This window comes from Lithobates pipiens, unplaced genomic scaffold (assembly GCF_037356315.1).
Source record: "Lithobates pipiens isolate NorthernLeopardFrog02 unplaced genomic scaffold, aLitPip1_a1.2 Scaffold_22, whole genome shotgun sequence".
NCBI classification, from domain to species: Eukaryota; Metazoa; Chordata; class Amphibia; order Anura; family Ranidae; genus Lithobates; species Lithobates pipiens.
This window is the reverse complement of record NW_027507784.1, coordinates 326,927,817-327,029,311: the sequence shown is the minus strand read 5'-3', so window position 1 is coordinate 327,029,311 and position 101,495 is coordinate 326,927,817. Positions and strand designations below refer to the sequence as shown.

Genomic DNA, 101,495 nt, shown 5'->3' with positions numbered 1-101,495 from the left:
CTGTAGGTTTATTTTACCAGTGAGAGACAGAATAACCACATAAAAAAAAAAAAAACGCTTTAACTGCCAATTGTGTGATCGTGCGACGCAGTAATTAAATAAAATTGAAGTCCTTTTTTTCCCACAAATAGAGCTTTCTTTTGATGGTATTTGATCACCTCTGCGATTTTTATTTTTTGTGCTATAAACAAAAAAAGACTGACAATTTTGAAAAAAAAAAAAAAATGTTTTACTTTCTGCTATAAAACACATACAATAACATTTCTTTAAAAATCTAATTTCTTCATCAATTTAGGCCAATATGTATGCTGCTACATGTTTTTGGTAAAAGAAATCCCAATAAGCGGTTGGTTTGCACAAAAGTTATATCGCCTATAAACTATGGGATATTTTTATGGACTTTTTATTTAATTTTTTATTGTTTTTACTAGTAATGATGGCGATCAGCGATTTTTAGTAGGACTAGGACATTGCGGCAGATAAATCTGCCACTAAATGACACCAATACAGTTATTAGTGCTAAAAAAATGCAGTCACTGTATAAATGACACTGGCAGGGAAGGGGTTAACATAGAGGGGCTAACAAAGGGTTAGGTGTGGTCCTAGGGAGTGCTTTCTAACTGTGGGGGGGGGGGGGGGGGGATGGGGGGGATGTGCTGTGACTGGTGGAAAACAGTGCTTAGCAGAAACACAAGATCTCCATTTTCCTCCTTCACAGAACGGCGGTCTGTCTTGTGTACATAGGCAGACCGCCGTTCTGCCTTTCCTCTGAATGATCACAGCAGCTGGACCCGCTGATTGGCTCCCGCTGTGTCCAATCACAGCGGGAGCAGATCGCTGGTGGCGAGCGTGTGCCCCTGACCTCATGCACGAAATCACGTACAGGTACGTGATTTCGTGCAGCCAAGCCGCACTATATATGCGCTGGGCGGTCCAGAAGTGGTTAAAGGGAGTGCTCCTAATCTCAGCTTGATACCTGTATTAAAGAAACCTATCCACAGAAGCAATCAGATTCCAATCTCTCCACCATGGCCAAGACCAAAGAGCTGTCCAAGGATGTCAGGGACAATATTGTAGGCCTTCACAAGGCTGGAATGTGCTACAAGACCATCACCAAGCAGCTTGGTGAGAGGGTGACAATAGTTAGTGCAATTACTCACAAATGGAAGAAACACAAAATAACTGTCAATCTCCCTCGTTCTGGGGCTCCATGCAAGATCTTGTTTCATGGAGTTTCAATGATCATGAGAACGGTAAGAAATAAACCCAGAGCTACAGTTGAGAATCTTGTCAATGATCTCAAGGCAGCTGGGACCATAGTCACCAAGAAAACAATTGGTAACACACTACTCCATGAAGGACTGAAATCCTGCAGCGCTCGCAAGGTCCCCCTGCTCAGGAAGGCACATGTACAGGCCCTTCTGAAGTTTGCTCATGAACATCTGAATGATTCAGAGGAGAACCGGGTGAAAGTTAGATGAAATGAATATTCCCGCGCTGCCTAAACTGTAATAAATAGATATGGTGCTTGGCTGCAGCAGGCACCGATTGGGTCAAAGACTACCCAGCAGAAAATATAATTTAAAAAAAATCAATATATACTGCTATGCTCCAAGTAATAAAAAAACGAAGTGCTCAGTGATTCAAGTGCTAAGTGTACAACATAATGGACTCCAAAAAAAAATTATTCAAATTCATACACTAAAAACACAGTAAATGCACAATCTAAAGTGCTAAATAATAAAAAGATAGATGATGAACTTCCCATGTGCAATAGGTGCAAATAGTCCAATATAGTACAGCGTTCGAAACAACGCCAACCTAAATAGGATAAGGTGCAAGTAACACAAAGGGGGTTATTTACGAAAGGCAAATCCACTTTGCACTGCAAGTGCACTTGAAAGTAAAGTCTCTTTAGATCCGAGGGGGACATGCAAGGAAAATAAAAAACAGCATTTTACTTTGCACATGATTGGATGATAAAAATCAGCAGAGCTTTTACTCATTTCAGATCTACCCCTTAGATTTAGAGCGACTGCACTTTCAAGTGCACTTGCAGTGCAAAGTGGATTTGCCTTTTCGTAAATAACCCCCAAAGTCCAAAGAACACATATATTAAGTGATTCTTTTTCTTCAGTGCGGTTACACCTAAGGGTGCAGTGGCTCCTAACCTTACCGCTGTAAGGCAACAGCATAAAGATATCAACAGGTAATCAAAAATCCAGGATCCCTGAATATTTCTTTATAGATGGTGACTTATGTGGAGCCTGGTATCCTGGTGAATGCTTATTTATGTGTCTCCTTTACATAGGTTACTAGCGATAGAGATCCTCTTGTCCCCCGCAGCTCAAAACTCTCATGTCCACTCCCTTTAAGGAGGAGGCAACGCTGTAAATGCCTGTTGTCCCTTTTGCGTGATGCTGCTCTGAAGAAGCTTGGCCAATCCCCAGTCGATGTCCGTTAGTGACGAAATGCATACGGTGGAGCCTACGACGGTGACGTCATCACATTTTTTTACTCAGGAAGTGGATGGGCAAATAGTGTAGGAAGTGAAGAGAAACCTATGGAGATGCCATGGTTCCGTTTTCAACAAACACTGCTGTAACACTTTCAAACGGCTTTTATTTTGTAAGTGCAATCTACTCGTTTTTATTAAACTCGCCTTTATTAAGTACTACGCTATGGCAGTATTTTGTTTTATGTTTTTTGAGACAGCCTTTTAAAAGGTCCTGGGGAGACCATTATTTTCCCAGAGCTTGGCGAGACTACTGATTAAGTGGTCATGGCAATCTGGTAAGCAGATTATTTACTCACCTGGGTGGACGCTGGACGCACTATATGAAGGATCTTTTCACGATTTTCTTCACTGCAATTTATCATCTTTACTCACATGTATGGGTGTTAAAGCCTTTTTACTTATGGACTTGAATTTAAATGGGTCTCTGCCTTAGTTTTCTCATCACATGTTTAATTGATCAATTATTTCACTAGCACTGCATCCATTTTGTATATTTTATCTGTTTGAGTTTTTGTATTAGACTTTAAGGTGCTGGCAGCTGTGTATTTTTATTCACATATTAATTTCCTTTCTATTTTTTTGAGCGCAACGTTGGCCCTTGGGCTCCTTTTTTACACATACAACTCTGAGTGGCTAATGTCACCATTTAGGCAGGTGGTTGGGGGCAATAAAATCACGGCTCAACTGCCTGGTTTTACAATTTCGCCCAATAGCATCGGTCTGTTTCTTTTGTTAATTTCGCTGCTACTATGCAATTACTTAGGAACGAAATTCATATTCAGAACTGTCCAAGAACTTTGCTTTTTAAATATGCAGATATGTTCATTTTCATAGCAGCCAATTTATTGCAGAAAACACATCCAAATAGTAAATACGCCTCTCAAATGTGTTTTGAATAAAAGATGTCGGATAAACAGCCGTGAGCAAAGTCTGCTTTCAGCAATATTCACATCTGAGTATTCATTTCTGTGCCTTGTGCTGCGCTAAGACATGTGTGTGTGTTTTCTTCTCCTTTTTAGGGCTTCTCCACACCATAGCACATGGTGGCAATAAGGCCTCACTCAAAGTCTACAGTGAAGAAAGGTAAGAACTTATAGCAAGCTTTACTTGCTGTGTCAGTTTTGGGGAGATTTCCACTAATTTCTTGTGGGTTAACTCCAATAGGAAGTCAGAAAAATATGAAACATGCCCTGTGCATACTTTGCATTCTGCATTTGAGCCAACAGGCGGTGCTCACTTTGACGGTTATATTTTGATCTTTAAAGACCTCAATAGCTCAAGCATAGTGCCGCACAGCAGCTTAGTAGTTAGCAATCTTGTCTTGCAGCACTGGGGTCCCTGTTTCAAATCCCAACTAGGGGTAATTTGCTCCTGTCGAAATTGGCCCTAGTATGTGAGATAGGGATATTAGATTGCAAGCTCTTTGAGGGTAGGGAATATACATTATGTAAAGCACTGGGTAAATGTATACACAGAATTAAAGAACAGCTTATTTAGCTGTACTTCGCCTGTGGATCCCAGGAATGCAGTTCGTTGTCCACTCCTGTGACCCATTTCCAGCAGACAGCAGGCTGAACTCTGCTGATGTCACAGAATCGTTCCAGGCTCGGGAAAGATTGTGTCCATATGGTTGGAATCCTCCCACATGCCTGGACCGGCAGCTGGCTCAGCCTTTCAGTGAGCCGCGGAGAGTCTGAGCCAGCTGCTCCCACCCCCTCCACAGCCCAGCGCTCTAGTGAGCACGTGTGGGAGGATAGAGCAGAGATCCAGTCACTGAGTGACGGACAGTCACCAGCTCTCTGCTCATCAAACTGTGAGAACCAAGTGATCAGCTGTGTTTGATCGCTCGATTCTCAGTGTTAGGCTGGATTCACACCTATGCATTTTTTGCATTTTGCACTACAGAAAGTGTTCCATAGGAAACCATGTTAAATGGACTGTAGTGCAAATCTGCAAAATGCACTAAAAATGCATTAGGTGTGAATCCAGCCTTAGAGCGATGCTACATCCAGCTAGGCAAGTATGATTCTACAAAAAAAATAAAAAATTCCATACTTCTTTTAAACAGCACAGTACTGCAACATTTCACTTTCAGCATGACAGAGGAGGTTATTTACGAAAGGCAAGTCCACTTTGCACTGCAAGTGCACTTGCCAGTAAAGTCACTGTAGATCCAAGGGGGACATGTAAGGAAAAAAACAGCATAGCAGCAGATATAACAGAAGATAAAATCAGCAGAGCTTCCACTCATTTCAAATCTACCCCTTAGATTTAGAGCAACTGCACTTGAAAGTGCGCTTGCAGTGCAAAGTGGATTTGCCTTTCGTAAATAACCCCCAGAGTCTCAAAGCATGCAGCATCTGGTGTGCTGTATCTTTAGCTATCCCCCAGTACTCAGGAATATAAAACAAAGAGTGCACGTGCGTGCATGTGTGTGCGCGAATGCGAGCATGAATGAATATATTTCATACAGATTGCATTGCACCCGGTCCTCAAGTACCCCCAACATTCCATGTTTTGGGAATTTCTCTTAGATAAAATAGCTGTCCAAAATACCAAGCCATTGACTCCGATTTAAAGCACATGTGCAAAATAAAGGAAAACCTGCAAACATGGCCTGTTGGGGGTACTTGAGGACAGGGTTGAGAAGCACTGCTTTAGATGAGAAGAATCTGAATGGAAAGAACCACAAGTGTTGTCCAAGATGACCTTTCCTTTTGAAAATACTACTTGCCAGGCTGTTCTACTGACCCCGCAGCAAGTAGGTCAATCAGGAATTTTGACTTCTGCCCAGTGACACAACGTACAGAAGTTAGAAGAAGTCAGGGAGATAGCATTTTCAGAAAGATAAGCAATGGCAACCTGTAGATTACCGTTATTCATGCATTGAAACCAAAATTGATTAACACCACATCACAGGTTTTAGTCTTTAGTTTATTTGGTTATAAACAGAGCAGTCAGTCAGGCTGAGATGATGAATGGCATCAACCTTTTCTAATAACCATACCTTATAGTTTTCCTCAATACTTTACATCCTTAATCATCAGAACACCAAAACCATAATGTATTTAGAGAGGCTTCGAAATGTTAAGAATAAATACAAAGGTAACCGTTAAACCTCCTAACTTTATTGTATGTAAGGCTAAAATCTATTTTTTGGCATAATTTCTCACTGTATACAGATTTATTAAAGGTTAACTCCCATCTTTCGCACCATGTTACACTCGTATTTAGGGTGCAACATGGTGAAAATGGGACCGTTCCCTTATTCCCCACACATCCAGTTCCTGCTGCCACTGTTATACTCTCGAAAACAGCCACATCATTCATTCGCAGAGAGAGCAGTGAAAGAATTACAAGCCAAATCTGCCAACATGGTAGATGGACTGGAACACGGGTGCAGCGATCACCACATGCACAGTCCATCAGACATTTCCTCTAACTCTCTAAGGCCTCTTTCACACGGGATGGATCAGTGATGATCCGCCCTGTGGATATGCGTTTGTTCGGCGGGGATCGCTCCGTTGATCCCCGCCGAGCAGGAAGAGGACAGGTCTGTCTCTGCACACTGTGCAGGGAAGGACCTGTCAGAGCGCCGCTCTCCCCTATGGGAGATCGGATGACGACGGACCGCAGAGTGTGTCATCACCCGATCCGATGACGGATGGAAAAGTAGGTTTTTCCTCCGTCACACTTTTTCAGATTAGAGCATGTCGGATGTCACCAATGACATCCGACGCTCCATAGAGGTCTATGGAGCATCCGTTCAGGTCCGCCTAAAAAACTGACAGGCAGACTTGAACGGATCGTCCGTGTAAAGAGGCCTTGGCAGGCCATACATTTTTTTTTTCCCAGCAGGCTGAACAAAAATAAAAGAGAAAAGAAAAAGCCAATTCCCCCATCCACACATTCATTGTGGATGAGGGATTCCTTCCCGCTGAGCTAATGTATTCTGCCGGCTGCCCTTATCATTTGGGGAGAAGCTGACAGGCTGGTCGTACACAGGTCAATTAATTGATCAAATTGTACAACCAATCAGCCCATACATGGATCAAAATTTGGGCAGTCCTTGCTGAACTGGCCAAATTTCAATCCATGTATGGCTGCCAAGGCCTCGTTTACAGCAGCAGATGGGAAGTGGTAAAACTACGCGGTTGATTCTAACTGAAGAAATGGGCACAGCCATCTGACTACACTGCTGCTACAGCTTAGTGCTATCAGCCTGCAACAGAAAATGCAGTCGCTGGCAGGCTCCCCAGGTAAAAAAAAAAACCTCTGAATCAGGTTGCACAAAAATTGCCTTATGACAACTTAATAGAGTGAGATATGATGTCAAACAAATTGCAAAATAGATGAAGGCTTTACATACTTTAAGTGGTCCTATAACCTACAGACTGTCAGCAACCATTTTTTTGGTCTGACATTTATATTATTATTATTATATGTTTATCCTACCAAGGAAGTAAAGAACTGCCATGCAGTTCAGGGCGGTGGGCGAAACGTCCACCTTCATCTGTGTTAGCTTCACGTTACAACTTTAACAAACACTATAAGAGGCGTATTCACCAATGCTAAAAGTGCGGCGGCGGTGCAAAGTGCAGTTCCTTACAGAAACCAACCAGACTTACCCATAGTAATCAAGCGGGCAGTATTTCTCCTGGGTCACTTTAATGTGCTTTGTACATTCTGATTAAGCTCATAGTAAGTGTACAAATCACTAATTTTCAACCTGAGCAATCAGGTCATCCACCGAATGCACAGAATAAAATATGAAAGCAAGCTATATTTAAAAAAGCAGGATAAAAAGCAACAGGTTCCAGCTCCAACAAATGTCTGGCTCTATGGACGGCCGCTAGTCATGGTTCCACCCCCTGATAAAAAGATTGGCTGGTGTCCATATCGTCTCTTTGTAGTGCAAGAATTTTAAAGTGGAAGTACACTTTCAAAATAAGTTAATTCATCCTTTTTGCCTCCTTCCCTGAGCCTAGCATAAGCCACCCACCATCTCTCTACAGATGCATACTTATAGCTTAAATCAGACGTGTGTGCGTCCGGTGGTTTACATCCAGCCCTGCAAGTATTCATGGTCCTGGCTCTCTCTCTCTCCAATTATATATATATATATATATATATATATATATATATATATATATACACACACACACACACACACACACACACACACACGTTATCCAGCTCTTCAGGGGTATGCACCTTATAGCCCCTTAGTCTTCCATGGGACAGTCACTGAGCATCCCCAGCACTGGGGGCCGTAATGCAGTCACAGTCAAGACAGTGCTGGATGTAAACAAACACCAGAGGCCGTGGTTTTTGGACCGAGGTAAGTTTGCATCTGTGGAGGGGAGGGTCAGGGTTAGTATAGGTCGGGGGGTGGGGGGCAAAAAAAAAAGATAATGCACTTGTTTTAAAGTGCACTTTTCCTATGAAATTTGGACTGATGGATTGGTATCAGAGAGTAAAACACACTCCCTATGACAATACAGCCCAATTCCTCCCAATACTTTTGTGTCACATATAATTAATTCTCTTTGGGATAATTGCATATATAATTTCTATATGGCTGCATCCTCTTAAAAACAATTGAATAAAAACACTAATTGACACTAGGCAGGTATGTCAGTACAGTGCAATGTAGCCAGAGAGTTCTAGAGTGCATTCTCTTCCACTTACTCACACAGGCAGGCTATTCAGTGACATAGCCCTTGGTCCATTAAAGCCCAACTCCGGGCAAAAAAACTTTTTTCCCATGCAGTGGGGCTGTGCCCATACTGCATTGGTCAGCTATTTTCTTTTCCTCTTCTGGAGGTAGAAGGGTGGAGATATACTTACCCGATATTCTGATTCCCCCCCCCCCCAGCACAAGTCTATTCTAGCACCTCTGCATTCCAGCGGTCTGGAATAGTGGACTGTTCCTGACATCATCAAGCCCAGAGCAGGCTTCATAGACCAGGAGCAGTCCACTGCTGGACCATGGGGGAGCGCCGTTTCCAGAGAATCGAAGGATCAGGGGAGTATAAGCTTTCTCACCCATGTGCAGTGTGAGCACAGCCCCACTGTATGGGGAACAATTGTTCCCCCCTGGAGCTGGGCTCTAAAAGGTAATTCCACCCAAACGAAAAAGTTTAGTTGTAGACAAAGTCTGGTGAGCTGAGTTAGTCCTCAAATTCTTATGCCTTGTGAACTCCAACAGGGAGATCTCCCTGCCATAATTTCCCACTTTGTTCCCATCTAAAGTTTTGGGTGATCCCACCCGCCAGTGTTTGTTTTGGCTCCTCTTCCCATATTAAAAAATAAAATTGAAAAAAAAAAATGCATCAGGGATGGTGGGAGCCCCTCAAAGAGCAGAGCAGATGTGTAGAACCAGGAAATCACCAATACATGTCCCACAGAAAAGAGACCCTCGGGGAGGTTAAAGTGGACAAACCAGCATGAATGAATTCCTGAGAGGTCACAATATACTGCAAAAGAGCAACTTAAAAAGAAAAAAAGCTCCACCTTTTATCAATAAAAAGCAGTCATTGAGCTCCAGCCAATGACATTGCCTAGGCTAAGATGTCATCAGTCTGCTGCAGGCACAAGGAAGCATTTGCTAAGTCTCCTCTTTCCAGTAATAAGACTGCAATATTGCAACTTTATAGCAAGTCACAAAATGAGAGGCTGCAGCAGTGTCAGATATTTGAGAAAACAGCCAAAAACTGCAGACACCAGAGAATACATGATGGCGTCATCCCATAGCTGCCATCTAAAGCTGGGTATACGCGTTTTTTTTTGTTTTGTTTTTTTTTGTTTGCTTAGCCAGCGGACGGAACAAAATTATTCCCCCCATACACACAGGCGAGGTGGATAGAGGAACCCTACCTACTGTGACATTGGATTCTGACAGCAGGGACGCTCCTCTAACAGAATACACTCATCAGCTATAACTGATTGGCTGCATTTGCTGATCAATGGACATTTTCCAGAGCGGTCAATTGACTTCTATCAGGAACGGAGGGCCACACACAGATTAAAATTTGTCTGATCGCTGCTGATCCAGCTGAATTTCGATCTGTCTATATCCCCCTTTAGTCTAGGAAGTACATGGTAACATGGGATGTTGCCTAAAAAAAATTGCTCTTGCTTCCAAAAAGAAAAGCAAATGAAGGCAATTTTTGGGTGAGTACTGTGATCTTTGTGAGAGATAATAAATACCTGGAAGTGCTACGGTTACTTAGCATGCCGATACTAGGTCTGCTAAACTCACCAGCCTCTACTGAAAACTAAAACCTCAGTTTTGGGTGGACTTTCCCTTGAACTTAATAATAGAAGTGAGGGCAGAGTTCTTACGGGAGTGCAGCTCTGCTAATATGGACTGGTAGCTGGGAGAAGTACTGCCATAAATGTTCACATATCTGAATTGGATTTTGGATAAGAACTCAGATGCCACGTAGGCTTTAGGCTGCCCAGTGGAAATTAAAAAGCTCAGGGCCCCTAGTTAAAGGATAGATGCCCTGGCATTTCCCTCTCCCAGAATAGACTATCCCACCCTGCTTTACTCCAGATGTAAACTTACCTGCAGTCCACCCCCACTGTAACATTGTTATCCCCCCCCATTAAATGCCGTTTTTCATTGGTAGTCCCCATAAACAGTTTGATTTCCTCTTGTTAAGTCAGCAGTTTGACAGAGAAAAAAAATGTAATAACTTCCCTAATCTATGCATCAGTGTGGATAGGGGAATCTTCACTGCTGGTTATTGTACTCAGGTAGCTGCAGCATCCATGGCTACCTGAATACAATGGCACTGCCAAATAGTGACAGCACTTGATAGGATCAAGTCACTGCTGATTAATGATTTATTTTCTACCTAGCTCACTCAATTTTTAAATCTACTTGTCATGCTAGGTGGTAACTGCAGAGCCACCCAATCAATTCAAGCCATCTATGGGGATCTATGGCCACCAAGCCATAACGGGAGGTCTCCGGGCGGCTGGAGACTGTCCCATACAAGTCTATAGTGATAAACAGCAAGGCTGCAATTTTTCGCCAGAGAATAACATAGTGGGAGGCCACAGCCAAGAGATTCAGGTAAGCATACACCTGGGTTGGAGGAAGCGGGAAGTTACCTAAAGTCAGCAGGGCAAAAAGGATAAGTGCACATTCTGTGAAAGTGAACTGATCTTAAAAGCAGTGGAAGTTTCGCTTTCCTGGAGAACCTCTTCATTGCTTTTATTATAAACAGATAAGCATCATGCAAGGTACAGTAACCCAACCAGAATTCAGCTTGTATTCACATTTGCAGAGCTGAAATCTGACTGGCTGCTGTCAATACCTGTATATCATTGCTCTTTAGACCTCGTTATTAAATGGACAATCCCCTTCCAGCTGAAATGTCAGTTTTTTGCCAGGTTGAAGCGCTTGCTGGCGTTTTACATCACCTGAGATGAGATCTCTGTATCAGAGTTCCCATCTGCACCCAACTACTGCAGTCACTTTTAAGAGGACTCACTCTGCTGGATTCAGCCTTATTTTGCTTCAAGAAGGCTGGCGGGCAGTGGGTGGAGTTGGGAACTCCAGTAGAGATCTTTTCTCATGAGGCCTGAGGGATATTAGAGATCCAGGGGCCATTCAAGCCACCGGCAATATCTGAAATATCAGTTTGGGGTGGGCAAAGCTTCTGTTTACTCTGTAGCCAGACTAAAATAACGGCCCTCGACTGCTAAAGATACTCTCCCATTTCTGGCATGAAAGGGAGATTTGTACTTTGATATATTCTGAGCCCTTTGGCTGTAGCGGTTTTGCTATGGCAGTCTAGAAAATAAGCAGAATGAGGGCCTGGTAACAGCAGTGTGTGCTTGGTGAAGCAGGGTGAGGGTTAGGAGGTTGAACCCAGCTCTGCTGGATGTACTCTCCTTAGGGGAAATAAAGGATTATGGGAATGTTAGGCATAGGGTTGGACAGTATACTCTACACCACATCCGTGTCATCCAGCCACCTCTGTTGCTGAACAGACATAATGTCCCAGTTTTGTTAGATGCCCATAAGGTGTCATCCGGCTGGCATCACATCCAGTACCAAGCGATGGCGGCAGCGATGGCAGCAGCAAAGGCAGCTAAAATGGCTTTGACTTCAGGGCGACTTGCGAGGGCCAGCGCAGAATGAAATGGACAACCTGAAGCTCCGGTGGCTGCTGCAAAAAACAGAGAGACAGAGGTGTATGCGTCAATACAATAGAAATATAGTAGATCTAAACTTTAACTGGATTTTATGTAGTTAGCCAGATGTACTGGTTTACCAAACTGCCATTTTTTCCCCCCATTAAATTCTGTTTTCACACCTCCTCCATCTCAGTGACGCTGATCTCCTCCAGTCTATTCCAGTCACTTCCTGTCTACATGCACTCACTCCAGCCTCAGCTGCACATCACTGCTCTGAACCGGCTTCCTGATGGTGACAACAATAAACCATGTCTATGCATTGTGAGTTGGCATGGTCTCAAGTCTCTACCAGAGTTGTGTGCAAAAAGGTTCCAATGCAAAAGCACAAATGGAAGAGTTGTCTCCCCATGAAAGGAAGTGCCCAAACAAGGACCTTTATGGCAGGTTCACCAGATATTCTTTAATGCAGATAGAAAACATCTTGTGAAATGTTATGAACTTGTTAATAGGGGTGTTGAATTTAAATCGCAGCATCAATATTCAGATGTTTTTGATTCTGCATCGATGCCGAGAGCTGGCCGAATTGATCTCTGATGATGTAATTTGGCGTTCCATGCGGTGCTCTACCTCTTCTGGAGAAACATACAGGCAGAGTCTGCCTGGTGGATAAAGCCCCTCCCCCTTCCCCGCCCACAGAGATGGACATTGAAGCAGAAAGTCAGCTGATGAGAAGAGAGTCAGAGACCCACTGAGCATGGAGGAGCCAGTGTCAATGATTCCATCCCACCCCCACCACCAACTCTCTACCCCTGATCCCATCCATCCCACCATCTCTCTGCCCCAATTCCATCCATCCCTCTGCCCCTGATCCCATCCCACCTTCACCACAATCCCTCTGCCCCTGATCCCATCCATCTCTCTGCGCCTGATCCCATCCATCCCACCATCCCTCTGCCACTGATCCTATCCCACCCTCACCACCATCCCTCTGCCCCCCATTCCATCCCACCCTTACCAAAATCCCTCTGATCCCATCTATCCCTCTGCCCCTGACCCCATCCATTCCACCATCCCTCCGCCCCTGATCCTATCCATTCCACCATCCTTCTGCCCCTGATCCTATCACACCCTCACCACCACTGATCCCATCCAGCTCACCATCCCTCTGTCACTGATCCTAGCCATCCCACCATCCCTCTGTCACCGATCCCATTAATCCCACCATCCCTCTGCCACTGATCCCATCCCCACCATCCCTCTGCCACCATTACCATTCTTCTGCCTTATCCCACCCCCCTCCACCATCCCTCTGTCATTATCACTTATATTTTGTGCCTTTAGGACAGGAATGGATTTGTTAAAACAATCGACTGAGCAGCCCAGAACTAGTTTGTGAGAGAGTCAGTCTATTCCAAATTTTCACAGCTCTTATGGCAAAGAAGCCGTTCTCTGCTTTTCCTCTACATGTAAAGAATGTCCCTTTGTTCTTTATAATGAAATGAAAGTGAATAACTTGTACCCCTCTTTTGGGATGGTTATGAGAATTACCATCCCCAAATAGGATATTGGACGAAGAGCAAAGGGGGGAGAAGAAGTTCTTCTGACTGCTTGAATTTTTGGAAAAAAACACGCACAGTAATCTTTATCGAATCGTGAGACCAGTGAAGATGCACACCCCTACTTGTTAAAGTTTGTATGAAATTTTAGTGATTGGGTTTAAACCTGTTCTCCTTCACTCTCCTATGTCTCACTCTCCTCTTTATTTTGTGAATTATTATCCACATGGCACTGAAAGGCATGTGAAGCTGTGTGCCATGACTGCCAATCATTTACAATGGCTAGTCATTTTATGTTTAATAATGTCATTGTTTTAGGGTTGCTTTCTCTCATTGTGGCTAAGGCTGATAGGTTGTCATACACAATTGTTACTAGTTGACTGATAAAGGGGACCCCGTGTAGGCATGAATCTTTGAACATTGCATCACTTAAGGCTGGTACACACAGGCCAAATATCAGCTGGTATCGGCTACTTTAACAGAAACCGGCCGACATTTGGCCAGTGTGCACAGCAGCTTGTCAGGCTGGAAAACCAGAAGCCAACTGGCATCCGATCAGCGCTGGCAGCCAATGGCTGGGGGTGGTCTCCCTGTCAGAACACAATAGCACAGCAGGAGAGATCACTGTACTAACATTGCTTGTGTTAGTATAGCAGACTGTCAGTTTTTTTCCCGGAGGGAGGGGGAAGGATAGAGAGCGAGTTTATAGCGTGTACCCTTGCATTGGGTAGGCCATAGATGATGCAATATTCGTCCTGCAACCGTGGGTTGCAGGAAAGAAAAATATTAGATTCCCCCATCAACACAGTCAGTGTTGATCGCAGGGGCGGACTGACCATTGGGCCACTCGGGCACTGCCCGAGGGCCCCGTGCCACTAGGGGGCCCCATCAGGGTTGCCAGCCTCAGTAAAACCACTGAACGTATGTAAAAATCTGTGTTTTTTTTACATCTGTCTCTCCAGTACCTTCTCAGTCAATAGAAACATGTCTGTTTATACTGTGTGTGTGTATACTGTGTGGCTCCATAATGTCTGATTGCCTGGGGGCCCCATAATCTCCTATTGCCCGGGGGCCCCATGAGTTGTCAGTCCGCCCCTGGTTGATCGGTAATCCCTCCCGCAGGTCTATTGTGTTCTCCTTTTGCAGGGGTCCCTGTCAGGTGAATGCAGTGATTATTGCTAAAAATCCAACATGCTGGCTGTACCCAAGTCGATCGATGGATTGACTTGGGTACAATAAGCCTGCCCATACATGGTTCAAATCTTGGCCGGTCCCTGCTGAACCAACCAAGATTTGAACCATCTATGGTTGGCTTTAGTGACTATAAAGTCCTTCTGGAAAGTGCACCGGTGTGCTGGTGACATCCCTGCAGAGGTGGAAGTGGTGGCAATTAAAAGAATATTATCACAAAGCTCACCTTCTTTAGCAGCATAATAGGGGCACTTGCGGAGATCTCCCTTCCCGTCATGCAATGGGAGACCAGCACCCTGAGGCTCATCGGGAATTGTAGCTCCTATTTTATCCAGCTCATCAAACACCTGAGAATACAAGAACAGGAAAGCCGGGAGTAGGAAGTTAATAAACGCATATCCACAAAACACAACCTTCCAACTTTAGAAGGGGAAGCAGAACAGAAACAGAGCCAGGCCCAGAGATACAGTCTGAGAGAAGAACCGTTGTCTTCTATTACTTTTTTTTTTTTCATGCAGTTTTTATCCTCCTATTTCACAAGGCAAAGCTGTTTAGGCCTTTATATTAGTATTTTTTTTGTTCAAACAGGAATTAGCGCTCAGCGTTCTCTTTCATAACTTAACCTTTTCACTGCCACAGCTGTTTTTGCACATATTGGGGTTGATTTACTAAAGACTAATGCCCTATACGTGCGGTCGGATTTTCAGACAGAAAATGTGCGATCGGATCATGTTGTCAGAAAATCTAACCATGTGTGGGCTCCATCGGACTTTTTCCATTGGATTTTCTGATGCACAAAGTTTGAGAGCAGGATCTAAAATTTTACGCCAACAAAATTCAATTGCATAAATTCCAATCATGTTTAGACAATTCCGACAGACAAAGTGCCATGCACGCTCAGAATAAACTAAGAAACGAAAGCTATTGGCTACTGGCCCGTTTATAATCCTGACGTACGTGTTTGATGTCACCTCGTTCAGAATGATCGGATTTTCCAACAACTTTGTGCGACCGTGTGTATGCTACACAAGTTTCGGCCAAAATCCGACGGATTTTGTGGTTGGAATGTTCGATGTGTGTACAGGGCATAAGACTGTGTACTTTGCAATGTGCAGTTGCACTCTGCAAGTGTAGATGCTCCAGAGTTTCGTAAATGAGGTAAAGCTTCACTTTGCAAAGAATACCCAATCACATGCAAGGAAAATTATGATGGATTGGATGATGGAAGTCAGCAGAGCTTCTGCTCATTTATTAAGCTCTGGAGCAACTACACTTGTAGAGTGCTACAGTGCACAGTTGATTTGCCTTTAGTAAATCAACCCCAGTGTGTGTTATCAGCTTAAGCTGATAACACATTCTGGGGGTGGATTTACTAAAGGCAAATACACTTTGCACTACAAGTGCATTTGAAAGTGCAGTCGCTGTAAATCTGAGGGGGACATGCAAGGAAAATCAAAAACAGCATTTTAGCTTGCACATGATCAGATGATAAAATCAGCAGAGCTTCCCCTCATTTCGGATCTTCCCCTCAGATTTACAGTGACTGCACTTTCAAGTGCACTTGTAGTGCAAAGTGGATTTGCCTTTCGTAAATAGCCCTCACTGTCTATTGTTGTGATTTAGATGAGGAGCAGATCACATTTTATGGCAAATTACTGCAGAAAACCAGCGAATTCTGGGGGTTCACATACTTTTTCTTACCACTCTAACTACCGCCTGAATGGGCAAAGTGACAGATTACCTTTGGCCATGTACACATGAACTCCGGCTTGTGTAACAGTGTGTAAACTAAGAACAGTGTATGAAAAACGTTAAAAAAGCATTTGCAAAGCTTCGAAGCAACTTTTTATTTTTAGGCCATTGTAGTAATCTTCAGCTCTAATTTGTGAATGTTTGCATGGATCTTAAGTGTGTACAATGCCTTAAAAAGGTGACAGAGTTAAATATACAGCACTCACCTCCATATTGAACCGGAAGGCACGGTTCGCCTCCTCTACGATCCTCCCTTTGGTCTCACTGTCCAGGTCCAGTGTGTTCATTCTGGCCCTATACAGTTGCTTGAACTGCTGGGCGTTAGTGACATTATCAAATATGTAGAACTGGACACCGTGCCCCTCACTGGGGAGGTGCAGGGCTCTTTGAGCCACTTTCTTCAAGATCTGGCCTCCTGACAGGTCCCCCATGTAGCGGGTGTAGGCATGAGCCACCAGCAGCTCTGGCTGGTGAAGACCCAGATGGTGGATCCGCTCCACGTAGGCTTTGGTAGCCTCTGAGCACTGGATGGCCTCCTCCCAGTCTTCTCCATAAAAATAGAGAAGATCCTTCTTCAGAGCCTCCGCCCTGTGAAGCTCCTGTGGGAAATACAGTGGGGCGATGGCTGGGTGCTCTTTATTCTGGTCTAGTTCCTCCTCCAGAGCGGAGTATGTATAGAAGAGTGCCGTGGTGGCCAGCTGTGTATGAGAGAAACACCTTTTAGATCTTTCTTTTCCAAAATAAGTAAGCAGACGAGTACACAGGCAAGTGATTTCTGGGACAGTTATGAAAAGAAGTGGATTATAATAGTTGTAATTAAACAAGGTTACAATTCAAGATACTCCTTTGTTTTTTATTTAATCAACTAGTAAAAGTAAAAGTAAAAAAATAAATAAAAAAAATAAGACATTTATAAAAAAAAAAACTACATAAAAGAAAAAAAGTAAAAGCCCCAGATAATGCTTACATTTACCTCCGGTTACCTATTTCTAAATCAACAGCTTTGAAATAGTGGATCCTACCTGTTGCCTTTAAATGTCCCCCCCACCCCCACCCCCAAAAACCCTGAGTAGCAGCCATCAAACTTAATATTTTCCATCAGCTCTGTCCCCTGCAGCACAGTCTTTGCAGAAAAAAAGTCCAAAGTCGCATTTAGCTTTTAGGCTGGATTCACACCTAGGCATTTTTAGTACTTTTTGCATTTTGCACTACAGAACGTGTTCCATAGGAAACCATGGTAAATGGACTGTAGTGCAAATCTGAAAATTGCAAAAAGCACTAAAAATGCATAGGTGTGAATCCAGGCTTACTACACATGGCGCTGTTCGGCCCATTTATTCCTATGGCTGGCCCACCCTCCCAGAACAGTTTAACTTCAGTAACAGGCTTGGGACACGTCCAATACAATCTGCAAAGGCTGTACAGCGGTGGGCAAGGCAAGGCAGCGAGAATCTCCAAAGCGGAGGGAGTGGCTGCCTATTGATGGGGTAGGAGATTTTCGGGACAACTCCACCAAAAGTTGTTTTTTTAAACACTTAGCACCCATCTTATTTATAGGAGGTTTTACTGATACAGGGCGGCCACTGTGTGCAGAATCACATATATACAGTATACACATGATCTTGCAATTCCTGGGTAGTAGGCGCGAATGGGCACCACCAGCGGCTCGCTCCCTCTGTGATCACACACAGTGGGAGACAGTCAGCGGGTACCGTGGATCCGATGTCCCCTGCCACCCGTCAATCATCACCCACGGTGACAGAACTGCAATTTGCCTATGTAGACAAGGCAGGTGGCCTTTCTGTTGGGAGGGAAGACAATGGATCCTGTGTCTGCAGAGCAGGCAACAAAGGAAAATCACCACTCCAGGTGAGAATCTCCAGGCACAGTGGGGTGAAGGAAGAAAATGGCTGCACACCGACATGATTGAAGTCCATTTATTGAATGTTCCATGAAAACAATGACACACACGCCACGGTTGCAGTAGCTGGAACAGAGGTGCGAAACTAGTCCAACTCTGTCCAGGCTACTGTAACCGTGGTGTGTGTGTCTCATTGTTTGCATTGAACATTCAATAAATGGACTTCAATCATGTCTGTGTGCAGCCAATTTCTTCCCTCATATCTGCAGAGCAGGGACAAGGATCCATGCCTTCCCCTAGTACAAGCACTTCCCACAATAATAAAAAGAGGCCAGGCGTACAGTTAAACCTTTGATCGCCCCTAATGTTAACCCCTTCTCAGCCAGTGTCATTAGTACAGTGACAGTGCATATATTTTTAGCACTGATCACTGCATTTGTGTAACCCACAATGTGTCCAAAGTGTCCATAGTGGTCCACTATAAGTCTGCTCTCCGCCATTACTAGTAAAAAAATAAAAAAAATAAAAATTTAAAAAAAAATATCCCATTGTTTGTAGACGTTATAACTTTTGTGCAAACCAATCAATATACGCTTACTAGGATTTTTTTTACCGAAAACCATGTAGCAGAATAAATATGGACCTAAATTTATGAAGAGCATGTATAGAAGAGCGCTGAGCAAATTTTTTTTCATAGAGCAAAAAAAATAAAAAGCAGAGGTGATCAAATACCACCAAAAGAAAACTATTTGTGGGAAAAAAAATGATTTGGAACAGTATTGAGCGGCCGCGCAATTGTCAGTTAAAGTAACGCAGTGCCATATCGCAAAAAAATGGACTGGTTAGGAGGACACTGGACATCCTATACACCTCCAAAAAAACTTAATGGAAGTACACAACTTGTGTAGTACAATACACCCTGCCGCCCCCTCCTTCCCTCTCTCCCTTCTCAGACTTGCCAGTAAAAGCTGTGTAAATACAGCAGATGTAATAGCTGCTGCCAAAAAAAACCAACCTTTTGTCCTAATCAGACAGGAGACATACATAGGGAGATGGAAAGTATCATTGTTACGTTTGTATTTATTCTGTTTTAATCATCTGCAGATCAAAAAAGGGACAAGCTTCCATTTGCATATACAACATGATCAAAAAATGTATCCTTTACTAAACCTATGTTTACCCTAATCAGCCCTATTTAACTCCTTATTCCCCTTAAAGCGGTGTTCCACACAAAAAAAAAAAATTAAAAGCCGGCAGCTACACATACTGCAGCTGTTAGTTTTTAATAATCGGACACTTACTTGTCCTGGAGTCCAGTGATGTCGGCACCGGCAGCTGATGTTTCCATCAGCTGTCATGTGCTGCTGCCGCCATTACGGGTAAGGGAACCCGGCAGTGCGCAGCCTTTCGTCTTCACGCCGCAAACCCTACTGCGCATTCGCAAGGCCCCGCTCCTCTCTCCTACTGACCCAGCAGCCGGGGGAGGAGGAGGGAGCCCCACGGTGATGTCACGGGTTGCGGTCTGGACTCCCGGAAGTGGGAAAGGATACCTGTCAAAATACCTGATAGGTATTCTGTCCCCCCTCCCCCCTGAAAGGTGCCAACTGTGGCACCGGAGGGGGGAGGGGGGAATCAGATGAGTGGAAGTTCCACTTTTGGTTGGAACTCCACTTTAAGTGGTATTAAAGTCAAATGTTTTCCTAAATCAAATAAAAATAAAATAAGCATTTGAATTGTGTTTTTTTTTTCTCTTTGGAGTTTCCATGTTCAACTGTCCCCTGGCTGCGCAAACCACTATATTTCTGTTCTCTTTGTGCCACTGGGATCTATGGAACTCTATGAGATGATCTACAACCTGCGCACTCCTTCCTTGTACTACAGCTCCAAGTACAGCTGTTCAGAGCACCACACACAGCCAGCATTAGAGGGACACACACCTTGCCTCTTCTCCTCTGCAGCAGTGACCGACCGCAGTTCTATGTCCCTCAGTGGCTCTGGTTGTGTGTGTCAACAGCCCCATGGTAGTTCTTGGAGAATGGAATGATGTGGCAGTGTGGGCGGAGTCCTTCATGGCTTTGTTTTGTTAAATAGTGACAGCAAGTAAGGGAAGAAGATCCCCTGTTTGCTGTCACTAGAGGCAGTAGCGGCGGCTGCAGAAGTGGGAATAGTTTACATGTTCCACCCAGAAAATGGGCGAAACATGCAACATGTTCCCAAAGATGAACAAATAAACCAGCCTATAGCAGTAATATAAAAATTGCTCTGGTCTATAAGTGGTGAACTGAACCCATTTAGAAAACTGCACAAAACAATTACGTTTTGCTTCCCTGCGACCAAGGCAACAAGAGAGGACCTCTGCATAGAGCTTTTCTACAAAACACCCCAGAAATATAACCTCCTGCTCATGTGACCGGCTGCCTCCTTTTCCTAGCAGTTTCTGTCCTATTACAACCCTGGGACTGATCATATGATTACAGCAGGCAGACTGTCATGCAGCACTCATAATGGAGCAGGGACTGGAATGCATGTGTATATAACGGACCTAAAGTAGACTGTGGTCTTCTCAATGAAAGTCGAACTGAAAATACGGCGTACAAGAAATGAAGTATTATGTAGAAATGTACAGCACATTTTAGGGCCATCAGGCTGCAAGCACCAACCTTAAACAGTTCCCTCTTGATCCGCCCCTTCAGAAAGTCCTTCACAAACGTGGTATTTTCAGCCTGGTCGTGAGATTCCTTTGTGCCTTCTTTCAGGAGCTCCGACAGGTCGGTAGGTCTGGGGAGAAGCAAAAAGAACGCTCAGTATCTAAAAGAGGGGTCAAGCACCTGACACAGAAATCTACTACTAGATATTGTGTTCCTGTACGTTTTCCTCGCTGTATACTGATCCTTTAAGAAACAGCAGTGAATAAGACATATGATCACCATGGATACATTTCCACATAGTACACTTCCTGCATGGTTGTCCACTTTAAGGTCATGCAAAATAACAAGGGGTACACACACTCCATTGTCCGCATATGGAGAGTCTTCTTTACAATAACGTGGAATGGACTTCCCCAGAAACTAGTTCTGACCAATATAGGCAAAGGGCAGTTTAAGTCATAATGTGCTAGTATGCATCACATACTAGCACACTATGACAGACTTACCTGAAAATGAAGCTCCCCAGGAGCACGCTTTCCCTGCTGAAGACGCTTCCACCTTCACCCAGTCTTCCTTTCTGTTTTGCGGGTTACAGCGATATGAACGACAGAGCCAGGTGATGATGTCACTCCCGCGCATGTTGCCGTTTCTGGCATGGCCCTGAAGGAATGGCACAGGTATGCTGTTCCTTCACAGCATATCAGCTGCATCTAAAGTAAACATCTCCTAAACAGTGAATGTTCAGGAGATATTTACTGTAACCAGGGCTGTGAATAAGGGATACCAGCTTGGTGAATTGGAAGTGGGCAAAGGGGGTGATCGGCATGGCAGGGGGAAATTACTGGAACCGATCCCCCTGTATGGCTCTCTGCAGCAGCTAAAAGCTGGCTTCTTCTCCTCTCCATCCCATTGGCTTTCAGCTGCTGCAGAGAGAGCCATACAGGAGAATCGGTTCAAGTAATTGCCCCCATACACACACACACACACACACAAATCACCGATCACCCTCCCTGTGCTTTTGCCCTGTTCTGCTGGCTTCCCTCCTTTTCTTCCCACCAGCAGATGCAAGGACACAACAGGATTCTTCAGGGTGGAGAGTGGGGTAAGGGTCCGGTAAATATGTCCCATTTACCAGTCCCTTGCTTTCCTGAATGAACACAATGAGTGATCGGTACTGATCACTCACTGTGTTCATTGATAACTGAAGCATAGTAAACTGAAGCATGTGTTTATTTGGAAGGGGGGGCTGCTAGGTTGGCTGTATGAGGCCCTGTGGTTTCTAACAGCAGCCCTAACTGTATCTATTAGGTAAGCCTTATTATTATAGGCTTACCTATAGATAAAAATCATAAAAAGGGAGTTTACACCCACTTTAAAAACAGACTGAATGGGGAAGATTTAATAACACTCAGAAACTGGTGCAGCTGTGCATGGTAGCCAATCAGATTCTAACTTCAGCTTTTTCAATTAAGCTTTGACAAGAAAAGATGGAAGCTGTTAGGTTTCTATGCAGAGCTGCCCCAAATTTTACGCTCTCTAATTTATTTATTTGTATTTGAAGGTCAGCATCTGGAAGATACACAGGGACAAAAAAAGCAATTTAGCTGGACATTAGCAATGGTATACAAAATTGTAGTAATAATAATAAACATAGACAAGTCTGTAGCATTATAGAGATCTGGAAGAGAAAGAGAACTCAAAAAGTCATAAAGGGGGAGATGGAAAGGGGATTTAATGTGCAGCAGGAAACAGAGTGGGGCAAATACAGGCAGGACAAATGTAGTATATACACAGTACATACACACATACCGATCACCTTGAAGTTCTGCCTAATATAGATTGTGGCTCCCAGCCCAGGACACCGGCTGTTCTGAGAAATGTACCTAGACATATATAAAGCACTGGGAGACTCTTAGGCTTTGGATGTTGAAATGTATTGCAAGTCTTGATACATTTGTGTTGAAAATTTTCACCTGTATATAAAACCAAATATTACGCTGCAAACTTCCACCTGTGTATCCAAACATGTTTTGATATTTTACCCCTCAGCCCCTGTCTGATCACATGACCACCGACTGGCTCTCACAGTGGTCACATGATCGGGAGCAGATCCTGCCAGCTCCCGTTCATTCCTAGAGACCAGAAGCCCTCTACGACAGCTCAGTCCCTGTGCTGAAGAGTGCGGTGTGCGTGTTCTCAGCACGGAAACCTAAGTCGCCCATGGAAGTATATGTGTGCGGCATGTGGGTGTTAAAGCCCACCCTCCTTGCAGCCGCACATATGTGTTACATAAGCAGGAGGCTAAACGGCACATGTATTTTGTACAAGCTCCTTGTAGTGCGTTAGTAATTCATACTGTATGCGGTGGTATGTTTTGGGGTAAGTTCCTTTTTTGACCTCCAGAAGATTTACCCCCGTTCATGACAAGGCCATTTTTTGTGATATGGCACTGCGTTAAACTGACAATTGCGTGGTCGTGTGACGTTGTAAACAAATACAATTTGTATCCTTTTTTCCTCCGAAATAGAGCTTTCTTTCAGTGGTATTTGATCACCTCTGCGACTTTTATTTTTTTGTGCTACAAACAATTTAAAATCAACAATTTAGAAAAAAAAATAAAAAATAAAAAAAATTAAAAAAAAAACACAAATATTTTTTACTTTTTGCTACAAAACACAGCCAATAAAAAAATAAATAAAAATAAATTCCCAATAAGACCCCTTTCACACCGAGGCAATTTTCAGGTGTTTTAGCGCTAGAAATGGCGTCCGTAAAGCACCTGAAAACTGCCTCCCATGCCGCTCGAATGTGAAAGCCCGAGTGCTTTCACACTGGGGCGGGAATTTAGAAAAAGTCCTGCAAGAAGTATCCTTGGATAGGCAATGAATAGGCAGTGCTTTCGAAGTGCCTAAAAAGCAATTTGGAAGCGCCGCAACACAGGCGTTTTTTAAGCCCTTCTACGGCCGCTAGCGGGAGTTAAAAGCACCCTGCTAGCAGCCGAAAAGCACCGCTAGAACGAGCGGTGCTTTACTGCTGACGCGCGGGGGGGCCCCAGTGTGCAAGCTGTCTTAGCATATATTGATTGGTTTGTGCAAAAGTTATAGAGTCTACAAACTTTGGGAGATATATATATTTTACTAGAAATGGCGGCGATCAGAGACTTACAGCGGGACTGCAATATTGCAGTGGACATTTTGACACTTTTGGGGAACCAGTGACACTAATACAGTGATCAGTGCTAAAAAAAATATGCACTGTCTGTACTAATGACACTGGCTGGGAAGGGGTTAACATCAGGGGCGATCAAAGGGTTAACGGTGTGCCTAGCCTGTGTTTTAATGTGCGAGGCGTTTTTACTAGGGGAAGAGATGCAACACCGTACTCAAATAAAATTGATGTAATTTTTTCCCACAAATATAGCTTTTGTTTGGTTTTGGTGGTATTTGATCACCTCTGCGTTTATTTTTTTGCTCTATAAAATGAAAAAAGGCTGACAATTTTGAAAAAACAAAACAAAACAAAAAACAATTTTTTTACTTTCTGCTATAAATCATATTCAATAAATAAAAAAAAAATCTATTATGCCTTGCTATATGTGCCCATGGCCCGTTACCACGGGTAGCGTGCTTATTCCTGACCTTGCTATGTTTTGTAATTGCATTGCTGCTACTACGCCTCTGTACTGCTTATCTTCCTATGCTGTTAATGAAAATAAAGAAAACGTTATTTAAAAAAAAAAAAAAAAAAAAAAAATCACATTTCTTCATAAATTTAGGTCCATATGTATTCTGCTACATGTTTTCAGTAAAAAATAAAATAAAAAAAATCCCAGTAAGCGTAGATTGGTTTGCTCAAAAGTTATAGAATCTACAAAACTATGGTATTTTTTTTTTTAGTTTTTTTTTTAACTAGTAATGGCAGTAATCAGTGACTTATAGCGGGACTTCGATATTGCAGCGGACAATCATACACTAACTCACACTTTGCAGGAACCAACAACACAAATACAGTGATCAGTGCTAAAAATATGCACGGTCGCTGTACTATGGACACTGGCTGGGAAGGCGTTAACATCGGGGGCCATCAAAAGGGTTAACGGTGTGCCTAGCCAGTGTTTTAATGTACTGTGTGAGGTGCTTTTCTTCCCTTGTTTACATAGGCAGATTGCAGTTCTGTCTCTCTGCCCAGCGATCGGATGGACATCGAGTACTCTGCACCTGCCAGTGAGCTTCCGCTGTGTATAAATGACAGTGGAAGCGAGCCACCGCCAACGTGCATGCATGCCCCCCACCTGGAAGTGTGGGATCACACTAATATATTATAATTTTTATATATATATACACACACACACATACACATATACACACCACAGCCAGGTGCCCACAGTTAGAATGCCGGCGCCAACGAGTGGTGGGAGGAACGAGCGGGGCTTCGTTCCCCGGCATCGCTGGACCCTGGGACAGGTAAGTGTCCAATTATTAAAAGTCAGTAGCTGCAGTATTTGTAGCTGCTGACTTTTCTTTTTTTTTTTTTTTTTTTAGGGGAACACCTCTTTAAGTGGTTAAGAAAATTAGTTTTTATCATTCTGATAGAAATTTCTACAAAGGTATGGGGTTTCTTTTATCGCCTGTGCAATAAACTTGTTACAAGCAATCTAGAATTGATTGATTACATTTATCTTCTGTTCTAAGTGGATGCAGAGCTGTTTTCTACTCTCCATTACACTCTATAAGTGGTTTAAGGTGTGCTGCTGCTTAGGACTCTTGAACAGTTAGTGAAATAAAAGTCAGAGAAGAGTCCAGGCGGGCTCTGACTTGCTCTCACCAGACACACCAGCCTCTCTCACCAACAGCAAACAACATCATTAAAGGCTTGATACATAAAGAATATGATCAAAGCCTTAAGTAAAGTGAAAGCAATATATATATATATATATATATATATATATATATATATATATATATATTTTTTTTTTTTTTTTTATTTGGATAGAGATGAGAGGGGCTACAACTCCTGTTTTTAAAAAAAAATGTATTTGCTGTCTCTGCCCCCCGTTGAGGTGATTCCTCCTTTTAATTGTCCCGTTTACCGTAATTAAAGCAATACCAAAGGAAAAGCCAAAATGTTTAGTTGCCACCAAAACACTAATAGAGGGGAAATCTTGTAATGGGGGGGGACACTAGTTCTGGTGACAACCAGATATGAAGAAGGAGCGTAGCTCCGTAAATGTGCGCCTATTGGCTCCCACTACCGTAAGTGACGTCATCTGTCTTGTTGGCTGCGTGCGCTCCACCGACCGGAAGTGTCATCAGCGGATGATCCAGCTCTCCTTCCAGACACACGCCGCCACTAAGTACATGGATAGGACACACTTTCCACACATCCGGCATTAAAATGCCTATTACGCACAGACTATAGTCCTATATGGGGTAACCACAACTATGTAGAGCTCGCTAAAATACAGCCAGACCCCAGATGGCGTGCCCATGGTGTGACAATGCTGTCCCATATATTTCGAGATGGTAAGCTGCTGACCTTTGCAGACATGCGGAATAAATTCAACCTTTCTGAGACCATGACCTTCCCATATTTGCAGCTGCAGCACGCGGTGGCCACGCAGGGTGATGCGGGGGACTGGGTGTTGTCGCCCACCCCGGTGTACCATGTGCTGCATTCTGCAGACGGTACGAAGGGAATATATATCACAATGCTACCAGATGCTGCTGGCGTGGTACCTGCGTGATCACCCCTGCAAAGCACTTCCACTCTGGGAAAGGGATGTAGGTCAACTCACAGGCGAGCAATGGGATGAGGCCTTACAAGCTATAACCTTATGTTCATTAAATGTGGCGCAAAAAAGTATCCCAACTCTATATTATACTGAGAGCACATTACACACCTGTTAAGCTTTGAAGGATGGGCAGGCTAGATGACCCCTTGTGCAGGAGGTGCAGGCAGCATGAGGGGGACCTCGTCCACCTCCTGTGGCGCTGCCCGAAGCTCCGCAGGTATTGGAAAGAGGTAGTTGACACACTCAATATGGTGTTTCAAACGCAGATACCTACGGATCCCATATGTTGTATTCTAGGGGTCCTGGAGGATGTGATTCCTGAGGAGCCGATCAGGGTGGCAGTCTCCAGGGCGCTATTCCAGGCTAGGAAACTTATTTTACTGGGTTGGAAATCCGCAGTGCCTCCTGTATCTGCGACTTGGATAACACATATGGGTAGCACCCTCATAATGGAAAAATTTATATACCAACATAGGGGGTGCCCGGGAAGGTTTGAGCGCATATGGTCACGATGGCTGGACACACCGGGGCTGAGCCCAAATGAGCTTGTGATGTCCAGACTACTACAAGGTCTACAAAATAGACTGCTTAGGTCAGGCAGGACAAGCAGAATGTGGTAACCCTGAGAGTAATGGGAGCAGACGGAGGGAATCGTGTGATGATGTAATGCCTGTATGTACATTAATAAGTGAAAGCTGTTTAACTGTAACTGTGCACTGGAAATTATTGTATACCTGTGAATTTAATAAAAACCTTTCTGATTCAAAAAAAAAAAAAAAATGCCTATACGCCTGACAATTGTGTACATTTGTGAGTACCGGGTTCTCAGTCTACATTAAAGTACCATTTTAACTTTTGCACTTAGAGTGGCGCCTCTGTTTAATTTTCTGTATTTGGTTTCCTGTTACAAATTACATTGACACTCACATTGGATCAAAAAGGCAGCGTTTTGAGTGCCGTACAGAAAATGCTCACGCAATACGCCTTTCCTGCACTGTGTTCTGGTGTGAACTGACCCTTTATTCAAAATGAAAAAAATAAAATAAAAAAATGATGCAACAAATGATATCGCTGGTTGCAGTGATAGGCAGCAAAAAAATAAGCAAATCTAAATTATTATTATTTTTTGCCTGTAAACATTTTCTATAGCAAAATTTACATAAGCCCACATTGCTTTTTGTGTTGCTGTCAGCGTAGGCAGCATGAGAATAGCACTGTAATGAACTGGAGCAACCAGAATCTGGAGCAGCTGTGCATGGCAACCAATCAGCTTCTATGTTTTATTTTCAATGCTTAGTGATACTAAATCCTCGGTTTTGAAGCACTTTCAGCAGCTGATCTAATCACTTAATGAGCGTGCAGCTTCTTTATCTTTTAATCCCTGCCTATGTTTCAGTTGAAGCTGAGGCTATGGCCGCTGCCCCAGGTTTCTTGTTTCAGGTTGGCTCCTTTCTTGCAGCATCCTACAGAGCCACCCTTTCATGCAAGGACTACAGTTGTGTCTCTCTACATTGTGTTCATCAATAGAAACACACAACCCTGTAGCCTAGGATGACAAAGCACTATCCTGCACACCCTCCCTTCTCCAAGCTAACAGCCTGACTGGAGATTGCACTGTCCACCTTTTATCCTTTCCTGGGACAAGAAAAAAGCTCAGGAAAGCTGCACTGAGAGAGCAGGAGCCTTCAGGATTGAAAGTTGTAAAGTTAGCAAATAGTTCAATGCGTTTATTTTGTTGCGCTCGATGCGTTTGAACTAAAAGAATAAAAATAAGAATGCTAACGTTTTAACACTACTTTAACCACTTGTGACCGTCATTCGGGCTATATCGCGGACCTCACCACGGACCTGAATTTCTGGGAGGCCGTCATAGGACATCCTCCCCTTTGCGCGCTCCCTGCAGGGCACGCGCGGTGATCACCGATCCGAGTAAGGGACGGTCCCGGCCTCTTACCACGTGATCAGCTGTCAGCCAAGGGCAGCTGATCACATGTGTAAACAAAAGCTTGGTAATCGGCTTTTTTTCTCCTCACGTTGACAGCGTGAGGAGAAACAAAAGCTGATCACCGGCTTATGCTCAAGGAACATTGGGGCTCCCAAAGAGGAAGGAGGCACATCTGCCTCCTCCTCTGTGCTTGCAAGGGCCACCTGCCATTGCCCACAGTGCTCACCAGTGCCACCTATCAATGCCCACAAGTGCCACCTATCAATGCCCACAAGTGGTGCCAATCAGTGCCACCTAGCAGCACTGCCTTTCACTTTAACCTATCAGTGCCCATCACTGCCACCCATCGGTGCCACCTATCAGTGCCCATAAGTGCATCTCATTGGTACCCATCAGTGCAGCACATCAGTGCTCACCAGTGCAGCCTCATCAGTGTACATCAATGAAGGAGAAAAATTACCTGTTTGCATAATTTAAAAAAAAAAAAAAAAAAAAGCAAAAAAACGGTCTTTTTAAAAAAAAAAAAGTTAACAAAAAATAAAAACTGCAGAGGTGATCAAATACCACCAAAAGAAAGCTCTATTTGTGGGGGAAAAAAAGATAAAAATTTTATTTGGGTACAGTGTTGTATGACTGCACAATTGTCATTCAAATTGCATCAGCGCTGAAAATTGGTCTGGACAGGAGGGGGTTTAAGTGCCCAGTAAGCAAGTGGTTAAAGTGGCGTTCCGCCAAATTTTTTTTCTTTTAAAATTCAGCAGTTACAAATACTGCAGCTGCTGTCTTTTAAAATAAGGACACTTTCCTGTCCAGGGCGCCAGCGATGTCGGCCCCCGAAGCTGATCTTTCCCTTGGCTCTCGGGTGTTGCCGCCGCCATCTTCGGTAAGGGAATCACTTCTTGGTTCCCTACTGCGCATGTGCGACTCGCGCTGCACGAGCCCACTGGACCCTGCTGTCTTCTGGTACCTGTGTGTATGCCGGAAGTGGCGTAGATACTCGCAGGTGATCGGGTATCTATGCCCGAAAGTGGGAGCAAAATAACTGTATTAGACAGGTATCTGCTCGCCCCTGAAAGGTGCCAAATGTGACACCAGATGTGGGAAAGGAATCCGAAAAGAGGAAGTTCCATTTTTGGTTGGAACTCCGCTTTAGCTGAACAAATTGAAGATAGAAGCTGATTGGTTACTATGCAGATCTGGTTGTGATGAGTCCCCCCCCCCATAGTAGTCTATGTCTGTGTCACACACACATTGTGGGGGAGCTCTACACCTTTGGTTCTCAATCTCAGTCCTCAAGTTTTCAGGTTTTCCTTTGCACAGCTGCTTTAAATCAATAATCAATGACATGGTATTGATAAGAGCTATTTTATCCAAGGGAAGTCCCCAAAACATGGCCTGCTGGGGGTACTTGAAGTCTAAGGTTGAGAACCACTGCTCTACACCACCTCCATGCTCTGTTTACCAAGTACAGCTTGTGCTGCCTATGTATGTAGAAACTCAGCAAACAATGATGTGTTGACACAGGGAACAATCCAGACACAAGTATACAAAAAACTGTGGGACAGGGTGTAGCTTCTCACCTCAGATCTTGCTCTTCTTCCTCTTCTCTTGTAGCCGCTGCATAAAGACTGTTTTCTTCTTTCTGCTCTCCATCCAGCTTGTCTGGAGCCATGACTCAATCTACAGTCCGTTCTGTATATGAAATAACAGAATGAGGTCAAGCCAGCGTTAAATAGCGGACAAAGGAAACGACTTCTGCTGCAATCACTGGGACACGCGAGCAAAACACAAGAGTAACATAATCTAATAGGGCCTCCTGGTACTAATTAAGAGAAGACCTAGCATTCTTTTGCCCCTTCCACCCGGCTAATGACCACCCCCCACCACCTGATCCTTTGTCCTGACTTCCCCTACAGAATGACAAAGCCAGACTCTATCCTCTGACCAGCACTGCGGTGTGACTGTACACTGGATACACTATATAGCTCTTTCCCTTTCACCCACTACCACCCATTCTGGATGCCTCTCAGGTTATGTCACGTAAGCAGGGAAAGCAGGTGACAAACAGCTGAACGCATCTACTCATTAACCAGCCCGGCAGGGACAGCCATCCTCAACTCATATCACCACGGGGTTTATTTGTCTGAACCAGGAAAATAGTGACTCAGCTAATTATACTAAGTGAACAGTCAACCTGCCCGGATCAAAGAGATCCCACAAGCACGGATCAGAGACCCTATGTGCCTGGATCAAAGAGACCCTACATGCCCCAGATCAACAAGATCCCATGTGTCTGGATCAAAGAGACCCTACATGCCCGGATCAAAGAGAGAGAGACCCTTTATGCCCGGATCAAAGAGACCCTCTGTGCCCAGATCAAAGAGACCATATGTGCAGAGATCCTTAATGCCTGGATCAAATAGACCCTACGTGCCCCGATCAAAGAGAGAGAGACCGTACGTGCCGGATCAAAGAGACCATATGTGCAGAGATCCTATGTGCCCGGATCAAAGAGACCATACGTGCAGAGATCCTATGTGCCCGGATCAAAGAGACCATACGTGCAGAGATCCTATGTGCCCGGATCAAATAGACCATACGTGCAGAGATCCTATGTGCCCGGATCAAATAGACCATACGTGCAGAGATCCTATGTGCCCAGATCAAATAGACCCTATGTGCCCGGATCAAAGAGACCATATGTGCAGAGATCCTATGTGTCCAGATCAAAGAGACCATACGTGCAGAGATCCTATGTGCCCGGATCAAATAGACCATACGTGCAGAGATCCTATGTGCCCGGATCAAATAGACCATACGTGCAGAGATCCTATGTGCCCAGATCAAATAGACCCTATGTGCCCGGATCAAAGAGACCATATGGGCAGAGATCTTATGTGCCCAGATCAAAGAGACCCTACGAGCAGAGATCCTATGTGCCCGGATCAAAGAGACCCTACGAGCAGAGATCCTATGTGCCCGGATCAAAGAGACCCTACGAGCAGAGACCTTAGGCTAAGTTTACCTTCTTTTTTTTTTTTCTAAATTCCAGCTCCCCTATGTACCGTTAATGTACTTCTTTTGCAAAAATAAAACAGCTTTCCATTAATTATACATCTGCTTACCTCACTCTCTTCATAGCGGTTTAAACACACTGCTACATTACTTCTGCCTTACTTCCCAGACAGACTTTAGGTCATGACACAGGAAGGAGTTGCCCAGCTGAAGGTAGATGATGTGTTAATGAGGTCAGCTGGTCAACTCCTTCCTGTGTCACGACCTAAAGTCTGTCCGGGAAGTAAGGCAGAAGTAATGGAGCAGTGTGTTTAACCCGCTATGAAACGAGTGAGGTAAGCAGATGTAGTATTAATAGAAAGATGTTTTATTTTTGCAAAAGTAGTACATTAATACTATATTAGTACATAGGGGAGCTGGAATTTAGAAAAAAAAAAAAAAATGAACAAAGGTGAACTTATCCTTTGAAGCAAAAACTAAAATCTAGAAAAAAAAAAAAAACAAACACACACACTACAACTGGGAGCAGGTAGACTCTTTATTGTACAAGAAACATGCAATGGGGGAGATTTACTAAAACTGACACACGCTAAATCTAGTGCAGCTCTGCATAGCAACCAATCAGCTTCCTGATTATTTAGTCAAAGCTTAATTGAACAAGTTGAAGTTGGAATCTGATTGGTCACCCTGCACAGCTGAGCCAGATTCTGTGTACACCAGTTTGAGTAAATCTCCTGCAGTGTTTCTTCTGTAATAAAATAAACCTACCTGCCTGTGTGCAGTTTCCTGTATGGAAGTGACCTCATCCTGCACTGGCTAATTAAGATGGAAGAAGAAGATGTGGATGCCAGTGAGGGACAACCTTGGGACTCCCCCCTCCCTGCTGCTGGGCATTATGGGAGATATGGCGGTTCTGCTGCTGGGCATCATGGGCGATGGAGACTGTTGGCCTCGCGGGCATGATGGCACATGTTAGCTCTCCTACCATTTCTGGAAATTAGAGTTCTGGGCATGCCAAGTGTTGTGCCCTCCTGGGCATGCTGTAAGTTCTGGTACCTTTGGTATGCCGAGAGTTATGCCGCACTAGGCATGCTGGAAGTTCTGGTACCCTGAGCATTCCGGGAGTTGTGGCACTCTGGGCATGCCGGGAGCCGTGCCACCCTAGGCATACTGGGAGTTGTGGCACCCTGAGCATGCTGCAAGTTCTGGTACCCTGGGCATGCTAAGTGTTATGTCACCCTGGGAATGCTGACAGCTGTGCAACCCTGGGAGTTGTGGCACTGAGCATGCTGCAAGTTCTGGCACCCCTGGGAATGCCGACAGCTGTGCAACCCTGGGCATGCCGGGAACTGTGCCACCCTGGGCATACTGGGAGTTGTGGCACACTGAGCATGCTGCAAGTTCTGGTACCCTGGTCATGCTGGGAGTTGTGCCACCCTGGGCATTCCGAGAACCGTGCCAGCCTGGGCATGCTGGGAGTTGTGCCACCCTGGGCATGGTGAGTTTTGTGGCACTCTGGAAGTTGTGGTATTATGGACATGCTGGGTGTTGTGGTTCTTCTAATATAAAGACATGCTGGGAGTTGTAGTCCTCCTCCCCCATACATTCAATGCTATGGATACAGAGCCCTCTGCTCACCGGATGCCCTCTGTGTGCCTGCTCTCCGCCTTCTCCCCGCTCTTCTCAGCTCGGACACAACCCCCGGGTGACTCAGGAACAGGCCGCACACCGGAAATACCCGCTCCCATGGCAACAGGCAGCCGCGAGGGGGCGGGGCCAGAACTGTCACTGAGCTTTGTTTTTTTTTTCCTCTCCAAAGCTTTATTCTTAGTGTTAATCTCCGCCCACAGTGTGTACTGTATGCAGGGCGGGGCCTGGACTGTGACGTTCTAGCGAGCACAGCTTATAGGGGGTGCTATACATTTACAGGCGCATAGGGGGCGCTAATAGTGTGCAAGAGTAGCAAGGAAGGGGCGGAGCGGAGGAGAACCGCTCCAGCTCCCTCGTCCTGCATCTCCCACCACCACCAATAGACTCTCCGTTCACCCTCTTCTCTGGACACTCCTCCCACTCCTCACTGTCCCCACTGGAGCTCCTCCCCCTTCTTTTCCTCCCAATTTCTAATTTTGAGCAAATTTCTTTGATTAACAAAATAAACCTTCTAGAGATGTCTGCCTGCTGGGCATGGGCGTGACCCCAGGGCGTTGCTGTCCCTACAGTGACCCCTGGACATCATTGCCTCCCAGTGACCCCAGGGCGTCATTGCCTCCCAGTGACCCCAGGGCGTCATTGCCTCCCAGTGACCCCAGGGCGTCATTGCCTCCCAGTGACCCCAGGGCGTCATTGCCTCCCAGTGACCCCAGGGCGTCATGCCTCCCAGTGACCCCAGGGCGTCATTGCCTCCCAGTGACCCCAGGGCGTCATTGCCTCCCAGTGACCCCAGGGCGTCATTGCCTCCCAGTGACCCCAGGGCGTCATTGCCTCCCAGTGACCCCAGGGCGTCATTGCCTCCCAGTGACCCCAGGGCGTCATTGCCTCCCAGTGACCCCAGGGCGTCATTGCCTCCCAGTGACCCCAGAGCGTCATTGCCTCCCAGTGACCCCAGAGCGTCATTGCCTCCCAGTGACCCCAGGGCGTCATTGCCTCCCAGTGACTCCAGGGCGTCATTGCCTCCCAGTGACCCCAGGGCGTCATTGCCTCCCAGTGACCCCAGGGCGTCATTGCCTCCCAGTGACCCCAGGGCGTCATTGCCTCCCAGTGACCCCAGGGCGTCATTGCCTCCCAGTGACGCCAGGACGTCATTGCCTCCCAGTGACGCCAGGACATCATTGCCTCCCAGTGATCCCAGGACGTCATTGCCTCCCAGTGACCCCAGGACGTCATTGCCTCCCAGTGACCCCAGGGCGTCATTGCCTCCCAGTGACCCCAGGGCGTCATTGCCTCCCAGTGACCCCAGGGCGTCATTGCCTCCCAGTGACCCCAGGGCGTCATTGCCTCCCAGTGACGCCAGGACGTCATTGCCTCCCAGTGACGCCAGGACATCATTGCCTCCCAGTGACCCCAGGACGTCATTGCCTCCCAGTGACCCCAGGACGTCATTGCCTCCCAGTGACCCCAGGGCGTCATTGCCTCCCAGTGACCCCAGGACATTATTGCTTCCCAGTGATCCCAGGGCATCATGGCCTCCCAGTGACCCCAGAGCGTCATTTCCTTCCAGTGACCCTAGGGCATCATTGCCTCTGTGTGACCCCAGAGCATCATTGCGTTCCAGCGACCCCAGAGCTTCATTGCGTTCCAGCGACCCCAGAGCATCATTGTCTCCCAGTGACCTCAGAGCATCATTGTCTCCCAGTGACCCCAGGGCGGCAATGCCTCCCAGTGACCCCAGGGCGGCAATGCCTCCCAGTGACCCCAGGGCGGCAATGCCTCCCAGTGACCCCAGGGCGGCAATGCCTCCCAGTGACCCCAGGGCGGCAATGCCTCCCAGTGACCCCAGGGCTGCAATGCCTCCCAGTGACCCCAGGGCGTCATTGCCTCCCAGTGACCCCAGGGCGTCATTGCCTCCCAGTGACCCCAGGGCGTCACTGCCTCCCAGTGACCCCAGGGTGTCATTGCCTCCCAGTGACTCCAGAGCGTCATTGCCTCCCAGGGCGTCATTGCCTCCCAGTGACCCCAGGGCGTCATTGCCTCCCAGTGACCCCAGGGCGTCATTGCCTCCCAGTGACCCCAGGGCGTCATTGCCTCCCAGTGACCCCAGGGCATTATTGCTTCCCAGTGATCCCAGGGCATCATTGCCTCCCAGTTACCCCAGAGCGTCATTTCCTTCCAGTGACCCTAGGGCATCATTGCCTCTGTGTGACCCCAGAGCATCATTGCATTCCAGTGACCCTGGAGCGTCATTGCATTCCAGCGACCCCAGAGCTTCATTGCGTTACAGTGACCCCAGGGCGTCATTGCGTTCCAGTGACCCCAAAGCATCATTGTCTCCCAGTGACCCCAGAGTGTCATTGTCTCCCAGTGACCTCAGGGCGTCATTGTCTCCCAGTGACCTCAGGGCGTCATTGTCTCCCAGTGACCTCAGGGCGTCATTGTCTCCCAGTGACCTCAGGGCGTCATTGTCTCCCAGTGACCTCAGGGCGTCATTGTCTCCCAGTGACCTCAGGGCGTCATTGTCTCCCAGTGACCTCAGGGCGTCATTGCCTCCCAGTGACCTCAGGGTGTCATTGCCTCCCAGTGACCCCAGGTTGTCATTGCCTCTGTGTGACCCCAGAGCGGCAATGCCTCTGTGTGACCCCAGAGCGGCAATGCCTCCCAGTGACCCCAGGGAGTCTTTGCCTCATCCCCCCAGCACTGACACTTATCCCATTCCCCCCACCAAGGAGTAAGGAGTAAGAGAAGGAATAAAAATAGAGAATACATGGAACGTAGAGGAAAAGAGGGAGAGGAACAAAGAAAAGGGAGAGAAAGAATAAGAGAAAGAACAAGCAAGACAGCTAGAGAGAGGGATGAGGAGGAAAAACAAGAAGTTAGGATAGAGTTAGGATAGAGAGAGATAAAAGGGAAAGAAAGGAGAAAAAAGAGAAAGAGCGGTGCATACTAAAATGTACCTTAAGGGGTTTTAATACTGTATAAGTGGAAGGGACTTGGGGAGCACTAAATATCCGTGGGTTAGGGGTGCAAATTAATTGTCTTGCCTTGTGTGCTGACAACCCACCCTATGAAAATATTATTAATGTTGGGGGTCCCCACAACTTGGGAAATTTGATCAAGGGGTCACGGCACTAGGAAGGTTGAGAACCACTGATCAGGACTACAGACTAAGCACCATGAGGGGTTGATACACCACTGGTCACCCTGTGCTATGGGGAGGGTATTGGCTGCTAGTTGTATGAATTAGAGGAGCAGGGCCAGGGGAATTCTTTAACCAAGCTTGATGGATGGATTGATAGGTGGTAAATAGGTGGTTAAATAAAGCAGAGCATGTTTCAGGTAAGCCATAAGATGGCCATTGTTCACCTACATTTATTGTTTTTCTTGGAGTTCAGCTTTAATTTAGTTTTTTTGTAATTTTTACTTTCTCCATGAACAGATAATCCTAAATTACACACATTGAAACCTTATATGACCTAACATATAGAACCATGCCCGTTGATTGTTTGTTTCAGTAATTTATAATCCTTCTTTCTGCCCGTCAATCTCATCACCTCCACAATAACGTTAGGGAAGAGCTCTGCATCTTAACCACGAAGGTTTCGATTGGCTGGCGGGCTTCCACAGGTAAAACACTGCACCCCGGATTGTGTGCACAGGGATCAATACATAATTGGCTATGGAATCAGAGAACAAAACTCTGCATTCCGGGCAGATCTGGATCTGGAGATCTGGACCAGCTTCAACTTTTTGGCCTGGGAAATATATTTGTGGTGCTGAGTCACATGGGCCGCATGAATAGACAAGTGGGAGAAGGAGGGGCACCCTAATTTTATATAAAGCTGAGGGTTCTTTGTCTTCTGGTTCATTTATTACCAATCGCCTCTTAACTCATTCACCATGGCTGGAAAGGAAATCATCGTGGTTTTTGGGGCCACTGGTAAGTAAATGACTGAATGTTGCAAAAGCACAGAGGCTCAGTGGTCAGCACTGTTACCCTGTAGGGTTGTTACTATGTAGATTACGGTAATCTACAATCTACCCAAATCTCACCAGTGTTTAGTACAATCTGCAGAGTTCAACTATTAGACAGTCTCTTCAATCATTATGGGACTCTATTAGTGCAATCTCTGCAAGTTCCTGCACAGCTGTTGTACCTGTTGAGGGTCTATCACTCTCGTTGACAGTATTTTTTACTTTTTTATTTCGGAAAATGTAAATTGTGGAGCTGGAACACATGAAGATGGATAGGAACACTCAAAACTTCCAGGTGGTCAGGAATTATGGCAGGGAGAGCCTGCTGTTGGAGTACCCAATACGGTTTTTCTCAACAGGGTTCCATGGAAGCCTAGGGTTTCTCTAGAACAGGGGTCTCCAAACTTTCTAAGTATAGGGCCAGTTTACTATCCTTCAAGCTTTAGGAGGGCTGGACTGTGGTCATTGAGAGTAGAAAATGTCCTGGCATCATTGCCCCATCCTTGGTTTTAATGTGGGTAATAGTGCCCTATTGTAGATATCAATGAGAAGAATAGTGCCCCATTGATGTCAGTAGGTGGAATGGTGCTCGGTCATTGGTATCAGTTGGTGGAATAGTGCCTCGAGGGCTAGATAAAGGTAAACAAAGGGCCACACCCGGCCCACAATCCACAGTTTGGAGACAACTGCTCTAGAGGTTCCTAGTGGTTCCTTGACTAATCATTAATGTAACCATTAGGGTAAAGGACATTTTACCTCCAATTGTCCACCATTGTATAGACATGTCTGCTCACCATCAATGTAAGCTATGGGGGCAGGGGGAGTAAAATATATTGATATGAGATGCCCCTTGGCTCTTTGTCCATAAATGTAAGAAGCCCTAATCTGCTGAACTACAATGTAAGTGGGACCCTTCTTCATTGACCACCAATCTAAGAAGGCATTTTTTTCACTGACCATCAATGTAAGGGAGTGAGGGGTTTCTCCACTGATCACCAAAGTAAAATATATTCTTCATCCATCTGTCCACCAATATGATATGTCCCCTTGGCTCTTTGACCATAAATGTAAGAAGCCCTTGTCTGCTGACCTACAATGTAAATAGGACCCTTCTCCATTGACTGACACTCTAAGGAGATGTAAAGGGGAGCTTCTCCACTGACCATTAAAGTAAAGGATAGCCTTCCTCCAGTTGTCCACCAATATGAGATGTCCCTTGTCTCATTGATCATAAATGTAAGAAGTCCTTCTCTGCTGACCTACAATGTAAGTGGGGTTTTTCTCCACTGACTGCCAGTCTAAAGATATGTAAGGAGGGGATCTCCACTGATTGCTAAATTAAAGGATATTCTTCCTCTAGTTGTCCACCACTGGGAGATGTCTCTCGGCTCATTGACTATAAATGTAAGAAGCCCTTTTCTGTTGATCTACAATGTAAGTTGGACCCCTCTCTACTGACAACCTATCTAAGGAGACATTTCTCCACCGACCCTCCATGTAGGGGGGGCATTTTCACTCTTTTTTCCCTTTCTGGTAAGTATAATTTGTTTTTACTTTAATTTCATGATTAGATAGAGCACAGTTTTTTTATTATTAACGCTACAACGTACTGGTCTTGCTACTCTACTGTGAGCAGTAGTAGTAAATACTTTTTAACAGGGGTTCCCTAAAACATTAAAATTATTTAAGGGTTCCTCTGGGGTGAAAAGGTTGATAATAAATAAAAATCCAAGAACTCGCTCTGCCCACCACACTTGTATTACAGATCAGCAGATGACCTTGATCAAGAGCACCTAGAACCTAGGATCAGAACTCCACACCAGCACTGCCACTCATCCCAACTCCCCACCACTCATCCCCCCCCCCCCCCAAAAAGGAGTAAGAGAAGGAATAAAAATAGAGAATACATGGAAGAGAGAGGAAAAGAGGGGGAAGAACAAAGAAAAGGGAGAGAAAGAATAAGAGAAAGAACAAGATGGACGGCTAGAGAGAGGGATGGGAAAAAAACAAACAAGAAATTAGGATAGAGAGAGCTAAAAGGGAAAGAAAGGAGAACAAAGAGAAAGAGCGGTAGACCCTAAAATGTACCATAAGGGGTTTTAATACTGTACAAGTGGAAGAGACTTGTGGAGCACTAAATATCCATGGGTTAGGGGTGCAAATTCTTGTCTTGCCTTGTGTGCTGACAACCCACCCTACGAAAATATTTTTACTGTTAGGGGTCCCCAGAACTTGGCAAATTTGATCAAGGGGTCACGGCACTAGGAAGGTTGAGAACCACTGATCTATGACATCAGGACTACAGACTAAGCACCAGGAGGGGTTGATACACCACTGGTCACCCTGTGCTATGGGGCGGGTATTGGTTGCTAGTTGTATGAATTAGAGGAGCAGGGCCATGGGCATAATTTAACCAAAATTGATGGATGGATTGATAGGTGGTTACATAAAGCAGAGCATGTTTCAGGTAAGCCATAAGATGGCCATTGTTCACCTACATTTATTGTTTTTCTTAGAGTTCAACTTAAATTTTTTTTTTTATTATTTTTACTTTCTCCATGAACAGATAATCCTAAATTACACACATTGAAACCTTATTTGTCTTAACATATAGAACCATGCCCATTGATTGTTTGCTTCAGTAATTTATAATCCTTATTTTTGCTCGTCAATCTCATCACCTTCACAATAATGTTATGGAAGAGCGCTGCATCTTAACCACAAAGGTTTCGATTGGCTGGCGGGCTTCCACAGGTAAAACACTGCACCCCGGATTGTGTGCACAGGGATCAATACATAATTGGCTATGAAATCAGAGAACAAAACTCTGCATTCCGGGCAGATCTGGATCTGGAGATCTGGACCAGCTTCAACTTTTTGGCCTGGGAAATATATTTGCGGTGCTGAGTCACATGGGCCGCATGAATAGACAAGTGGGAGAAGGAGGGGCACCTTAATTTTATATAAAGCTGAGGGTTCTTTGTCTTCTGGTTAATTTATTACCACTCGTCTCTTAACTCATTCACCATGGCTGGAAAGGAAATCATCGTGGTTTTTGGGGCCACTGGTAAGTAAATGACTGAATGTCGCAGCAGCACAGAGGCTCAGTGGTCAGCACTGTTACCCTGTAGGGTTGTTACTATGTAGATTAATCTACAAGCTACCCAAATCTCACCAGTGTTTAGTACAATCTTCAGAGTTCAACTATTAGACAGTCTCTTCAATCATTATGGGACTCTATTAGTGCAATCTCTGCAAGTTCCTGTACACCTGTTGTACCTGTTGAGGGTCTTTCCCTCTCGTTGACAGTTGAAAGTTTTTTACTTTTTTATTACGGAGAATGCAAATGGTGGAGCTGGAGCACATGAAGATGGATAGGAACACTCAAAACTTCCAAGTGGTCAGGAATTATGTCAGGGAGAGCCTGATGTTGGAGTACCCAATACGGTCTTTTTCAAAAGGGTTCCATGGAAGCCTAGGGTTCCTCTAGAAACTTTCTAAGTATAGGGCCAGTTTACTATGCTTAAAGCTTTAGAAAGGCTGGACTGTGGTCAATGGCAGTAGGAAATGCCCTGGCATCAGTGCTCCATCCTTGGTTTTAATGGGGGCAATAGTGCCCTACTGTTGATATCAATGAGAAGAATAGTGCCCCATTGGTGATGTCAGTAGGGGGAATGGTGCTCCGTCATTGGTATCAGTTGGTGGAATAGTGCCTCAAGGGCTAGATAAAGGCAAACAAAGGGCCACACCCGGCCCCCAATCCATAGTTTGGAGACAACTGCTCTAGAGGTTGCTAGTGATTCCTTGACTAATCATTAATGTAACCACTAGGGTAAAGGACATTTTACCTCCAATTGTCCACCATCGTAAAGACATTTGTCCACTGACTATCAAGGTAAGCTATGGGGGCAAAGGGAGTAAAAGATATTGATACGAGATTCCCCTTGGCTCTTTGACCATAAATGTAAGAAGCCCTACTCTGCTGAACTACAATGTAAGTGGGACCCTTCTTCATTGACCACCAATCTAAGAAGGCATTTTTTTCACTGACCATCAATGTAAGGGAGTGAGGGGCTTCTCCACTGTTTACTAAAGTAAGATATATTCTTAATCCAGCTGTCCACCAATATGAGATGCTCATTGACCATAAATGTAAGAAGCCCTTGTCTGCTGACCTACAATGTAAATGGGACCCTTCTTCACTGACTACCACTCTAGCGCTGCATAAACTGTTGGCGCTATATAAATCAATAATAATAATAACAAGATGTAAAAGGGGAGCTTCTCCACTGACCATTAAAGTAAAGGATAGCCTTCCTCCAGCTGTCCACCAATATGAGATTTCCCTTGTCTCATTGATCATAAATGTAAAAAGACCTTCTCTGCTGACCTACAATGTAAGTGGGGTTTTTCTCCACTGACTGCCAGTCTAAGGATATGTAAGGAGGGGGTCTCCACTGATTGCTAATGTAAAGGATATTCTTCCTCTAGTTTTCCACCAATGGGACATGTCTCTCAGCTCATTGACTATAAATGTAAGAAGCCCTTTTCTGCTGATCTACAATGTAAGTGGGACTCTTCTCTACTGACAACCTATCTAAGGAGACATTTCTCCACTGACATCCAATCTAAGGAGACATTTCTCCAATGACTCTCAATGTAGGGGGGGGGGGGGGGGGGGCATTTTCACTCTTTTTTTTCTTTCTTTCTAGTAAGTATAATTTGTTTTTACTTTAATTTCATGATTATATAGAGCTCAGTTTTTATGATTAGATTAACGCTACAACTTACTGGTCGTGCTACAGTACTGTGAGCAGTAGTAGTAAATAATTTTTAACAGGGGTTCCCTAAAACTTTAAAATTATTTAAGGGTTCCTCTGGGGTAAAAAGGCTGAGAGAGGCTATTCTAAGATACAGTAAATATAAAGCCAAGGACTGACTCTGTCCACCACACTTGTATTATAACTAAGATATTACATTAATGGGGTCACTTTCTCTCGTAGGTGCCCAAGGTAACTCAGTGGCTTGTGCTCTACTGGAAGACCGCACCTTTGCGGTCAGAGCAGTGACCCGGGACCCCAGCAAACCAGATGCTGCAAAGCTGAAGCAAGCCGGCGCAGAGGTGGTAGCTGGGGATCTGGACAATGAGAAGAGTTTGGAAGCTGCGCTAAAAGGAGCTCATGGAGCTTTTGTGGTCACCAATGCATCGGACCACCACTCTGACCATAACAAGGAAATTACCCAGGTAAACATTAATGGGCAGGGCTTTTTTTTCAGCTGGAACGTTGGGTCTATTGTTGCTGGGAAGGATCTATTGTTGTTGGGGTTGTCTATTGTGGTTGGGTGGATCTATTGTTGCTGGAAAGGCTCTATTGTTGAATCTATTGTTGGGGGGGGATCTATTATTGCACGGGGAATATATTGTTGCTCGGAGGGGTCTATTGTTGCTGGCTGCAGGGAATTTATCTTACTGACTTTCTTATGTAAAATGAAAACGCCGCTAAAACTGACCCAGTGCTTCAGTTGTAAAGGTGGCTGTGTATGGCCTCAGCCAGTGCTGCTCCGGCCATGTGCCGGACATGTTTCGCCCTTCACTCTGGGGTTTGGTCACAGGGTGCCGATGCCTGCTTTCACATTCTGGACACCGGCAGGGAGAAGTGTAATCCTCCAGCTTTGAGCTGTACTTTTACCGACTTTCCTCTTATCATTAACAAATCCCATACAAATTACTTTTTTACACCACAAAATGTATACTTGGTTCTGTACTCTCTAAACGTGACGGTACTGGGAGGTGGGTAGGGGTTGGAATCAAGGGATATGGATTAGAGTTGGGTGGGTGGGGAAGGATGGAGACAAGGGGTGACCGGGGGGGGGGGGGGGGGTACCTGCACCTATTCTCTAAGAAAAAGAGCCCTGCTAATGGGAATTGCAATAATATACCGCAAAGTATCACCAATATACATTGGAAAGAGTACAGGGAAGGGATACTAAAACTACCATAGTTGACCTCTTTAAGAAAATTCTAGTTTCCTGGCTATCTCTGGCTTTAGGGTAGAGATTTGTATAAATTCATCTACTATTTAACTGCCAACATTGCTTATATTGCACCAGACATTTAGTCAAGCCTTCTGTTCATGCTTTGGTTTGGATTATTTTTAAATGCTAATATAAGGAAGAGTAGAGGAGAATAAAGAGTGGAATAACACACTCCTACCTGGAGGTCTATTTGTTAATGTTTTCACCCAAGATACACACAGCTTTCACCCACCACCAAGTGGTTAGCTCTTCCTAGCAGCACTAGGGTCCCCGATTCAAATTGCAACCACGGCACTACCTGCATGGACTTTGCATGTTCTCCCTGTGCCTGCGTGGGTTTCCTCTGGGTACTCTGGTTTCCTCCCACACTCCAAAGACATGCTGGTATGTTAATTGAATCCTGTCTAAATTGGCCCTAGTATGTGTATGTATGAATGTGAGTTAGGGGTTTTAGATTGTAAGCTCCTTGGGGACAGGGACTGATGTGAATGTACAATGTATATGTAAAGCGCTGCTTAAATATAGGGCGCTTGTTGTAATACATAAACAGATGTTTTTTAATGGAATCTTATGTGAAATATCTGTAAATCTTTGCTGAAACCACTGGTAAGCTCAGACTGGCAAAGGGAGAAGTAGCTCAAGCAGCCAATAAGTTGTGCCAGCAATGAGCTAGTTGATAGGATGAGAGAGTAAAGTGAAAGATTGATCATCGGTCTGCTTCTTATACTTTTACTGTTCTTTCACTGGCTGGACTAGGGAAGGCCGAAACCTGTATGTGTTGCTGAACTGCAGCGGATATGTATCAGGTCTCCTCTCCTGTCAGACAGAGCTGTGCTGTGTTAATCTCAAGACTGGATGGACAGAGACAAATCCTTTGGCAGATGAATCGGCTCCCATATGTGTGATTCATATGTGTATTTAGCTGTTTGTTTGAAGTTCAATTGATCTGGTGGTGACATGGGTGTGTCCTTCATCTACATACTCTGTGCCAAAAGATTTCCCCTTTTCCAATCTCAGAAGGTTGAGAGGTACATATGTTTTTTTTTTTTTTTACTTTTTGTATCAATAAATTCTTCTTTGTAGAATCACCACAGATCGGACTGACCATATTAGAGTCTGCTGATCTCAGACGTCAGTCCGTTTCCCTTAACTTTGAGGAACTGCTTTGTCCTCTTCTCTCCTAGGGAAAATTGGTGGCCGATCTTGCCAAGCGCCTGGGCCTGAAGCAAGTGGTGTACAGCGGTCTTGAGAACGTGAAAAAACTGACCAGTGGAAAACTGGGCGTCCATCATTTTGACGGCAAAGGAGAAGTGGAGGAATATTTCCGACACATTGGATGTCACATGACCAGCGTGAGGCTTCCCTTCTACTACGAGAACTTCCTTGGCGAATATAAGCCCCATAAGTGCGAAGATGGGAAATCCTATGCTTTAAGTATGTAGCTGAAAATGTTATTTTTTTATTATAATTTTTTTATTTTTTTTGTATGATGGAAGACAGTGGGGGTTATTCATGAAAGGCAAATCCACTTTGCAGTGCAAACGCACTTGAAAATGCACTTGGAAGTGCAGTCGCTCTAAATCTGAGGGGTAGATCTGAAATGAGTGGAAGATCTGCTGATTTTATCATCCAATCATGTGCAAACTAAAACGTTGTTTTTTATTTTCCTTGCATGTCCCCCTCGGATCTACAGCGACTTTACTTCCAAGTGCACTTTCAAGTGCACTTGCAGTGCAAAGTGGATTTTCCTTTAGTAAATAACCCCCAGTTTGTTTTTATAACAAGATTGGCTACTATGCAGATTTTTGGAACAAGGATGGTGCCCAAGGATGTTGGTCTTAGGCTACCAGTAGGGCATACAAGTTGAGTGACCATTTAAAACCATGTGCAGTAGATCGCTGCAAAACATGCACTTTTCTCCATATTTTGTCTCTTTAACCACATGCGTCCTGAGTGCCATTTTAAAATGGCTTCAGGACTCAGTGGCTCCTGTGGGTGACAGCCTGCATCATAGGTGTGCGCAGCCTATTGCATTAGGGTTTGCACCCCAAATGTGTTACAACATGGACAGTGTTAGTAGAGCAGTGGACTTGTCTGTAGGGGAGTGGATGGTGTCAGTAGTTTTTTTTATCTTTACTTCCTTTATTAATGTATTTTTTACAATTTTTTAGGAGCCCTGTTGGGGGGCTTTGGTGAAATATCAGCAGGGGGAATCTGCGCCACACACAGTGATTAGGGCACACCCGGCACACCCCCTGCACATGCCTATGGCCTGCATTTAGATTGGAACTTTCGGCTGCCAGTGACAGTCAGCATCCAACACTAAGCTCAGGAGCTGAGATTATCAGCTCCTGGGCTTGTGATCATGCTACACGGGGTGGGGGTTGAGGATCTTGTAGCAGATGACTGTAAACACGATTGGGTTGATTTACTAAAACTGGAGAGTGCAATATCTCCTGCAGCTCTGCATAGAAACCAATCAGCTTCCAGGTTTTATTGTCAAAGCTTAATTGAACAACCTGCAGTTAGCAGTTGATTGGCTGCAATGCAGAGCTGCACCAGATTTTGCACTCTTCAGTTTAAGGAAATCAACCCCAATGCTTCCACATTGACACCATGGTGGTTATTTAAGAAAGGCAAATCCACTTTGTGCTACAAGTGCACTTGGAAGTGCAGTCGCTTTAAATCTGAGGGGTAGGTCTGAAATGAGGGGAAGCTCTGCTGATTTTATCATCCAATCATGTGCATGTTAAAATGCTGTTTTTTTTTATTTTCCTTGCATGTCCCCCTCGGATCTACAGCGACTTTACTTCCAACTTTTGCCTTTTGGAAATAACCCCCCATGTGTGGCACCATTGTACTTTCCCTTGTGCAGAGCTGAAGCCACCCTTTCTTGCCTCTCCCAGCAGCAACTGATCACTCCTATAGTGATCTAGTGTTGTAAGATTGATGTCAGCAATAGATCATTACTAGAGGGGATCTGTTGCTGCAGAGCTACATCTGGGTCGGGTCTCCACTTATCGAATCTAAAATTGAAAAAAAAAAAAGTTTTACTAAAAACTAAATTAGGGTAGCAAAAGACATAAAAAATTTTAGTTTTTGAAAACCTGTGAAAAAGTCGCCACTGTGCTAATTTGTACCCTCATCAACTCAACATAATCTTATTTAACGATGTATACAAATAAATTATTGCATTCAACGTAACATGAGAAAGGGGAATAATTCTGTCCTAAAGTAAAATGCAAACCTTCACTTTATGCTTTACCACTATGTTGTGTTACAAAAAAAATCACACTTACCGTATATGATATCCTTTAAATCAGCAGAAAAAAAATAATAAAAAAATAATATATATATATATATATATATATATATATATATATATATATATATATATATATATATATATATATTTTTTTTTTTTTAATCAAAATCTGCTGTCAAATTAAAATGAAAAATAAATAAAGAAATCAATAAATAAACAAACATTCTTTCACTCAGAAATGCAATAGAGAAAAATGACCTGGGGTCTCATGTGGTTAAAAACACTGCAAGTTTTAAAAACTATCTGTTGTCCTTCCCATGAGCTCTTAATTTCATGTGGTGAGGTTAAAACCTTGCCTATGCTACACTGAAATCCCTGGTACTTAATACTGTACCTCAGTTTTTTTGCTTAGAAAAATGGGAACAAAGAATATAAATCATCTATTTAGCTGTTAAGGGATTTCAGGAGTGAGAGATTGGCTTATTGAATAAACCTAAGAACAATGTCTTTATTAAAATGGTATCTAACTGTATGCCATTAACTACTGCAGCGGGAGGAAGCTCCGCGGGGGCGGGACTAAATGAATTGTATGTAGAATTGAAAATGTTAGGCCAGATCAATACTGGAAATAAACAAAAAAATAAAAAATAAGGGGAGGGAGAAAGAAAGAGGAGAGAAGCGAAAGCTGGACACTGCCTGAATAAAGCTGAAATTAATTTTTTTATCTATGTTGATATTAGACCTGCCGATGGGTGATGTCCCCCTGGATGGCATGTCGGTAAAGGATTTAGGTCCATGTGTTGTCACCATCCTGAAGCATCCGTCTCACTATGGCGGGAAGAATATCGGACTCAGCGCAGAAAAGTTAACAGTGGCACAATACGCACATATTATGTCTGAAGTCACCGGAAAGACCATCAAGGATGCCAAGGTAACAATCACCTTACATATATACATATATAATAGCCTTTTTTTTTAACAGATTTCCAGTCATCTACACAATGCTCTAAGCTGTGCTATAAGTAGGAAGCCTTATCTGTACTGATTCATGTCATCCCTCACATACCAGCTGAAATTTCAAATTTGAAACAAAGATGACTGACACAAATTCCTGTCTTATGTCATTTTGACTCTTTCATACATTTAATTACAGACAGTCAGGGTCAACTTCCCACGTGGCCAGCTGATGCAAGTGTGACACCTTTAGTCAGTTACTTCATAATCTATTTCAAGTAATATTGATAGAATTTTTTTTAATGATTTTTACAAAAGGTTTTGTGGTATAGTAAAATTCAAAACTTTTCACGTAAGTTTTTTGCATAGATAAAAAACACACAAACTCCCATGTATAGTGTTAATTATGTAAAAAAACGCCAATCTTTAGAAGAAAAATGAATAAAAGATCAAAGAAAATCACTCTTGGTAAAAAAAATAAAAAAAATAAAAGTCTAATGCCTTGTACACACGATCAGATTTTCGGACGACCGTTCGTCTGTATTTTGTGGCATACTAGTCTCATGTCGAAAGTGAAGAGATTACTCACTATATTTTCAGACGACAGACTACAACGCCAGAAGTGACGTAATGTGTTGAATAGTTTTGTATGTATTCTTTTGTTTCTGAGCATGCGTAGTCTTGCTCTTACCATTTTTTTTGTACGGAAACTTTACTAATGAAACAAAAAGTGAACGTTGTGTTCACATCCAACAAAAATCTTATAGTTGGCACATCCAGCTTTTGTCTGCCGAAAAACCGGAATCGCTGTCGAAAGCACCGTACTAACAATCTGATAATCATAAGATGGTTCGTCGGACTAAATTTTTCTTCTGATTTTCAGATTGTGTGTACGGGCCTTAAAGGATGAACCCTATAAGAATGTTTCTGTAGTATTGGCTGGTAGTGATGGCGAGGCTGCTTCAGGAGTGGGCTGGGGACCCGGAGACTGTGAAAACATGAGGTCAAGGAAAAGGAGAGAAGCGCCAAACCATTCTTAGTGCAGCACCGTTTTAATAAATGGTAACAAAATGATGACAATATAAAATGCACTCACATAGTGCTCAGTGGGTGAGGGCTTGCCAGGTGCAGTGGTAGAGGAAGCTGCCAGTGGATCCTATGATGTTCGCCACAAGCGCTGGGTGTCAGCTGAAGCTGCAGCCTCAAGGGGACTTTGGAAGACGCTGGTCTCTCGGTGTGGAGGTATTCTGGAGCTGTCAGCCTGGGTGCCGCCTACCACAGTATTTGGACATGAAGCCGGTGTCGTGTCGAATACTGTCCCCCGTCGGATAGTGTCCGCCCTCTACTGCGCTTGTGCAGTACAGAGGACAAGGAGCCCACCGAAAGTCTCCGAAGATGAACAGCACCTGCACACTGAGTCCAGGTTCAAGCCCCACCATCCAAGTGGACATAGAGCTAGAATAAAAAATTGAGGAGCGAAGTGAGGCTGTACCCGAATCGTGGCGAGGGGCCCTGTTACTAAGTGCTGTTTTATATCATCTACCGTATGTCCACTTGCATGGTGGGGCTTGAACCTGGACTCAGGGCAGAGGGTACTATCAAGTGCACAGGCGCCGTTCATCTTCGGAGAATTTTGGCATCTCCTTGTCCTCTGTACTGTGCAAGCGCTGCGCCTGCGCAGTACAGGACAGACACTATCCGATGGGGGGACAGTTCTCGGCAGAACACCAGCTGATGAAGGAGGCGTGGTCTTGCCTCTGAAATACATTCTAATTGGCCAAACACTGTGGTAGGTGGCACCCAACCTGACAGCTCCGGAATACCTCCATGCCGAGAGACCGAGCCAACATCTTCCTGAGTCACCTTGAGGCTGCAGCTTCAGCTGACACCCGCGCCCATGGCGAACATCATAGGATCCACCGGCAGCTTCCTCTACCACTGCACCTGGCAAGCCCTCACCCACTGAGCACTGTGTGAGTGCAATTTTCTGAGAAAACATTGCAATATGGCTACCTGGGGTTTTCTTACACAATGGGTACTGACCACTCCACAGAAACACCATTTCCTGCTTGCATGATTGGCTCAGCAATTTTCCCAGAAGCTTGCCTAAGATACAAGTCAGATTTCAGGCATCCCCTCCAACAAAAATGTCATTTTTTGAGAGATACTTTCAATAGGAACCAGTCTAAAGGGATGCAGGTCCAGCAGATTTCCTCATTAGTGCCCTGTAGTTCCAGACCTGACAGTTAATTATGAAACCGCAACCATTAGACCTACTCAAAACTGGCACAGAGAAACACACATTCTCTTCAGAATAACAAAAGGTAGGAATCTGCAACATAGTTTGTTATAATCCCTATAATGTATATTGATCACCCAATGAATGTTTTATTTCTCAACAAATGAGTTACGCTTTAAAAATGTATTTAAAACTTAGAGACAGTGATTGGGGGGCACAGGAAATGGGCTAATAAGGGAGGCTAGAGTCTGAAAAGGTCTTTTGCCTGGTTCCTGGGTTGTTCAATCATTGGTTTCCACTGTAATGCCCTGTACACACGGTTGGACTTTCCCACGGAAAATGTGCAATCGGACTGTGTTGTCGGAAATTCCGATCGTGTGTGGGCTCCATCTGACTTTTTCCATCCGAATTCTCCAACACACAAAGTTTGAGATCTGGATCTAAAATTTCCCAACAACAAAATCCGATTGTTTAAATTTTCCGATCGTATGTAGACAATTCCGATGCACAAAGTGCCACGCATGCTCAGAATAAATGACGAGACGAAAGCTATTGCTACTGGCCTCTTTATAGTCCCGTCGTACGTGTTTTACGTCACCACATTATGGACGATCAGATTTTCTGACAACTTTGTGTGACCGTGTGTATGCAAGACAAGTTTAGGCCTAGATCCGTTTGAAAAAATCCGATGGATTTTGTCATCAGAATGTCCGACCGTGTGTACAGGGCATAAGGGAACCCGTGTTGAATGTTACATAACATCATGTTAGAGTATTTGGGGATCATCCGTTGAATAACATATAAAAAAGATCAAGTTCTCCCCCCTATAGTTGGTCTAGCATGAATGGAGCCAAATAGGTGTGACCTTAGGGGTTCCCGAAAGAAGGGGCTGTGGATTAATTCAATGAACTGTATGGGTTGCTAGGAGGGAGAGGGTCCAGAAGGACAAGAATTAGTTCCTAATCATATATCTACGTTGCACCTTCAGATCCACCCTGATGATTTCGAGAAGCGATTCGCCCATGGAGTGAAGCACGTGGCTGACATGTTTCGGTTCTACATGACGAGACCAGAACGAGACGTGGAAATGACCCACAAGCTTAACTCCAAGGTCAAGGCTTTCCGCCCTTGGATGGAGGAAAACAAGGCTGAATTCTGTAAAGAGTGAAAACAATGGAAAATATTTTTTTTTTTAATAAACAGTGAGCCAGGTATATTATTGTATAGTGTTAATCATTCCGTGGTCTTTATCTAACATCTAACCGACACAGTTGGATCCACACTTGGCTGGTGACAGTAGAACGTAGAGAAATATTCTCACGCTTGACTATACCATATTTAATTATTGAATTGAGTTTATCTTTATGTATATGATATACAGTATAAAACAGTGATTCTCAACCAGGGTTCCGTGGAACCCTAGGGTTCCTCCAGAGGTTGCTAGGGGTTCCTTCAGCATTGGGCAATTTCTGCCTCTCAGATAAGTTCCCACCGACACCATTGATCTTTTTAGCTATCTGTAAGGGGGGAATTCTTCCCACTGACCACAATTGTAAGGACCATTCTTCCCACTGACCATCACACTAATGTATCATGAGTTGTAGATTTCTAATTTTTAGCAGGAGTTCCTCAAGACCAGAGAACTATTTTAAGGGTTCCTCTGTGTTGAAAAGGTTGAGAAAGGCTGGTATAAAACAAAGAATACATCAAAGGGCCAGTCCACTCAAACATGATAATGTAGTCATAGATGAGTCTAAAGAACTGAGGGATCTTCAGGCCCTTTATGTACTGGGGACTACAGTAATAAGATCTCCCCAAAGCCGGTCATACATGTCACGTTCTCTTAGGGCCGGTTCACACAGGGGGCGATGCGAGGCGACATCGACTTGCCTCGCCGCGACCTGCCGCGACCTCAGCGGCGACTTGCAAATGACTTCTGTATAGAAGTCAATGCAAGTCGCCCCGAGGTCGCCCAAAAGTAGTACAGGAACCTTTTTTCTGAGTCGCTCCTCTCAGAACGGTTCCATTGTACAGAACGGGGGCGACTTGTCAGGTCGCGGCGAGGCAAGTCGTGTCGCCTCGCATCGCCCCCTGTGTGAACCGGCCCTTACAATCACCATTAGATTTACCAATAATTGTGTGGTACAATGGCCCGTCTGTATATAAATTGAACAGATTATTTGGGTAGGCCCCTTGTTTGTAAATCTAATGCCAGCCACACCAGTTACGGTCTAATTGTGCAGATTTCACACAGCTGCCTTTAGGCTTGCAAATAAACTTAAAGTATGAGGATCTAACTGGATAACCCTTTCAATTCTTATCCAATCAGGGAGGCCCTTGCACTACACAGTTGTGTAGAAAATTCAAAGAGACCCTTTCATTAAAGTGGTATTAAACCCAAAGCCAAAAATATATTGCAGCTTACCAAACATTAGATGTTGTGGCTCCATTCGTTTTCATCTTTTAGGTTTTTTCCCCTGGTGATCTGGCCAGTAACACATCACCTGTATTATACACACACCACTGTAGATGAAGGAGCACAAGGGGCAAATTTGAACAGCAGCATTGTCAGTAGGGATGAGCTGAACACCCCCCATTTCGGTTCGCACCAGAACATGCGAACAGACAAAAAAAATTGTGCGAACATGCAAACAACGTTAAAGTCTATGGCATACAAATGTGAAAAATCGAAAGTATTCATTTTAAAGGCTTATATGCAAGGAAATGTACTTCTGCACTACTAATATAAAGTAAGTGCTATATATTAAATCTGAGAGGTTACTGCATAACACCAACTATTATTAGCAGACCAGGGTAAAAAGAAAAATATGTGAAGGCTCCCTCTTTTCCAAAAAAATGTGGTGTAAATACAAAATAAATAAGTGACCCCTAGTGGGAGTATTGCACATGACACCAAAAATATATTAAATATATCAAAATGAAAGTGGTATGTGCCTCCAGTGACCTCTAGTGGTTACAAAACTTATAACACATATGCATATCTCACAAAAGTGAGTACACCCCTCACATTTTTGTAAATATTATATTATATCTTTTCATGTGACAACACTGAAGAAATGACACTTTGCTACAATGTAAAGTAGTGAGTGTACAGCTTGTATAACAGTGTAAATTTGCTGTCCTCTCAAAATAACTCAACACACAGCCATTAATGTCTAAACCGCTGGCAACAAAAGAGAGTACACCCCTAAGTGAAAATTTTCAAATTGGGCCCAATTAGCCATTTTCACTCAACGGTGTCATGTGACTTATTGGTGTTACAAGGTTTCAGGTGTGAATGAGGAGCAGGTGTGTTATATTTGGTGTTATCGCTCTCACTCTCTCATACTGGTCACTGGAAGTTCAAATGGTACCTCATGGCAAAGAACTCTCTGAGGATCTGAAAAAAAGAATTGTTGCTTTACATAAAGATGGCCTAGGCTATAAGAAGATTGCCAAGACCCTGAAACTGACCTGCAGCACGGTGGCCAAGACCATACAGCAGTTTAACAGGACAGGTTCCACTCAGAACAGGCCTCGCCATGGTTGACCAAAGAAGTTGAGTGCACGTGCTCAGCATCATATCCAAAGGTTGTCTTTGGGAAATAGACATATGAGTGCTGCCAGCATTGCTGCAGGGGGTTTAGGGGTGGGGGGTCTGCCTGTCAGTGCTTAGACCATACATAACACACTGCATCAAATTGGTCTGCATGACTGTCGTCCCAGAAGGAAGCCTCTTCTAAAGATGATGCACAAGAATGCCTGCAAACAGTTTTCTGAAGACAAGCAGACTAAGGGCATGGATTACTGGAACCATGTCCTGTGGTCTGATGAGACCAAGATAAACTTATTTGGTTCAGATGGTGTCAAGTGTGTGTGGTGGCAACAGGATGAGGCATATAAAGACAAGTGTGTCTTGCTTACAGTCAAGCATGGTGGTGGGAGTGTCATGGTCTGGAGCTGCATGAGTACTAGTGGCACTGGGGACTACTGTTCTTTGAGCGAACCATGAATGCCAACATGCCCTGTGACATACTGAAGCAGAGCATGATCCCCTCCCTTCGGAGACTGGGCTGCGGGGCAGTAGTCAAACATGATAACGACCCCAAACACACCTCCAAGACGTCCACTGCCTTGCTAAAGAAGCTGAGGGTAAAGGTGATGGACTGCCCAAGCATGTCTCCAGACCTAAACCCTATTGAGCATCTGTGGGGCATCCTCAAACAGAAGGTGCAGGAGTGCAAAGTCTCTAACATCCACCAGCTCCTTGATGCCGTCATGGAGGAGGGGGAAGAGGACTCCAGTGGCAACCTGTGAAGCTCTGATGAACTCCATGCCCAAGAGGGTTAAGGCAGTGCTGGAAAATAATGGTGGCCACACAAAATAATGACACTTTGGGCCCAATTTTGACATTTTCACTTAAGGGTGTATTCACTTTTGTTGCCAGCAGTTTAGACATTAATGGCTGTGTATTGAGTTATTTTGAGGGGACAGAAAATATACACTGTTATACAAGCTGTACACTCACTACTTTACATTGTAGACAAGTGTCATTTCTTCAGTGTTGTCACATGAAAAGATATAATGAAATATTTATGAAAATGTGAGGGGTGTACTCACTTTTGTGGGATACGGTATATGTCAGACAAAGTCCATTAATCCAGTGATATCCTCTGTGAACCAATGCCATCCACACACAATCCAACAGTGAATCATAACAAATGAGTGACTTAACACCATGTGGACCCTCCACCAGTCACACTATACTATACCAATTGGACCAAGTAGCACCTTCCCTTTTGGGGTCTCGATCCACGATCTTTAAGCTGCCAACAGTGAACTCCTGCAAGCCTGATCTCTCATATAGGATGGCAACATAAAGGTAAAAAAGGAACTAGCATAGTGTAATACTGTAAAACAAAATTTATTTAAAACACAAGCAACTATTCCACTCACATTTAGGAATACACTATCCCTGGTGCATACAGGTGATGAACTTGAACCTACACATATCCGTCCTCGGGGGGGGGGGGGGGGGTCACAAAATCATCTGCAAGTCCTCGGCCCTGCTGCCCTTATGGGTGATCGTGTATTGGGACTCTGGGGCATCGAGAAATACCATATTCAATGGAGGGGGTCAGATAAAATGAAGTAATTGAGTAAAAGTGAATCATGGTGGATTTATGAGATGAAATCTCTTAAGCCAAATGGATTGAATGCAGATTTCAATCTCAATTGCTTTATCTCTGATAAGTAGAGCTAAGTAGGTCCCTCCATGGGTGGTATAGTTCAAACTACCGGTAGTTCTTCTTGTATTATCCTATTATCCCTGCCACTTATTTAGGTTTACCCATTATTAGTTGATGGGGTCACTAATAACTAGTAATTTGCAGATGCCCACATTTATTTCATATATTTAAAGCTCACTAATAACCTTAGGGTGAATGCTGGCTCTAGGGAAAGGGTGTCTATACACCCCTCCTACCCCCCTTTTTTTCTGGTGTTCCCTAGGTAATATAGGAAGGCATTTTTTGCCTCCCGATTTATACCAATACAGGTTAGTTCATATTGATTTAGGTTTAGTGGTAGCTTAACCACTTGCTTACTGAGCACTTAAACCCCCCTCCTATTCAGACCAATTTTCAGCTTTCATCGCTGATGCACTTTGAATGACAATTGTGCTGTTATACAACACTGTACCCAAATTAAATTTTTATCATTTTCCCCCCCCAAAGCTTTCTTTTGGTGCTATTTTATCACCTGTGTGATTTTTATTTTTTGTTAAAAAAAAAATGTAAAAAGACCAAATAAAATATTTTTTTTTATTTTGTTATAAAATTTTAAAACGGGTAATTTTTGTCCATCATTGATGTACGCTGATGAGGTGCCACTTATGGGCAACGATAGGTGGCAGTGATGGGCACTAATGGGTGGCAGTGATGGGCACTGATCGGTTACACTGATAGGCAGCACTTCTAGGTGACACTGAGTGGCACCACTGGTGGGCATTGATAGGTGGCACTTGTGGGCATTGATAGGTGGCACTTGTGAGCACTTTCATATGGCATATATGAGGCATAATTGCCTCTTCCGTTTCGGGACCGATGTCCCTTTAAGATGAGCCGGTGATCGGCTTTTTTTTCCTCCTCCGCTGTCAGCGCGAGGAGAAAAGAAAAGCGATCACCGAGCTTTTGTTTTGATCATGTGATCAGCTGTGATTGGCTGACAGCTGATCACATGGTAAGGGGCCGGGACCGGCCCCTTACTCGGATCAGTGATCACCCAAGTCTCAGTGACTCGTGATCACAGCGACCTTGGCATCCCAGATGTTATGGAACTACATTTCCCATGATGCTCAACTACACTACAGAGTGCATGAGCATCATGGGTAATGTAGTTCCAAAACATCTGGGGTACCAAGGTTTGCCATCACTGGTGTAGGGTCTCTATACATATACTAATTAAGAGATTAAGCCTCCCTATATGTTCACACTTTGACCTCTAACTGCTGCTGTAGCAGTTTATATTAATAAGGACATAGGAATTTTTGTATTAGTTTGTCATTATGACATATGTAGTTTCACCCATTTGGAACATCATTAGTAAAATGGCTGTGGAGGGGCTTTTAGAAAATGGCCGCCGTTGGGTATAGGTATACACACCTCTTCCCTATGCAGGATTTATTAGTATATCACCAGTAAAATAGCCGCTGCTATGTTTATACACAGTTACTAATTTTTGCCCATTTCTTCCATCTCCCTTAAAATCATGGCAGACCACGTGAAAATGGCTGCCGAGTTTAGTATGTTTTCTAATTGGTTTAGGAGTACTATAAATATTAGTATGATGACTACAGGAGTATACCCTTTGATTAAGTCACATGTGAGTGACGAAACGCATCAGTTATGGGGCTTGTGACATCATAGCATCATTTGTAGGAAGTACACAAGCACCCGTTAGGGCAGCAGGGCAGAGGACTTGCATACGATTTTGTGACCCCCAGGTACGAATCTGTATATTTTCAAGGTCATCACCCTGTATGCACCAGGGATAGTGCATTCCTAAATGTGAGTGGAATAGTCGATTGTATTTTGAATATATTTCGTTTTACAGTATTACACTATGCTATTTCCTTTTTTACCCTTATGTTGCCATCCTATATGAGAGATCAGGCTTGCAGGAGTTCACTGTTGGCAGCTTAAAGATCCTGGATTGACACCCCAAAGGGGAAGGTGCTACTTGGTCCAATTGGTATAGCATAGTGTGACTGGTGGAGGGTTCACATGTTGTTAAGTCACTCATTTGTTATCATTCACCGTTGGATTGTGTGTGGACAGTATTGGTTCACAAAAGATATCACTGGATTCATGTATTTTGTCTGACATATATATGTGTTATAATTTTTGTACCCACTAGAGGTCACTGGTTGCACCACTTTCATTGTGATATATTTAATATATTTTTAGTGTCATATGCAGCACTCCCACTAGGAGCCACTACTTTATTTTATTTATTTTGTACTTACACCACATAGTATTTTTTTGGAAAAAAGGGAGAGCGTTACATATTTTTCTTTTTACTCTTATATTCAAGTTATTGCCATAAAAAGTGTTTGGGGACCCAGGTATTGCCCCAGGGGACATTTATCAATACAAAAAAAAAAGTTTTTCAAATGGCTGTTTTTTCAGGAGCAATAATTTTATTAATGCTTAAAGTGAAACAATAAAAATGAAATATTCCTTTAAATATCGTGCTTGGGGGGTGTCCTTAGTCTGCCTGTAAAGTGGCACATCTTTCTCATGTGTTTCACTGTGCTGCAGCAAAATTACATTTCTATATAAAAAAATGGCATTTAAAATTGCTTGTGGCTGTGATGTATTGTCGGCTCCCGGTAATATAGATGAAAAACCATTGAAAAAAATGGAATATGGCCCCCTCCCAGTCCATACCAGGCCCTTCAGGTCTGGTATGGATTGTAAGGGGAACCCTGCATAATTTTTAAAAAAAGAAAATGGTGTGGGGGTCCCTCCAAAAACCATACCAGACCCTTATCCGAGCAAGCAGCCATGGCAGTCCAGCAAAGGGGGGTGGGCCCCCTCCAGAACCATACCAGGCCACTTGTCCTCAACAAGGGTCCCTCCCAAAGCACCTTGTCCCTGTGTTGATGGGAACAAGGGCCTCATCCCCACACCCCGTGCCCGGTGGTTGTGGGGGTCTGCAAGCAGGGGGCTTATCAGAATCTGGAAGGCCCCTTCATCAAGGGGGCCCCCAGATGCAGGCCTTCCCTATGTGAATAGGTATGGGGTACATTGTGTCCTGCGATGTCCATCCATCTTCATTAATGGCGCAGATGGACCCAAAAAATATATAAAAAAAAGCTCCGTCTCTATGGGAGGCATCCCACCAACTGCTGTCTCTTGGCTGTGACAGCTGTTATATAGACAAGGGTGGGGCCACCCGGTGATGTAAACGGGTGACCCCGTTCCCTCTGCCATCACATTGCCTATATAACAGCTGTCAGAGCCAAGAGACAGCAGTCGGTGGGGTGCCTCCCATAGAGGCGGAGCTTTTTTTTCTATTTTTGGGGTCTGTCTGCGCCGTGATTAAAAATGCATTGACATCGCAGGACACTTTTTTTTTAAATAAAGGAATTGTCAAAAACTGTCTCCTGTCGTTTATACTTTTTTGACACTTTTTTTGGTGAATGTGTAGGGAGGGTGGGATCAGGGGGCCCCTTGTTAAAGGGAGCTTCCAGACTTCCGATAAGCCCCCCCACCCGCAGACCCCCACAACCACGTGTTGTGGGGATAAGGCCCTTGTCCATCAACATGGGGACAAGGTGCTTTGGGGGGGGACCCCAAAGCACCCTCCCCATGTTGAGGGGAAGCAGCCTGGTACGGTTCAGGAGGGGGGCCTGAAGGGCCTGTTATGGATTCTGGGGAACCCCCATGACATTTTTTTAATTTTGGCATGGGGTTCTCCTTAACCACTTCAATACACTGTGTTATATATACTACACTGCCTGCACTGATTGAATATAGAGTCTACACTGAATATTATCTATTGTCTACACTAAATGCACTAAATGCATAGATATATATAGATATATATATATATATATATATATATATATATATATATATATACACACACACACACACACACACACACACACACACACACACACACACACTAGACTATGTGGATATATATATATTAAATAGACTGCCACTAACTAACCTGCCTGCCTAATCTAGCTCAATCTATCTCCGTCCACAGTCACACACTATACACGGCTGCTATTTTAGCAGTGACAGGTACTCGGGTACTCATATGGACTGTGACAGGTACTCAGATGGACTGTGTGTGACAGGTACTCAGATGAACTATGACAGGTACTTTGATAGGTGGTGACAGGTACTTTGATGGGTGGTGACAAATACTTTGATGGGTGGTGACAAATACTTTGATGGGTGGTGACAGGTACTTTGATGGGTGGTGACAGGTACTTTGATGGGTGGTGACAGGTACTTTGATGGGTGGTGACAGGTCCTCTTTATTGGGGGAAGGGGGGGCAATCAGTGTGTGTTGGTGTACACTAAGCAGTAACGAGATGTTACCGAAATCTCCTTCTCACACATCGGTGTGTGAAGAGGAGAACCCGGTAACATCTCGTTACTGCTCTATGTTTGCATTTAGTGATCGGCTGTGAAAGGATCACAGCTGATCACGTGGTAAACAGCCGCTGGCCAATGGCTGTTTACCAGCATCGGTGACGAGCAATGTTCCCGGGAACACACTGCCGCCGACGTGCATGCGCACCGTGATTGCGCACATGTGCCATGCAAAGTGGGGTGGTACCATCTATGATCGGCCATGATGTCATATGATGCCTGCTCAGAGCCTGGCGGCAAGCGGTTAAGGGGCATGACAGGGGGCGTGCCATATGCCTACAAACATTTGCTAGTAGGTGTCCCTCATTCCCATTTCAAAATGTTGGCTGCAAGAGAGCTTGTTCCATTGAAAAACAACAGATGTACTGGCTGAATCACCAGATGAAAGTAGAAAAAAAAGAAAGCTTAAAAAAGGAAACTAATACAACCATCACTAAGAATTGGCTAACTAATTGGTAAGCTGCAATACAATAATTTTTTGCTTTTGGGTTTAATACTGCTTTAACCTAAAAAAAAAGAATCAAATACAGCATTGGAAAATAAATATATAATATTTACTATTATGGCCTCAGTTGCCTTTGACCTGTAAGGCTGGGTTCACTCTTTTGCAGTCATGCATTGTGGTGTGCTGCTGTGTGTGTCTCTTATCAATGTGTGTTGGGTGCCTTTAGGAATAAATTGCAGTGCACCACCCCATCTCTCAACATGCTTGTTTTCACACACTTTTCGGCAGTGCAAAAGTGTGAACCACGCTTTACAGAGCTAGAGGCACCAACAGAGTTTTCGGCATCGGACACTTCCAAGTGTGTCGGGTGTCTGCATTTCCATACTGCAGCTCCCCTGGCCACTATGTGATCAGTAGTGCTGCACCCTCTGATCACTGATCTGGCAATTCTGAAACACCAATCTTCTATACAGAACAGATTATTTTCCACCAATCACCAGCTAAACGGGTAAATCGATTTTTTGTACTAGAGTGGTCCCTTATGCCGTGTACACACGACTGGACTTTTCAACAGCAAAGTTCAGACGGAACGAATCCGTCGGACAATCCGATCGTGTGTGGGCTTCATCTGACCTTTTCTGTCGAAAAATCTGACAGACTTTAGAAATAGAACATGTTTCAAATCTTTCCGCCGGAATCAGTTACTATTGAGAAAACCGTTCGTCTGTATGCAGGTTCCGACAGACCAATAACGACGCAAGGGCAGCTATTGGCTACTGGCTATTGAACTTCTTTTTTCTAGTCCCGTCGTACGTCATCACGTTAAAAGATCCAGTGAGTATGTAGGCAAGTCCGTTTCAGCGGAACTCCGTTGGAAAGTCTGTCGAAAAGTCCGTCAGAGTTCATTCCGACGGAAAGTCCGGTAGTGTGTACGCGGCATTATTCTACTTTCATATCCCCTGCCTACCCTTGCAGACTTCTGGTGAACAAGTAAATAGGTAAGTATGTATTTTATAATGTGTTATAATGACCCATGCACAAAATTTTGGGTATCCATGGATGGTCTTGGACTTTATAAAGTACAAAATAGATTATAGCGCACACATACAAAAATGACATTTTAGGGTCGGTTCACACTAGGACGACTTGTCAGGTGACTTAGCCGCCTGACAGGTAGCGTCCCGTTCTGTACAATGGAACCGTTCTAATTGGAGTGACACAAGTCGCTCCAACTTAGAAAAAGGTTCCTGTACGTCTTTGGGGGCGACTTGCATTGACTTCTATACAGAAGTAGTTTTGCAAGTCGCCGCAGCGGTCACGCCTGGGTCGCCTAAGGCAGTCGCGCTGTAAGTCATGCTGCCTCAGTGTGAACCGACCCTAAATCCTGCAAAGCTGTTTAAAAACACCTGAATATATTAAAAAAAATATGGGGATTTGGTCACACTATGTGGTCATATAGTGCTAAGCCCACTTACTGTGTAAGTATGGGACTTTGACGCAGTAAGTGGGCTTAGCACTATATGACCATATAGTGTGACCAAACCTCCATATTTTTTGAATATATTCAGGTGTTTTTAAATAGCCTTGCAGGATTTAAATATCATTTTTGAATGTGTGCGCTGTAATCTATTTTGAACTGTTTGTTGGTCTTATCTTGAATGTAAACACGTTTTTAGGGTGTGCCATGTATGATTTTGTTGGACTTTATAAAGTCTTTATCTAGAGCAGGGGCCACCAAAGTGCAGCCCACAGGCCGAAGGCAGCCCTTTGCTTGCCTTTATCTGATCTTTGGGGCACTGGAATGCCCTGTACACACGATAGGATTTTCCAACAACAAAATCCATGGGATTCTTTCAGAAGGGTGTTGGCTCAAACTTGTCTTGAATACACACGGTCACACAAATATTGTGAGAAATTCCAGTGATGTACAAGACGTACGATGAGCTGAGTTCAATAGCCAGTGCTGCTCTTCTGCTTGATTTGGAACATGCGTGGCCCTTTGTGCGTCGGAATTGTCTACACACGATCGGAATTTCCGACAACGGATTTTGTTGTCGTAAAATTTGAGAACCAGATCTCAAATTTTGTGTGAAGAAATTTCCGATTTTAATCTCCGATGGAGCCTACAGATGGTTGGAATTTCCGACAGCAAGCCCCGAACCCACATTGGAAAGTCCAACTGTGTGTATGCGGTATAACTCTCCCTGATGCAAGGCATTATTCTTCCCACTGATGCCAATGATGAGGCACCATGCCTTCCACTGACACCAACAGTGGGGGATTATTCCTCTATCCCTCAGACTGATACCAACGAAGGAGCATTATTCCTCCCGGTCAATATTTGGGTATGGGGAGCCCAATAGAAGGGGTACACACCTTGGATAAGGATACTCAGGCAGTGCCATCTTAAGAGCATTATAGCCCCCTGGGCAATACAGTGCACTGGGGTCCTGTCTACATAATCACGCATGAGAACAACAATGCAAATTATCAATAGGGCTATATTTATTGGTACTTCCAACACCTGGATTGAGCCAAGATATTCGTTTTGGAAGTTTGCACATTTTCTCTTTCTCCTCTGCAGCCTTTTTCCTCTTCTGTGCTCCAATCCAAACTTTACGTTTTATTTCTGCTCTGATTGATATATAAGGGGAACACATAAGATATTACAGTCAAAACTTGAGGGGGCCCGGGCACTAATAACTTTCACCACGAAATCATACAACTAAAAAAAAACGAAATATATATAAATGTACACACTCTGGTGCTGCCTGGTGGGTATTAGGCCCCATTCACACCTGAGCATAGCGTTTTCAGGCAGAAAATTGCACGATTTTACAGCGATTTTGCAGCGTTCTTACTGTGATTTTGCAGTGTTTTTTACCACGTTTTGCCACGATTTCATGCAGGGCAAAAGGTCAGCAATGTAAAAAGAAGAAAACCGTCCAAATCTGCCCGATTCGAGCGACAAAAAAGGGTTCAGAACTTGTCTGAGCCATCTCCATTAAGAATAATAGATTTTTTCTCCTCCAGCGTTTTGTAGCTTCAGGCTTCAAGCTACAAAACGCTCAGGTGTGAATGGGGCCTTAATGCTGGCGTGTGTACTGCTCCTCTAAGACGCGGCAGTGTGACAGGAAGCATGCGGCTGCAGTAGAGAGCAGAGCTGATGCTTCCTGTATCTGTCACAGGTGGAGTGCATTTCATATCACTCCGACTGTGAAGAGCCGGAACTACACAGAAAGAAAGCATCGGCTGCGTTATTCACAGTGACAGTTGACTTACACTGCCCGCTGCAGAGTCGCTGACTGATATCAGAACTGATTGTGCAGCACTCTGTCTCTGTGAGGGAGCCGCACCACACATCACTGGCACAATGCGGCAGCAAACTTTGGGACATCTGAACAGGGGCATACCTAGAGCATTTGGCACCCGGGCGGATTTTATATCTGCCACCCCCCCCCCCCAACTTTAAAATGTAAAAACACCCCACTGTGCCCCCTGCACCCCCAATATCTCTTTGTCACTACTTTGTATCCCCTCTCCACAACTGGACCTCTTTACTAGACATGTGCATTAGTTTTCATCCAAATTTCAGGTATTTTCGTTATCACTTCAACAAACGATAACGAAAGTGCAGAATCCAAAAAACGAAAGATCCGACATAAACAAAATGCTTTATTTTCATTTTCGTTGTGACAACAGTTCGATATGGATAGGAGATTCGACATGACGCTGACAATAACAATCTGTGTCCATCAAACCTGTGGTCGAATGTGCCTAACCTTACCTCTATTAGTCCAGGATTATTCTACATAGAGAGAAAAGATTCGACAGAGAGAGAAAAGATTCGACAGAGAGAGAAAAGATTCGACAGAGAGAGAAAAGATCGCTGCTGGAATTGGGTGGGGGAAGTAAAATAAAAATAATGATGATGATGAATGTTATTGGCTGATTGTAACCAAAGAGGAGGAGCAGTAAAATAGCCAGAACTAAGTACACACGTACAGCCAACTTACTTACACTTGCTAGCAGAGAGAGACACACACACACTGAATAATTTCAGAAGACAGTCAATCTTAGCTGGTCCGTTTGTCAGAGAACCTGAATTATTTAGCAATTAAGCATAAGCACAGCAGCAGAACAATAGTGAAGCAAGCTACAGTTCAACGTAACTTTTTCATAATAATCTTCTGCTATTGTGTTAGTGTTGTGAACCTGATAGTGTTGCTAGTGTTGTGATAGCCTCAGAGGCTGCCGTGTTGTGGGGGGGGGGGGATTTATTATTATAGATTCTATATTATAGATTGAGATTCTATATACCGTATTTATCGGGGTATAACACGCACCGGCGTATAACACGCACCCCAAGTTTAGGAGGGCATTTTAAGGAAAAAAGTTTTAGGAGGGAAGTTTAAGGAAAAAAAAAAAACTTACATTTAAATGCCAGTCAATGCAGCCTTATCAGTGTGCATCTGCAGCCTTGTCCATCATTGCAGAATGATCAGTGTCATTTGCAGCTTGCCCCACGCTGTTTGCAGCTTTGCAGTGTCATTTGCAGCTTTGCAGTGTCATTTGCAGCTTGGCCAGCGCCATTTGCAGCCTTGCCCATGTTTAAATTTCCCGCCGCCGAGACAGACCGAGCGAGCGCCGCCGAAAAAGACCGAGCCGACTTGCTTGGCTCCGCTCGTAGTCCCGCCTCCCTGCTGTTTCTCTAGCGAGCGCTGCCGAAAAAGCCCGAAACCGTCTGTACTGTGTATTCGGCTGGGCTCCGCTCGCAGTCCCGCCCAGTATGGGCGGGACTGCAAGCCAAGCCGAGTACATAGTACAGTCGGCTCGGTCTTTTTCGGCAGCGCTCGCTAGAGAAACAGCAGGGAGGCGGGACTACGAGCGGAGCCGAGCAATTGGCTCGGTATTTTTCGGCGGTGCTCGGTATTTTTCGGCCGCGCTCTGTATTTTTGACTCACAGACAGTGGGGATCGGCGTATAACACGCACCCACGACTTTCCCCCGATTTTAAGGGGGGAAAAGTGCGTGTTATACGCCGATAAATACGGTAGATTCTATATACCCTATATACCCTAATCTTGTTACCTGTCTGATCACTATCACCAGTCCAATTTCTGTTTGAACTATATACATTCAACATGAACGACAAAGATTCGACAAAGCAGCGAAAAACACACAAACGTCGAATCTTTGGCTTATGGTGTCTGTCGAAAGTTCTAAGAAGATTCGACGGAGCAGCTAAACTATATAGAGTCATAGAGTTTAGCTGCTCCATCAAATCTTCTTTGAACATTCGACAGACACCATAAGCCTTCAATGTCAGATTCAACCTTAATTAATTTGGATTTTCGGACAAATGCATTTTTTTAACGAAAAACAAATTTCCTGAGTAACTAAATAAATTAATTTTTCGGACGAAAACGAAATTCTGAAATGAAATATTTCAGTGTGCACGTCTACTCTTTACATTACACAGCCCCCCCAGCTCTGGACCCCTGCATATTACACAGCCCCTGCACCTCTGGACCCCTTTACATTACAGAGCACCCTGCACCTCTGGACCCCTTTACATTACACAGCACGCTGCACCTTTGGACCCCTTTACATTACACAGCACCCTGCACCTCTGGACCCCTTTACATTACACAGCACGCTGCACCTTTGGACCCCTTTACATTACACAGCACCCTGCACCTCTGGACCCCTTTACATTACACAGCACCCTGCACCTCTGGACCCCTTTACATTACACAGCACCCTACACCTCTGGATCCCTTTACATTACACAGCACCCTGCACTTCTGGACCCCCATTTCTAATGTAGAATGCACAGAATTGTGACAAGTGCAGCCAAGCCGACATCCCTATATTTATGCCCGACGGATCAGTCCACCTGAGCTGGGGTCACATCGCCGCTGCACTACCAAGCCTGCCCGTTGTCACTGTTTCTTACAGGGGAGGACAGGGGCTCCACCTGACACCCCCCCATGTGTCGCACCAGGTGCCGACCGCCCCCCCCCCCCACCCCCCCAGTTAGTAAGCCACTGCATCTGAATGATGCTTGGCTGGGGTCACTGGGCAGGTGGCAAGTGGGGCCCCCCCGGCCAACTGCCCAGCATGTCCATGCGAAAAGATGGTCCTGTACTCAGGAGGTGAATCCAGCACAATTTCCAAAAACATGGTACAAAAGGGAAAGTCCAATAATCAAAGTCAAAGGTAGCAGAAGGTCAGGGCAGGCAGCAAAGGATCAGAGTCAATAAACATAGTAAAGTTCAGGTAGCAATATCACACAGCAAGGACCAGGTACGCACTGTGGGTAGTTCTAAAACAACTGATCTCTCTCTCTCTCTCTCTCTCTCTCTGGAACCTCTCAGCTTTATAGTGATTTAAAGGGAAATGACCTCCGAATGGTGTGCTGGAAGTGATGCAATTGCTGTCTATAAGAGGAAGCACATCGGTGATGCCATCAGACAACAAGAGTGCCAAGCACTGACATGCTTTGGGTGTGAGAACCCCTGCGGTTGGTATGGGTAGGTTGGGGGTTGTGACACTCCTACTGATACCAATGAATGGGCACTATTCAATCCACTGATACCAATGATGGGACACTATTCCTTCCAATGACACAAACAATGGGGTACTATTCCTCTCACTGAACCCACTGATGAGTCATCATGCCTTCCACTGATACCAATGATGGGGCACTATTCCTCCCACTGATACCAATGATGGGGCACTATTCCTCCCACTGTTAATTAAGGGGCACTATTTCTCCCTCTGATACCAATGAATGGGGCACTATTTATTCCACTGATACCAATGAATGGGGCACTATTTATTCCACTGATACCAATGAATGGGGCACTATTCATTCCACTGATACAAATTAATGGGGCACTATTCATTCCACTAATACCAATGAATGGGGCACTATTCATTTCACTGATACCAATGAATGGGGCGCTATTCATTTCACGGATACCAATGAATGGGGCACTATTCATTCCACTGATACCAATAAATGGGGCACTATTAATTTGACCGATAACCAGCAATACCAATGATGGGGCACTATTCCTCCTAGGTGCTATGTAATTCCCACTGACCACCAAGCCTGAAGCCCCATATACACTATCAGATTTCCTGCTGATTTTTTTCTTCAGTTTTACCAAAACTTTATAATATGAGGTCAAACCTTAGGATTTTCAATGTGTATGCAATGAGGCAGGCCCTTGCACTATATGGTTTTGGTAAATGTGAAGACAAAAATCAGCAGAAAATCTGATAGTGTGTATGGGGTTTGAGACATTGTTTACTCCCATTGATGCAAGGGAGATTTCTACTCCCATTGTCCACAGTCCAGCCCCCCTTAAATCTGACAATATACTCTAATGCTGCGTACACATGACCAAACTATTCGGCAGAAAAGGTCCAACGGAATCATTCCATCGGATATTACGATCGTATGTGGGCTTCATCTGATTTTTTTCTTCAAAAATTCAGACGGACCTTGAAATAGAACATGTTTCAAATCTGTCCGACGGAATCCACGTAACGGAAAACCGTTCGTCTGTATGCTGGTCCGACGGACCAAATACGACGCAAGGGCAGCTATTGGCTACTCCAAATCACAGTCTGGGAAAACCAATCAGCTCATTACCAGTTCTTAAATCTGTTTTCACCTGCTTTAAGGTCTCATTTCTTCATTTACGAGGCTAGAGGCAAAAGCTAGGCTTTCTTCAAATTCATAATCCTAGTTCACAGTAGTAGTAGTAAATCACAGCTAGTAAAAAAATAAATTAAAAAATTCAGGTTTATATGAGACAATGGAGCCTGAGTACACACCTAACTGGTTGTCACAATGAGTCTGCAGCATAGATATGACTTGCAGAGTATACTATGACTTGCAGAGTATCTGGATAATTGGTGGGTGCAGCAGGATTTGTAAAACTAAACACACTTAGGCCCCCCTCTCTGAAATGGAAGGTTCTGATTGGCTGTTTATGCCTTCAGCCAAGCCTACAAAGATTACAGGAAGAGATCATTTTTCAGCTACAAACAATGAATTATTTTCTGGTTTTTCCACTAATGTCCCTTTAAGTGGGTGGAGCATGCTGTGCTGAGTCATTGGAAGCAAAGCACATTACTATAAAGCAGTCCCCCGCCTAGACTTCTAGGAAAACCATTCACCTCTCTAGATTCATAAGAACTGTACAAGAAGATCATCCACCTCTGTCATGGCTAGCAAGAAAATTATCACTGTCCTAGGAGCCACAGGTAAGAACATCCATCAGAGATGAAAGAAATAAACCATAACTGAATTATGCTTAGTCTGCTTAAACTATAACTAAAGGTAAAACTTTTTTTTTTTTTAAGATTTTGATAGAGTAGAGAGGGATTAGGACCCCTGTCAGTTTTTATTGCTGTCTGTAGCCCCATTAGGGAGATTCACGCTCTCTATTTGGCCTATTTACTATTATCATTTGAAAGCAAAATCCCAAATTTTGGGTTGTCCCCAGAAATGTAACTGAGGAAAAGTCTTCCAATGGGGACATTAGTTCTGGCGGCGTGGGGATCCCCAAGAAATTCCCTTTGCAGGAATTTCCTCTCACTTCCTGTTTGGCTCTGGGACAGGAAGTGAAGGTAAACGCCTGCAATGGGACACAGGTGGTGAAAAAAAAAATAATCTAACAGGGTTTATCACCCTCCGTTAGGCCTCTTTGACACATGCAGATTTGTCTGTTTTGCATTTATCTGTCAACGGCTGAAAAATGGACATTAATGCATGTCTGGAATAAACGGATGTAAACAGATGATCATCTATTTACACCCATTTACATCCGCATTCATCAACATCTGTGTTTTGAAACGGATCAAGGCCCTATTTTTGTTCCGTTAAAAAAATAAAAAAAACAGACAAAAAACAAATGTAGACAAATGGTCTGTTTTTTGCATTGGTAATGGATATAAAAAACTGATTGGGGGGGGGGGGGGGGGGACCTGACTGAACTAACAAAACAAATGGTTTGCATGTGTAAAAGGGGCCTTACTCTATCCAAAGCAAAATAAAACATTTGGCCTATAGTTCTACTTTAAGCCTTATAGACTAGATTTATATTTTTTTTTGAATACATTTCTGTTTTCACATTTTTTTAAATCCTTTTCTTGCATCTCTGCACTACTGTTTATCTCTCTACGTGACCATTTTCTATATACAGTAGCTCACAAAAGTGAGTACACACCTCGCATTTTTATAAATATTTTATATCTTTACATGTTTAAATCAAGAGAAAACAATCAGCGCTCACATGTATAATACAAAACAAACTAATTGCAAGCTGAACACCTAAAGGAGCAATACAAAAAACACCTTAATAACACATCACTAAGGGCCGGTTCACACTGGGGGCGATGCGAGGCGACACGACTTGCCTCGCCGCGACCTCAGCGGCGACTTGCAAATGACTTCTGTATAGAAGTCAATGCAAGTCGCCCCGAGGTCGCCCAAAAGTAGTACAGGAACCTTTTTTCTAAGACGGAGCGACTCGAGTCGCTCCTCTTAGAACGGTTCCATTGTACAGAACGGGGGCGACTTGTCAGATCGCGGCACGGCAAGTCGTGTCGCCCCCTGTGTGAACCGGTCCTTAATATAAATGGTGCAGCGCAAAATACAAAAGTCCACACGTATTGGTCATATATGACAACAGAAGAGCATGTAGAGCGGGAACACCACGTGGAAAGACCGCTAATTGCTTGTATGTGACACTCCTTCCACCAGTAGGAATAAACTCTTACCAGCTCTGATGGACCTCTGAATTTTCAGATGGTCAAATGCGTGTGTTCACACTCTCGGTGTGCAGGAGTCTTTATTTCCACATGCGAATAGAGCAGTAGTCCGAATAGTTTGATCACATGCAGCCAAATCCAGAAAAAACCCCAATGGATTCACTCCAGATGTAAGTAGGTAGGTATATGTGAACAGAAAAGTCCAGGAACAACTTACTCTCTTCACAGACCAACTTTGCGTGAATGTCCCAGTTGGCTCTACATGCTCTTCTGTTGTCATATATGACCAATACGTGTGGACTTTTGTATTTTGCGCTGCACCATTTATATTAATTTATATCTTTACATGTGACAACACTGAAGAAATGACACTTTGCTACAATGTATTTAATGTCTAAACTGCTGGCAACAAAAGTGAGTACACCCCCCTAATTGAAAATGTCCAAATTGGACCCAATTAGACATGACTCATTAGTGTTACAAGGTCTCAGGTGTGAATGGGGAGCAGGTGTGTTAAATTTGGTGGAAACAAAATCTAGTGCTAGTGATATTCCTAAGAACATCTCAGACGTGAATCTGGATGCAAAAAATCTAAAACAATGATGTAACCATCAAAGTGATGCATACAAAAGGTGATATTACAACCTATATACATATAAAGTGGGACGCGACACCCAAGTCGCAAAAAATTTGATAAATTGCAATTTTTCTAATTGCATAAAAAAAATTATGCAATAACTAGAATAAATATAGCAAGGGCTGTATAATATAGGAAAATAAAAAGTTAATAGGGCGCATGAATTCACATTCCCCTAGGATGGAAACGAACCATAGGTATATTGCAAAAAGAGAAAAATTTCATAAAGATGCAATTTCTAAAAAAATAAATGAATCAGAACCGTCACACATTGATATCAACTGAACTAGTAATAGCGAAACTCTTAAAATACACAAACATACGTCAGATGTATAAAAAGTATATCCATGTCAACTAAAGTCCGCATCAATATATAAAAAGTTCATGTATGTCAGCCAGAGTGTCCGACTCTCTACATGACTTGTGAGCATAATCTAATGGGCATCCAGCATTCTGGTGGGTGTCTTCATACTATGATAATAAAAGGTAGGGTACTCTTACCAATGGTGATGGACTCCAGACCAATGGCCGTGAGTCAAACAGGCATAACCTGACAAGGGGTGAACGGAGGTCGAATCCACATCAATGGAGTACTGCTATTAGGGCATAATTTTTTATGGGAATCGCAATTTATCACATTTTTTGCAACTTGGGTGTCACTTTATACACTTTACGTGTGTGTGTGTGTGTGTGTGTATATATAAGTTGTAATATCACCTTTTTGTATATATCACTTTGATGGTTACATCATTGTTTTAGATATTTTTTTGCATCCAGATTCATGTCTGAGATGTTCTTTTGAATGTCACTAGTGCTACACTTTGTTTCCTCTTCCCCCCCCCTTCTTTTTTTTTTTTCTTTTTTTTGTACAATTTAGTCTGATGTGTTGGCTGCTCACATTTTTTGGTTGACGCGGTATTATCACTATTTTATGTGTTAAATTTGGTGTTATCGCTCTCACTCACTCATACTGGTTACTAGAAGTTAAACATGGCACCTCAATGCAAAGAACTCTCTGAGAATCTGAAAAAAAGAATTGTTGCTCTACATAAAGATGGCCTAGAATATAAGAAGATTGCCAAGACCCTGAAACTGAGCTGCAGCACGGTGGCCAAGACCATACAGTGGTTTAAAAGGACAGGTTCCACTCAGAACAGTCCTCGCCATGGTCGACCAAAGAAGTTGAGTGCACATGCTCAGCATCATATCCAGAGGTTTTCTTTGGAAAATGGACGTATGAGTGCTGCCAGCATTGCTGCAGAGGATGAAGGGGGGGGGGGGGAGGGGTCAGCCTGTCAGTGCACAGACCATAGGCCGCACACTGCATCAAATTGGTCTGCATAGCTGTTATCCCAGAAGGAAGCCTCTTCTAAAGATGTTGCACAAGAAAGCCCGCAAACAGTTTGCTGAAGACAAGCAGACTAAGGACATGGATTACTGGAACCATGTCCTGTGGTCTGATGAGACCAAGATAAACCTATTTGGTTTAGGTGTTGTCAAGTGTGTGTGTGTGTGTGTGTGTGTGTGTGTGGTGGCAACCAGGTGAGGAGTACAAAGACAAGTGTGTCTTGCCTGCAGTCAAGCATGGTGGTGAGAGTGTCATGGTCTGGGGCTGCATGAGTGCTTCCGGCAATGAGGAGCTACAGATCATTGAGGAAACCATGAATGCCAACTTGTACTGTGACATACTGAAGCAGAGCATGATCCCCTCCCTTCAGAGACTGGGCTGCAGGGCAGTATTCCAACATAACGACCCCAAACACGCCTCCAAGATGACCACTGCCTTGCAAAAGAAGCTGCGGATAAAGGTGATGGACTGGCCAAGCATGTCTCAAGACCTACACATTATTGAGCATCTGTGGGGCATGCTCAAACGGAAGGTGGAGGAGTGCAAGGTCTACAACATCCACCAGATCCGTGATGTCGTCATGGAGGAGTGGAAGAGGACTCCAGTGGCAACCTGTGACGCTCTGGTGAACTCCATGCCTGAGAGGGTTAAGGCAGTGATGAAAAATAATGGTGGGCACACAAAATATTGACACTTTGGGCCCAATTTGGACATTTTCACTTAGGGGTGTGCTCACTTTTGTTGTCAGCGGTTTAGACATTAATGGCTGTGTGAGTTATTTTGAGGGGACAGCAACCCTTTACATTGTAGTGAAGTGTCATTTCTTCAGTGTTGTCACATGAAAAGATATAATAAAAATTACAAAAATGTGAGGGGCGTACTCACTTTTGTGAGATACTGTACATCATTGCACTGGGCTGGCTTCCTGATTGTGTCAACTGATGACCATGGCTGCACAATGTGTGGCTGCGGCGTAGGTGGTTGTAGTCTTCACAATGGGAGCACATGAAAGGGTGACGGTACAGGAGTGGGGTTTATAGGAATTGCCCACACAAGGGGCTTTCATGACAGGATCATAGGGCCATTTTTTGAGTTTTGTAAAAAAGCGATACAAATACCGTATACAGATGCCTACAAACTGACCAAGTATGAAATCGGTAGATTTAGGGACCTTTCATGCCGAACGCAGTTAACTGCATTCCAACTTCATAGACCGCCCAAAATCAAGGTAACTCTATGGGCATAGTTCACATCATTGCAATGCAGTTCAGTGCAGTTAAAAAAAAAAGTACAGCATGCTGCATTTTTCTGCACCGCAATTGCAGGGGATGCACTGCAATCATGCTAGAAATGTACTGCACCCACACCATACTGCGCCCCTTTAAGTCAAGAAAGCAAAGGCCAAAAATGTATAAAAAATGCACTGCAGATGCAGTGCTAAATGCAGCACAAAACACATGCAAAATGCAGTCAAGCGCATTTCAAATACATGTAAACATGCAGCCAAAAAACGCACAGTTATGTGCAGTTTCTGTTGTGAATGGGTCCTAATAGTTACATCAAATGAGATATAAACTGCAGTACATTTGTTGTTTATACTTTGTGTACAGTTGATTATAAATCAATATGGTGAGTTGGGCCCCTTTCACACCAGCAGACGGATCGGGTCCGCCTGCCCGTTTTTCAGGTAGACCCCCATCGGACCACCCATTGTTCTTTATGAGGCGGCGGATGTCACCCGCTGGCATCCGATCCGGTACACTAAATACAGACAGGTGGGGCTACGTTCGCCATCCGTACGATGGATCGGATCATCACAGTCGGATGGTAATGGACGTGCAGTTAGGGTTGCCACCTGTCCAGGATTCACCCGGACAGTTCGGGTTCATGTGTCCGGGTTTCAGACTGTCTGAAACCTGGACACATTATTTAGACTGGACTATGGCTTTTCAGTGGTTGTCTCAGCTGAGAGTGTCTGTTACTCTTTCACAGCCCCTAAAGCCAGCACTAACAAACCACCCCCCCCCCCAAACACATACAGATGGGAGAGGCGAGAGGGCTTGATCTGCACCTCTTCCACCCCACCCCTACCCCTCTGTGTCTGCACACACTCCAATCCCTGGTGCTGTGCCTCAGAAAAGGAAAGTGGGAGCCGGAAATTTGAAGTCCAGCAACCTCAGATCCATCTGGTGCTGACTGCTAAGGGGTGAGTGGGCTCACCATCCATCCCTGTCTGTAACTGAAGTCTCCCCCATTCTCTCTCTTGCCTCTGAGTAAGTACAGTAAGGCAAATTAGGGTTCTCAGAGCACCCCTTACATCAGAGTTCCCCTTTACACCAGCGGCCGTAGTGTTTCTTCGTACATCAGAGTTCTCAGTGTTCACCCTTAAATCAGGGTTCCCAGTGCATCCCTTATGTTAGCAGCCCCAGAGGTCTCCCTTACATCAGAGTCCCCCCCTTACAGTGAAAGGGAACTCTGCGAGTTCAGATGTAAAAGGGGAACTCTGTGGACTCTGATCTAAAGGGGGACTCTTGTTATTAACTTCATATGATTAGAAATGTCATTTAGTAGCAAAATATATGTATAGTTTATACAAAAAATTGCTGTGCGCCACAAAAGTGTTCGGGTTTGACTTGAAGAAAAGGTGGCAACCCTACGTGCAGTCCGTTTCCATCTGACCGGCCCATAGAGGGAAGCGAGCTCTGTGCTATGCGGAGCAGACACGGACCTGTCATCAGCAGACAGACCCTCCGCTGAGAAGGTGGATCTGGTTGGACAGATTCCACCACAGGTGAAAAAGGCCTAAGAGAAAACAAATATGAGCCATGAGGCCAAAATGATGCGTTGACCTTTGTAACCAACATGGCATTAGTACATGATCAGGGGAATCAAGTGTTAAGAGGTAGTGGAAAGGAAGGGAAAAAAAAAAGAGGAAAGATAAAGGAGAAGGAGAGAGGAGAGGAGAGGAGAGGAGGGTATGACAGGGGTGAGCAGCAAATCAGATTTCAGTTTACTGATGCCACAACACTGTGGAAAATATGTAGGTATATGGTAGTGCTGCACTGTGTGGGGGAGGGGAAATAACAAGGGAAGGGAGGGGGGGTAGGGTGATAAGGGGTGGTGGTGGTGGAAGGTGAATGGGGGATATAAAGTATATGCGGTGTTCCACCATAAAATATAGCTACTAAAAATCCGCTATATGCACCCTATTATAACAATGTATATTGATATCAAACAACCAATATTAGAACAATCGAAAAATATCTTTTCATATGTGAATCAAAGTGCAATAGTGCTACACATGTAATAAATACCAAGTGCTAAAAGCTAAAGTGCAAAACATCAAGTAAAGTGACTGGTGCACACATATAAGAAATAATCAAATAAAATAATCCCACTCAGAAAAAAAAATCCGTAAAAATAAAGTGCTAAGTGCCAATAAGTCCAAGCAATTAATTGCATAAATTGATAAGCTGAAAGTGAAATTGGTGCAACTGTTGCTGCCGTGGCGTTTAGGCAAAAAACGTATCCACTTATTGTGCTGTGCAAGTCATGCAGGAAATTCAGTGCCACACTCCTCCTTTCCCCTTCATGGGATAAATAGATGGGTGTCCCCTTAGGGCCGGTTCACACTGCGGGCGATGCGAGGCGACACGACTTGCCTCGCCGCAATCTGACAAGTCGCCCCCGTTCTGTACAATGGAACCGTTCTGAGAGGAGCGACTCGAGTCGCTCCGACTCAGAAAAAAGGTTCCTGTACTACTTCTGGGCGACCTCGGGGCGACTTGCATTGACTTCTATACAGAAGTCATTTGCAAATCGCTGTTGAGGTCACGGCGAGGCAAGTCGGTGTCGCCTGGCATCGCCCGCAGAGTGAACCGGCCCTTTCCTTACCACTGTAAGGTTACAGCGCATAACAACATATATTGGTCACTATGGGAGTTCCTCACTCTTGTATCAGATGTCTTTAAGGCAGATGAACCTCATAAAATGCAAAAGAGAATACCAAATAGTGTAGTATTTTGATGTATCAAAAAATGTTTTATTAAGTAAGGTTATCAGGCTACTCACATTTGGTAAAATAAAAACAGGCATCAAGTGTAAACAGAACAGTGGACAGCGGGTTTGGGCGTCACTCTCTCTCTCGGCGACGTCGCGCATGTGCAGCGGATAGCCAAATATGATGAAAACACCACAAAGTTACAATGCTGCAAATCACATGTTCAGTAAAAAATAATATAAATCTGTTTTGAATTGGCATGCAAATATATATTTGAAATCAAAACTTTATTATTTTTTGGCAATAACATGGTGTGGGCGGATTTCTGCCAGTCACAGGCTGTCTCTTGCCCCCCCCCCCCCCCCAGCCTGTGCCTTAGAATAAGAGGGAGGTGAAGCCTCCATTAATCTACATGTAATATCCCACCCCATTGTATTTAGCTGGTAAGTGGGCATGGAGGAGGGAGGGAGTGGGCTGTAATTTACTGCTGCGTATACACCCACATATGTGACTCTATTGTCACATGGGCTGCTTTGATGTGATAGGGAGGAAATGCTCAGCATAGAAACTCACTGAAAACTGAGCATGTGCAGAGCTGCCAACACTGCTCTGCAAAATCCCTAGGTGAATTGGGATCATGACCAGAAGAGGGAGATGGAGAGCAGCAGGATCAACCAAGTGTTTTGTCTTTGTATTCTGCAAAAAAAAAAAAAAAATCGCATAGAGCCTGAGTATGAACAGCATAGGTGTTTTTTTTTTTTTTTGTTTTTTTTTTTAATGATGTTGGTTTAATGACACTTTAAGAGACTCTCTCATGAGCTGAAAAACATAGGTAGGTTCACACTATATTATATGGGCCTGTAGGTCCAAGCATGAGAATGTAGGGTGGTGCTATAGAAAGAAACTGGTAAGATAGAGGAACTAGAGAAATCCTGGGGGATGGAAGAGTAAGGAAGGCGATCAGGGGCTAGAGATGAGGGAAGGGGTCAGAGACCATCAGGAGGTTGGGTTCAGGGAATATAGATAGGATGATATTTCCCTCGGATCTGGGACCTGGAGCCTAATGAGTAGAGTAATAAGTATTTCAGGCTAAGGGAGGTTAAAATCTGGAAAGGTGTAAGTAAGCCATAGTTTCCATATTTTAAGAAATTTAGACTGTGATTCATTCATAATACTGGATACGTTTTCATCAACCAGCATCACGTTCATAAGATCTTCTTCCAGGCTTTGGCTATTGCTTGTTTAGCAGCCAGGAACAAATACATAGCTAATTTCTGTTGGTATGAGTAAATGAACTGCATGTTGAAGGACCATCCTTGCACCATGTATGTAACTCATCTCCACATAGACCACACCTTACAAAACATCTGTCATGGTAGATTGGGTTAGAATGAACTCCGAAACCCCCAAAAGAGAACCTTCTATGCCATTTCCAAAATGGATGTATTGAAGGAGTATTTAATTCTAGACCAGATTTTACTACAGTTCTCCACATGCAGAGGGTAAGTGAGATCCCACTCTCAGGGAGCTAACATTCTAAAAGAAGTGTTCATCAATGGCAGCTCCCATACCAATACCAAACACTTTACAAGTCTTGAAAATGATTTTGTTGTATATTGTGAAAAGTCTGGTATATATTCATGAAGACTTGTATAGTTATTATAAGGTCCACGTTCACACTCCTCAGACCTTTAATATGTATACTTGTTTGATGCCCTTCTTGCAGGAGCACAGGGTGGTTCAGTGGTCAGGGCTCTTCTGCAGGACAGCTCGTATGCAGTCAGGGCGGTGACTCGTGATGTCAGCAAACCGGCTGCTGTAAAGCTGAAGGAGGCTGGCGCAGAGGTGGTAGCTGCAGATATGAATGACGAGACGAGCCTGAAGTCGGCGTTCAGTGGAGCTTATGGAGCTTTTGTGGTCACCAACTTCTTTGATAACTTTAGTAAAGAGAAAGAACTTGAACAGGTAATAACTACTATTAGTGACTTTTTTTTTTTTATATGCAAGGGGTAAAAGGGGTGCCCAAAATTGGAATAAATCAGAGGAACCAATGTACTTCTTAAGAATCCATTTCTCTATTTGTGCAACTAAAACAAGCCTACACGTTTTAGGAGCAGTTCTCCTCTTCATCAGGGCTGGTAAAAAGCTCACTTAGTAACAGGTTTGCTGCATGTGTTAGAAAAACCTTTAACCTTCATTCTAGCACCTGGCTAGAGAAGGTAAAGGACTGGCTTGACATCTTATATACTGTATTTTAAATGGATTAAACTGCATCTATGAACAGTTGCAGAATAACCACTGACAACTGTTTCTACATAGGGCAAATGAGTCCCCCCTACCATTCAAATTGTTTTTGACTGGTTGTCTACCAGCAAGCATTTAATTTGTGCAACACCATCTGCTGTCAGGAAGTCAATCACAGCGTGTTGCTTAAATTGCATGGATGATGGTTCATCACAGGTTTCCTTTTAATACAGAGTAGCAAAAGATACATTCATTGTAATGATATTACTTTAACTGAGGTTGTCCTATATCAGTGCTGCCATCTGTTGGTGAAATATGAATGTAAAAACATTCTATTAAAACATTGCCCTGGTTAATCCAACCATTCATGCAGCTTCCAGTATTGTGCTACTGAAGAAAATGTCCAATAGAGTTGACTGCAACAAGTTAAAAAAGGAGTCTACTGCAGTATGTTAGGAACCTCCTCAAGTCAACACTATGACTGAGCACAGAGGCTGTTTTCTTACCCAATACAATATTGCTCCTACTCTTAAGGGCTTTGTAATTCCTAATGAGGCCCTTGCCATGTGGTTTCTTATGTTTTCAGGGAAAACGGATTGCAGACATCTGCAAACTGCAGGGCCTAAAGCACGTAGTCTTCAGTGGTCTGGAAAATGTCCACAAATTGACCGAAGGCAAGCTGGAGGTTCTTCACTTTGATGGTAAAGGAGAAGTGGAGGAATATTTTAGGCAGATTAAAGTACCCATGACCAGCACAAGACTCTCCTTTTACTTCGAGAACTTCCTGACTAGCTGCAGGCCGAAGAAATGCCCAGATGGCAAGACATATCAGTTGGGTAAGGTTTCATTGCGAGTATTGTGTCATTGCAGCTATAAATTCATGAATGCTTTATTCATGGAGCCATTTATGAAGACAAGAAGGGCACAGATTGGGGCATGCAGTATGATGGGTGCCATGGTGGAGGCACTAAGAAAAGACATCAGTGAGAAACAGAACCCAAGAGCCACAAAAGGCAAAATACATTCAATTAGACTACAAACCCAATGCCATATCTCAAGCAAAGGAGCACCCATGTATTGGGGCAGTGATTCTCAACCAGGGTTCCTCCAAAAGTTGCTAGGGGTTCCTTCAGCATTGGGGAATTTCTGCCTCTCAGATATGTGCCCACTGACACCATTGATCTCTTTAGCTATCTGTAAGGAGGTAATTCTTCCTGATGACCACAAGTGTAAGGACCATTCTTCCCACTGACCATCACACTAATGTATCATGAGTTGTAGAGTTCTAATTTTTATCAGGGGTTTCCCGAGACCAGAGAACTATTTCAAGGGTTCCTCTGTGTTGAAAAGGTTGAGAGGCTGTATTGGGGGGTTGCGTTCATGCTGTGGCTGCACCACACTCCCCCCTATAAATAATAGGCAATCGTAGCATTTGGACCGTTGCACTGAAGAACCTCTATAGAAAACAATAGGCAGACATGGTCCCGTAAATGTAGAAAGCATTCGGATTGTGGTACCATAGCGCCACACTGCCCTTTATAGAGAACAGTAGGTAGTCATGGTCCTATCAAAGCAGCTTGCATTTGAACCATTGTGTTGTAGCACAATGGTCTAAATGCTATCTGCGTTGATAGGACCATGGCTTCCATTGTTCTCTTTACCTGTAGGCCAAAACAACGGGTTGAGCCATTACAGACCGAATGTAGCCATTAGAGAGTATTAGAAGGCTAGTGGTGACCCTGCATTTGTTTAAATGCAAATTTGAATGGTTCTTTTACTTTAAATTTCTCATTGTTCTATCCTTAACTTTCCTGTAGTTCTTCCCATGGGAGCTGTTCCAATGGATGGAATATCTGTCGCAGATCTCGGCCCAATTGTCCACAGTGTCCTACAGAATTCCTCAGAATACATTGGGAAGAATATTGGCTTGAGTGCAGATAAGCTAACTGCCCAACAATACGCAGAGATCATGTCCGAGGTGATCGGAAAGACCATTGTAGACTCCAAGGTGAGGCTGATTATATTCCATTGACCATCTACTTGTTTCTGGTGGTGCTGTCATCATACTTGGACACATTTCATATAATTAAATCAGTCCATTTATTTGTTACTGCCATTTTTCATAAAAAATGTAATTGACCAAAACTTCTTCCCTATTTTTTTTGTCCACATAGATCACCCCTGAGGCATACGAAAAACTTGGCTTTCCAGGAGCAGATGAGATGGCAAATATGTTTAGATTCTACCAAACGAGACCTGACCGCAATGTGGAGTTGACAAACAAACTGAACCCAGACCTGAAAACCTTTAAGCAGTTTATGGTTTCCAAGAAGGACACTTTTACAGACTTGTAATATGTCATTACCTAATATATATCAGCATTAAAACTTTTTTTTATATCATAAACCGCCTACTTTATATGAGTAAAGTTGTTGCTTTTCATATCACTCATAATTTATTGTTTTAGCCATCGGTCATTAGCTCCACCACGGCATCCTCTGATGGACCTCAGATGCCCCAAACATGTCTGGGACAAGTAAAACCTATAAAACATTGTACTGTCCTCCAATAGTCCACAAACATTTTAGAGTTAAAATCCAGGCACAAAAAAATTAATTTTAATAGATTTCTTAATAGCCCCAAGCTAAGCCTCAAATGAGTTTGCAAACGCAGTTATTACTTTGTATAAGTAGTAATAGTATCATCACTATTCTGTACATTGCCTGTGCAGAGAGTAGAGCTGTGGGAGGGGCCCATTAGGCCCAACCCACTGCAGGTATCCTGAAGAAGGGGCAGATACAAGGCCAATCACCCTGCACAAGTAGAGGGAGCACCAGTGACTGGTCTTTTTTTACGGGAAGCTGCTGCACTAAGATTACAAGATTTTCCAAATTAAATCCAGACATGCCTTATTGACCATGCCCACTTTTAACCACACCCATAAAACAACCCATTTGTAGTCACACCCCCATTTTTTTTTAACACACCATACAACAATTGGTCACAAATGTTTAGAACAAGAGGCAGACATTCAACGTGCAATGACATGCTTTGGTGCCACAGGTAGCGCAATTTTGGGCATGGCAGTTTTGCGGTAACAGCAAAAAAGGGTGTGGTTAAAAAAAAAAAAAAAAACTTAGACTTCTCTGCTATTGGTCAAGAGTGTGTAAAGAGTGTAGGGGTTATGAGTATGTAAACCACAGTATACAAAGGTAAGGAGTGCATAGGGTGCAGGGAACAGGAGCATATAACATGTAGAGTGCGGGGGTCAGGAGGGTGTAACACACATGATGCAGGGGTCAGGAGTGTATAATGCGTTAATACATGGAGTGCAGGGGCCAGGAGTTTGTAATACAAAGAATTTGGCGGTCAGGAGGATTAAGTAATGTATGGTGAGCATGAGCTGTGCAACTGTGTAGATAGACCTTTTAATTTGTGAGGGTGCCACATAGTGTTTAGGAATATGTAAAACAGACTGCAGGGGTAAGGAGGGTATAGCACACAGAGTTTAGGGGCCGGGGTGCGTAATACAAAGAGTTCAGAGGTCAGGAGGCTTAAGTAATGGATGGTGAGCATGAGCTGTGGAGATAAATATTTCATTTGTGAGGGTGCCACATTTTGGATTTGCACATTTCCTATTAAAGAAAATGAGATTGCAGGTTAAGGAGTCATACACACAGGCAACAAGCTGTGTTCAGTGATGGTTGAGCAAGATGCAGGAATAGTTTCCAATGCATTTTCTGAATATCAGTCTAGAACTGCTCATACTCATGACATCTGTACATGTTGTCCTCTCCTCCTTTTTCAGCATGCTGCTTTTGTTGCTTCTTCCTCTCAGACTCCAGTGCTGCTGTACAGAGGCTTCAAGAAGCTGATAGGTCAAATTTTCACTTAACCTGCTTGCATGTAAAAGGAAAAAACATTATAATGCTACTAGGGGTTATGGAAAATTAAAGGTAATCTACCCATAGTAAGAGGAAATCCCTCATAGACCCCTTTAGATGGTTTTTAATGCTATAGCAACAAAATGGTTAAATATGACCACTGCACTGGAATGTAAGGGAATTCCACTGCTGTCACCATATAAAAATGTCATGTCATGGGGAATGCACAAACACAGCATAATCACCAGATAAAATCTTATCACAATAAATAGCCTATAATATAAGCAAACTGAGTAACAAAAAATGTGCAGCGTTTTAAACTCGGGGGGGGGGGGGGGAACAAAATCAAGCCATATACGTGGGGAAAATTATTTGACGTTCCATAGAATCTCAACATTACAAATGATCCAATGTCTAAAAATGTAAATGTAGCAAGGTCTCACATCCCTTTTGGTCTAATGAGAACCTCCAGACCTCCAGAGTTGCATATACAGTAGCTGACATCCTTCTGTGTAGAGTGGGTTACAAGGCATGGTGGGTGTAATGCAAAAATAGATTTATGGGCGCCAGACACTTCTTAAATGCAAAGAGATGTATTTTCTCTTGACCTGAACTGTGGGAGAGGAGGTTTAGAATCAGGACACCCTTTAGTAGTTGCAATGTGAATTGGCAGACTTCTATAGGTAGACAGTCATGCAGGGAAAGGCATCCAGCAAGACACCACGTCTGCATGAGTAGACACTGTCTCCCATGACAGTCTTATAACAGTTTCTAACACAAGTTGTAATGAACTTCTGTACTTCCTCTACAATCGCTGCTTGTAGATCTTCACTCCACTGAGCTCCCAGTCTCTCTCACTTGCTGGTCCACTGGAACTCCTAGCTCTTCCAACCTTCTCACTGAGTATCTTCCTCAAGCGTAACCCCCGTGTCCTTAGCTTGACACAGATACTCCTCAAGCTTCACCTAGCTGGCCTGCTCGGTCCCTGGCTTGCCATGCAAGGTTGCTCTGCAAGTGTCACCTCTGCTGGCTGGGCCCCTGGCTTGACACCAGCTGAAGTTTCCCAATTCTTCACCATCACCGGTCGGTGAGAATACTGCTGCTGGTACTTGCTTCAGCTACTCACTGTGGTCCCTGGTAACAAGGTGGTTGGTCCCTTAGTGGCAACAGCTTCCTCTCTACTTCCGACCATGACAGGTTCTCTGGCCAGCAGAACTGTCACTTCTGGTTGGACTGCAAGCCTCAATCCCAACCCTATGCTGCTCTCTTGCATCTGGATCGGACCTCAGACAGCCTAGCAGCCAGAATTGCCAGGATAGGCCCAAATTCCGGCCTAGCAGCCCGGGCAGCACAACATATGTCCACCCAGACAGCCGTCTAAGTGGCACAGAACCCGGATCACCTGACCCCACCCAAATAAATAGGCTCTCCCAGCAGGCCAAGGGACCCAAGAAGATCCCTGCCCATTGGCTGGGATACCCTATCTATTCCTAATCTGTCCTTGCAATGCCCTTTTCTTATCTAATGTCACCAGATACCCAGCAATATAGTGACAGAAGAGAGAAGTACAATTCCAGATTTAGGATGGAATCAATTGATCTCTTATAAATTGGCCAAGGCAACTATACCTGGCAGGTAAATTTACCAGCAACCCTGCCTAACCATCAGGGTGCTACATAAAAATCCTGGGGGGGAAGTGGGTCTTCAATGCAGATCCCTAGGTTTCCCTGCTTATTTGGATGTAATGACCCTCAAAAATTGAGAAGTCTTGCAGTTGTCAAGCACTAATAGATCAGACAATCTAGGCATCACCATTTACTCCAAACGGTATGTGATGGTGGTGGACACATAAACCTCCTAAAGTGCATAAAACTATTAAATCCCCCACAGCTGCTGTAACACTCTCTGTGATTCCTCACACCAAAATATACAATTGATTTCTTATAGCGTAGCGCTGTTCAACCTGTGAATCATTCAATGAATAGTAAAATAAAATCCTTTACAATGCAATCATATATGTGTAAATAATTCAACAGTAAAATTTCAACCAGTTCATATATATATAAAAAATTGGATATCCATGTGTTGTAGAAATTTAATATTAAAAAAAATAGTTCATATGTAACAATAAGTGTAAACATCCACGGCTGTGTTCATCCGTCCTCACTAGGATCTATTATATGTGCACACCGTCACCAGCAAAATTGCCTGCTCACCTCACAGATGAGTTAAAAACTCAAGTAATGGTCTCTCCTTTACTCACCCACAAACTCTCTCCATGCTAAAACAGCTGATCCTCCTACGCTCTCCCAGCTGTACTCCCGTGCTGGTAACCTCAAATGGATTGAGATCAGGAGTCTCACTCCTTCGCTCCCCGCCTACAGCTCGGCTCCGGTTCCCTCAGTTATGTTTTCAACATGTATTTAGAAACAGACTCCATAGTGCTCTCTGCTTGCTAATTGTATTAAAACAGCCCCAAAATTAGGCACACTGAAAAGATATACTCTTAAAAAAAGCATATACAGTGTATATAGAGATAGATACGTCCGCTCGCTCACTGCTGGCATACACTCATGGTGGCTGCGTGACGTCACAGGCTCGGCTCCTCCCCTCTAGACGTGTATCACCTTCTGATTTGGCTTCATCATGAGTGTATGCCAGTGGTGAGCCAGCGGATGTATCATACTCTTTAAAACGGCATATTTACAGTATATATAGAGATAGATATGCCGCTCGCTCACCAATGGCATACACTCATGGTGGCTGCGTGACGTCACAGGCTCGGCTCCTCCAATCTAGACGCGTATAACCTTCTGATTTGGCTTCATCATGAGTGTATGCCAGTGGTGAGCCAACGGATGTATCATACTCTTTAAAACAGCATATTTACAGTATATATATATATATATATATATATATATATATATATATATATATATATATAGAGAGATAGATATGCCGCTCGCTCACCAATGGCATACACGCATGGTGGCTGCGTGATGTCACGGGCTTCATGATGAAGCCCAATCAGAGGGCGATACGCGTCTAGATGAATTTAATTATTTATTGAATGATTCGCAGGTTGAAGAGTTCTGCACTATAAGAAATCAATTACAAAGGATAGCATAGAGAAGCGTTTGGAGGATTTTTTTAAAGCTCAGTAGGCATGAGGCCTTTCGGGTGTGGAGCGTAACGCATTTTTTCAGTGCGCGTTTTTGCAAGATTATCACACGAAAAAATACTCATCTGCTAGCTGTGTTTGGAGTGCCATTAAGACTGAATGGCACCCCTTGCGCATTGCGTATTTTGCAGCGATTTTGGCAAAATCTGAAAAAGCATGCAGAAACTTCCAATTCTGACCTCTATTCTACTGCAGTAAGGTGAGCAGTGCCTAAGCCCTTGTACACACGGTCGGAGAATCTGTCGGAATGAGTCTTATCGGACCGTGTCGTCAGATAATCCGACTGTGTGTGGTATGCATCGGACTGATTCCGTCCGAATCTCCATCCGATCCAATTTTCCAACATGTTGGAAATATTTCCCGACCAACTGGGCCGGACGGACCTAATCCGATCATGTGTAGAGCATTTTCATTGGACCAAGTGCCACGCATGCTCAGATCAAATTCCTACATCAAAGCTATTGGCTACTAGCCTGAATGTAGTCCCATCGTAACGAAATTACGTCATCACGTTCTGAAAGATCGGATTTTTCGCCAACTTGGCCCGACCGTGTGTATGCAACAGTTTCGGACACAATCCGTCGGACTAAATCCGACGGGCAAAATCCGACTGATTTGGTTGCCAAAATCTCCGACCGTGTGTACGTGGGCTTAGACTTAAAGACTACAATAATATTGTACCTAGGCTGCCGCTCAGAAATGCCTGTGGTGTAAGTCTTGATTTGCTACCAACTCTTTCAACATAAGAGAATACACTAAGGTGTGTACCGACTCGCTGAAAAGAATGTGTCCTGAATTATCTAGTACAAACTAAATATTACCTTTTTACACAACTGAGGGACGTGTTGTGCTGAGTCATCAGAGATGCAGCACATTGCTAGCAGGCAGTCCATCTATATAGGCTCATAAAAATGCACCTCTGCAGGCTTATAAGAAGAAAGTCCACCTCTGTGGATGTATAAGAAGGAAGACCGCCTCTGCAAGCTGTTAACAAGGTAGGCCACCTTGTTAAGCCTATAAGAAGGAAGTCTTCCTCTGCAGGCTTATGCCGCGTACACACGAGCGGACTTTTCAACATCCAAAGTCCGAAGGACTGAGTCCGTCAGACTATCCGATCGTGTGTGGGCTGCAACGGACTTTTGACTCGCCAAAGTCCGAAGGACTTTAGAATATGGAACATGCTTCAAATTTTCCCGAAGGAACTCCGCCGGACCCGGTCCCCTTCGAAAACTCCGCTCGTGTGTATGCTACTCCGACGGACTAAAACCGACGCTAGGGCAGCTATTGGCTACTGGCTATGAACTTCCTTATTCGAGTCGGGTCGTACGTCATCACGTTCGAATCCGTCGGAGTTTAGTGTGATTGTGTGTGGCCAAGTCCATTCGGCCGAAAAGTCTGTCAGAACTCCGTCGGAATTCCAGCAGAACTCCGACGGAACTCCTTTGGAAGTCTGTCGGACATAAGTCTGCTCGTGTGTACGGGGCTTTAGAAGAAGGAAGTCAATCTCTACAGGTTTTTAAGAATGAAATCTACATCTGTAGACTTATAAGAAGGAAGCCCACCTCTGCAAGATTCTAATAAGGAATACCACCTCTGCAGGCTTATAAGAAAGTAGTCCACCTTTGAAAGCCTATAAGAAGGAAGTCCGCCTCTGCAGGCTTAGAAGAAGACAGTCAATCTCTACAGGCTTTTAAGAATGAAATCCACATCTGTAGATTTATAAGAAGGAAGTACACCTTTGAAAACCCATAAGAAGGAAGTCCACCTCTTTCTGTAGACTTATAAGAAGAAAGTACACCTTTGCAAACCTATAAGAAGGAAGTCCATCTCTTTCTGTAGACTTATAAGAAGAAAGTACACCTCCACAGGCTTAGAAGACAGAAGTCAATCTCTACAGGCTTTTAAGAAGGAAATCCACCTCTGTAGACTTATAAGAAATAAGTTCACCTCTGCATGCTTTGAGGAAGGAAGTCCACCACTGTAGGTTTAGAAGAAGGAAGTCAATCTCTACAGACTTTTAAGAAATCCACTTCTGCAAGCTATAACAAAGGAAGTCCACCACTGCGGGTTTAAAAGAAGGATTTCCACTTACTCATGCCTACAGGAAGGAGTCTACCTCCACAGGCTTATAAAAAGGAAGTTCACCTCTGTAGACTTCCATGAAGGAAGGCCACCTCTGTAGGTTTATAAAAAGAAAGTCCATCTCTGTAAGCTTTTAAAAAGGAAGTCTACCTCTGTAGACATGTAAGAAGGAAGCCCACCTCTGCCGGTTTATAAGAAGAACATATACCTCTGTAGGTTTATAGGAAGGAAGTCTACCTCTGTAGGTTTATAAAAAGGAAGTAAACCTATAAAATATAAGCCTATATACAAACAAATCTCTGGCATCCATCACCTGTAAAGCTTTCTGCATCCTCCTCTTCTGCCATGGCTAGTGAAAAACTTATCACCATTTTAGGAGCCACAGGTGAGGGGCAGAACACTGGAGAGTAATGCTAAGTACACATGTGGCATTACTCTGGCATTACTGGTTCTGGCAGAAAAGGGTCAGACGGAACGATTCCACCGGACATTCCGCTCATGTGTGGGCTTCATTGGACTTTTTTTTCCAAAATTCTGATGGACCTAGAAATACAACATGTTTCAAATCTTTCCGCCGGAACCAGTTTCTATCGAGAAAACCGTTCGTCTGTATGCTATTCCGAAGGACCAAAAACGACGCAAGGGCAGCTACTGGCTATTGAACTTCCTTTTTCTAGTCCCGTCGTACCTCATCGCGTTCTAGGCGGTCAGACTTCGGTGTGATCATGTGTAGGCAAGTCCGTTTCGGCGGAACTCCGACGAAAAGTCCTTCGGAGTTCAGTCCGACGAGAAGTCCGCTCGTGTGTACGCAGCATAACTCCTGCTCTCCGTTTGCTACTTTGGATTTTAGCACGGGTTAGATTTAAAGTAGAACTAAAGTCTGCAGTTATTTTAAGACAGGGATATTGGGCGGCACAGTGGTGAGCACTCTCACCTAGCAGGAAAAAAGGTCGCTGGTTTGAATCCCAACCACGACACTACCCGCCTGGAGTTTGCATGTTCTCCCTGTGCCTGCGTGGGTTTCCTCTGGCTACTCCGGTTTCCTCCCACACTCCAAAGACATGCAGGTAGGTTAATTGGCTTCTGTTCCAAATTGGCCCTAGTATACGAATGGGGGCCTTGTATTGTTGGATCCTTGAGGGTAGGGACCGATGTGAGTGTGCAATGTACAGGCATAGGGACAATTGTAGACACTCAGGTTGAACTGGATGGACTGGTGTCTTTATTCAACCTTACTATGTAACTATGTCAATATCAAAAATAAGGGATGAATTGTATAGAGCAAGGGTCACCAAACAAAGGGCCAGTTTAGGAGGGCTGTTTTATCACGTTTACATGATAGTTTAAAGCGGAGGGCCGGTTATAAAAAAAAAAAAAAAAAAGTCAGCAGCTGCAAACACTGCAGCTGCTGACTTAATAAACACACTCACCTGTCCAGGGCGCCCGCGATGTCGGCCGCCCGAGGCCGACCCGTCCCTCGGCTCTCGGGTCCCGGCGCCGCCATCCCTTGTAAGGGAAACAGGCAGCGGAGCCTTATGGCTTCACTGCCCGTTTCCTACTGCGCATGCGCGAGTCCCGCAGCTACTGCGCATGCGCGAGTCCCGCAGCGCTTTCTGAATGGGACGCGCTGTGTTCTGGAACACACAGTTCCCAGAACACAGCGCGACTCATTACCCAGAAGACGCCGCGACGAAGAGAGAAGACAGAAGATCTCCGCGGAGGAGGAAGAGGAAGATTAGGAGAAAGTGCCTAGCAACAGGCATTTCTTGTAAGTAAAAAAAAAAAAATTTTTTCATTTTTTTTTTTTAGATTTTTTGTAATTTTTAACATTTTTTTGTTTTTCAGGGTGGCCCTCCCCTTTAAGTTTTTTTTTTTTTTTTTCGAGCTGTGCAAAAAGAGATCATGCAAATACTTGTAAGTAAGACCATACTGTAATTTTTGTAATATGTTGGTAATAGTTGGAGGAAAAGTGCCCCATTGTTTGTGTCGGAGGAAGGAATATTGTACAATTGTTTGTACCAGTGGCAAAAATAGTGCCCCATCATTGGTGTCAATAGGAGTAATTATTCCCCACTTTTGGTGTCAGTGGAAGGAATAGTACCTTGTACCAGTGGGAGAAATGGTGATTAAGGTTCACATAAGGGCAAGCAATGGGCCGCATCTGGCACTCGGTCACAGTTTGGAGATTACTGGTGTAGAATAAAGGACTTATCTGATGGGTAATTTGGCCATTGGTGTTCCATCACCAGTAGCAGAATCACCGAGGCAACCGCTACATATTATGGCAAAACTGATTTTGCAGTGAAATGATCATTTCACCATAACCAAAATTTTGCATTATTGGTTTTGCATATTGAGTTGTTTAGTTGAAATTTACCTTTTTTTTAATTTAAAGGGTTATTTGTTTGTGTATTTAGAGTAGTTCAGTTTTATTTGATTTAGTGTTCTTTGTTTTTTTTTTTTTTGTTTTTTTTTTTGTACTTTAAATATTTGCCTACTGTTCTTTTAACTTTTTTTTTTTTTACTTTTTTTTTTACCATCTGTTTATATCTTTCTCTAAAAAAAAAAAAAAAAAAAAACAATGAGATTAACAAGGGTCTGTTTTCCGGCACAAGATCCGGAATAGTTGAAAGCAGCTTCTGTAATATTCAAGAGCTATTTAAAGCTCATTGTAACCATAAAAAACAGCTAATACAAATGTAGCACTAACCCCCGAAGGAGCTGCTTTTATTTGGGTTTACCGTTACCTCACCTGCTCGCCTCTCCGTCACAGGGGGTCCCGTTGGAAAGTAGCCCAAATGAAGTTGAATCCGACACGTAGTCCTTTTTTTAACATTTATTCAGGATAAGCATAAAAGTCCTGTGTTGATCCGGGTTGCGTCCTCCAACTGAGTTTCAAGGCTCCTCCAGAGACACCAGCCTTGGGCTCGGTCCTCTACTAAAAAAGTCCTCCACTGGATCCTCCAGTTTTCTCGGCTTTTCCCCACAGACAAGACAGCACAGGAATACTCCTGGATCAGTATGGCCAAAGACTTTTCTGGGCCTACCCTCTCAGTTGTATAGCCTCGGGCCAGCCTGCCCCGAGACGCAGAATCCTGCAACACAGACCCCTGGCCAGGAGGGCCATGAGGTCAGGATAGTGGACCCCGCAAAAGAACCACCAAAAATGGCGTTGGTACCTTAAATACCCTCTCCCAGAATGCAAAACAGGGAAGACACTCCCACTGAGCTATTTCCGAGCAAGAGGTAGTATTCAATACATCCAGCCTGCTGCATTTCCACACCTATCGGCGGTGACAGCGACACCTACGGTCAAGTGGGAACCAGTGCAACCCAGCTGGACTGGCACAGAAACCAAAACTTTTAGGAAAAATTAGCCTGAGCCAAACTACAGCTTCAGACAACTAAATTTGAAAAAACAATAGCGTCTGCCCATTAGGAGCAGGGCGCTACACAAAATAAACAGAAAAGTGAAGATTTGACCTTTGTTAAAAAACAAAACAAAACAAAAAAGCTTGTTTTCACCTTTGTTGCATCTTGATGCTGCCGATCTTTAGTTATCCTTTTGCAGCCACTGTTGTCCACATGCACTCCAGCAATCGCCGCATGACATTCCGCGGGTTTCCTGATGGTGACAAGCCTGTGCAGTGTGCGCCAGCATTGCCATATGTAGTTAATCAGAACTCATGTGACATGGTAAGCAATATGGGGACATTGACAGATAGCGTTCACCCTATAATAAGAACAAAGACCTTCATGGCAGGATCATCAGGTAATACTTTTTTTTTATGAAAGCTCATAACCACTGAGGGAAATGATCTGCTGTTTTTGACCTCCTCCTGAAAATGCAATTTGCCCGGCTGTCCCTGACCCCTATACTGAACAAGGCACACAGCGGGTGAAGTCAGAGCTCCTGATCTGCATGCTTGTTCTAGGTTAGGGACTAAAGAAGCATTAAAAAAACACTTGATCAGAATGAGAGCCAGGACACTAATAGTGTTTAGAAGGAGGGGTCAGTATTGGGTGTACCTTGTTTACCATTCCTTTGATCATCAAAATGGTACCTCATTCATATGTTTTAAAAGCCTGATCACTCCATCAGAACACACTTTTTTTTCAATGCTTGAACTATTATTTTACATTATACTCACCTAGGTGGATACAGTGTCGATCTGATGGCGACAATGAGGGCACAGTAAGGCGACAATGAGGGCACAGTAAGGATGCAATGAGGCGGCAATGAGGGCACCATAAGGTGGCAATGAGAGCACAGTAAGGCAGCAATGAGGTGGCAATGAGGGCACATTAAAGCGAAATGAGGGCACAGTAAGGTGGCAATGAGGGCACAGTAAGGCGACAATGAGGGCACAGTAAGGCGACAATGAGGACACAGTAAGGCGACAATGAGGGCAAAGTAAGGCGGCAATGAGACCACAGTAAGGATGCAATGAGGCGGCAATGAGGGCACGGTAAGGCTTCAATGAGGGTACAGTAAGGCGGCAATGATGGTCATGGCAATTAAAGGGACAGTGAAGCTGCATTGATGGGCACAGTCAGGCTGCATTTGATGGAGACCGGTGAGGCTGCATTTGATGGGCACTGGTGAGGCTGCATTGATCTCTTTTATCAGGTATGCAGTCTCTGACCATCTCTTGTATCATGTCCGCAGTCTCTGACCATCTCCTGTATCATGTCTGCAGTCTCCGACCATCTCCTGTACCATGCCCGCAGCCTCTGACATCTTGACATCTCCCGTACCATGCCCGCAGCCTCTAACCATCTCTTGTATAATGTCCGCAACCTCTGACCATCTCTTGTCTTATATCATATCTGCAGTCTCTGAGGGAGTCTGGAGAGGAGTCAGGAATGGGAGCACCGCCGGGATGGGGGTCATGGGAGAAGTCAGACATGTGTGGACTGTGGAGAGGAGACTACAGGAAAACCAGAGCCACCAAGCTGGAGCCAACTGACTGATCCATGCAAGGTGCATCTGAGAGGAGGTCAGTGACAGAGCCGCCAGGCCAGTCTGAGGGAAGTCACTGATGTAAGGGGGGAGTGAATACAATAATGTGAGGGGGCACTGATATAAAGACCCCCCCCCTTACCTTAGCGTATTCTTTTTGCAGAAAGTGGTATCTGGTCACCAGAGTACCCCCCACATTCCCAGAGTCCCAGGTGTCCCCCTTAATGATTGCTCCACTTTTACTACTTTTAACTGATAGCCTTATGTGCTTCCATGACTCTCTCTTATCTATATATATATAATACGCTCTTCAAATGTGCTTTAAAATGGTTTTCCCTTTTATGAATAAGAAAATAATGACTTTATGCTGTTGAGCTGGTATAATGATGCTATGGGGCTGGTATGAAATTATTTCCAGAGCTGGTTTTTATTCCCAGTCTGGCCCTGGTCATGAGGCAAAACGGGGAGATGCTCGTTTACATTAGCATCTCCCCGTTATTCCTCTCAGTGAGAAGATCGCGGGTATCTCTGCGGCGATTGAGGCCACAGGACCCGCGACCCGATCTCATGGAGCTTGCTGCGGGTGCGTGCTCCCTTCAGGCCGCGAACGCCTGCAGGCCACCTCTTAAAGGGCCACGTGCAGGTACATTAGTTTTCCTGTATGAGCCCTTCTGCCGCAGTATATCTACGCAAGGCGGTCGGCAAGCGTATATACGCTTATTAGGATATATATTTTTTTAACAAATATATGTAACAGAATACATATTGGCCTGAACTAATGAAGAAATTCAATTTTTTTTTTCAGTTTCTTTATTGTATATGTTTTATAGCAGAAAATAAAAAAAAAACATTTTTTTTTTAAATTGTCAGTCATTTTTTTGTTTATAGTGCAAAAAATAGAAAAGGCAGATGTGATCAAATACCACCAAAAGAAAGCTCTATGTCATGGTTATGCAGTAATCTTCCTCTGTTTGCTTACCTCCCCTCATGTGTTCTGACTAAGAGGCCAGACACTTCCACTTGGTGGTTTTTATAACCTCTCCTCTAAGCATGGCTCCACCCCAGGCCCTATCAGGTAACCCTATATTAACCTGTGCACTGCAAGCCAACAGGGCTGATCAGCCATTGTGTATTCATTGTGTGTTTGGCTTCCTGGTTCCTGCTTGCCGTGTGCTCTATGTTTGACTCTGTTACCAACCTTGGCGTGTTCTCAACGATTCCTGTCTGCTTGTGACCTTGACCTTTGCATGTCCCTGACCATCCCTGTCTGCCTGTGACCCTGAACCTTTGGCGTGTACTCTGTTGTTCCTGTCTGCTAGTTGCTAGTTGCTCTGACCTCTGCCGTATCCCCTTACCATCTTTGTTGTTCCAGCCTGCTGCTTCCTTCTCCTGTAGTCTACTGTGAGCGTGAGCTGTGAGACCCTAGGGGCCGTGACCTGGAGCCAGACTAAGACTAACCTGTGCACTGCAAGCCAGCGGTGCTGATCAACCATTGTGTACCATTGTGTGTTTGGCTTCCTGTTTCCTGCTTGCCGTGTGCTCTACATTTGTCTCTGTTACCGACCTTGGCGTGTTCCCTACGATTCCTGTCTGCTTGCGACCTTGACCTTTTGCATGTCTCCGACCATCCCTGTCTGCCTGTGACCCTGAACCTTTGGCGTGTACTCTGTTGTTCCTGTCTACTAGTTGCCCTGACCTATGCCGTATCCCCTTACTATCCTCGTCGTTCCAGCCTGCTGCTTCCTTCTCCTGTAGTCTACTGTGAACTGTGAGACCCTAGGGGTGGCGACCTGGAGCCAGACTGCAGCGAAGTCCATCCTCACCACTGGAGGCTCTGTCGAACACTCGCTGGCTCTTAGATTCCGCGCCCTGGGGAATCTATGCTCCAGCTCCCATTGGGATCTGTGTTAGTGATCCTGTAGACCTGTCTCCTGAATCTCCCTGGGTACAATCCGCAGAATTCAGTCCTAAGGTCCACTACCTAGCGGTGCACTTCCGACTCCTACGGAGTGCATCTGTCAACTGGTCTCAGCTAACCTGACACTCCATTTGCAGGAAAAAAAGGACATCAATTTTATTCAGGTACAATGTGCAATTTTCAGTTAAAGTAAAGCCTCCTACACACGATCAGACTTCATACAAACTTTCCCGTGGACTTTTGTACAAAGGGCGTTGGCCGTAAATTTGTATTGCATACACACAATCTGACTTTTTAGGCAACAAACACGAACGTGATGTTTCAACGTACTGACGACCCTTCAAAAGAGAACGTTCAATTACTCTGGCGCCACCCTTTGGTCAACTTCTGTATTGTTGTCTGATCTTTTGCATTGGTTCTGAGCATGCCTGTTTGTACTTTGTACAAAAGTCCGATGGTTTTCTGTACACACGATCGGACTTTGCTCCATCGGACTTATGTTATTAAAAAGTTTGTCCATTCGCACAGCCAACAAAAGTCAGATGAGATGAAAACCGAAGAAGTTTGTCCGATGGAGCGTACACACGGTCGGATGTTGCCTTAAAACAGCTAATTTGCATGTTTGTTGTCAAAAAGTCTGATCGTGTGTATGGGCCTTTACACAGTGGCACATAGCAAAAAAATGGTCTGGTCAGGATGGGGGCGGAGGGGTAAATCTTCCGGAGGTCAAGTGGTTAAAGTGGTTCTAAAGTCAAACTTTTTTTTTTTTTATCTTAATGCATTCCCTGCATTAGAATAAAAAACTAATTTAAAAAATGTTTACGTGAAAAGGCTTGAGATTAGGATTGCCACCTCATCCCTTTAAAACCTGAACACATATTAATTACACAGGTTCTGAGGCTAATTTAATGCAGGTAAGGCACCAAGTGAGTTTAATTACCACCTTAATCAGCCACAGAACCCGTGTAATTCATATGTATTTGGGTTTAAAGGGATTTTTAATTCATTTTTTATTCTAATGCAGGGAATGCATTAAGATAATTTTTGTTTAAAAAAAAAAACAGGGTTCGGTTTTAACCACTTGCTTACTGGGCACTTATCCAATCCCTTACTCCTATCCAGGCCAATTTTCAGCTTTCAGCGCTGATGCACTTTGAATGACAATTGCGCGGTCATACAACACTGTACCCAAATGAAATTGTTATCATTTTTTTCCCACAAATAGAGCTTTCTTTTGGTGGTATTTGATCACAGGTGCCTTTTTTCTTTTTTGTTAAAAAAATGTAAAAAGACAGAATTTTTGAAAATTATTATTATTTTTTTAAATATTTTGTTATAAAATGTTAAAATGGGTGATTTTTCTCCTGCATTGATGTACGCTGATGAGGCGGCAGTGATGAGCACTGATGGGTGGCAGTGATGGGCACTGAGGTGTGGCAATTATGGGCACTGATCGGTTACACTGATATGCAGCACTGCTAGGTGGCACTGATTGGCACCACTGGTGGACATTGATGGGTGGCACTTGTGGGCATTGATAGGTGGCACTGTGGGCATTGATAGGTGGCACTAATACGCATTGATAGGTGGCACTGTCAGGTGGCACAGATGAGGCATAATTGCCTCCTTCCTCTTAGGGACCGATGTCCCTTTAACATAAGCCGGTGATCGGCTGACAGCGTGAGGAGAAAAAAAAACGATTAACGAGCTTTTGTGTAGATCATGTGATTAGCTGTCTTTGGCTGACAGCTGATCACATGGTAAAGGGCAGGACCAGCCCCTTACTCGGATCGGTGATCACCCGAGTCTCAGTGGCTCGGGGATCACAGCATGCGCCGCGTGCGCCCTGCAGGGAGCATGCACAGGGGAATTCAGATCCGCGCTGTGGCCGTCATTCCGAGACCACAGGCTCAGCCCCTTAGCAGTTCCTGTAGTGCAGCGGCTCCAAGATGGAGACCCAGTCACTAAGTGGGGAACATGAACAGGTGATGGAGGCCCTGGTAGCCTGTTCCCTCACTACCAGGGCCACCATCACCACCTCCACTGATTCTCAGTACATATAGCTTTATTCCTAAACTCAAGGGTTAACCAGGTTACACTTGTTAGGGCCGGTTCACACAGCGAGGCGCGGCGAGGCGTCTCCGACTTACCTCACCGCGACCTGCGGGGAGCTCAGCGGCGACTTGCAGAGGACTTCTGTATAGAAGTCAATGCAAGTCGCCCCCGAAGTCGCCCCGAAGTAGTACAGGAACCTTTTTTCTGAGTCGGAGCGACTCGAGTCGCTCCTCTCAGAACGGTTCCATAGTACTGAATGGGGGCGACTTGCGAGAGCGAGGCAAGGCGAGCCGTGTCGCCTCGCCTCGCCTCGCTGTGTGAACCGGCCCTCACTCTCCATAAACCAGAGGTTTAGACAATGTTTCATTCCCAGTTCCTAGTTCTTGCAATATACCATAACCAATCATTACTATAATTCATTAATTTCCTCTTCCCAGTAAATGACATGGACAACCTCTTTTTGAATTGAAATCCTTTTATTGAACACTTAGTAAATTACATTTGAGGTAGTGGGGTGGGTGTTTCCACCACATACCCTTGAGTTGCACCTTGATATATTGTGGTGCTTTACCCCGTAGGGTTCTGATGTGCTTACAAACACATACTAGGCCAATTTATAGACAGGATCTAATTAACCTACCAGCATGTCTTTGGAGTGTGGGAGGAAACCGGAATACCCAGAGGAAACCCACGCAGACACAGGGAGAACATGCAAACTCCAGGCAGATGGTGTCAGGATTTGAACCAGCAAACCCATTGCTGCTAGGCGAGAGTGCTAACCACTACACCAGTGTGCTGCCCCTTGGCGGCCCCTTTAATAATTCCCAGCTCCTGGGCCGCCATTGGACTACTGTTCTGTCTATCACTGGAGATGCTCACTGTATGTAATCTGTCGACACTTGTCCCACTCACTCCCTGTCTCCGCTAGGCTGCAGATGGACATCGATCAGGCTGCACTGATGGCAATGGTGAGGCTGCAGCACTGATGGCAATGGTGAGGCTTCTTCACTGATGGCAATGGTGATGCTGCTGTACGGAAGGCAATGGTGATGCTGCTGCATTGAAGGCAATGGTGAGGCTGCAGCATTGAAGGCAATGGTGAGGCTGCTGCACTGATGGCAATGGGGAGGCTGCTGCATGGAAGGCAATGGTGACGCTTCTGCATGGAAGGCAATGGTGACACTTCTGCATGGAAGGCAATGGTGACGCTTCTGCATTGAAGGCAATGATGAGGCTGCTGCATTGATGGCAATGGTGAGGCTGCTGCATTGAAGGCAATGGTGAGGCTACTGCATTGATGGCAATGGTGAGGTTACTGCATTGATGACAATGGTGAGGCTGCTGCATTGAAGGCAATGGTGAGGCTGCAGCACTGATGGCAATGGTGACGCTGCTGCACTGATAGCAATGGTGACGCTGCTGCACTGGTGGCAATGGTGAGGCTGCAGCATTGAAGGCAATGGTGAGGCTGCTGCACTGATGGCAATGGTGAGGCTGCCGCATGGAAGGCAATGGTGACGCTGCTGCATTGAAGGCAATGGTGAGGCTGCTGCATGGAAGGCAATGGTGACTCTGCTGCATTGATGGCAATGGTGAGGCTGCTGTATGGAAGGCAATGGTGACTCTGCTGCATTGAAGGCAATGGTGAGGCTGCTGCATTGAAGGCTATTGATGAGACTGCTGCATTGAAGCAATGGTGAGGCTGCTGCATTGATGGCAATGGCGAGACTGCACTGATGTGGAGTGATGAGGCTGCATTGATGGCACTTGTGAGGCTGCAGATGGGCACTGACCCTTATTTTGCTTCAAAGTTCCTTATTTAAAATGTAATTTTTCTTTCCTTAAACTTCCCTCTTAAAATGAATGTGTGTGTTATACGTTGATAAATACAGGTACTTTGTTTTCTCTATAGTCATTCCAATCCCTTTGGTACTTTTACGTTTTTTATGTTTCAATGTCTTTATCAGCTTTAGCCAAAAACTTTTGTATTTGAGCAGATTTCTCTTTGTATTCTGACGTATCTTTGAATGGACTCAATTTTTCTTTTAATTCGGCTATTTTTTGGAGGTGGAGCAGTGTGACCGCATGCAAACGGAGGTGTGCCAGAGTCACAGGGTCTAAGGAGCCACCTGGTCTTCACCACAGCCACTGGAGGTGTGCATGTTGCGCTGCAAGGCAGCTCCAAGGTTGCGGCTCTCCAGCACACCCGTGCGGGCACAGTGCATCCAAATAGGCATAATATTACCTAGGTTCAGGTCCACTGACATCAATGCTTGGGGGTTAATATTGCTTCTACTGACACAAATTCTGGAGATTTTTGCACCCACTGACACCATTGTTGGTGGTTACTATTATGTCCACTGACCTCTTATCCTTTACATGCAAGGAAGCTTCCATCTTAATTTCTGCTTGATCTGCAGTTCTCATGGTGTTGTGTTGGTGATCAGCTATGACACCAGCCATATAATGTGTTTATAGTTTGGTTGAAAGCAACCTGTTCTGCTTTAAAAGTGCCCTATAATATGATAAAAGGTACATTTGAAAATTGATAGTCCTTCAGTCTGTTAGATACCCTGCCGCCAGGTTCTGGCAACTAGCTAGGTGCCCTGCCTCCTGGGTTTGGAAGCTGGCTGAGTGCCCTACTGCTGGGGTCTGGAAGCTGGCTGAGTGCCCTGCAGATCAGATCCCTTAAGAAGTACAACACTTGGATCTTGCAGCTCCACAAGGCAGAAAATATCCCAATGCTGGGATCATATGGACTATTTGCAGGCTTAACATGGAGTCCCTTTACTGCTTTTCATTTTACCAGTCACCCAGGTCTTTCCAAGGAATTGGTTCCTCAGCATATGTCCCCTAATACGCTTGGAGTTGCAGAGGCACACATTACAACTAGATCAGGACAAAAGTCTCATGGAAATCTGCCCTCACCCAGAACACCTCTACTACTGAAACTGTACGTGTAAGGGGATTTTAACAGTCATCCAGGTCTTACCAAGACATTGGTTCCCCCAGAAAAGGTCTCCTAATGCCCTTGGAGTGGCAGAGGCACACATTACAACTGGATCAGGACAAAAGTCATATGGAAATCTGCCCTCACCCAGAAAACCTCTACTACTGGGACTGTACGTGTAAGTGGAAGGGATTTTAACAGTCATTCAGGTCTTACCAAGACATTGGTTCCCCAGCAAAGGTCCCCTAACACCTTTGGAGTCACAGAGGCACACATTACAACTGGATCAGGACAAAATTCAGATGGAAATCTGCCCTCACCCAGAACACCTCTACTACTGGAGATGTCAATAAAAAGCAGAAATCTGGACCCCCAAGCTTTGGCACAACATAAGCAAATAGCTCATGAAAGTTGTCTACGGGAATCTAAGACCAAACGGGTAACCCATGCCAGGCATGCAACAAGCACAGAGATGCGGGGGTATTAGACCTCTGGAGCTGGTGATATCTTGACCATAGTGCCAGAGACTGACTGGGCAGCAGGCACAAAACTAGCAGAGGCAGGCTGGGCAGCAGGTGGTATATAAGCAACATCAGGCTTGTCAGCAGATAAAGAATCAGTGGCATATGGCTGGGCAACAAGTGAAATACCAATGGATTCAAGCTGGAAAGCAGGTAAAGGGTTAGTAGAGTCAGAGTGGACAGTAGGTAGACGAGCAGTGGCATCAGACTGGATAGCTGGTGGCCTATCAGGCTGGTCAGTTGGTAAAGGATCAGTGGAATCTGGCTGGGCAGCAGGTTAAGTACCAATGGAGTCAAGCTGGATTGTGAGTGGGTAAAGGATTAGTAGTGTCAGCCTGAACAGTAGGTAGAAGATCAGTGGCATCAGATTTGATTGCTGGTGGTGTATACATGAAGTCAGGCTGGTCAGTGGGTAAAGGATCAGTGGAATCTGGCTGGGCAGCAGGTGAAGTACCAATGCAGTCAAGCTGGATAGCAGGTAAAGGATTAGTAGAGTCTCCATGTGCTGGAGAGAGAGGGAGGAAAGGAGGTTCTGTGCACTTCACTCTTTCTTTTTCCCACCAACCCCACTCTCTTTCATTTCGTACTTTCTTTCCATCTTTCTTTTTTTTCCTTCTCACTCCACCCCCTCTATTTCTTTCTTTCCTTCCATCTTTCTTTCCATCTTTCCAGCTTCCCTTCTTTCTTCGATTCTTTCTTTCTTTCTTTCTTTCTTTCTTTCTTTCTTTCCTTCTTTCTCCATCCATGCCCCTTTATTTCTCTCTTCCTGTGACAGCCTGTCAGACTAGGTGGGATCTGTGAGTGCAGCTTCCCTGCACAGCTCTGCGGAAGTGGAAATGCCTTTTAGGTGAGCACAATAGAGGAAGCACTGGTGTACCATTCAAGTGCTCACCAACCAGATGGTGGTTAAAAATGCAGAGGAGGAGAGAAGTGAACCTTCTTCTTCTTTCCTGTTTTCTTTTTGCGTCTCACGTCCTATAAAAAGAAGAGAAAATTAGTTCTGATCCACTTATCTTAAAATGACATTTTTTTTTTACGTTACCCACTTGCCGACCAGCCGCCGTCATTATACTGCGACAGGTCGGCATGATCCCGCGAGACACGGCAGCTGTATGTCGGCTCCTTTAAGTGGCACAGCAGGTGCACTGTACTCCGGGTTGTCGATGCTCATGGCCGGGGGGTCGCGATGACTGCCGGTGAGCGTGTGCGATTGCGGGCACGAGAAGCAGAACAGGGACCTGTGAGTGTAAACACACAAATCCCTGTTCTGTGAGGAGAAGAGAGAAGGATCGTGAGTTCTTAATAGCTAGGAACCATGATCTGTCATTTCCTATAGTCAGTCCCCTCACCCTATAGTTAGAACACACAGTCAAGGAACACAGTTAACCCCTTGATCGCCCCCTAACGTTAACCCCTTCCCTGCCAGTGACATTTAGACAGTAATCAGTGCATATTTATAGCACCGATCGTCGTATAATTGTCAATGGTTTAAAAGATGTGTCAAAAGTGTCCGATGTGTCCGCCATAATGTTGCAGTCCCGATAAAAATCGCAGATTTCGGCCATTACTAGTAAAAAAGGAATAGTAATAAAAATGCAATAAATCTCTCCCCTATTTTGTAGATGCTATAACTTTTGTGCAAACCAATCAATATACGCTTATTGCTATTTTTATTACCAAAAATATGTAGAAGAATACATATCAGCCTAAAACTGAGGAAAAAATTAGTGTTTTTAAAAAAAAAAAAATTGGGATATTTATTATAGCAAAAAGTACAAAATATTGTGTTTTTTCTCCAAATTGTTGCTCTTTTATTGTTTATAGCGCAAAAAATATAAACCGTAGAGATGATCAAATACCACCAAAAGAAAGTTCTACTTGTGGGGAAAAAAGTATGTACATTTTGTTTGGGTACAGCGTCACATGACCGTGCAATTGTCAGTTAAAACATCACAGTGGCGTATCGCAAAAAAAAAAAAAAAATGGCCTGGTAATTGAGCAGCCAAATCTTCGGTGGTATAGCAGTGTCCCTTGGAGGGCTGATGAGAAGTTCCTCCAGTTACTGGAGTAGTGTGGGGACCTGCGGTGGTACAGCAGGGTCCCCTGGAGAGAGTGCTTTTTTTTATTAGCACTATTATTCCTTTATATTGGCTTTTGGTATTTACAAATGCAGCAATTTAAAAAATGATGAATGAAAGGTTTAGAACCGGGAAAAAAGATAAAAAGTACATTTATATACAACTATATAG

At 44.3% G+C, this 101,495-nt stretch overlaps 3 protein-coding genes across 4 annotated transcripts; 2 read left to right on the top strand and 1 right to left on the bottom strand.

The window, feature by feature from the left end:
- Positions 1 to 5,434: 5,434 nt before the first annotated feature.
- On the bottom strand, positions 5,435 to 33,212 carry HMOX2 (heme oxygenase 2). Its single transcript, XM_077449595.1, has 6 exons — positions 33,072 to 33,212; positions 29,999 to 30,110; positions 20,695 to 20,812; positions 16,380 to 16,871; positions 14,648 to 14,768; positions 5,435 to 11,706 (listed from the first exon to the last, which is right to left on the bottom strand). Exons 2-6 carry the CDS (start codon positions 30,088 to 30,090, stop codon positions 11,579 to 11,581), a joined length of 951 nt encoding a protein of 316 aa, XP_077305721.1. The 5' UTR covers positions 30,091 to 30,110; positions 33,072 to 33,212; the 3' UTR covers positions 5,435 to 11,578.
- Positions 33,213 to 36,940: 3,728 nt separating this feature from the next.
- Positions 36,941 to 50,766, top strand: LOC143925024 (nmrA-like family domain-containing protein 1). Of its 2 annotated transcripts, none has more exons than XM_077449594.1 (5): positions 36,941 to 37,023; positions 42,062 to 42,303; positions 44,279 to 44,528; positions 47,100 to 47,290; positions 50,541 to 50,766. In XM_077449594.1, exons 1-5 carry the CDS (start codon positions 36,984 to 36,986, stop codon positions 50,718 to 50,720), a joined length of 903 nt encoding a protein of 300 aa, XP_077305720.1. In that variant the 5' UTR covers positions 36,941 to 36,983; the 3' UTR covers positions 50,721 to 50,766. The 2 variants fall into 2 exon arrangements, with proteins under 2 accessions (XP_077305720.1, XP_077305719.1); XM_077449593.1 differs by lacking the exon at positions 36,941 to 37,023 and adding an exon at positions 38,739 to 40,125.
- Positions 50,767 to 67,793: 17,027 nt separating this feature from the next.
- On the top strand, positions 67,794 to 80,098 carry LOC143925022 (nmrA-like family domain-containing protein 1). The gene is made up of 5 exons (XM_077449592.1): positions 67,794 to 67,954; positions 77,175 to 77,413; positions 78,279 to 78,528; positions 79,510 to 79,700; positions 79,867 to 80,098. The coding sequence occupies exons 1-5, from the start codon at positions 67,915 to 67,917 to the stop codon at positions 80,044 to 80,046; spliced, it is 900 nt and encodes a 299-aa protein (XP_077305718.1). The 5' UTR covers positions 67,794 to 67,914; the 3' UTR covers positions 80,047 to 80,098.
- The last annotated feature ends 21,397 nt before the right edge of the window (positions 80,099 to 101,495 follow it).

What these genes read in the sequence shown, in the direction of transcription:
- LOC143925024 (XM_077449594.1), top strand. Translation starts at nt 36,984, where the DNA reads ATGGCTGGAAAGGAAATCATCGTGGTTTTTGGGGCCACTG. An exon ending in ATAACAAGGAAATTACCCAG is followed by an intron (nt 42,304 to 44,278) that starts GTAAACATTAAT and finishes CTTCTCTCCTAG; the next exon opens with GGAAAATTGGTGGCCGATCT. An exon ending in TGGGAAATCCTATGCTTTAA is followed by an intron (nt 44,529 to 47,099) that starts GTATGTAGCTGA and finishes TGTTGATATTAG; the next exon opens with ACCTGCCGATGGGTGATGTC.
- HMOX2 (XM_077449595.1), bottom strand. Translation starts at nt 30,090, where the DNA reads ATGGCTCCAGACAAGCTGGATGGAGAGCAGAAAGAAGAAAACAGTCTT. An exon ending in CCTTCCGGTTCAATATGGAG is followed by an intron (nt 14,769 to 16,379) that starts GTGAGTGCTGTA and finishes TTGTATTCTCAG; the next exon opens with GTGTTTGATGAGCTGGATAA. An exon ending in CTATTATGCTGCTAAAGAAG is followed by an intron (nt 11,707 to 14,647) that starts GTGAGCTTTGTG and finishes TGTTTTTTGCAG; the next exon opens with CAGCCACCGGAGCTTCAGGT.
- LOC143925022 (XM_077449592.1), top strand. Translation starts at nt 67,915, where the DNA reads ATGGCTAGCAAGAAAATTATCACTGTCCTAGGAGCCACAG. An exon ending in TGGCAAGACATATCAGTTGG is followed by an intron (nt 78,529 to 79,509) that starts GTAAGGTTTCAT and finishes ACTTTCCTGTAG; the next exon opens with TTCTTCCCATGGGAGCTGTT. An exon ending in AGACCATTGTAGACTCCAAG is followed by an intron (nt 79,701 to 79,866) that starts GTGAGGCTGATT and finishes TTGTCCACATAG; the next exon opens with ATCACCCCTGAGGCATACGA.